The 125,275-nt window shown below is 39.6% G+C and overlaps 3 protein-coding genes across 6 annotated transcripts in view; all 3 read left to right on the top strand.

Annotated features, from left to right (window-relative positions):
• The first annotated feature begins 27,858 nt into the window (after positions 1–27,858).
• sh3bp2 (SH3 domain binding protein 2) lies at positions 27,859–49,452 on the top strand. Of its 3 annotated transcripts, none has more exons than XM_022744526.1 (13): positions 27,859–28,215; positions 40,467–40,606; positions 40,701–40,803; positions 42,126–42,243; positions 42,521–42,588; positions 43,615–43,700; positions 43,790–43,867; positions 44,691–45,366; positions 45,786–45,900; positions 46,670–46,725; positions 47,065–47,140; positions 47,428–47,487; positions 47,627–49,452. In XM_022744526.1, exons 1-13 carry the CDS (start codon positions 28,115–28,117, stop codon positions 47,753–47,755), a joined length of 1,806 nt encoding a protein of 601 aa, XP_022600247.1. In that variant the 5' UTR covers positions 27,859–28,114; the 3' UTR covers positions 47,756–49,452. The 3 variants fall into 3 exon arrangements, with proteins under 3 accessions (XP_022600247.1, XP_022600246.1, XP_022600248.1); XM_022744525.1 differs by having other exon boundaries at positions 45,783–45,900; XM_022744527.1 differs by having other exon boundaries at positions 28,100–28,180; positions 45,783–45,900.
• A 7,694-nt stretch (positions 49,453–57,146) lies between these two features.
• vldlr (very low density lipoprotein receptor) lies at positions 57,147–120,345 on the top strand. Of its 2 annotated transcripts, XM_022744485.1 has the most exons (20): positions 57,147–57,511; positions 70,006–70,125; positions 73,632–73,754; positions 85,649–85,771; positions 87,940–88,148; positions 91,203–91,365; positions 92,187–92,309; positions 93,191–93,313; positions 95,234–95,353; positions 97,506–97,631; positions 99,338–99,509; positions 100,326–100,550; positions 100,663–100,781; positions 102,167–102,306; positions 104,740–104,881; positions 105,807–105,956; positions 113,823–113,882; positions 118,314–118,391; positions 119,068–119,237; positions 120,000–120,345. In XM_022744485.1, the coding sequence occupies exons 1-20, from the start codon at positions 57,439–57,441 to the stop codon at positions 120,033–120,035; spliced, it is 2,595 nt and encodes an 864-aa protein (XP_022600206.1). In that variant the 5' UTR covers positions 57,147–57,438; the 3' UTR covers positions 120,036–120,345. The 2 variants fall into 2 exon arrangements, with proteins under 2 accessions (XP_022600206.1, XP_022600207.1); XM_022744486.1 differs by lacking the exon at positions 113,823–113,882 and having other exon boundaries at positions 120,000–120,344.
• Positions 120,346–123,531: 3,186 nt separating this feature from the next.
• kcnv2 (potassium voltage-gated channel modifier subfamily V member 2) overlaps positions 123,532–125,275 on the top strand; it is a 9,101-nt gene continuing 7,357 nt past the window's right edge. Inside the window, exons 1-2 of the mRNA XM_022744437.1 lie at positions 123,532–123,666; positions 124,201–124,353. Of these exons, the coding sequence (XP_022600158.1) occupies positions 123,532–123,666; positions 124,201–124,353 (288 nt within the window). The remainder of the gene's footprint in view (positions 123,667–124,200; positions 124,354–125,275) is intronic.

Here is a 125,275-nt window from a genome sequence, read left to right as displayed (position 1 = left end):
CACTCAGTGCATATCATCTACTATACATGCCATTACTAGGGCACACATGAAAAGTGATTGTGTAGAGGGGTTATTTTAGGACTTAATGTTATGTAATGACCACTGAATATGACATAAAAGAACAATCTACAATCATTGGATTCATTTTTACCTCCAACAAGGAGGCTATGTTTTCACTTGTGTCTGTTTATTTGACACCAGGATTACGCAAAAAGAACTGAACCGACTTATGCCAAACTTGCAGGAGAGACGGGTTATGGGCCAGGGAAGTACACATATAATTTTGTTGCAGTTAAAGGGGCAGGTCCAGGATTTTTTTTTAATCACTTTCCTTTATATCACGAGACATTTTTAACTATTTCTCAGGAAATACTCGTAATGTAAAAAAAATAGACGTGAGTTGGAATGTTTGGTCATGGCAGAGTTATGAACTCTACTGAGTGCCATTCTAGTTTAAAGTTTTGTTCAAGCTTATGAACAGTAAAGTAAGTGTTCTGGAGTAACTTCAGCCTTGACTGCACATATTTTGATTTTGTTTTGTGAGCTGAATAACAGTCTGCTGTGCTGTCTCTCCCACACTGGAAAGTCTTTGTTGTTCATTTTCAAAGTAACAGTTCATCTTGTGCATCATGTTTCTTTGAATCACTTGTGACGTCCATCAGATGATGGAAACGTTGCTGCCTGCACAACACAGGCTGGCAAACCTAGATAATTGTCTTTCCCGAGTGTCTCTCTTTGTACAACCCATTTAACAAAATTCAGATGGTTGGTATCGCCTGCAAATAGTGAAGAACAAGATAATAACATTTGATTAAAGGTTCCACATTTTACACTTTTGCAGTGTTTAATTTGAAGTGTTAATCCATAAGAAGATATATTTGCGGTTTTAAGAATCAAAAGCCATCTCAGTGTAGTTTTAAATCTCCTCTCTCAGGTTTCTCTCTGGAGCTCCGGTAACAACAGGTCGGTGAGTCCGTCGGCTGACTGTGGATCTGAGCGAGTGATCCGATAAAAATGTAGCAGATTTCAGATCAACACTGGAAGGTTGGAGGTGACTGCTTTGTTGTGACACACAACACAGGCTGTATTCAGGAGCCAATCAGCTCCTCCCAGCACGCATTCACACAATCACACATGCAACCTATCACAGAGCTTCACCTGCAGCCCTTTAAACACAGAGCCACCGCAGCAGGTGCACCGGCAAAAGGGAGAGAGAGAGAGAGATCCACAGTCACACAGAGAGGCAACTGTTAACCAAACGGTTTAACGACCTGAATGTAATCATATACGCAGTGATGCAGATGAAAATTAATGAAATAATGACTATAGACGTCCAATTCTTTAATTTGAGGGTGCACACATTGTAGAACTCTTTTCATACACAGTTCCTAATTTTAGGGCAACAGTGCACAGTGATCCTAACTATATAGACTAAGAGTTTTTAATGGGTACAGAAACAAAACAATTGAATATGTCCAATATGTTTAAATTTAACTCACATCACATCTAACAAATGAAACTTTATACTATGAAAACACTTGTGAACACGTGTGGATAATGTATAGTTTATGCATGGTTTTTGCACATTTCTATGCCAACATATACATGTACATAGGCATGGGCAAGTGTAAGTATATGTTTTTTTTGACATGGTCTTCCTGTACATGTATGAACATGTGATTACATGTTTACACACATGTGTTTCAGCTCTAATTTCAAACATGTTTGGAGGAAGTTCCTCTACATCTGAACTAACACTAATGTGGCTCTTTGAGGCTGCAGCCCTCATTGGACCAACCTACAGTGGCGTAATTACAGACTACCAAACAGAGGAGGCTGGCACTCCCAGTCGCCGAGCCCAACCAAGACGCCCTGTTTCTGAGGGTGGAAGTGACCTTACATGGACACTGCTCTGGACCTGTGGCCTGAAGCCCGCCTGTGCGGTTCACTGGAGCTGCCGACCTACAGTAACCTTAATCTGTGACTGTGCGAACACACAGGTATGGATTCTGCTTTGTACCTGTGCTATGTGAAGAACAGAGAAAGAATGTACAATGAGTAATGGAGGTGAAGACAGGGTGAGAGCAGAGCTGCCAACTACCCTGCCTCTGCAAAAAAAATCACTGTCAGTTGGAGAATAACATCAAAACATAATTTGCAAATCAGTCTATAAATGGTCAGTCATCAGTCCATCTGTCACTCCAACTTAATGGTCCCTATGGGATGAATCCTAATGACTTTAGTGATCCCATGATTTATCCACTTGTCAAACACTAAACTTCATACCAGGACAACATCAGGTGTTTCCTTGGAAGTCAGTTAGTTATCCTTTTTATGTTGCCTCTGCTTCTTGGACTTTGGATTCTTTTGTACCTTGCACTGGATTGGTTTACCTGTTTTGGGTTGCTTAGTTTTTTTCTTCAATTTTGATTCACAGCCTTACCATCCAGTAGGGTTTTTGTGTTTTAATTATTTTAATAAATATTATTTATTATTATTTGAACTATATACAACTATATATAAAGCATTGTCAGAGTTAGATAGCAAGTTAAAGTCTTAATGCCCCCGTCTCTTTTCTCAGCAAGCTGCTAATATGCAGACCACTTTTTGGCCAACGTGGTAATACCAGTGTGTGCTAGTGTTAGTGATAGTTTACCAGTGACATCTAATGAGTTTGACATTGTTCAACATTCTCATTGTTCCTTTTGTTATGCAACATACGTGGACATGCACAAAGAGAAAAAGCAGAAGACTGACTCCTTTTTCCTCCTTTTTCTTCTTGTTTATGACATCACATCAAGCCCGTGCACTGTGGTGCTCACTGGGTGATCCTTATCAACCAGTGAGCCTGTACTACCTCAGTTGCTATTAGCACCTCCATGGAATGGGTTCAAGAGTTGGGAATTTCATTTGGCCAGCAAGTTTAAGAGTCCCAAAAACTGGAGATGGTCCACATCAGGCTTTTAGACCTCTTGGTGGACAGTTTGTGTCATTCATGCTGTGCTGCAAAATGTGAGCATGTATCGTCTGCTTTGAGTGAAGATGGCAAAATGTACGACAAATTTCAGCAGGAAGATGTTCTTTTGCTTGCCTTAGAGACAGACAGCAGAGGAGCTGGCGATTCCCAAATGTTTCCCTGTATAGTTTCAAACCTGTTTACACCGAAGAATCACAAACGTGTAAAACGCTTCGTCTAACTCCAGTCGCTTCTCCACATGCCCATAAACCTCCTGCACATGCACATGCAGCCTTCTCTGAGTACTACAGAGCAGAGATTTGATATTGTCCTCTTAGTCTGAGAGGTGCATGATGTTGTCCAAAAGTATGAGTTACCACGAGCTATGTTCAGAAACAAGTAAAAGTTCCATTGCAGCAGTGGCGTTGTTGGTATTCTTCAGTGAATGTGTCTGGAGATCCATGGCATCAAGCTGAAGCCGATGTGGGATCTGGAAGCTGAAGACATGAAGACAATCGCCAAAGAATTTATGTAGCTTTTACAGGATGTTTTACCTTTACTTACCAAAAACTTTACTTACCTTTACTTACCAAAAAATTCATAGTAATGTTCATACTCATAGTAGTATTTTGCAATGTGACAGCTGCTGTACTCTTGCCAATTTCTCTCTGACACTGGTTTTGAAAGCCATTGCTCTGTTAATGAGAACATACATTATAAACTCCATAAGTTTTTGTGTATTAATATATTAACTAACTTCTAACTGGTTTAAACACTCAGTCCATCATACGACTTCCACAACCTCTTACCTGGCAGCAGGACAGTTAAACAAACTGGGCATGCGTGAACATTAACAAACCAAATACAAACAAAAGAGTCAACTGTTCCCTCCAATGCAGAACAGAGAGAACTGACAGTATGTGGACAGACAGAGGAGAGAAGGGAAAGGAGGGGAAAAGAGAAAGAAAGAATAAATGAAAGGTAGAAAAGAAAACATGGAGAGAAAGAACAGACAGTGGGCAATCTATTTTCACCATGTTTTCCATGTTTTGTCATGTTGCTGCACAGATGATGACATGTTTTCCATTAACTGGAATGAGCTCCATGTTTGATTTCCTCACCTTTGTTTATGTGAGTGGGCGACTGAGATGGTGTGTGTCGTCAGCGGAGGTTTGGGTCAGACTCGGGGGAAGAGTTTCCTCCCAAAAATACTCCACTAAATAAACATTTTCTTCAAGATGTCTCTTCATGTTTCACTTGTTATTTTTATAAAGTCACAGTTAATTAAATTATTGTGAATGTCATTATGTGAGTAAATGCACTAAAGTCTGCAGTTGAAATAAAAATTCCCAGGCAAGTCTATTTATACCCCTCAAGTCATTTTGTGGATGTGAAATGTGAATCTTTCCAGGCAGCAGAAGAAGAGAGAGGAGGGTACAGTAATAAGGGTGTGAACAGTTACAATAATATAATAATAAACGCAGCCATTAAATAAAATATATATTTTGTCCCATCTCTGTTGCTCATGAACACATGACAGCAGCAGTATATGGTCTATCTGTCCAACACTTAATGTTGCAGAGTCTGGGTAAACAAGTGTTAGGTGAAGAAAGTCAAAAATATGGAAAAATGATGACACACTCTTAGTTCCACCACAAAATTTTGACAACAGCTACGTCAGAACTTTCAGCATGAACTAATCATACAGGCAGGAAGCAGATTTTGTTTGCCTTCCAAACGGCAGCGATGTGCAAATCAGAAACATCCTGCAGGTGTTGGATCCAAAACAACCCAAAGGCAAAAAAAAAAAAAGGCAGAAAGATTCACACACTGTATCAAGAGCTTAGAGCAAACTCATTTTAACAGAGTAATGTTAGGTATTGTGTCCATTTAAAGTTCCTTTTCCACTGGTCAAAAAACCCGCCAAGACCCAACAACCTTGGACGTTTGTTGGCAATGAAAAATGGTACAATCAGTATTCACACCTTCACAACTGATGCCAGTTGCACTGAACATGGACTCATGAGAACCAGTGGTGAAGGACAACACGGTTTTCTTGTCCTTGAAGATTCCATGGCTATATCGCTTATCATGCGAATAGGCAAAGCCAAGAGTGAGTACCCAGTCAAACCAGCCCTTCAGGATTGCAGGAAGAGAGAACCAGTACATGGGGAACTGAAAGATGATTAGGTCTGCTTCAGTGACTTTACGTTGTTCTTCAGTGATGTCACCTTCAAATGACTCTGCAGTAGATGTGGGTATTTATCGGCTCTGACTCCGATCGGCAGTGGTGTAAACACAACACAGTGAACCCGCTTATTTTGCCCCCTTTTCCTGCTGTAATGTCTTTCAGAGCACAAACACTGCAGACAGACCGGTCACCTATCCAGCATGGTGCCGTTAAACCAGAAATACCACGGCCACACTGCGCTAGAGGAGGAAACAGTGCATCTCTGAAATAAGTTTTAAAAACTAAAAAAAAAAAAATTTCAGTTTTTACCAGTTTGCGCAGCGGTGAGCAGCTCACTCTGCCTCCAAATTTCAAGAAAGTCTAAAAATAAATCTGAATTTATATGCCTTTCTATCACCTACCGTATTGCAAATATGAGGAGTTGGTTCATTAAGGTAAACAACCGGTGTCATTTTCTAGTCTGCTGCCATTAAAGGAGCTATTTGTAAGTCTTGCTATAGCAACATGGCTAACGTTAGGATTAACAACTGTTTACTTACCAGTATAGAAGAAAGGTTGTTAGTTCAGCATCAAACGTCATCCCTTTACTTGCCAACAGCTATGGAAAGCAACACTTTAATTTAGCTTCTATTTCTATTACTTCTTTTCTTCTACTGAAGATAGCATGCTAACCAGCTAGCTCCAGCCCATTTGAACTGTCTCATCACTTTCCTGTCTGTAGTGTCCAGTTGTCCTGAAGACAAAGTGCTGCTCAGAGGGTTATTACAACTTCTTGTATTGAAATGTAAAGATGGCGGATGCTCTCTCCAGACTAGTAAGTAAACAGCTGTTAATGCTAACGTTTGCTATGTAGCAATAGCAAAACTTACAAATAGCTTCTTTAAACCATTGCAGAAAAAAAGGGCACAACAGGAAGATATAATTGAAGGAGCTCGAGTCAAACCTCAAATGATAAAAACTATGTAGAAAACATAATGGAAATATGGCAGGTTTGTTACATGTATGACAGTTAGCTTCAGCTTGGTACTTTAGCTAACAGTCAATTAGCTGGCCTCAAGTTAACATCTTCAATGATGTTAACAAATGACAGATGGGCTTATCCAATTATAGATGCATAATGATTGGATAATTGGATAATACGGTCAGAAAATGATGAATGATTAAACATGTGCCAAAACAAATAAACAAATACATAAATAAATAAATCAGCTAAAGAAAGATTCATGGAATTAATTGTTAATCAACATTTAATTAATTTGATCACTTGATTTATATTATTGATGTATTCAGTTATATTTGTTAGTGGTCTGATAACATTTTTCAGGGTTCCATATCTGATGTGTGGTGTTGCTGATGTGTCACATCCAGTGTATGTCCTCACAGGTGTCTCATAACATGCTGCTGCAATGTCGGAACAGTGTGTGTTCCAGTTACCGTAAGTGTCCTATATCTAATATTTACGTTTACACACTGATACACAGTGACACTGGTGTGTAAAATCCTAGTATGAACTTTCCTACTGAGGAACCAGATGATGCCTGCAGGAGTTGACACAAGAGTATCCAAAGAAAGAGAGAGGCAGCTAAATTCAAACACTCCTTAATGTCAGGTCTGTGAACAGCCAGAGGAGGGGTAAGGTGGATGGGTGGATGCCACGTACATCTGCCAGCTACAACTACTGTGTGTTTGTGTGGTATCCTGCCTTGAGGATTAAGATGAGACTTCATGTACGTTGAGGTGAAGTGTAATTAACATTGTTTTATTTTAGTGTTTCAGATCTGGTCTTAAACATTAAACTAACACATAAACTAAGCTGCAGATAAGAAACATTCAACAGTTATTAGTTATTATTTCTCTCTTTTTTATCACATTAATCTGTTAATTTATAATTATGACATTTATATTATTAACTGCTTTTTGCAGTGCAGAGTGAGAGCTCTTCAGGGATAATTCCTCCTTAATACTAGACACAGACTTATTCTTGGTTACACTGTAATGGTGTTTACAGAATAAAGTCAGCATGTAAAAGTTTTATTCGAGGAAACACTGTCTTTTCTTGGCGGATTTTATTGTTTTTTCCATTTTATTTGTTGCTATACTGGCTCAACAAAGCTACTATTTTAATCACTGATGGCTTTTTAGTTGGACTTTGTTCCATTTCCTGAAAAGTTTTAGCAAAGCTATAAAAATCTGGTTTCAAGGAGCTTGAGATGATGCAAGGAGAGAGAGAGAGAGAGAGAGAGAGAAATAGTGAGGGTGAAAAAAGGACAGAAGGAGATATGGGAGAGGAGAGGAGAGGAGAGAAGGATGTTCAAAATGTATTTTAGCTGCTGAGCAGCTACAGGATGTTTAGTCATTAAAAATCAACATGATCCACCTTAGGTTAGCGTGCTAGTGCCTTATAAGTACAACTTCTCAGGTGCTGTACCTAAGTGTACTTTTGAAGTACTTGTACTTTACTTGTCCAATCTTTATACTTCTACTCCACTACATTTCAGAGAGTATTTTTACAATGTTGCACTGCTACTTTTGTAAGTAACAAAACTAAATACTTCTTCCACCACAACTACTTAGAACTTAAGACATTTCTGACATCATATTTTGACTGTTCTTACTTTCTAAAAAAGCCTGATAACTGTAATGTTAACATTGACAGAGATCTGTATGAAGTTGTGGATATAGATTGTGCAGTGCATGTACTTAACCACTAGATGGTGCAGTTGTTTCCTTCTGGATTTGACTTTTCATTTGTTATTCACCTCTCTTAAATGGAAACCCTCATTGTTTTGGCTCTTCACTCTATTTGCCACCAGACGGCAGCATCCTCCTCTTCAGCCACCTCTCTCAGTCACCTGCTCAAACATCACATGGGCGGTTTAATAAATGATGTAGTCAGACTTGATTGATTCAAAAACATCATTGTTTCCAGCTAAAGACAATAACTTTGCCAACCTCTGTTTTATGTTTCCATTACAAACATGTTTCGCACTTAAGCGACAGACTTTCTTCACACTGTGAGATTCAACACATGTGGAGGGACTTTTTGACTTACTGGAATTTTTTTTTTCTTTAAGGTGAATTTTCCTCCGTCCATCTGATCTTCCTCTTTTCTCTGTTTGCTAGTGACCATCAGTGCTGCAGAGAGTAGCAGGGAAGCACCTTGAAGAAGAGCACTGAGCAAGAACATGGAAATGAAGGATTGAATCCCAATGACAGTCAGAGGAAATCTAATGTCCATGTACTGTAGCTTTCATTCAACAACTGAAACAATGAAACAAGACTTTTCCCCACATTTTTATTCTGTTAATCAATGGAAATAAGTCACTATGAAGAAGTTTTATTTATGCTCTGATGCTAAGAAAAGATTTTTGACCATGATGATTGATTAAAATGTTGTATATGAAGGTGAGAGCACACTTCATCTTACCTTCTAAACGTAAATCTGATAAAGTTTTGACATTAACGTCAGGTCAAACCATCCTTTTACAATTAGGGATGAGATGTCATTTCTCTAGGGCCTGTGGTGCTACATTTTATTTCAGCAATGCAAACAAGGCTTACAACATAATGTGCAAGTACAATATGTAGCATTAACGTCATAATTTAGAATTTGCTCTCATTGAAATGGGGCACCAGTCCTCTGGGAGGGCAACAATGAATTACTTCATTGATAAATTTATCAATTTCATATCGGAAGCCATGACTTTCAATGGATCTCCTCTCTCACGTCAAAAGAATACAACAGGACAACAACTGGGTGTAAATAAAGGAGTTTATTAACTAAACTACTATCTACAGAGTAAATGCAAGGTGTAATAATCATAAAGATGAAAATAATAATGAAATGAGCAGTGTGATGAGTTGGCAATGGTGGTAGAGGATATGTTATGGCTATACACTATGGCTATACAGCTAATGACACTACATCTACGAATTAGGTTTGATGATTAAATATTGCTATATTTCGACATCAACCCAGTCATGAGCAGAGTGTTAAGACCGGCCTACTGTGAGTTGCGCTGTAGCTGACGACCTTTGGCTGGAACCCAGGTGGTTGAGGTTGCCGTGGTATACCTGTAGGTGGATTCCCCTGGAGGCCATGTCCCGTTATCACGGTGACAGATTCTGCCAGTGTCTCAGCGGTTCAGCTCTGGTGGAGTTTGCCAGGAGACTTTCTGTCTCGGGCACTCTTGATTTCTGGTCGGCTTCTATGTAAGAAACAATCAAATATCAATAGACAGAGTCTTATTGTTACAAACTGGAGATTTTGCCTATGTTCTGTAGTTGCCTGGTGTCCAATTTATTGATCCTCTGGAGCTGACTCTTTGACCTTTGGTCTAGTTCTGTGTCTCTCTGACATGCTAAAAGCATGGTCTGTTTGTGAGAGAGGGGTCCTTTGTCTCTGTTTCCTATCAATTTGATAGTTGGATGGTGGGAAGAGTCACAAAGTGTCAATTGTGGGTCTGTAACTCTGCATGTCCTTAAAATGAACTTCTTTAACTGCTTGTGACTGATGCCAGGCCAGGCATGTACGCTACAAATACAATACAAAGACAACGCAACAACGCGACAACTGTGAAAACAAAGAGAAAAAAAAAGTACAAACCAGATACCATCTTGTGATAAGATCGTGATTCCCATCAACATGTTGAAGTTCAACTCATGAGTACTCAGTAGCCATTATTGCATTTTTACATGACTACTCAGTATTCATGGGTTGGACCACACCCATCACACCCATCCTCAAACTCAGCCTTTATTCTGATCTCAACTACACACCTGTTAAGTTTTGTGACTGTATCTTGCACGGTTGTGATGCTGTCCACAGCCACACTGTATACACACCTGCCAAAGCACTCAAAACCCCCTCTGTGGTGGGTCTCGCTACAGTAGGTGTCTCCAGGACCACAAGAAAGCAGCGAGAAGAGTCAAAGCAACCAAATAAATCCTGGACTCTACTGATGTACATTTGCCATTGAGGTGGAGTGTTTGTGGTAAAGTGGATGTCTGCATTTGAAGATCATGGACTCACGTTGAAGAGAGATGTATGATTTTACAGTCTACTATTTGTAGTTTTGAACTGAAGACATGATAGATATGTTTGTGAAGACCTGCAGACATCCATCCCGGCACATTAACAACTAATTAAAAAAAACAGTTTCAGCTGTGTCACAAAAAAGCAATTCTCTTATCAGATCTTTTTGTGAGGGGTTTGAGGGGCCAGCCAATACAATGTCAAATTAAAATGCAAATAATATCATTATCACTGTGAAAGAGAGCAGCCATCAGAGAAGCCAAGACAGCTGGATGCGGTTTATTAAGCAAAAATGTAGTAATGAGTGTCTTCAACAGAGTATATTTATACACTAAATGTTATTGCTGCCTGAACACTTTTTCCAGTCCTATAAGTGTGGCATCCACACATCCAACAGCAACGACATCTTACTAAGAAGGTCCCACATCTCACATGTTGTTAGATTTACATTTGGTGAGGCTGAGTGAAAGATGGTGGTTTAAGATAAATATTAAAAAGGCAACACCCCCCCGTCTTCTGCTTGCCTGTGCAAGACTAATGCAAACAGGGCCATAAAAAAATCTATCATGAAGTTCAACATAAACCTCTGTTATGTTGATAAAACTTTATTTTTCCTATGCAAGTCAGTTGTAAATGTGTAAAAAATGGAAATGATAGAAAATAGTCCCCCTATCAGAGCTTGTTTTCATTCCACAAACAAAGTGAATTCCCCTTTTATTCAGGGGTATGTGAGATGTCAGAGGCGGACATCTTTAACCCTCTGCATGAGTAGATGTAACTGAAAAAATCAGGGGAATCTGGATGAACTGTGGGTCTTTTCGGGTCATGTACAGTAAAAATGATCAAGACAAGGAAACCGAGAACAACTGGATGCATTGAGCAAGATACCGAGATATGGAAAAAAAAAAAAACAACTCTCAGAAAACTGAAAGTTACTGAAGCAGAGAGACAGAGAGAGAGCCGGAAGAAAAGAGCATCAGCCAAACAACAGAAAGGAAGAGATGAGTCAGAGACAGCGAGACAAGAGATTGAGTGAGAGTCGGCTCAGTTTGCTGGTGTGGTTCAACATGTTTCCTGTCAGTGATAATAATAGCGCTGCCTGTTCCTCTCTGTGAGAAGCGTGGGAGGAGGAGCTGAGATGTGACACGTGGGATGGCCACTTGTTACTGTCACTACAGGGGAAACAGCAACATCCCCTTTGACACACACATAAGCATACATACACACGTATAGACACACTGCTTTTCTGTTCGGACACACAAACAGACAATGTTCTATTTTTTTAGATTCAGGAGAAGTCAATTAAAGGACCAATATGTAATACTGTAATAATGTAATATAAAGTAAAATGGATATAAAATAGTTAACAGTCACATCAAGGCTGTAAATGGTCTTTATATAGAGGCCCCTCTTCGCTGTGAAGGTGGCCATGTTTAGACCGTGTGAAAATGTGGTTGCTGCAGAAGAAGAGCTTTGCATTCAATGGCTGAAGAGGCCATTGGTGGTTACATTTGTAACATGCTTGCATGTTTGCAGCTGGCTGCCAAGTCAAAAGTGGAAGATCATGGTCATACCACAAGATGCAAGAGTCACAAGGGAAACAATCCAACCTGCAAAGGGTGAAAGAAGAAGAAAAACAAGAGGAGAGTGAACACTGGTGAATGATTTTATGAATTCTTAGGCCACCAGATGTAATTACAGACAAAGTATTAAACAGCATCGTATCAGTTGTGGTAGAAGACGACTAAAGTCAAGGGTGAAATCACACTGGTTCAGTACATTTAGGCTGGGCGTGAAAGCTGCCAGTCCAGCTCTGATGTGGACCAAACACCTGGACTGAGACTACCGGTCTACCGGGTCTCACTGGGAGATACCCACTGAAGTTGTTTAGCACCAACTTCAGACAGCCAAACCAATCAGAGCTTTGTAGGTGGGAGTAAGAATGGAGACATCATTTTCCTGCATACTTCGCCAACTACCTGGTCACTCCCGTGACAAGTAGTTACGGACAAACAGCCACGAATATGGTGACACAGTACAAGTGGTTGAAAGTCGACTTAAATCAACTTATTACTGGGGCGACCTAATGGCCGAATGGTTAGGGCACACACCACATGGGCTTGAATGCCCTGAGTTTTGACTGGCCGGACCTTTTGCTGCATGTCATGTCATTCCCCTACTCTCTCCCTGCATTTCCTCTCTGTCTCTACTGTCTCTATCAAAGAAAGGCAGAAAATGGCCACAAAAAAACCAACGTATTACCTTAAATGTTGTGAAACACATTAATTAATGGGTGCAAGTAACCACTACTGCAAAATGACGTCAGCAGGACCAATATGTCTCTTGTTAGAGCAAAACAAAATAATCTGAAATTCAGAGTCACGATCAAACTTTAATGATAGATTTTAGAGAAAAACAAAGAGTGTGCAGAGCTGAATTCTATGCTGTTATTAGCTCAATATATGCTAACCTTTATTTATAACTACAGTATCAACTTATGACTTTGTTGAAATGACTCTACACGTCCCTCCAAAAAAACATCGCACAGATGGGCACATTGATAAGGACCTCAGTGGTCTGAGGGGACAGCAGTCATTCTTCAAACACAGGAAACTGTCATTTCTGTGGTTAGTTGGATGCTGTACATCTTGTGTCACTGGAAACACACATATATAAAAATATATATCAGAATGACTCCCCCCACCCACTTCAATGACATACGGACAACCAAGTCAGGACTAAATATACCTTCAGAATTTTAAAACCACATTCGATTTAATCACTTCCAGCCATGAAAGAAATGTTTTGAAACTGACTTAGGACTTTGACTGTGTCCCCAGGACTGAATTTCAGATCCAATCTTCTGTGGACTGAGTGCTTTGATACTTTCAAGACCTGCTTTATAATCAAAAAACATCTTTTATATAAGATGTACATTTATACAATAAGGGAGACCTTTAACTTAAAGTACAAAAAACTTGGATTTATTCACAGGTAGAGAAAGAAAGACAGTATGAACAGAATCATTCACGTGAGAGATTTTACCTCTGCTTAATAAACTGTAGGCACTTTTAATTATTTGCAGCATTTCTATTTGTGAAACCTGCAAACAAGAGGAATTGTAAAAGTTTGAAATCAAAGAAAATTCCATCTCAGCTGGGCAAATTATACAGAAAGGCTTTCATAGCATGACTGAAAGAGTTTCTGTTAAATGCTTTTCTAGTTAATTGTATCAAAGATGAATAAACAAATTTTGGTGTAAATGATATACATGTGTAGGAAGTCCCCAAGCATAAAAATGGCATCTGTAAAATGTCACTGTTCTCATGCTTTGCTTGACAATGAGAAACCGGAGCAGTTTCTATACTCATCTGTCTTCCTACCTACTGTACCTCCACACACTACCCACCTCTCCACATACCTACCACACGTTTGCACATACGCCTACACCTTTCTTCTATCCATCTCCCCAGCTCTCCTTTTTCAGAAGAAAACTGCAACATGCAAATCGCTCATTGTTTGGTAACTCCCACACAGAAATTAAAAAAAAAAAAAAATTTCAATCAAAAATGTATTTCCATATTGTTTATCAGAGCTTTGAAACCTTCATCACAGCAGCAGCGGTGCCCCCATAATTCCCCCAACAGGAGAGGAAGTGGTGCACACTGACCTTATTCTGATGGCAGTCGATCTGAACACTCATGGTGGGAAAGAAAACTGATGAGTTTCTAGATTTTGTGTAGAAGAATACCTACAGCTGCAGGAACTGAGATCACAGCTGAACTGCCTCATGCCAAATTTCCACGTCTTTGGACATTATACCATATGGACTCTTATAATAAACCATAAAACTCAATAAAGACTGTATGAGCATGTGCAGACTGTCAGCTGTTCATATTTGATCTGTTCAAATTCAGAATTCAGTGTTTAAATGCAGCAGGCGGTACCAGAGGGACACATTTTGACTTGTCATAGAAAGATGTCACAGCTGTCAGAGTTTGTCAGGGTAAGGCTGGACCCAAATGCAGCCAACACATGGGAGACGGTGCAGAAAGGTTTATTTTAACAAGAAGCTTTCACACAACACTGGTGAAGCACAGGGAAACACAGGGGAAAAACAGGTAAACACATGAACTCAAAACAGGAGACAGGAACAGGCAACATGAACAGACCGAGGACGAAGCAGACGTGAACAGACTGAGGACAACCACACATGAACAGCTCTGCGACCAACCAGACATGAACAGGCACGTGAACCGACGAGGACAAACCCAGAAATCAACAGAGAGACAAAAGACGAACCGACCCAGACAAAGGGGAGAACAAAGACTATATAGACAAGGGAGGCAAGGGTGATTGCACACAGGTGAAACACATTAGGGCGGGGCAGACAATCACCACACAGAAAGAGGACCAAGACAGGAAGCAAAAATACTGAGACACACAAGGAAACCAATTACAAAATAAAACAGGAAGTGAGAAAAGTCCAAACAAAGCTAACAAAAAGTGTTTGCCATAGCAAACCATGACAAAGGAAAAGCAGAGGTGTAGTGGGAGACCAGGGATTGTCTTTCATTTCTCCAATCAGGAACAAGTTATGAATCACTTGATTCACTCTATATATGCTCAATTTAGTCCTTCCATTTTTTTCCACATGCAAGATTCTTATCATTAATATGATTGAGAATAACTTACTTGGCTCACACACACACACACACACACACACACACACACACACACACACACTGAGACTAAACCACAGATATTATCTGGTTGTGTTACAGAGATAATAGCAGACACAACTAGTTTGTAAGATAGAGACAGAAATGTCAAAAAATGTTACGACCATATCCGCTCTCACTAACGTATGACATCAACAATGGCTCTGATGTATTCAAATCTCCCAGTAAGCCCTGACAGTGTCACAGTGAACCAGCAAAGAACAATACCAGGACCCTGAAACTGAAGCAGCTACATGGAATTCAGCCTTTGTTAATGGAGGAAATCAGTGAGTTATCATGAACAGATAACCATGACGCTGTGTGAGAAGTAACATGAGGAAGCACATCACATACGTGAATAAAGGTATAGGGACATTTGTGGTATTAAAATGCAACTGGCTGTAGTGATGTTACCACAACAACAAATGTTAGGTCACCTAGTCATTCAGCAGAGACACTGCAAATGACAGAACCACATTGATTCTATATAGGATTAGGCTATTTCCATTGCTTTCAAATGAATTCAAATGAATTACATGTTAGTTCTCACTCGTATGGATTTGTTTTTTGACATTTGACAGGACAACTTTTAGAAGTGGAACTGTCGCGTTTTGATAAATATCCCCACCTGTCGCCTGCAGGTATTATTTTGATAATGTTGTGCAGAAGTCACTTCTTTAGCCACAGGTAGCTGTGGCTTTTGCAGCCAGTTAGCAGTTAGCAGTCCACCAGCTGCACTTCAAATGAAGAGTTGACCACCACTGACTTAACTGATTCCAAGTCTGCATCTAGGGCTCAACAATGAAGCAATCGTGATTATTAGCACAAAAGATTTGCACGATAATGATAATAAACTGTTGAGTAATTTGCCATAAATGTATCTGTTCATTTGGATTAACTATCATCTGCACATTCACTCTATCAGGCTACAGCAATAGAGTTAGTTTAGTTCATTTACTAAATATCCGTCTAAAATTTAAAGGACTCATTTGATTCTGGTTGAAGCTGATTTAGATTTACTTAAAGTGATAGTTCAGGTTATTTGGGGTTGTGTGAGGTAGTTATCTATAGTGAGTGTATTACCTGCAATAGATTTGGACCAGCACGCTCCTAGTTTAGAGAAGAAGCCGGGAGTGTAAGATGTTGTCATGTATGTAAAAAGGTGTTGTAGCCACAGAAAAAACCTAATATCAGTTGAAGTGTACATTTTATTTTCCCTTTTCACCGTTTTATCTTGTCATCAAATGGCACTTTCCTCTAGAACTCGTATTACTACACACAGGCGAAATTACTCCGCAGATCAGTTGTTTGAGTCAGACAGAGCTAAGCATAGTTGTGCTTGTGTGTAGGAATACAGTAGTTCCAAAGGAGAGGGCTGTTTGACGGCAATATAAAGTTGTGAAAATGTTCAAAATGAAACACTGATTTTGGCTTTTTTTCTGTGTTTTTTTTTTTTTTTTAAGTGGCTAAAATAATTTTTTTCTGCTGACCCCATTCACAGCAGCACATCACTCAGCTTCTATGTCAGCTACACTGACTGTAGATCAGTACCTCAAACAACCCCACATCAAAGAACCTCAACTATCACTTTAAGTTATTTAACCTGATGTTAATTTGTTAACATAATATTATTTCTACTGAAAATTATGTCTCCTTCTTGGGTGCAGCTACATAATTAGTGTCAATAACAATAAAAAACAGTTGAAATGTAATTTTCACACTCACAGTAAACTGTGACCGCTCTACACTGTTGTTTCTAATACCCCCGGTGGCATTGTTAGCAGCTTCCCTATGAAGCACAAACTGTAAGCAAAAACAGGCACACCATGAAAAAAGTGACATTTCACAAAATTTGTAATGTCATTAGATTAACATCAGTAACTACATACTGAATTTTGCTACATTTGCATAACAGAAATAGGACTTTTGTATGGGGATATTAGCTTCAAAATGATTGAAAACCCAGCAAGAAATAGGTAAGGTTTGCATATTTGGAATTTCCCAGACTAAGGGTGAAAGCAGGCACAAGTCTGCATTCTTTCTTGCTTTCCCATCCATTACCACAGCAGCGAGAGCTTTGCTCCAAAGACGGGGAAACTACATAAAACTAAGGGTCTTGTGGGTTGCCACTTTAATTCCGAGGCAGTGAGGTTCATCCAGTCGAATACACAGGCAGATATTACTGTGCAGCTGAAGGAAATATAATGACTGGTTATAAATCCATGTTAACCCTGGTTGCTTCTGCTGTGTAGCCGGGATGCTATTTTTGAAATGGAGGAACTAAATCAGGTCTAAAACCGCAACATATTTCAGGGATCATCTGTACTGCTGAATCATCAGGATTCTCCCACAAAGAGAACCAAATAAAACCAAACGGGTGAACTGTCTCCATAAAATAGAGAGATTATGAATGAAATTTTGAGGTACACACTGCTCTTGATTTTGACATTTTTGTCCCCTTTTTGTTGCTCAAACATTTCTGGGACAGCTGTGGTTGCCATGCTGCATGGGCGTGTGTATGGTTTTCTCCCCAGAAGTCTCTGGTTTTCTGTTCAACAGCAGCTGCAGAGGGGGAGAAGTTTAGACACAGCAAGTACCTTGTCTGACCTGACTGTGTATCACCACATGATTGCACATCCAAGCAAAGGTATTTAAATCTCTCGCTTTAGTTTCATAGAAGCTAGGCAATCTAAATGTGTGTGAGGACCAAGTTTCAGTTTTTCACTTTGGGAGCGAGGACATTTTGGCCCGTCCTCACAACGTTGAAGGGCTGTTGTAGGGTTAAGGTTCACATTAGAATTAGATTAAGGTTATGGTTACAGTAAGGTTTGGGGTTTGGCATTTGGCTTTGATGGTTGGGGTTTAGGTTAAGTGTAGGCAGCAGAAATGAAGCCAAATGAAGTGAAGCCGGCACTGAAGCGCCAAAAACTGCACATCAGTGAGTCAATCCCTATAGACTCCCATGTTAAAATGTCCAACTTTACAGCAGAAATAAACATGTTTACAGTCTGGTACAAAAAACACAACAAGTTTCTATAGCTAATTTCCTCCTTCATGACAACGGTATGAGGGGTGCATTTTTATTATTATTATTATTATTTTATTATTATTAACTCTCCCATTTAAATTTTATTAAGACCTTAAATCTGCATAATTTAGGGCGTGGCTCTGAGTGACAGGTGGGTCAGCATATGTTTGACACAAACCCCCCACCCCCCAACCACCTCTTTGCACATTTTGGGATTAGCCGGGAGATAGGCGGAGTCAGCCACTGCCAAGATGACGACAGTGGTGCAGCCCACTCAAAACTGCTCTTCAGAAAACTATGAGTGACATCACAGAGGCTATGTCCATCTTTATATACAGTCTATGTGAAGGGGGGTTAATGGTTGCAACATGTCAATGAGTATCCTCACAAAGAAGTATGTGTGTGTGTTCAGAAAGTCAGGTTAAACATGGAATTAAGTCAATATTTAAAGGGTTTATTCTGCGTCTATGTTACACCAGCTTTACTTCAAGGGAGGATATATATTTGTTTAAATCTCGGCACAAAGACAGGGTGTGTTAAACACCCTGGTTTTAGAAGACGGATTGTTTATATTGTGGCAAAGAGTTCCAAGTTCTCCAAACCAGCACAAAGCCCAGACTACACAGACGCCGCAGGCAGATGAGCTGCGGTGGAGAGCATTCACAGTAGCCCCGCTATAGTTCCCCCGAGACACTGTGATTACTGCCTGTATGCTGACAAAGGAGAGCCACAGTAAATTTAGTCTTCCTTTCAAATGACTGAGGTTCAAAATGTAGAGTGACAAAAGTAATTATACCCTTTAGTGCTGCTGAAGGATGTGCAGTCTGCCTTTGACACAAACAGAGTGGTTGACAAGATATAAAGTGAAACAGGTGAGATGATTTTACACAGCTAAAAGTGGGACTGGTTAACAGCTCAGGTTTTGATTGTATTGATACAACACTAGATAGATATATCCTAAATAATCGGGCTGCATTGTGCTTTGAAGGCTAAAAGAGTTTTCATTTAGAGGAAGGGAAACGATTCCTACTCCACTGATCCACCGGTGGTCGTAGCATGCTACAATATGCTGCAGTGTGCTAGCAAAGACATGGAGGATGAAGATGGTAAGCGGGTTGTAAGCAATGCTAAATTTAAAATACTTAAGTGGTATTGCAAGTGTTTTGAGGAAGGAAACACATTCAACATGTAAAATATCAAGTATACACTCAATATGTTGTAAGTAATAATGAAAGTAAAAATAACTTTGGTCAAGATAACTCTAAATGGCACCTATAAAGTAAAAGTATAGGGTGCTATCATGAAACCAAAGAGTATAAAATATAAATTGATTCCTTTTCATTTCTGATTTTCTCAAAGAATTAATCAGGATTTACTGAGCAGATGTGCAGGTTAGTGTAGACAAAATACATAGTTCACGTTCATTCATGCTCTCCAGAGGATGAATCTTTCTTATTTCAATTGATCACCTCATGGCTTTTCCTGTTTCCTGCCACCTACAGGGCTAACAGTACATTTTCATCCCTGCCACTAATAAGGCTGTCTGACAAGCAACACATCTACAACAATATTCTCATCCTCTCCAACATCTTGCATAATTTCACATGCAATAAACACTACCTGTTGGGGTTTGGACTCTTATTTATCTATTCATTTATTTATTTATTTATTTACTTATTTTTTGCATCAATGCTTTTTCTACTCACTACACTCAAAGCTAGTTTGGTTTTTATAGCAGCAGGTTTACTAGTGTGTGGGCGTTTGTTTATGACATAATTGCTGACCAGGCATTAAGATCCATCTACACTGTAAAGGGGAAGTTATTCATGAAGTTTTGGCTGCAGTCATACAGCCTGTCAAACTCGATGCATGTATAATGCTGTCACACCTTTATTATTTCTGTTGCAGATACAAGGAACTCAAATTAGGTTTAATATAGCTCCATAAAAGAGTTAAACTGCTGAGGAGAGCTTTCATACTGGTAAGTGGAGCCGTGTTTCTTGTTTTTATGCTGGCTCACTGGTTTGTGTGTCTGCCTGTCTGTGAATGAGCACTGCAGCCAATTTCTCTTGTGGTTGAAGGGAGGGTGTCATGACACTTCATACAGTAGCTCTGAAACGCCACGCCAGGAAGTGAACAGGGCTGAGGCAGAACTCTGCAGGACTCAAACCCCTGATGACACAGACAGAGGAGTTACACAGCTGATGCAGCGATCCATGGGTAAGTTTCATTTAAATTTAACAACAGTTTGTTCAAGATGTGCACTTTATGGACCATTTGGCTTTTTAAAGAATATGTTAAAAGATGGCTGCTGGGTTTGTTTAACCAGAAAGACACAGTGGTGTGCACGGCAAGTGCAGCTCTCTACAGATATGCAAGTCATTCAGATGACTTTTTCTGGTTTGCAAGCTGTTGCAGTTCATACAGTGTGTTACTTTTTGTTGGATTTAAGTCAGTTTCAATCATATTCAAATCATAGCAGAATTTATCTCAAGTCTAGACTGTACTCTTTACAATATCATTTACAGAAACCTAACATTCCCCCATGAGCAAGCGCTTGGTGACAGTGGCAAGGGAAAACTCCCTTAACAAGAAGAAACCTCAGAGAGAGAAAAAGAAAGGGGGAAAGGGGGATACAGAGAGAGAGAGATGGGGATATATATATATATATATATAGAGAGAGAGAGAGAGAGATAGAGAGAGAGAGAGAAGGGAGGTGAGAAAGTGAAAGAGAGGAGGAGAAAAGAGAACATAGCACAATGCAAGTCCCACATAGAGATGGCCAATAATAATAATAATAATGCTAATGATAATAATATTAATATTTATAGCAGGGTGCTGAGCGGATCGTGGAGGCAGTAGGTGGTTTGGAGGCAGAATTACCTGCAGAAAGTGAAAGGAGGAGGGAGATGAGAAAGCAGAAAACTGCAGGAGAGAGAAGAAGCCAAGTTAGTAACATACATTAATGGGACATGAGTGTGTACAGATGGAGAGGGAGAGGAGGAGAGAGGAGCTTGGTGCATCATGGGAAGTCCCCACGTACAGCAGCATAACTAGGTTATGGTTTAAGGCAAAGCCTGAGCCAGCCTTATCAATACGCTTTATCAAAAAGGAAAGTTTTAAACCGACTCTTGCAGAGTCATGCAGAGGGTGTCTGCCTCCCGAGCCCCAACTGGTTCCACAGTAGAGGAGCCTGCAGCTGAAGGTTCTGCCTCCCACTCTACTTTTGGAGACTTTAGGAACCACAAGTGAGCCTGCATTCTGGGAACGCAGTGTTCTAGTGGGGTAATAGGGTATGACTATGACTTCTTTAAGATGTGATGGTGTCTGACCATTAAGGACTTTATAAATGAGGAGGAGGATTTTAAATTCTATTCTGGATTTTGCAGAGATACAGTGAAGAGAAGCTAATATGGGAGAAATATTATCTCTTTCCCTAGTTCCTGCCAGTACTTGTGCAGCAGCATTTTGAATCAGCTGGAGAGTCTTTAGACACTTGTTGCGGCAGCCTGATAATAAGGAACTGCAATAATCCAGCCTAGGAGTAACAAAAATTTATGGACTAGTTTTTCTTGAGACAATTTACACAATGTTGCATTGGTGAAAAAATGCAGTTCTTTTGTCTAGGTTGTTTTATGTTGGAGTTAAAGGACATATCTTGATCAAGGATGGGGCAGGAGCAATGCCATTTAACTATATCATTAGATAATGTGTCTCTGAGGCGTTTTGGGTCAAGTAACAACTTCAGTTTTTTCTGTTTCAAGTTTTATAGCGGAGAATTGCAGGTCATCCAGGTGTTGTCCTTAAGGCATGCTTTAAGTTTAGCTAACTGATTGATTTCATCTGGCTTCATTGATACATATAATTGGGTATTATCTACATAACAATGGAAGTTTATGGAGTTTTCCCAAAGGAAACATGTAGAAAGTGAATAAAATTGGTCCAAGCACAGAACCTTGTGGAACTTCAGCCACAGTCCAGCATTACACCCCTGATGTCTGTGAGTGAGTGACTTACTGAGTGAATGATAGAGTTGAGTGAGTAGTGAAGTTAACACCATTCGTCAGCAGAGTGTTGCAGAGAGCTGCTATGTGCAGGGGCACTTTAGTGGTTCACCTGGTAGATTATGCAACACATGGGTTTGGCCCTAACTGCAGCAGCCAAGGGTCTGAGTCCAACCGATGGGCCTTTGCTGCATGTCACCCCCCTTCCCTCTACCAGACTCTCCTGTCTATCTCTCACTGTCCAATAAAGAATAAAAAATAGCTTAAAGGCATGCAGGTTTTTATTGAGAAAAACATATGGGTTCACTTGATGTATATAGATGTGTTAAGTCATGTTAAACTATGCTGGTGGTTGCACTGCTGTGAGGTTATGGCAGCATGTGGTTCTGTTTTCCACTCTTTCATGGCATTTTTTATTAACTAGTTTGTGGTAAGATTGTTATAAACTTTGAACTGGTTTATTTGGAGCCATGTGAAATAGTTAGAGCACAGAGAGATGTGTTTTTGTGCAGATGAATCTCTTGTTGTCTCCGTTATAAATGGATGTCAAATGTTTGGGCCTTTTTTTTTTATGTGGATGTTAAGTGGATTTACACTCTGCTGGGGTAATATAAAGGAGCTAGTGAGTGTTCTTAATACAATTCAAAAGTTAATTCTCAACCTTTGGGAACAGTATGTTAACTAAAAGGTCCATCTTTTCCAGAGCTTTCAACGACATCTTATGGGCTTCATCCAGTGAATAGTGCTGACTCACTCACTCATAACATGGTGAGCAGCATTAGTATTTTAGCATCCTGTTTTCAACTTGCTGTAGCCCTCCTGTTGTTGTTAGGCTGATGGTTCTTGGACTGAAAAAAGTAAAGCTATAGCTTACATGTTTTATCCTGCATTGTGTATCATAGTGGAAGACAACCGTTGCTGCATATGTGACATATTATGAGGACTAGGGTGTCAGAATTTTTTCTTCCTTTTCAGACCCTAGTTATACAACTTCTAAGACATATCCTATGATGCAAGCCTCTTCCATGCACAACTGTAAACATGCTGAAGCAAAGAGAGGCAATGTATTATTTCATTTCAGTGAACCTGTGACCATTTAACAGGTTGAAAGATCTCAAACATCAAAGTCAGTACGTGAGCACTGTTACCTCCTTCTTGATTGCACTGTCAGGCAAGTCATGAAAAATGGTACTCTGTGATTGGCCACAGCCAGTCACAACAAGGATTTTTGACTCTGTGGCTGCCTAATCTGACTTAATGAACATCTCAAAAGAGAAAAAATATAGTCTCTGATCCTAACATGAGACCAGTAAGAAAAGAGAGGAGGGTGTAAAGAGAAGGCGGGAAATATAAATAAAGAGAACGATCAGGTCGGTCAGTGAGGCTCACTTTCTGTCACCTCCAGTTGTGTGCAGCCACTCTGAGGTTCAGTGTTGTCAGTGCAGATTTTGACAATCACTTTTTTTTTTTTTCATTTTTGTTGTAGAACAAATTTGAAATTACAAAAATCTCTCTTGTCAGGGTCACTAAATGGTTGTGAGCGGACCGTTGTGAGAGGGTTGAAATGTTCATTGAGCAGCGTTGGATGTCACTGAACTGTGTGTAACACCAGCAGCATGAGTGCTGCTGGTGTTACACACAGTGCTGCTTCCTTTTCTGTAAGACTGACTTCACTACCAGTTGTCACTGATTTCAGTTTGCAGTCACATTAAATAATAAATAATAGCAGTCACTGAATTAATTAGATACTAGTGAGTTGAACCTGCTTGGTTGGTTTCAAATGACTTTTTTGCTTTGACTCATTCTGGTTGTGTTGCTTGCTAACAAACAAAGGGCTGGTTTTAGACTGGACACAGTGTAACAGGAACCAGTGGGCCTCAGTAATATGAATATCATATGTCACACCACACACGTCACTGTATCTCTGATGTCTGTTACAGTACAGCTACATCCTTGCAGACCTCTGTAGTCGTCTCATATGTACAGTCCATAGTTTGAAGTGAACATAACGTATCTTTATCAGCTTGATCAGAGGCGATGTGGAGCTGACAGCCATTTGCTGTGGTTAACCAGCATGCTTGCCAGTCATTGCAGTAACACACACGTTAAGTTAAAACCTGAAGTCCTTGATACCCTGCAAAAATATTCTCTAAGTTTTTCCACTTGATGGCGCTGCAAAAACCTTATTCTAATATTTTACGCCTGTACTAAACAAGGATGTGTGGTAAGTTCATTGTCCACGTCATAAATTTCCACCCCAGATCTGACATACAGAGACGGTGTCTTTTAATCAATCAATTAACTTCTTGGAAAAAAGAACTGACTGCCTGATCGAGCCACTTCTGCTCTTAATGAACAGGGTGATCAAGACCGGATCCAACAAGTGCACTTTAGCATTCACTAGTTGAACTTCCTCTAGGTCAACCACGTAACACAAATACATCACAGCCGCTTTTGCAAACTCACATTTGGCCTGGTTGACTTTCAGCCATGTGAAATACAAACTCAAGATTATCTCTCCCAGGTGCTACTATAAATGACTGCATCGTGCAGATGCACAATGCAACCAAGCACAACCTGACCCATCAGCTGCAGCAATAGAGTATGATATGGATGGCAGGGATTCCCAGTAAGTTTGCCACTGTTTTAATCATGGCAGTGCTGATAATCAAGGTGTTAGTTTAAGTTAAACACGTGGTGAAGATTAACATCACTGAACCGCTGTGCATCCCCCCCACCCCCCCACCCCCAACTCTCCCCACACAAGGGCCGCTGGCAGACTGACTGGGCATCCATGCCATCCATATCATACTCTATTGCATGTTGAGGAATCTGAAGGAAAAGAAGGATAACATTGGACTGATCAGTTCATTCCTCTTTCTGTAACTAAAAGTCTCCAAACAATATCTGCATCTTATAGACGACTGTTTTACCATTAACACCCTCTTAGCAAACTTACGCCTCTAAAGATGAACATGACACACCTGACTAGATGTTTTTTTTCTACTTGGTGTCTCTATAAGATAGATCAGGTAAATTACTGAATCACACTGAAAAAAAAACTAGAATTTGGCCTTAAGAAAACCCTCTAAGACTATATTTACTACCTGTAACATGATGATCATATCACTTTTCCTCTTTGCTTCTCTGGCTGCATGAAGCCTGCCTACACCCATGGTAACATGTTGCTGAGAGCAGGCGACTGTATACTGTATCTGACGCAGTCTCTGTTTACCTTCAATTTTCAGTCTGATGGCGCCAATGAGCTGCAGCAGCAGGACAACCTGCTCTTTGGTTGGTTTCATATTCTAACTTTAGTGGTGGTGATTTTAACACTTCACTATTTAAGCATCTGCACACAGTGGTTAGAGGTTCTGCAACCAGAATTAGACTTGTGTTGCTGTGCTGGTCATTGTAAATTACAGCTGAGCTCACGCCACACAAAGCTGCTAAAAGCTGGGATGTGATAATGACTTAAAGAAAAAAGTTGCTGTTGGGAGATTTTCTAGCAAGTTTTTGTCTTCACACCAGCAGTCTGTTAAGGGCTGTGTGTGTATATGATATGTACATATTTACATACGTTGTATGCAGAACATATTGTTAGGAGGTGTACATGACACACTGAGGTGCACAGGGTGTATAACATGACAGTACACAGTATAGAGCGTGTGTAAGACGTGTACAGACTATAGGATGGGTATAAGATGTGCAGGGTTTATCAGGTTATACAGTAGGTGTATATAGATGTGAAGGACAAAATTTCTAGGCTTAATATGGTGCATATAACTTGTATATGGTGTGTAGATAGATAGACTTAGGTAAAAGTACAAGTACAGTAATCTCCACTGCAAGTGTAAAAGACGTGTCAGCAAAATGTTCTTACTGTAATAGTGCTCTGAAGATTTTATATGACATTGTTGTATCGCTACTAATGCATCAGTACATATGTAGAATTTTATTGTTATAGTGTCATGTGATTGTATGTAAAATCTTAATGTGAAAAGTAAAAAGTATAATACCTCCCTCTGAGATGCAGCTGAGTAGAAGTGTGAAGTATATAAATTGGAAAATACTCAAGTGAAATACCTCAAAATTGTACTTTAGTACGGTAATTGAGTAAATGTATTTACATTAATGTACATTACTCTTCCACACTGACAGTGAGGGAAAGAGAGTACTTTCTTACTGCAGCAAGTTACATAAATCAATGATGTTTACCGTTGTGTAACGTCTCCAATTTCAGCTGAAAAGAGTGAAGAGTGAAATATCATGTGATGCACAAGAATAACAGGCACCAATGTTTCCGCTGAAGTCTTCCTCAGTGTGCACGCTTAGTGACAGGCCTGAAGACACGGCAGAGTTCTTGATCTGCCATGGTAGGAAAAGCACAGGTTTTACTAATAACATTAACAATGCTTCAGTTACATTCAATTAACCCAGTAAATTGTGACAGTGTGGCTGTAGCCGCATTTCCATTGCAGTTTTGCACAAAACAGAAGCGATTTTTTATTTTTTAGAAAAGTCTACAGTACACAATGGAGCTCATGAACAAGTAAAGCTGAGTTTTCTCCTCTCAAGATATCATTCCAATTAAACATGGGGACAGATCTCCAGCATCTGCTAATTGTTGGGGCGCTTGCATCCACCACAGTAGACAGCTGCAGTATTTAACTGAAGGTGACGACGGCATCTGGTGCATGTAATGACAGAAAGGTTAAACCCCTTCAATCCGACAGCGGCCACGTTTCAGGGATTTTTGGGAGATAATACACTGCAGTGCTTTCGGATGTCATGTGACCACTCATGTCATGTTATGTGACTGAAATGCGGAAAGTGTTTCAATTTCACCATTGCGAAATACAGTTTTGTTGTATAAAGTTGAGTTTTTTTCAGAACTGATCTGAAGCTAGGGATTAAGCTTTATAGAAATCTGATCATACATCACTCAATTCAGTTTGGGATTACTGAGCTGTCTCACTGTTGAGACAGCTCAGTCACCTTATGATTTACATCCAATGTCAGCATTCAGTACCAATGCAAGAAGTAGTGTGTATGTATGTAGAGAGCTGCAAAGAAAGGGTGCGTGTGGTTCGAGGTGGTGAATGGACGCCTAGTGAATCTGATTTTCTTTCGGGAAATTGGTCTTCATATCCCGTCATTAGCCATAATGACAATCTTTCCCTAGCCTTAACCAAACTGCAGATGCCATGCACAGATGAGATATGAAAAGTAAAACATTGTTATTGAGCATAAAAAAAAAAAAAATCATCATAACTGGACCTAATCCAGGGTCTTGCAGAATCGTCCAAGTCCAATATCAGTTTCCTTTCATGTTGATTGAAGAGTACTTAAATTATCAACTGCCCCTTCCACTTCACAACTCTACAGGATGTAGCCCATTCAAGCTGTAATACAAGATGCGTTTTTGGACCACAAGATGGATTCAAGATATATAAGCAGTAGACAACAGGACAAAGGGAAGTTGTAGAGACAGCTGAGGTCACTGTCACCACAATTACACACTTCAGATTTGACAAACTTGAGAGTAAGATGAAAGGTCACCTGCATCCTCACACAGGAACAGTTAATGTTCAGGTTATATTTGTAGACACGTGTATACAATATACGTGTGTGTGTGTATGTGTGTGTGTTTGTGCACACTTGACCGCTGTATTGTTCCAGCCTTACGGGATGGAAAGTCCCCCAGCCTCTTTCTCAGGTCCCGTCTGTCCAAGTGTATGAGGCATGTATGTGTAACGGTGTGGGTTGCATCCGGTAGCCAATCACATACTAGCTCTGAGGAAGCAGGAAGGAACATGCCGCAGCTGGTCGACCAATGAGAAGCCAGGGCTAGAGGAGGAGGCCCTTTCAGGAAACGACTGGCGGAGTGTCAGGGGTGCAGACCACCACCAGACTTTCGACAATACTGATTTGACTGTTCTATCCGCTTCTTTAAATCATATTTCTATCCTCCACTAATCCCGCTTTCCATTTTTTCTTCCATCTTTTCGTTCTTCCATCTCTATTCTGATTCTGTTCTTCCAAATCTTACCACTCCTCCAGTCTCAAATCTGCGACTCAATTCACTCTACCCTCGGTCCGTCCGACCGTACATCCGTCCTGCGTTGCTCCACGCGGGTTAAAAGTATGCTGGTATATTGTGTCGTGCTGCTGCCGTCATGTCCATCGACATGTCCGCTCCATCCATGAGGAAGAAGTCGTTTGCTCGGAGTTCCAAGCCAAACGTAAGGATGTGTTTTCGGGAACAAAGGGATTTCATGTAAGTTAGAACTCAGTTCTCCTTCTGCTGAGCCTGGCATGCCTTTGTGTTGTTTACTTCACCTTTTGTCTTTATGTCCACTTTGTGTTAGTTAGTAAATGGATGTAGACAAGTTGCCTGGAGGTTTTACTTATCCGCCTTGGTTTGATGACCAGTTCTAAGATCTGTTCATGGGAGTAAAGGGATTTCTGATTTCTTTATGTGGTTTCAGATATCTGGCATTTAGTTGTTTTTCCTAAGTTGGGTATAAGGTGTCTTTTGCAAAACACCTCAGTAGGAGGTTTACATCATTGCTAATGTTTGATTTGGTAAAGTTTCTTCCCCATTACGAGTGACGCAATGAGGGATTTCACGATTTCACTTTATCTTTGCCTGTTGATTCTCACGTGAAAGCTGCAAAATCAAGTTATTTTTTAATCTTTTCATGTTACACTTTTATACACATTAGAACTGTTAACCAAAATTGTTCATTTGGTGGCACCTATTTGTATCTGTATCGTAGCACCTTCCAGTTTATTGTATTGAGATCCTGTTGGGCAGTCAGGACGTCAGAAACGTGTGCATTTTCTCACAACAAGTAGCAACTGCACAGTTTTGGCCAGGTGTGAAACTTTGCTCACAGTGTATATATGTGTTGTCCATTTCAAGTTGCCTGAAAGCGCAACACCTACACTGCAGGGGCAGCAACACATACTGTACATTCAACACCCACTCACACCTATGTGCAATCAAAAGGTGTGACATGTTCAAAAACTGTAAAGTCAAGTTTACCTTAAATTACCTTTCTCACAGAAAACTTGAACAGGAGAATGGAAAAACACTTTGGCGTTAGTGCCAAGTGTGCAGGATTAATAAAATACCACTGATACAGTCTCTACTGTAACAGAGCAAAGAGCAGAATGAAGCAGAGCAACACAAACACAAACAGGGGAAGGTTTGACAGCATTAAAGCTGAATTGGGCCTGATTATAGAGGCTGAACGTGCATTATTACGCACACACACATACACATAGAGTGAAATGTCCACTGTGACTCATAAATTATTATAACACAGTATTAGATAAAGAGAGGTGACAAACTAAAGGAAAAACCTGAAAAGTTAGTGGAGAAACAGGGTGGCAGTGCCCCCGTCCGTCGGGCACGAGGGGTCACTGAATGGTTTGCTCGGTGTGAAAAGGATGTGAATCGTATGCTGTGGCCTTCATAGTCACAAGATCTCAACCCAGTTGAGCGCCTATGGGAGATTTTGGACCGTGTTAGACAGCGCTCTCCACCACCATCATAACAAACACCGCATGAGGGAATATCTATTGGAAGAATGGTCTCCATCTCTCCTGTAGAGGTCAGAGACTTGGAGAATCAATGATAAGGAGTAATGAAACTGTTCTTGCAGCGTGTGGAGGCTCAACACCTGACTAAGACACTTCATGTTGGATTTTCCTTTAATTTGTCACCAGTCTGTAGTTAATGCTGATGCAACAATGTGTAAGTAGCATTTTACTGTTGTGGATAAATATGGTGATGCAAAAAGTACAACGATAACTCCTCCAACTTAAACCACCTTATACGCCCCATGGCCACACACCAGGCATACCAGATCTTTGTTGTCATGGTTACAACAAAACAAATTGAGGTTGTGTTGGAGGGTCATGGATGAAATAAACTATATATGAGCTCAGCTTCACACAGGAAACAAACAGCGGCCTCCTGTGTGGAAGTCCTGTGTTTTGTTGACCCATCCACCCACCCCGACCTCCTCCTCACCCAGAGTTTCCTCCCCAGCTCCGGTCATAATTATGACACCTGCTAGAAGTCGCCTCACAATAAAACATAAGTGTGGGTCGTAATAAGCTGCTAGTGGAGCACAGTTCTGGGGTAGAAGTATAAAAGCAGCATGATAAGGAGATACTTAAAGTACGAGTACCTCAGAGTTAATCTTAATTATAGCACTTGAGTAGATGTACTTGTTACTTTCCACAAGTGCAGCAGTGCAACTAAGAGAAAATATTGTATCTGCTGTAGAGGAAATAACAGTTTAGTTTATCTGAGAAACCATAGAAATGTTTTTTTAATTAGATCATGCATAGAGAACACTATGAGACCAAATCATGGTGTAATGTACAAATGGGACTTGTTTCGGTCCAGTTTTCATCTGTTTTTAGTTATTTTAGACTCGAGTCCAGACAAAGTCTGATGCAGGCGACAAAAACAAATAACATCTGTTTGTTGGGTTTCTCTCCTCAGAGACAAATTGATTTGATTTTCCAGTGGAGATAAGATAGTGCTCCTGTCATGTCAGCTGTCAGTTGTTGACTGATTGATTCCTCAGCAGGGTTAGTGTCCGATTCAGAGAAGAGAAAAGGCTACATTTACAGGAAATGTCTTAAAATTTTCAGCTCTGTGTGAAAGAGAGGGGGGAGGAGGGTGGGCATATAGCCAGAGCAAAATCTCAGCACTCTTCCTCTCACGCGCCCTCTCCCCCTCTCTCTCTCTCTCTCTCTCTCTCACTCTCTCTCTCTGCCTCCTTGTGTCTCTCTCTAACTCACTATCTCTGTATTTTTGTCATCTTTGTGTGTTTTACTTCCGAAAGGAAACACAGCTACAATAAGATTTCTAAGCTTTGAAATAAGTCACAGTTGTGTGTGTGTGTGTGTGTGTGTGTGTGTGTGTGTGTGTGTGTGTGTGTGTGTGTGTGTGTGTGCATTAGTCTGAGAGGAATCCTTCCTGTAACTGTTTTGGAAGTGTGACAGCGGTACAGTTCCTGTGGAGTGGCATTGCCATATTTGGACACAGGAAGTGATGATCACGCATAGAAGCCACAGGTAGAGAAAGAGGACATGGTTTTACTATTTTAGCTTTCTATGAGCCCACTGCTGCAGCTGTGTGTGTGTGTGTGTGTGTGGCCAACACACTTCTTTCTTTGTTAATGGTTCTTGTACCTTCATCAGGTGAAATTCATTCAGTCAAATAGCACCAGCACCATACTGTACATGTATATATGTCAATCAGAAAGATTACACCAGCAGCAAAGTATTTTTTTTACACTAAATCCAAATGTACGGCAATACAGTAAACAGGAGCAGGGAGAGTCTTTTTCTCTCATATACAGCACAATAAAGATTTAGTCGCCCTGTAAACAAATAAAAACCCAGGATCAAAATCTTTCATCAAATCATCACCTGTTTTTCTCTTGTTAAGAAGCCTAAAAAGCAAAATAATAATATTAATACCTTTTCTATCTTCAAGATACTTTACATGATAAGTTCAAAATTATCCTAGAAAAATAACAGAAGTACTAAAGGCCCAAGAGTGTGACGTTAAATCAACCATTCAAAGCAGCTCTGAAAGGTGAGTTTGGTGCAGTCACAGAGAGAGCTGCACAGGGAGGGGTGGGGACAAGGCCCTGTCAGCCCAGGTCCTGTGCAGGACGGTGAGGACAGGAGAGAGTGTCAGTGGAGGAGGTCAGAGAGGGTCTGTGAGTGTAGAGAGGGAGTTTGACCTGAATCCCGTGAGAGACAGAAAGCCAGTGAAGGTTCTCATGAGGAGTGATGTGTTCGCAGGAGTGAGTGAGCAGCCCAGCAACAGAATCCTGGATCTAGTTTATTAAGGGTTTTAATTAATGATGTACCATAAAGAATGTTTAACACTAGTCAAGTCTGGCAGAGATGGAAACATGGATCAGAAATAGAAAATTACATTGAAAGTGTTGAGTTTTGTCCTGGTGTCGCCTGGTGTACTAACGTCCCGTGCAAAATTTAAACACAGAATTTTTATACATTTTTACATCTGAATTTTGGATTTAAGGTCAATGAGCTTTTCAAACTGTACAGAAACATAGCATGTTTTCAAATGTCACAGAGAGAGCCAAGTAGGTTCACCACAGGAGAAGAATTCAAGGACATTATGTTGCTAAAAACGACACAAACCAGCTAAAGCAAGATAGGTTACTGACTGGCACAGATATACCAATGAGAACAGGTGTTAAAACAGGGAAAGTGTTTAAGACAAAATCATATTAAGAAAAAAGTTAAAGAGGGCTCAGCTACAATAACATCAACAGAAATATCAAACAGGCTAAGTAGTCATAGTAGTGCTGGGAGCTTTGTGTTGCTATGGTGCGTACGAAAAGTGACCTTTTCAATACCTACACTCTACACTCTTTCACAGCTTTGTTAATCATACACCCTGAGAAAAAAAAAAAAAGTGCAGTGATAATGTGAAGCTGAACCAGTGGATGAACCGCTGTGGTCGGTCTCAGGGTTGTGGGGGGGGGGGGGGGGCAGGAAACATCCCCGTAAGTAATGCAGCACTGAGTGACAGTATCTGTTTCCTGGGCAGGACGGACGATTCTCTGCATCTGCTGTAGATGGGACAGCGGTTTACCTCTAACCTTTGCATCTGTCGGGGGGGTTTTATGTATATGTGCAGGTATCGGGGAAGCAGCGGGGGGCCTGATGATCACATCTGAATGTAAAACACACAGTGTGTTCACGGCACAGCAAGCGGTTTGGTTAGCCGCACGAATATCTGCAGCAGACACCTGGCAGCTGTTGTGCTGTTCCATCACAGGTGATGCTCTGTCACATGTACATGTGTCAGTGTGAAAATCAGTTTGGTCCATTACAGAAAATCAGTTACGCTCAATAAGAAAACAGTACAAGTGTGAAATAACATATGACAGCAGGGATTTCCAGTGCTTTTTACTTTTCGAGAGCTTTCAGCCATATCACATCGTCTTCATCTGAGTTTGCTCTGTTGTCATGGAGATGGGTCTGTTGCTTGGTGATTCTGCTCATGGTTACATGGTGTTTCAGAAATAAAGCCCATGAACTCATGGTTTTTCTAAGGAGACTTAAGTCTTCTTTACAAACCACATGACGGATAGAATCACGTTACTGTCCACAATACTGCTTTCCTCATGACTTTTACAGTTACAGTCCCTCTCTGAGTTTCTAGAAAACATGTCTACATCACAGTCAACCACTACCATGCAGTCACAGCAATAAGCTTTATCAGAAGGACTTTTTATATACCACAGTTTTGCCCTTTCGGCTACAGGCTAAACTAATCCTCTGATTGGTGGAGCTTGTTTAGGAAAATCTGCAGACTCTGTTCAGGGCTCCCTCCACTACATGTTTTGTGTGTAAACTTTCAAAGTATTGCTACAATTGAACATCAGTCATAATCAATAGGATAAGGTACTGTTGTCTTGATGCCAGAATTTTTTTCTTTTTTTTTTTTTTTTAAAAAAGACGGAAATGTAACATTTGCACATGTCTAGTTTTTATGAGTGAACCTCAGTGGGATATCCAGTAGAGTCTGCACATTGACCTTCAGGCCTTCAGGAATGAACATTAATGCTGCATAACAATAAATAACAATATTTATATGTGACCTAAATGTCTTTCTAAAAACTATGAACAATTTTAACCTAAATATCTAAACATATCCTGCCTCACACACACACACACACACACACACACAAAATGAAATAATCAGTATGAGGAAGTACTGATTTTCAGCTTGAATATGAAGGTTTTCACATCCATATTTGTCAAACTGCATAACTTATTTTCAACCTCCCAGCAATGAGCATTGTGAGCAGCAGTGAGTGCTGTGTAGACTCTTTTTGCCCTGGGAGTTGCCTGTCAGGCTACATACAGGCTACCATAACCCTCTGATTGGAGGGAACTTGTGAAGACGGTCTGCAGAATCTTTTCTTTTCTTTTCCTGCTGCCTTTCCTTTATATTTGGCAAAGCAGGCTGAAGAGACACGGCCTCCCAAAACATGCAAGAACTGAAGATGACTGCAGTCCAGGCCTGGCAGAACAACGGCAGGGGAGACTCCTCATGTCTGTCGGTCACAGACTTCAGTCACTGACTGCAGTGGCTCCTACACCAATATTAAGTCTAATGACTTTATTTAAGCTTAAAGTTAATGTTAATATCCTCAGTTACAATCCGTCTGTGTATATCAAGGTTAACTCACTGAAATTAAGGCTGAAGGTCAGAACATAAACCTTAAAATGATTGCTGATTGAGACAAATATTAAAAAAAAAAGCCCTGATACTTACAGTGAGACTGCATTGCATTGTCTAGTATTCCCCTGCCACTCTCAGAAGGACACATAAAGAAAAATACCATCCACTGATGTCATTCATCGATCAGGGGTTTTCCATCTCACGGCTGCACCAGTTTCACTTTCAGTTTCTCTAAACCGACTCTGACTTTGGTCAGGCTGCTGTCGTCAGGCTGTTCTTGTAAGTCGAATACAGCCCACTCTCTTCTTAGACATAGCGAGGTTTACAGGCTGGTCACGTATAAGAGGTTGACACACTTTTCCTCAAAACAGACTCAGGTTGCGTCAAATCAGATACTTCTGTCAGTACACTACAGTTCACATGAAGTCCACTGTGTACTGTGTGGATTCAGACAGAGTAGTGTTGTCCCAAATCAAACACTGCACTCATGCACTCAAATAGAAAATGTGCGAGTATGGATCATTCTCCAAGTCTCAAAGTACAAATAGAGGCTGTCTTTATGCCCTCTGCAGGATCTTGCAGGCTCTAAGGCCTCTCAGAAACACTGTTGGAGATGGACACATTTTGTCAGCAACTGAGGCTGAGATTCTCTTTCCTCTTTGGTTCAGATGATCACAGCATTATGTAAAAAGCCCAGAAGAGTATGCTCTCATGTTTCCAGCCATCAGACACCATTGATGAGCCGTCATCTACTTTGAGGTTTACAGTAATGTGTGTAAATCCTCCTTTTACAATTTGGGAGCAGACAGTGAACATTTATGAACATGTGTTGTCTACTGCAGATTACAGCTTTGCAAGTTTTTCAGATCTTCTTTCATTTGGCCCGTAGCTGACGGCTCTGTGCGCATAAAGCTTATAGTTTTCCTTAAAATAGATTCAGCACCACTGCAAAGGCCTGAAAACACAGTTACAACCTCAAAAACGAGCAGCAGTTTAAATCACATTGTTTTATGATGTGTGTGTGTGTGTGTGTGTGTGTGTGTGTGTGTGTGTGTGTGTGTGTGTGTGTGTGTGTCCAGGGAGGAAACATGTTTGAATGAGTCTGGTATGTAAGCAGCTCCTGTGCTTCCCTTCCTGTCAAACAGCTGCTCTCTGATTAGCATCAGCAGAGTTCACGATGGAGAACTTGAAAACCAGTAACAGGGTGAGAGGGTTCAAAGCTGCAACACACTCCTGTTCTTTTTAGATAAACCTCAACAAGCCGCACTGTGTTTCATGGAATAACGCTGGAAGAGGACCTGCACAAAAGTTTAACGGGTACAGTTTTGATAAGTAACCTTGAAGTGAAGTTTTCAGCATATTAACAGTAATATCTTTGTGAGATTCACGCTGTAAGAGCCACGTTAGGAGAAATAAATGGGACCTCTCACCCTGCCGCTTCGTATGTTAGCAGCTGCATGTTACCATGAGAGGAAACCAATCTTCAATACCCAGAAATCCTGTAGCCCCGCTGAGAGAGATAGTTCGCATGTCAACATTTTCATTATCAGTGATCTGCCAGCAGAACAGTGTGAATCTACAGGACCTCACCCGTCCATTCTTCATGACATGGCTCTGATGTTATTTAAGTATTTATAATTATGTATATTTTTATGGGGGAAAATATATGTATTTTTGCAAATCATACCAGAAAATTTGAGTAACAAAACTCAAAACTGACAAAACACATTTATTCATATCAATCCACATGTTTTAGATATTACTTTAATTAATTAATATTACGTTATTCTTAAAAAACACTTTTCTTTTCAAACAGTGACCCTAAAAGGAACCACATTTAAAACTAACAGGACATGTAGTTTTTGTTGAAGCACTGAAAGTGTTCGTTTAAGAGGCAAAAGCAGTTGAAAGCAGTTGAAGTGCAGTCGCTGAGCGCATGAGGAATTCGAATTTCAAGTTTAAGTTTAAGGTGTCAGTTTGTGCGGAGTAAGAGAAGAAAGCAGTTGAAATGTCAGTGGAAGCACCAGAGATGGTTAAAGTGTATGCACTGTAAGTAGTTGAAGCGTCAGTTGGAAGGCAAGCCGACCCCCCTGCTTCCTCCTCCATCGACTCCTGCGAAAACTAAACTTTCAGGCCACTTCCTGTAGAGAACAAGAAAATGCTGAGTATACAGTCCCAACATCGTTTTGTTGTTTCAGTTTTGTCTGCCAGTTGTGTTTGTGTGTGTGTGTGTGTGTGTGTGTGTGTGTGTGTGTGTGTGTGTGTGTGTGTGTGTGTGTGTGTGTGCGTCTGTGTCTGATGTATAGCTAAACGAGGACTTCAGGAAATCCTCATGTGGATGATAAGCAGCTGGTGAACTTTGACCTCAGCCAGACTGGGATGAAGTTTAGTTAACTGCTGAACGGTCGCAGTTTATCTGTGTCGGCTGGTTATCGGTAAACATTACACTGGACAGTCAGAAAAACAAGTTCTGTAAGTCATCTAGCACACACACACACACACACACACACACACACACACACACACACACACACACACACACACACACACACAGCAGGGCACTCAGAGGTCTGAAACAAACAGCAGCTCCACCCTGGTGAGATATTGTGTCTCAGGAAGGCTTTTCCCTTCCATGTTTTATCAGCTCTCCATATCCCTCCCTCCCTCAGTCCAGACTCTGATGCCTCAAATGTTGTTTTTTTGGGGTTTTTTTTTCTTTTGCTTTTTTTTTTCATTCTTGAAGCCTGACTCAATGAGGCTCATTTTTCCAACAGGGTGTTAACATTTTAGCTGAAGTTGTTACTCTCTGGTTGAAAATCTTTAGAATGGTGACATGGTTTATCAACAATGTGACCCACAGCAAATTACAGAGATGACTACTGACTGGCTTTCCATGAAATTTCATAGATTTTCTAAGCCAAAGATTTTTTTACACAATTATTTTGGTGACTAATTTGTTCCATTATTGGACAAATTTCCTATGAACTTGTGACTATTTATAGTCTCAGGGGGGTTATTCCTTATGGTTTTGGTGAATGACTTGCTTTTGCTCAGATTTTTCTGAGCCCAGACCTTTGTACTTCCATTATTTGGCAGACTTGTGAGAGGCGGATTACAAGAAAACTGTTGAATGACGGCAGCAGAGATATGATGACAATGATGATTTTTGCTTCCTAGTATGGAACAAAATCAACACAGGCCTTGCTCAGCAGTTAGTCTTATATTAATTGGTGCGTTGCATTAAAAACTTTGACTCACTCACTGTACAAACTTTTTTTTGGTTTTGTTTTGTTTTTTTTTGTTTGGGGTTTGTTCTTTTTACAACTTTTCGGTCCACAGAACTTCAATAGGTAAACTTCACTTTAATTATGAATTGTAGTCTGGATCGAGCTCCAAGAACACTACAACCTACACTTCCCATAATGCAGCTTGAGCTCGTCTTTTCGTTAAAACCTCCCTGCAGAGTAATGTAAGTCTCCTGTCACTTATTTTTCCAGACCTGATAAAGCTCCTGTTTTCACAGGCTGGGTGGTGCAGCCTCAGTATTTGCTTCAAACAAAGAGCTGGTCAGATCTTATAACAGCATCTCAAAACCACTTTTCCAATGATGCATCTGACAATTTTTTTTTTGTAAAGTATCATTCAGAGCTTCTCTCTCAAGCTCTCACTTTTTCCACTCTTCCATCTCAGCATGAACGCCTTCGAGGAAATACTGTCTGAAAGTGTGGGTTGTTTTTTTGGAGTCAGCATGTTACACCTCTTTCTACTTTTCGCCCTAAAGACCCGGTTGATTGAAACATACCGAAGCCAATTGACTGTAACATGATAAATCAGTAGTGTGCCACTTAATGCCAGTAACTGCCGTTCAAAGGCATTCTTGACATGTGTATAACAGGTGTGGAAGAGGCAGTTTTGTTTAAGTGAGCAGGCACACAACTATTACTGCAGGTTTTATCTCAGTGGATTTCAGAAAGAGATCTTATACTGAATAGAGATCTTCATTTCTAGACATCACACACACACACACACTTGCCCACACTCCCTCTCTCTCTCTGCGGTCTGCAGATGCTCTTGATAAACTGGAAGTTACATATAAACAGGTTAGAGGATGAAGGACTTCACTTGGGATGTTTATTTTGACCACTGTCTCTAGAACCCCAGTAAAAAGGACAAGGACTTTATGTGTATGCGCTGAATGTATGTGTGTGTTCATGTAGAAATGTGTGTGTGCGTTCTCATTAATGCATTATCTCAGCTTGAGTGTGTGTATGTGCGAGAGAGAGCAAGCGAGATGGAAATCAACAAAGGCAGCCAGAGAGAGAGAGAGAGAGAGAGAGAGAGAGAGAGAGAGAGAGAGAAGGGGACGGAGAGGGGTATTGTGAGTCAGTCCAGTCGGTTGTGTTTCCAGTCTGGCTTCTCTGTGATGGACCTCCTGCCAACGTTAGCCTCCACAGTCAGCCTGCTGAGGGAGAGCGCTGCTGTTCAGAGCATCAGCAGGAGGCTCAAGAGGAGGTAGGCAACACCTGACTGAGCAGGTAACACCTGGCTGTCACACAGACGGTGTTACAGGGGAGTTTACTCCTCCACTTCTAAGATGATTGAAAGAATTCTTGATGATGATGATGATGATGTTGATGATGATGATGATGATGATGTACAATGGCAGGATTCCGATGCAGGTTATGTTTGGTGTTATGTTTGGGCTGTTGACAGACTCTGACAGTCAAAGGTTTCATCAAGTTGCAGTCACAGCTAAAGGAGCTATTTGTAAGTTTTGCTATTGCTACATAGCTAACATTAGCATTAACAGTTGTTTACCTAGCAGTCAGGAACGTTGCGAGTTCAGCATCAAACTTCGTTCCTTTACTCACCAACAGCTGTCTCCAGAGGTGGAAAGCGACGCCAATGTTAACTCATGTCTCTATCACGTCTTTTCTTCTACTCAAGTTAGCATGCTAACCAGCTAGCCCCAGCCTGTCACAGTACTTTCCGATAGCGACTCAGTGTAATCTCCAATCTGCCCTGAAGGCGTAGCGCCTCTTGTCTCGTAAACACAACAATAGCCAGAGGTCTTGTAAAGTGGCAATCACCACCACCACTCCAGAGACCACTTTCGGCGGCAGAGAAAATTTACAAATAGCCCCTTAACTTCCATGTGGGACAGCCCAACATGGCCCAGTGTACAAGAGGCTTTAAAGAGGCATTGCACGCTTACTCATACAGAAGTTCTTAATTAAAAATATGTCCTTTTCCTTAGCCCATAATACATGAAGAGCTTCTCATACTGCAGGGATTGCTAACTAGTAAGACTAGTTGACCGAGTTATACATTGATGGTGTTTGGATTCAGATGAAACAGCCTAATTAATCCAGTGAGGCCAGCAAATGTAGATTAGCCTAAGAAGATACAACGCAGATAAAGTCTGAATCACATTGTTGAGTATCTGCTCTTTGCTTCAGTGAGAATAGAATTCGCAGCTCATACAGTCTTTATTTTTCATGGTGATAGATGATCTCTACACTATTTGTTTCACTAGTCTGATGAAACATCCAATTCTGGCAACTACAGGCTACAGTAGGAGGCAGGGACAGAGTGTCTTTTTATAGTGAAGAGAGTGTCTTTGTGCTTTGGTTGAAAAAAATCGTCTTTCTTGTTATTTATATTTAATGGTTAACGCTGAACAAGCAACAAGGTGATTTTTACTGCTGACGTGAATCCAGGTGCAGATCATTTTTAAAAAAGCACTGTAAGATGGGTGTTTTTAAAAAGATTTTTACTACTTTCTCCTGAACTTGTGCAAATGTTTGAATGAAAAAGTATCCCCCAATTGTTGATCATTGTGTATGCTTTGATTTAGAGAGCTTGGCAGCCTTTATGGAGCTATCAGGATCTCTGGGTGCTTCCTTGCTCCCTGTGTGAGCGCTGGTGTAGCTTAAAAAGCCCTGAAAGCTTAGCTGGTTAGGAAGCAGGTTTGGTAACTGGGAGGTTGTGGCTTTAAATCCTTTCTGAATCCTTAAATATCACATCAGTCTTCTTCTCCTTTCAAAATACTATAAAATATCTGTCCACATGAGTCTGAACATGAACATTGGTTATTTGTTTCTGCTGGGATCCAAGCCCACATTCCCATGATCTTGCCCAACTCCTGTGATGAATCTTAACTGTCAGGTTATCTGTAACATGATGGCGCAATAATAACACCCTTTTCTCACTCTTATCTCCCCTCATCCTCCTCCTCCTCCTCCTCCTCCTCCTCTCCTCCACTGTAGAACCATGTCGTCTCCAGAGGTGTGCTGGCCAGTGCCGATGCGAGCCATCGGGGCTCAGAACCTCCTCACCATGCCGGGAGGAGTTTCCACCGCGGGATACCTCCACAAGAAGGGAGGCAGCCAGTTCAGCCTCATGAAATGTGAGTTACTAAAAAGATTCACGTGTGGGTGAACAGGATAAGAGGAAGGCTTGATGGATAGAAACATTTTTGTTATGTGTTACCTGTCTCGCAGGGCCACTGAGGTACATCATCATCCATAAGGGCTGTGTGTACTACTTTAAGAGCAGTACCTCTCCGGCACCACAGGGGGCGTTCTCTCTCAATGGCTACAACAGGTCAGTGGAAAGTCTTCACCTGCTGGGACTCCTCAGTCAGTGCTGATGTTTTTTAGCACGTTCTCCAGAGTCACAGTTTACTAACGACCTGAGCAGTTATTACCGAAAAACTGTGTGAGAATGTCCACTGTATACATATGTTAAAAAAATACATACTCTTCTTCGTATTTGTATTGTATTGACTTGACTCTGAACCTTGAGGGTGTGTTTGCTTTAAATGGACTGGATGGACTGCATATACAGTACATACTCACTTACAGAAGTGCACCGTCAAGAGAGGCAAAACAGGCAAATGCTTGGGGCCCCAAAATGGGAAAAATGGCCCCTGATGGCCCCTTACATTGGCACATTTTGGGAATGACAAATATAAACCCCCTTGAACATCCTGTAATGACACCGTGCAGTGCACTGCTGCTGCCATCAAACCCCCTCAAGTGGGGCCCTAATGATGTGTGGTGCAGCTAGTCTAACCATTGCCTGCATGTGAGGCATTCAGCGAACATCTGTAAATTGTAGCATAGATGGGTCGATGGGCTTCGATGGACTTGTTCCCCCAGTGTCTAGGATCGCCACTGTTTCCTTACTTTTATCCAGATATATGTTTTTCCTCTCATTCACTCACATACTCAACATCACAGGCAACCCCAAATTACACTTTGACATGTGGACAGCTGGAACTGGCGATTAGTGGATGATTACTCTACCTCCTGATCCAGCTCCTAATTTACATACCCAGCTCCAAATTGGTAGTTATTTCCTCACGCTGCCAAGACTGGAACACGATGAAGTAGTTCATTTCCAGAGTGATGTGTTTCCATCCAACATTTTATTTATTCAAGTCACAGCAGTTGCAGTAGCAGCTACTGGGAAGGGATGACCATGACAATAAGCTTTTCCCCCATTTGATTTTTTAAAGTTCTTTTACATTTAAATGAATGCGATTGGCTGTTACCAGGTTGTTGCTCCTGTGGATCAGAGGACATTTGCATAAAGTTGAACCTGTCTCAAAGTTCACCATGTCACACTGCTGGGTGGCTTTTGAGTCCTCAAGTAGTGGTGGGCAAAGCTAAAATGTTTTTCAAGGTTCAATTCACCATGAATGTTTGCAACCCCAGTGTTAAGTCCATATGTGTGAATGGGGCTTTAAAGAGAGACAAAAGCACCAGTTGATACCACAGATGTAACGATACCAATGACTGAAAAATGACATGACTCAAAACAAACAGCAAATACCTTCTTATTCCATTACAGGCAACACTCGATGTTTATGAGCGTAGTTTTCTTGCAGCATGACTCACTTTTACATTTCTCCGCTTCCACAGAGTGATGAGGGCAGCGGAGGAGACGACGTCTAGTAATGTTTTTCCTTTCAAGATCGTCCACTTCAGTAAGAAACACAGGACGTGGTTTTTCTCTGCAGCCAGTGAGGACGAGAGGAGGGTGAGAACAACCACACTGTTTTAATAACCAAAATACATTTTAATATTGGTGTCGAATATGTATGTTTTTAGAATGTGTTCATCTTATACAATGAATTTAAGTTTGTAATTGTAATTTTGAAACTGCGTTTGAAACCCAGTAGCCCAGCTGTTGTTTGGTTTGTACAACTGTCAGCGTATTGTTCCTAGGGTAAACAGCTGTTCACAGTAGGGAACAGAACACTTAAGTTTCACATGCACTCAGACACCTGCTGCATATTGTTTTTGCTGTCTTACAGAAATGGATGCGATACCTGCGGAGGGAAATAGACCACTATAACGACCGGAATGAGTCCCACATTCCCAGGTAACTTCACATCACAGATCACAACATAAACATAATAATCTCTACTGAATACAGAATATCTTTAATATATACACTGTAGTTGCATTAATATTATTTAAAAAAATAAAATAAAATTGCAAAACCCAAAGCACAATTTATCTGAAACAGTGCAATGGGAGAAGTCTATTTAAGTAAGTCCAGAAGCTCACGTCATTCTTTACTATTTCCCTTCTCACACTTCTGCTTTCTCACAGCCTGTACCAATGTGACCTTTAGTCATCTTTAATGTTAGAGTGTGAACCAATCAGTGTAGGTTACGACAGCCAGTGCAACTCCCAGCAGGCTAATGGAACCTAAAGTTTGAAGCTAATTCTGCAGGTTCATTTATAATTTATGTAGGTAATGAAAACGGCCTGTTGGTCTTGATTAGTGAGTTACTAGCCTGTAATTGTTTTTTTATTCAGACCACATTCTCTTATTGGGACTGGGGACACGAAAAGCTGATTTAATAGCTTTTCATTATGTGAGTGTCAGTGTTGGTTTCACAGGAAATTTGTACTCACTTTAATGAAAACAAAGTCTGGTTTCTTTCTCTAACTTTAGAGAAAATAATTGTATTTGAAGTAATTTGACAAAAATACAATTTGGTTGTACTAATATAAGATAAAACAGGGTATGATACCATGGTTTTTTCCATTTTGTAGTAGCCAAAATATTACAAATTCATGGCTGTGAGATTTCTATTGGCAGAAATAGTGTAATTGATTGAGTTAAACATGTCAACACTAAAGGGCATGTTAGCTTTTGGCTAATGCTAGCTGGGAAACAGGGACAGTAAATAAGTTAGGATATAAAAAATAGCTTAATAATTGTGAGAATAAAAATCAGTTCTTCTTTAAATGAATGTAAATGATGGCAGTATTCATAATATTGAAAGTTCAGCTAACCAGATAACTTAAAAACTAGCTTATATAGGCTAAAATTTAGAGCATGTTCTACATCTCTACATGTTGTTCATTCACAAAAACTTTTTCTTTGATGCCATAGTGACTCGGATTCAGATGCCGACAGTTTCTATGGCACAATTGAGAAGCCCATGGATATTAAACACACTGAAAGTAACGCAGAGGACGGTAAGGCCACCTTGATAAATGAGTATACCAAACACACATGATGTAGTTATGTGTTTTTAAACTGTTGTAACTCCTTCTTCTGTGTGTAGATTATGTTGAGGAGGATGATGATGACGATGAGGAAGACTATCTGAAGCCAGACAATGACTGTTCGCAGACGTCTACAGGTAACACCACCCACCACACCCTCCATTTTAGCTGACCTGTGTATATGGTCACATGCAGAGATCCAGACGCCAGAGTGTCATTGTCCCTGATTATTAATCATACAAGCTAGAAGTGCTGGGAAATGAAATACAGCTGAGGAGAAAGTGCTGAAGAGGGGGAAATGATGTAGCTGAAGGAAGCAGCAGATAATAGAGGATAAAGGGAAGTTCAAGGATAATTCTGGCAACTGGAAGTGCACACATAAAGACACTAGATTCTTCTGGATATCTTAATGGTTCTTTTTTGTTTTCTAATTTAAAAAGAAATAATCCTGTAATTTATTATGGTTTATCAAAGTATGTTTTTTCAAAAAAGGGTGAAAAAACGATATTAAAAAAATACCAAATTCTGAATAAGAATCAAATTTGCAACACAAAAATTGTTTTTTTTTTTGTAATTTAATTTAATTTAATTCAATTTAATTTAATTTAATTTTACTTTATTTTATTTTATTTTGAGTGACTCTGGCACATAAGCGATCCCCACCACCAGAGGGCCTTATTCACTGCGAAACTGTCGAAACTGTAGACATAAAATCCAAATGACAATCAGTTGAAACTGATCCCCTTTTAAACAGTTGGAAGATTTTTCAGTGAATATTGGAAAACAAATGTAAACCTTTTGGAGCCTTCTTTGTACTCATTTATATAGTTTATAGTAAAATCATTCATATGTAGTTATATTTGAGGGAAAGTGGTATGGAAACAAACATTAACAAAACACAACATAAACTTTACTTAAAACAAGACATCCGTCTGATTTCTCTTTGTCTTGCCTCTTCAGGACGACCCACAGGACCACCCCCCTCCTACCCTCCTCCCCCAGTGCCGGCAGCGTTCCAGCTCCGTCAAGACTCTAGTGCAGGTTTCCACAAAGGCCCGCCTCCTCCCATCCCATTGCAACTCAGAATCCCCACTTCCCCGCTCCCCAAAAAACCCCTGCCCTCTGCCCCCCCTCCCTCCATACTAAAGGACCCCAACAAAGGCCCACCTCCTCCTCTCCCCTTCGCTCCCCACCTGCAAAAGCCCTCGTATCCCGCCCCTCCACCTCCTCCGCCCAACGTAAAGAGAAATCCTCCAAACAGGACAGCATTCATTGGAGAGTCTGGGAACGACAAGAGAGACTGGAAGCCTCTGCTGGCCAGTTCAGTCCAATCCCCTGCCACTCTGCCCATCTGTGACCGATTAGAGATGGTCCTAAATGGTCCCGCCCACAGCTCACTTAATACTGGAGGGAGCCAGTCACTGGGCAACAACCACCACGGGATGGTGAGCAACCTCCGCAGCAAGCTGACTCTGCCGATTCCTCATTCTGCAAATGTTGGAGGGTCCACCATCCACCCTCCACTCTCTCCTCTACTCAAAACGGGACATAAGTCAGGAGTCCCCAAACCTCCACCGCCAACTGTCAAACCCCAGCTGCCTCCAATCAAGTCCAAGCAGCCAGGAACAAAACTTCAGTAAGCTGGACTCAAACACTCAAAAAAATCTACACAATTTACTTTTATAAACAATTCAACATTTAGGAAATCCTATTGTTTGTAGTGCAATACAGAGAGTGTTTAGTGTTTCTTAGCACAAAGACTGGAAGCAGGGGGAAACTGCTAGCATAGCTCCCTCAAAACTGAAAAAATATTCAACAACTTCACAGCTGCCTGATGTACAAGGTGTGTGTTATTTATTAAACAGCCTAGAAAAAAGAATAGAATAGAAAAGCAGTAAGAAAAAATCTCATTCAATACATACCACAGCATCAACACAACAAAAGTTAGAACTTTTGGAGTGAAATTCATTCCAAGAGGCAGAAACAATGTTGTCTGTAAAAAGTGTTGAATTGAGTGGTTGAAGCTGCCTCACTGAGACATTTTCCCACCAGAAGAACATCTCCAGAAGGCCAAAGCTTCCGCTCATTAGGAGACGAGACGCCCTCGGAGTTCAGGGGGAGACGAGACAAACGTGGCGGAGGAGACGATTCTGATGATGACTACGAGAATGTAAGAGAGACTGAAATGAAGATGCTTTAACACATGTCATAACACAGACCAGCTTTGCTGCTCAGTTAAAATCTACTTTCACCATACTCCAGTCTACTTTAACCACTGACACCTGAAACAAGTCACTCCTACATGCTTATATACATTGCATATCAGGCTTTATGAACCTCTTTTTAATTTTCCTCAATTGTAGAAATACAATCGGCATTTCATTTCAAAATAAGATGAAATAATACTGAAATATTTATATATTTAACAGAAAACCTTTCCTAAAACACATTGTTCAGAAGATGGAACTATTTTATTTATTCAGATTGTAAATCATGATGTTGGGGAAACAGTTTTAAAAGTTTTTAAAAAATGTTTTGGCTCAAATAAGAATCAATGAGATTTTATATTTGTGAAATCAGCAGGTGGTTGCTTGTTGCACTTTGTAAACCAGAGGAAAAACTAACAGACACTTCAGGGTTAGATTATACCTGTAACTTAAAAATGTGTGTTCATGTGTTCAGTGTTAGTTCAGCGTCACACTCACTGTGGGAACTTTGAGTTCCACACAATTCTTTGCTTTGAAACTGTAGTCACATGTTCATTAAAGCAGAACATTGATATTATTTTATATAGATTTATTTTATTTAGACGTTCTCATCTTTTTCTACAGCTATTAATCTTTTCTACACACTGACAAACTTCTCATGGAGATTTTTACTGTATAATTATCATTGAGCTGATATCAATGCTCCAATAAACATGTTGTTTCTGTCCTCAGGTGCAGCTGCCAGACTCGGTTTTCATCGACACGACTGAAACCAGCTTTGTAGAAAAGTATGACACATACACTTTCTGTTTGTTTCTGCCCTCTAGTGGCAAAAGACATAACAGCTTTCTCTTTGGGTTTCATGTCATGCAATTATTTTATTGACAGTGTCTCCCCTTGTTTATGAAGCAGTTTCTCTAATGTGTGTTTTACTAACACCTGCTTTGCATTTGTATTATGAGTTGTTCATATTTCCCGTGTTTGCAGCTGCAGTTCATTACAATTCAAACCGATAATGTATTCAAAGTAACTGTGAATGAAAATAAGTTGAAAGAAAAAGACAAGACTACATTTTATCAAATGCATTTGACACAATATTTAACCTGTGATGATGTTTGTACCTGCAGGTTATTCAGAGAGAGCCCCGTCCCCCCACAGGACGGACTGTACGGCATCAGAAACTCTGGAACCAAAACCTCCCAGGTAAAACATAAGAAGACATTCACTTAACTATGATGGAATAGTTTTGTGTGGAAAGACAAGATACAAGTTATGTCAATACTAACATGCTAGACAGTATCTCGTCTCACGTTTTAATCTGTGCTGTGTCAGAGCTGTGACTGCCTGCTCTTTATTTACGTTCACGTCAGGGTCTAAATAATGTTTATTTTCTGAAAACTGACCATTATTTTTCATACTGAAGTCATATTGCTGATATTTTGTTCTGATTTCTAATATCTAAGACAAACTAAATAACGTGTGTTATCCAGGTGCTTGTGGTGTGGGATGTCAGTATAGGCAAAGCCAGAAACTACAGACTGTTTGAAGAGGTGAGAAACTTGCTGATCTCCATCATATTTTGACTTTATACATAAAAAACATATAATTATCTACAGTATGCATAAAGATGAGGCATAATGACAGTGTGGCAGTAGTGAAGTCTCCTGTTCACTGTTGCTGTGTTTACAGGAGGCCTCGCTCTTTCTGGAAAATGACGTGACCTTCCCAACTCTGTCAGCTCTGATTGAACACTACCACAGCCATCCTCTTCCTCACCATGGCTCGCTCTGCCTGCAGAAGCCCTTCACAAACATCTAAGGCAACCGAGTAAACACAGTCAAAGAAATACAACTGAAACCAAAGAAGAAGAACAAGGAGACAGGGCGTCTTTGCAACTGAAATCCATCTTTGTCAACAGCACGTGGAGATAAACTCATACAGATGAAATAACTGTCACAGTATATTAAAACTGATCATACCTCTGACTATTCAGTGGATAAAACAACAGATCATTTTTTCACCTGTTGCTGCACCTGAATGCACCACAAAGCTTCATGTGAAACAGCAAGGACAGTAACTTTTCTAAAATTCTGACACCAGGTATTTTGTTTGCGTATGAAACATTATTTAACATACTTTAAGTAAAAATAGATTTATATGGATTTAATAGAATATGTGGTAATGGACCAAAAGATATTGATTAATCAGACATCTGCTCTGTTTTTGAAACATTCCTGCTGCTTTATACGAAGTGTGAAGAGTCAGTGGGAAGATGGTGATAGAATGATGAAGCACAATCCAAGAGCCAGTCAGATGGGTGTGATGTATTTTGTCCACAGAGGGGCGCTGTGACACAAAATACCACAGAGGATTCTGGGCACGATCAAGTGTTCACCTGTGATTCCCAAATCTTGCACTTGCAGGTCAAGTCCCTACTTGGAAGATGTGGAAGATTTAATCAGGATCAACCAAAGCATTCAGCCTACTGTACATAAAACACATATATAGCACACATATGCTATTATTTTGAATGGTTTATGTCTGATAGAGGATACTAATGTTCCTTTTTACAATGTCAGACATCCATTATTCTGCCATATTCTTAAAGATGAATATTCTTTTGACATTAAGTGATAACTCTCTGTGGAGCGTCGGTGCTTATTATTTGGGCATGAATTATTTTCAAGCTGAATCCAACATGTCTTAAAATCATCAGTCGTCAAACTAACAGGCTTTGCATCACTGCCAATAACTGGGCAAGGAAGTGCATCAAGTGAACTCCACGTCGACATTGGGACACACCTGTCTACCAACTGGTGGCACGTGACATCCGCTTAAATGTTGAAGACTGCAAGTGTGAGCCCTGGGACAGACCCGCGGTCTCTTATCTTCTCATCTTGGGCCCCAAGACGAATCAAATCTGCCCATTTTCAGGACCGAATGACACAGAGACTTCGTCGTCCCAAACGCAGATAGACGTTGTACCTCTGTTATCTGTGTAATTAACAGGCAGCATCTCATTGTTAATGTGCAAAATACACACACATCTTTCGTGTCCAGGTGCAGTGTCTAAAAAACTGTAACTGCGTGTAAGTTGAATCATTGTAGAATGCTTATTGAAAAATGTCCGTTTTATAGAAGCAGTACAACATTTTCCACTCACACTTCATCAGGTTATCGGGCTTTTTGATAACGTTGTACTTTTCCTACTGTAAAATAGAAATTTTAAAAGTATCATTCTGCAGTTTTTGCATGTCCTTGAAAAGGTGGAGAGCATCTACTTATAAACATGAAATAAAATCAGACCATTACTGGTGCATTGTGTTAGCAAAATGACTTATTCTTTGTTGACATTCTGCAAATGCAGTTTATACAGCACTGACTTTAATGCTGTAAATCTCTCTATATTTATATGTAAATGCTGTATGTACTGTAAAAAAAAAAAAATGTCTGTAAAAATGTAAATATATTGTTTTCTACTGAAATATATGTTGAGAATGTATAAAGGATTACTTAGAGCCTCTGCGTGTTTTGTCTTCTTTTTTAAATTTCCATGTCTGAACTTCCTGGTGTAAAAATAAGTCACAAGTTTCAGCAGCAAACAAACACAACAGCTGTAAGACTTGAATAAGACTACACTAGTAACCCAGATAGATATTATAGATAGATGATTTAGATTATTTTGATTAATGATCCCTCAGCAGGCAACTGGTTGACATGGGAGGGTGATCAGCTGATGCCATTCACCTTGGCTCTACAGACAAAAAGAGACTGAGAAGATCCCAGAGCCCAACGGGACAAGTTCATAAACAGATCAAAGCCCAAAGATATTCGCTTTACACATTTACCCTCCTCACATTTACAGTGGAACCAGAGAATCTTAGTTTAATATGTGATTTAAACAACTGACTGTTTGTCAAATAATAGGCAATTACTTTGGTGTCGATCAACTAATCAATCACTAGGCAAATTGTTTCAGCACTGAATTGATTTGTGATTCTGACTTTTATTTGCTGCCTCTGTCAAAGAACTCAAACCACTGAATGTTAGATGTGCACACTGCATCATTTCTAGTGAGGTTTTAATAGCTGCAAAACAGCATACCATAATGAATAGTATATAGTACTATTACAATTAATATGTACTGTAGTATGGAAATGGGACACAAACTAAAACAGCAGTGATATTAGAAACTCAAACTACACTGGCTACCCATGGCCATGGCGCAAATCTAATTCAAATCACTAATGCTGCCTTCAGAGTGACTTCTGGGTCTGCGCCATCTACTTGAACTCAGTCATTCAACCATATGCTCTTTCTCGGCCACTGCTTTCCTCCAGGGAATGTCGTCTAGTATTTCCATCCCTGCACGCAGCACGGTCTCAGTCCAGACTGTTCTCATCTGTGGTTCCTTAGTGGTGGAACAAGCTACAAAACTGCTATCAGAACATGAGTCTTCCAGAATCTCCTGAGGCCTCATCTCTTCAGAGAGCATCTCCTCCGCTAACACCTCTAACACTCGAACTAACGAGCTCTTACTATGCTTTTTCGCTGAACTTCTATACCTGATCTCCTTCACTTATTAAATAGATGTAGTACTTTCTTAGACCAAGGTCTCCGACTGCACTGAGGCTTTAGTGATGTCCTTCACTGTGTCATGTCATGTCGGATAAAAATGTTTGCCAAATGAATAAATGTAAATGTAGGTAGAGACAGACTGGCAGCAAACAAATCAGGCAACGTCTCATCCTTGAAGGATTTTTTCATCTTGTAGAGCCAAACATGATGTTAGAAAACACTGACAATAAAGCATAAATCTCATCTTTATACAGCTTCATGTAGTAGTCCAACTATGTTTGTCATCGTCCTCGGTTTATCTAGACATAATGGGTTCATTACTGCCCCCTGTGGCCAGACACCAGAAAGCAACCACTGTGACTGGTTGTCAAATCTCAGGGAGGAAGACAGCGCAGGATATGATCCAGACCGTGAGACAACTGATGAGGAACAAGCAAGTGATGGGGAGGAGGGTCCTGCTGAGCCTGTAACCTTCAGTCAAAGTATGGGACTTTGTCCTGGTCTTCATCCCCATCTGAGAGGAGAAGAATGTTATCAGGATGACCCCAGGGCCAACGAGATACACCATGTCCAAGACTGATCACATCAAATCCTGATTGAACTCTTCCTGACAGAGCCAATCAAAGCAATATCATAAATATGACAAACCTCGAGGGGACGCAGGTTCTCAAAGAGAAGACCAGACAGATATCCAAGCAAACCCATGTACACAGATCCAGAAATAAATCCACCACTTGTTTATGACACACAGAGCCTGATCAGGCGTTGTATTGTCACAGGTGATCCAACCTGACTTGGCTGTCATCAACACATGTTATTGGTGTATAATCCTTGAAAAGAATGACTGCACTTCTGGTGGTGGTGGGTTTTTTTTTTTTGACATCCTAGGTGTGTGAGTCTGCAGAGCTTTTATAGTGTGGATGGAGCTGAATCTAAGCTGGAATCTGAAAAAGACACTCACGAAGAAGCATTTCCTGGAGGAGCTGGGGAAAAGCCACGGTGATGCCTCTAATTGAAAGGCGCCTACATTTACCTCGAACACCAGCGTTTGGCGGATTGACAAGACACAAGTGCCTGGACTAAACTCACAGACCAAAGAGACAAAAGGAAGAGGTAAACACTCTTTGCTCCAAGAGATGTAAAAACATCCCAGATATTTGCACAGCACATGACCTTGATCTTATGACCTTACCCTGTAAAGTGCCTTGGGTCTTTCTGTGTGGAGTTTGCATGTTCTCCCTGTGCTTGCATGAGTTTCTTCTTGGTACTCGAGCTTCCTCCCACAATCCAAAGACATGCAGGTTTAGGTTAAATGGTGACTCTAAATTGTCCGTAGGAGTGAATGTGAGCGTGAAGTCTTGTTTGTCTTTATATATGAGCCTTGTGATAGACTGGCAACCTGACCAGGGCGTACCCCGCCTTCACCCAGTGTCAGCTGGGATTGGCTCCAAACCCCTCGTGACCCTAAAAGGATAAGTGGAATGGCTAATGAATGAATGATTGAATTTCATTTAATTTGGAATCAGATATCAAAAGTAGCATTCACAGTATCAGCAGATACAGAGTTGAGGTATTGGAACTGGCTGAGATAAAGTTGCTTCGCTACAGTGGGAGCAGAGAGAGGGGTCAGGAAACAGCAGCCAATAAACGCCGAGTGTTCCATCTGATTACTCAATGTCTTTAATTAGGCTGATGGTGATGTCACAAGGTTTAACTGCTCATTAGACTGATCAACACACAGTTTCGGTTCTTCAAAAGCTTTTCTCACAGTTCAAGGAAGATTTATACTTAAAGAAGTAGGAACGTCCTGGTGGAAATAATCCATCAAAAATAGATGCTGTGCGTTGTGTACTGTGGGTATGTGTAGAGGATGATATTTCCAGATGAGTGTGACCGGCTTTGAGTGTCTCTCTCTGTGGAGCTGAGCAGCGCTTCAGGTCCCGTGAGAGCACAGACAGGTCACAGCACATTTCCCAACCGATCACTGAACAGAGTAATAAAATCAAACTGTGATGTGCTTGTCCATGCTTTGTTTTCTTTCCCCTGACATTTAGATAGATGTCAGTTCTTTTGAGGTAAATGGGTAAAATCCTCAGTGTGGAAAATCAAACCATTCTCATCTTCCATCTGGTTTTAGTCAGCACGGGAGGAGGGTGCATTGAGGGAATGCAAGTTTGCAGTTGTTTTCTTTATTTTCTAAGTGAAATGTGTTGTCATTTCTACTGTATATTTCAGTGTTGTGTTTCTAACCATCGCAAGCAGGTTATAGCTCATTTTGGGCAAGATGAAGAAGTCTGGTGTGATATTAAATCACAGCAGAACCGCCTCCGCTATTTCTAAGGGCTAAGTTGAGAGAATTAAAATTCGAAAGAGAGTGGACTACCAGCTCTCCTTCACAGTCAGATAAAGAAGCCCCCCCCTCCCCCCTTTGGCTACTAGCATCTTCAGAAACCTGGCCCAGATTGCGGCATGATTACATATCTGCTTTCAGCCAGCGGTGAGTCCCCACAGCTCCGTGTTGGGACGAGGATAAAGCTGTTTGGTCTCAGGAAGTGTTGATATCTGTGGGCTGTGTGCAATCTTCTGCCTGATAAATGTCACTTCTCTGCTGAATTCTAACATACAGAGTCATATTTTCCCATGAGGAGAGGAAAATGAAAAAATAAAGCCCTACCGGGGTCTGTTTTTATACAGCATCTCTCGCTGTGCTACTTCATTTTTTACCCTTTTGTTCAAGATGAATCTCATTCGTTCAGTTGTTTTTCTGCTTCTATATAAGCAACTGTAAAGCTGCCGTTTCATTGCACTGCTGGATGTTTTTCTCTGCTGTCGTGCTGTGAGCCACTCTGCAGGGACAAGCTTTACAAAATCAAATGCGTTCAAGAAATTATGTGCAGATCCTTAAAACTTTGCAAATTGTTTCACTAGTCCTTTGCATGACACTACTGTGTTTCCAAAGACAGAATCATCTCGGTAGCTACACAACATAGTCATACTGTATAAGTAATAGCTTTTGTATTTTATTCCTGGGAATATCACTGCTGTAGTTCTTCTCTGTAGTTTCTGGAAATCTAACATGTCAAACTCTCTTACATGTAGCTTTTCTTCTGTTCCCAAATGACACTGACATTTACAGGTTACCATGCATGTCAGGGAAAGTGTCATAACTGGAGCCAGATGCTCCTGTAATTGTTCATCTTGGGTTTAGTGCAGGTTGACACTACGCAGCGACATCTATCTGCCATCTCTGATTAGTGATTTTTGACAGCAAGCATTAAGCTTCCCGTCAACACACACTGGTGAGTCACAGAGTGACAGTGGCGTTTAGCAGACAGGACACCTCCATCGTCCGTTTTTTGACCTAAAGTCACAGACCAAGCGCCCTTAAGCCACTCCATTGTTGATATTTGGTGTAAAAACCTAAATCTGTGTGTAACAGAGGTGTCCCTTCAAATCTTACTCATATGGGAGCTGGTGGGCTTGAAAGCTCGACTCTCAGCACCTGTGAACATTGCACTGTAAAACTCTGTAAGCAAGTTCATCTCGAAAGAAACTCCTCACTGCCATAAATATGTTTAACTGAACAAAACGTAATTAATTAATAAAGTGCTTACGAGGAGTTAAAATGTGAAACTCACTGAGAAAAAAAAAGTTCAGCATATTTCAATCAACAGCTGCTTAGTCACACTGTGACTGTGAGATTTGTTTTCCATCACCATTCTCTCAAGGGTTAGTTCTTCATTTGCAAAAGGCCTTATACAGACGAATAACGAATGAAAGGAAAAACCAACATGTAGTGTCTTAGGCAGGTGTTGTTCCACCACGTGGAGCTTCACTGCTCCTTCACTCCCTTCGCTCCCTCATGTGCTGTTTTAATGATGATGATGGTGGAGAGCGCCGTCTAACAGGTCGGTCCAGACTTTCCCATAGGTGCTCATTTGGGTTGAGATCTGCTGACTGCAAAGGCCACAGCATATGATAGACATTGTTTTCATACGCAGAGCTACCTGATCCTGTGCAGCCTGATATTATTCCTCCGTACCAAAGAGCTCCATTGTTTAACAAGTTGTTTACCATGAACATGCAGACTGCTGTTTATTTTTACACTCTTAAACATACACCATCCTGCTGCCATGAATACTCACTAAAGCGCCAAAAGTGGATTAACCAGCAGCTTGGTCCCAACTCGGTGCACACTTTTCCTCTTGTTTGAGTAACATTTGTGAAATAACTACGGTGGTACAGCCATTTAAAAAAAATACTGAGCTTTTCTCAAAATAAAACTATATATTTGTAAGCTGTTTTTTTTATTTTTTAAGATTCATGTCTTCAGTAGAAACCAGTGGGTTTGGGGCTGGATGTCGCCCACAAGGTAGAGAAGTCAGACAGTACTGAGAGATGGATATGAGTCTGACTCTTCCATCCATCATATCAGAGAGCCTGTAGAACACATGACCAAGACAACATCATTAAGGATATACCAAACTTGTATTAGTCCCGTTTAACTTTACCTTCAGTATCTGGGTGATGGGGAACTGGCATTACTGGTGAGTGGAGGACCGCTGCTGGTTGGTCTTATGGTCAATTTTAAAATTGTATAAAAAGAATAGAAATAGAGGAATCAGCCTAAAAGATATGGAAAAGAAACACCTGTTACTTTGTGATAGGAACAGGTTATTTCACTGTTAACCCGTTGATCATCACAGTCGAGAGTAAATGGTTGAATGAACTGACCAGAGTTGTAAAATCCTGTGTAGTGCTTTGGTGTCTGATGGGCCTTCAAACTCCTGGATCTGTTACTCAAACTGCACTGAATGGACAGGATTTCATTATCTCACGGTTACCATTAGCAACGTATCCAGACCAGCGGAGTGCTGTCTTTGTTCTGAACACTCAACTGATGATAAAAGATTAGTTAATTTCATTATACCCTGGTATAATGTTTTACTGTGTCGGACTGATCAACAACCGCATGGAAAACTGCAAATATATTCTGACCATTTTCTGCCATGGAAAAAGAAAACACTCTGTTTATCGTTCTTTCAAAGCTATGATTTTTTCCACCGATTATAGAGATGGTTGTAAAGTGAAATAAGAAGAGCTGATGGATTTAGTTTTTAGGTTTTTCGGAGTCATCTTTGCTATTGAGGATCCTGCTGGTGAGCCTGCAAATAATGATTTTCCACAGTTGTATTTCATAAGAGACTGGATTTCCAGCCTTTAAATCTCCAATCAGTATGTGTGTGTTAGTGTGTGACGGCAAGAAAGCGATACTGACAGTCAGAGAGAGACAAACAGACTTCCTCATACAGAATTGTACAGTGGTTTGTGTGTATGTTTTTTTCATGGCATGTAAAAATCTGGGACAGAATGGGCCTTGGGGTGTATCAGCAGCCATCAGCCATCACTGAAGATGAGGTTCAATCCTCTGATAAGAACTCTGGGAGCCTGTGAAACCTGGCAGCATGCAGCCCTCTGGAAAATCCAAAGGCCTGGTGATCAAAATGGGGAGAAATAGCATCAGACAGACAGAGCGAAGAAAATGTTGGAGTTGAGGTTGGCTCCAAGATTTGGTATTCACTCTTTGAAAAATGAGACATCTGCTCTTACAAAATGATCAGCAGTGAAACCAAAACTAAACATATGTTGCATCTGAAGTGAAGTGAAGGTACTTTAAGTCTTTAGTTGCCAAACACATTTAATTTTCTATTACAATGAATGATGAGCTTCAGGTAACTGTGGCTTTTCCTATTTAGATGCAATGCATAATAAATCTAAACATATTGTTGCTTAGGTAAAAACTGGTGTGCCGTTTGAAAACAATCAAGGCTGTGCTCATATGTCCTGTTTAACTTGCTGTCAGTCATACAGTCAGGCACTCCTTGGAAATGTATGGAAATTAAATGAGCCATTATCCTGTAATTACCACATGTGGCCACAGTGGCCGCCGATCAGCTCAAGTTAAATGTGGATAATTCAATTTAGAAATAAACTCAAGGCATTAAAGAACAGATGTGAAGAGATGCGATGATGATTGTAATAGAAAGCTTAGTCTATCAGCTGATGGAGTTTAATATTAGTACGGTATATTACAGATGTTTGGTTAAAGTTCACGGGGTTTTTTTATTGAGCAATGCCTGTTTGTGGTGAACACTGCAACTGATCTTGAGTAACTGATAAATTAACAGATCTATCCATCTATTTTATACCCAACAAAAAACACTTAATTTCAATCTGTTCCCTGCATAATCGATTTTTTTTTTATCGATCTATTGACTTATATTTAACCAGGATATATAGATAGAATTGCTTGACAATGTCATTAGTCATAATTATTGTAATGTCTTTGTAATTTTTCCTGTAAGTATGTTTAAATAAAATGGAATTTCTCTTTTTTTTTTCTTTTTTTTATTTCATGCGGATAGTGAAGGGTTAACAATATGCCAAAGACAGACTGAAGGAGGAAAAAAAATTCCCCTCAGCTGTGACGGGCTCTGTGTAAGTAGAACTGACAAACCGGTCACTGGAGCCGCTCGTTACCTTCAATTTTTAGGAAATGGATTTCAGCTCAAGAGGAGGGAACGGGAGCCCGGACGGCCCGCACGGCGCGTGGTTATAGAGCGAGATCAAAAGGCGCGTGGTCTGTGCGGCGGCCGCCTACGTTTTATTCTCACTGCTGCTCTCTGGACACAGTCCTCTGAAGCGCTGGCGTCGGCAGGAGCGGCCGTTCCCCGTCTTCTGTGACTGTTTGTCCGTGTGTGTGTGTGCGTGTGTGTATATGTATGTATGTATGTGTGGTTTGCGCGTGAACCGGCAGCATCAGAGACCAAGCAGGCCAGCGCGAGCCAGCAAGAAAGGCAGGCAGGGCAGAGAGAGGCAACCCGCGAGCGCTCAGCTAGCAACCGTACGTTACACTGCGAGAGATGGTCACGTCCACCCCTGGGATCCTTCTGCTGCCGATGCTAATATGTCTCCAGCACTGCATTAATGTCCACGGTAAGTCTGTAGTCCTCTCTCTCTCTCTCTCTCCCTCTCTCTCTCTGTGTTTGTTCGCTTATGTGCTTTTGAGTGTGTTGAGGATTTCGGCTGTGGGAAACGCGCACTGTGTATAGTGACGTTAGCTAACATTACCGAGCTGTACACCTGTCTTGGCTGCTCCTTGAAGGAGTGACCGTGCTTGGCTACACCTTGGGCTAGTCAACCTTGCGCTGCTTCCTCGCAAGGAAAACCGTGAAATAACGTCTTTTGCGGGGTTAGAATGGTTATTTTCTGCTTTTGTGTATGCTTTAAAATTATTCATAAGGAGTGTTTTTCTCTTTTACATTAAGCACTGCTTTAGCTTGGTGTTTTCGCTCAGTATTTGTGTTTCTGGAAATGAATTGAAGAGGGAAAAAATGGGAGGATGGAGAGGCCCGTTTGGTTTGTGTTGCTTTCTGTACAGCAAGTGCTTGTCGCCGCTCATTCGTGGCCAATTAGCCCTGCGGTCAATTAATTTCACCCTGAAAACGCGCAGCTCTTACGAATAAACCCCTGCTTCTTGAACTGTGTTGGCGTCTATGTGTGTCCTGATTTCCCATTCGCTTCCACTGTGGGATTCTCCTCTGCCATCACCACCCCCAGCGAGGTTGGTAATTTATTTATTTATTCCTGAAGTGGAAGCCGACAGAGAGATGGCAGGGAGAAAAAAGGATTACAGTGGATTGATATGGAGCGGTAAAATTGACAGCAGGGATAGTGAACAGCACCGCAGTCCCTTGAGGGTAGCAGCAGCTGAGGGCATGAAGGGAGAGGAGTGACCGCGGCCAATTACCAACCGCAGGTGATCCCAATGAAGGCCTAATTATGAGCAGAGTGGCCGAGGTTAAGTTACTATCACCAAATGCTGGTACTTTTCCAATTAACAATGTTACAAAACAGAGAAGGGTATAAACATGTCCTGCAATGATTAGTGTAAAAACTGATTAGTGCTAATTTGATAAGATTGATCTTACTAAATAAATACTAGATATAACTTCTCAAATGTGGTGATTTGGTGCTTTTCCGTTTATTTCACACTTCCCCCCCCCCCCCTCACTCTGGACTAAATGATTAATTGTAGTTGCAGGCCTATGGCATATCGTCCCATTGGAGAAACTTGAACTAGTAAATGTTTGGGACTTTGGCTGTGGACTAATTGTTTCAGCACTAATTCATATGTTTATAATTTTTAATACCACAGACTGCAAAATACAAAATTGTATTTACCTTATATTGCCAATCAGACAGCAGCCATTCATGTTGTCAACTCGACCTTATTCAGGACTGTCATATTTAGAACTAAGCAAAAAAGACATGGTTTGTATTGATTGTAAATTGAAAATGCCTTTCTTGGTAAGGTAGGTTAAATTGTCTTTTTACTTGACTAACATAGTTACTTATCTTTTTAGCAACCTGTATGGCAAGATGAGTTACAGTGCATTGAGTTTGTTATTTCTATAACTAATTTCATGAGCTGCTCAGTGACTGCAATGTCGGAGGTCTTGCAGGACCGTGATATGTAGTATGACAGTTTTGGGTCAGGACTAGCTTCTGACATTGTGGAGGTTTCTTTCTGGCCTCAGGTACATGAAATATGTACATAACTTTGGCATAATTTTAGTAATGCAGTTACTAATCATTTAAACAGTAGTTTGCAGGGAGGTTAAATTATAAAACAGCTCAGAGAGGCAGTGAGAGCTGGGCTTGGCTGGTTTTGTCTTGCACTGATTTCAGTCTCTTGAATTCCCACCTACCGTTGAAAATGGCCTTTGGGGGAAACGGTGAATCAAAACTAGTGCTTGAAATGTGCACACACACCCGATAGCATACACCCACTACTGCCACCACCTCGCTCTTATTCTCAGCTCCAAACCAAACCCAAACGCACATGTACACACACACAGATTGAGATTGTATGAGCCTATTTGAACAAGACGTCACGCAAATTAGATGGCAGCGAGAGCAACAGCATCAGCGCTAGCCTGATTAAAATGGATGTATTTTTCTTCCATGGTTACTGTGATACCATGCTAGACCCAGATCCTCGGCTATATGAGGAGGGGCTGCGTGGGGGTGCGCTTGGTTCTTGAAGTGGGCGGGGTGGTGGACAAGAGGAGGAGGAGGAGTACACTGCAACCATTTCTGTTACTGGGGAAAATTGCATTACCATGACCTCCAGTGTGACAGCATTTATATAACGCACAATGATCTACTATTTTGGGGGGAGACGGTTAATTTGTAGCTCCACGCCTGTTGGATCTATGGTTTTAAACCCACGGTTACTATGAGTAGGTTGAATGATTGCCATTTAAAATGTGTAATTTCAAACTCATGGCTCAGTTAAGAGCTGTATCAAGATAATTGGCTTTTTAAGTTAATATAGACTTTGATCAACACATGTACATGCATAAGAGGGGCTTAAATTCTACACAGCATACTAGGACCACTGTTGGGTGGAGCAGATCTTTAGATTCCTGGAATTTGATCAAAATATCTTAATATAAAATCCTAGTTTTATTTGATTATGTATTTTTGAGAAGTCATGAGGAACAGATATTTAAAATGTATTATTTTGAGAATTATTCTGTCTTTACAATAAAAATTAACTTACAAAACTGCACTAGTAGTAGTTATTCTCTCACAAAGGTAGAAATAGTGACATTTGTCTTAACCTTGTGAACCTAATGCAGACAAAGTGGTGAAAGCTTCCTCTGTGGCGGCAGTGAACACTGTGGAGAGTTTAGACTTTAAATGTCAGCTAAAAATTGAGTCTGACACTGCAGGGAAAAGGAGAATACTCCTGCACAGGTAATCCTAACCCTTTAGGTTGCTACAGAAGTCTGTTATTGTGCTGATTGGATCAAAGTGCAAGGTGTGCATTTTTCCAGACAGAAAGTCAATGGGTTTCTGTAGAGACACTGGAGTAGTAACCCAAGAGATTACACCCTTAAAGAAACAAAACACTGGAATATATCATTCCTTGCAACTTAGGTTCTTGGTTCCAGTGGTTTTGCATGTTGCAGCCCATTAACAACATCTCTGGTTAACCTTACACTACAGTAAACCACTTTGCAAACCATGCAGATTTCTAGATGTTTGTCCTACTGTTCTAGGCATCTGTTGGTTTCTGTTAAATTGAGAGGATTTCCTAGCTGGAATTTGCAGCCTAAGTGCCTAAGGAATTTTAAATCATGAAAATGAGAAATGAATAAACTGATTATCAAAATGTCTAGTGGAAAACAACTTTGGCACTGAATGAAATGTATAACAAACTGTAATGGACTGGTCAGATTTTTTTATTTACTTATTCTTTGATCAGAATCAAATCAAAATTTCAAACTTTTAATATTTTGTCGATTTCAGAGTATTTTTATTAAGGCAAAGTTTTAGAACAGCTGCTTGTTTTAACAGAGCTCTGCTTTTTTAGTTAAATTAAAAATGGTTTGTAAAACACATATCTTAAGTTATCAAAGCATATAGGTACCAAAGCAGTGTATTGTATCAAAACTGCCTCAGGCTCTCTCCCTCTCCCTCCCCCAGTTAAACGGACGTCAGCAGTGAGCAGTAGGTCAGGCTGATGTGATGAGTCAGGGCTTCTACTGTTGATGTGAACCGTTTTCCCTCATTCAGCTCATGATGATGACTGGTGTGAGCACTTCTGGCTTATTATTGAATGATCATGTTTTATGCAGGTTGTTGCATTACTGTGGAGGTAATATTTTTGGAATTAAACTTGCAAGGCATAGAAAATCTGATTCTCCACTGGATATAAGAGGTCACACGGGGCCACAATAGAAATTCAGCTTTGCTGGTTTGTTTTCAAGATGTTTGTTTTTTTTCTTTTTTTTTCTTTTTTGAATTTGGTGGGTTGACATGGGCAGCACAATACAGTAACCAAAGAAGACCCTCCTCCCATGGCACATGTAATGGATTACATCTTAGTCATACACATTCATAGTTGTACAGTCCAATCCAAAAGTATACCATAAATCCTACATTTAAGAAGCTTATAATGTTCTTTTTTTGTGGGGGATGTTAATTCATCTATGTCATTGTAGTTTCTGTTGAGATGGGGTTCCATTCTGCTCCCCTGTTAATGGCTGAACAGTAACATCCCCCTTATGTATGTAAATTAGATGGAAAAACATTAGCAATTCCTTTCAGTCATCACGAACCAGCTTTCTTACTGGCTGCCAAAAAGACTTTAAAGAAATATTTGTGTATGTGGGATTCTTCCCAGCTTTAATGTGACAAAGGCGCAATCGACCTCTATTCCAAATAGTGTTTTCATTATCTCTTTAGTGGTCTCCGTCCACTATGATGAAATTAAAGGACAAGACCACACTGCCTTCTCACCACAGCATGTTGTCCCTGAGAACCCTTTTGTATAAATTTCAATTTTGGAGTCATAAAACAGGGCATTGAATTGTTGGTGCTTGTGATTTTACTTCGTTCCAGAAAATCTTTTTTTTTTTTTTTTTTTCCTTTCTAAGAGTAAATGTCTCTTTTTTGTCACAAGTATTTCTTTGACTTTGGAAAGCACTAGCTTATTTTTTTCCCCCCCAAGGCCAGTGATATTAAGTCATTACTAACGGTAGAGCAAATGCATCAAATCGCATGGTCTGAGTCTGTTCTGTTAGTTCAAACGGTTTTTTTTGACACACATACCTGGAAAAATTTGAGTCATAACATTTCATTCACATTTTTTGTATGCATGTGTTTTTCTGTATCCATGTCTTTACCCTTTTTAGCCACTCTGTACAGTACTTAGAATTCCTATCTATGATATTGTACACTGCAAATTTTGTGCACATACACAGTCCAGCCATATACTAGGTTTATACATATTCTTGTTACATATAAAACACAATTTGGACCATACATGTTGTGCCATTTCTGTAAAGGTTGGGTGCAAAATTCAGTTGTTGTTGTTATTATTGTTATTAATATTTTGCTTAGTTTTTTTTTTTACATTTTCCTCTTTTTATTTGACAGTTGGCAGTGAACAGGCAGATGGTAAATGGGGGAGGGAGAGGGGGGCATGATAACAAGAGGGGGCTAATATAATAAAGGTCTCTTGCTGGCAATGAACTGTAGACATTGCAGTAATGTGGCATGTGCTGTAACCATTTGCCTACCAGGCTGCTCCTCTTGGTTCATTCCTTATGCAAGTTAAAAGTGATTGTATCATGTGATCGGGCTGTATGATGCTTTAAATAGATTCTCCACAGTAACTGTTACATTGTAATATAGCATGACTGTACGCGACTATGTACTTGTATAGCTGGAGTTACATTCAGGGCACTTCTTTCGCCTTGTTTCGTTACTAAGTAGAAGGCCTTTTTCATGCAGTAATTGTAGCTTATTTATTCAGTGTAATAGAGTGGCATTTACATTGGATATGGCTTTGTTAGATGAGTGTCACTGACCTTTTCTTCAGCTTTCTTGTCTTCACTCTCTACAACTGCTACTTGCATTAACACAGTAGTCCAAGCTGACTAGTTATGTGGTCCCATGTGGTACAATTTGCTGGTTTTCTGTTTTATACTGTTGTAAATTGAATGTTTTATTGTAGCCTAGTAGCCCTTGCATGTAGTTGCAGAGATGCATTACAGCTACGTCACAACCCATTAACACATAATTATGAATACAGCTTTAGTCTGTAAAATAAAAAAAATGAATGCTGTAATGATTAATAGATTCGTCAATTGACAAAATATTAATCGTCAACTATTTTGGTGATTAATCAATGAGTCATTTATCCAGCAAAAATTCCCCAAATTTTCTGTTTTTTGTCTTCTGTCATTGTAAATTGCTTTGAGTTTTAGACTGTATCAGAGAAGTCACAGATGTCATCTTGAGTTCTGAGAAATATTTTTTTTCATTGTTTTGTGATGTTTTATTAGCCTAATTACCATTTGATTAATCAAAAATCATCAGACCAATCACTAGTAATCATAGAAGGAAATGTCATTCATCTATTGGCAACTTGCTGTTTTTATCAACCTGATTTTACCAAAAACTAGATGTTTAAAAAAACAGTTGAACTTGTCATTACTCATTTTACATGTGCTTAAACCCCCTTGAGATTTCTCTATTGTTACTGTGTAAGTGATGGCAGAAAAAGTTTCATACAAACCACCTTGAAAATGTTCCTTTGCCCTTTTTTTGGTTTGTTCTTGGCTTAAATGTATCTTTTATGAATATGTAGCGTTGATTTCTGGAGACTTGCACAACCTTTGACACACAAGAACGCAGGATTCGTGGGGTAGCCATCATGCACAGACCAAGATAGAGTTAAGGCAGGTATATCTGAGATTTTAACAATCAGCCACATGTACTGCTTGATAAGCAGATTGAATGTTTATAAAAGACTCCAGATAAAGGTTGGCCACCCGCCCAGATGGTTGCCACAGCAGACACACCTGAAAGCAACAGCCAGACTTTGTCAGGATTGGACTGATAAGTTTATAATGTCTTTTTATAACTATGACCTGGCTAAAGCAAATGAACTGAATACCTTCTATAAACAGTTTGACAGCTGGCATTTCTCTGGTGAATGTGACTTTGTCCATGACAATATTGCTTTGGATGATGTCGATAGGATTGTGATAGTCTAGATCTGTCTTTAAGCAAATCAGTGTCAACAAGGACACAGGCCCAGGGAGTATATCTGCTTCTCTATTTAGAACGTGCAGAGGAATTGACACCGGCCTTGTGTCCCATATTTTAGAGGTCCTTAGATCCCACACTGTACCAGCACTGTGGAAAAGGGCCATCATCACACCTGTTGCTCAGAAACCACGTCCACAGGAGAATGTAATGTGCATGGAGAAGTTCATAGTGAGCCAGCAGGAAGTCGATGTAGGCCCTCAACTAGATCCTTATCAGTTTGCCTCCATGTGTTAGAGGCACTGATGACGCAATCAACAGCATGGTCCAACACATGACTAAACAGCTTGACGGTCCAAGGGCCTTTTTCTTAGAATGTTTGTAGATTCCAGTTCAGCTTTTGACACTTTGCAACCTCATATTCTCCTGAAGACACTGAAGATGAATCTCAGCTCATTTATTAACAAGGGATACCATTCATTTCTGACCCATTGCACCCAAGAGGACAGGGTGAACATGACTTTGTCCAACAGTCTTACCATCAGAGGGATGCATCAGCTCACTAGTCCTGTTCACCCTATACAACAATGAATGCACACCGCATGCAGCACTACCCACACACATGAATACATTTTCTGATGACATGACTATCCTGGGTCTCATCTCAGTCACAACCATATACAAATACAAGATCCAGAAATTTGTACAGTGGTGTGACAAGCACTTCCTTAATGTTAAGAAAATGGAGGAGATGGTATTTGACAGCAAATGTGATGGTGACCGCTCACCAGTGGTTATTCATAACTACATAGCCCAGGTTGATTCTTACCTGGGTGTACACATTGACAACAAACTGATGTTCCCAGGTAGACACTGCTCAAGGGTTCAACAGAGATTCTACTTTGTCTGCAGATTGAGTACTTTTGGTGTTAACCAGAAAGCTTTGTTTATCTTCTACCATGGCATAGTTCAGAGCATCATTCTCTATTGAACTGCTTTGGCATACTTGGTGGTGTACAGTTCAGTTCCCAAATTTCTTTTCTCACCCTTAGAACTATGAAAATCTGGCAGCATCCCACCTCGCAGGATATCTTCAATGAAATAATCACTAGACAGGCCTAGAAGATCATTTCAGTCCCTCCACCCAGTGTACCAGCTTCTCGCCTCAGACAGATGTTTTAATGTGCCTAAGTGCAGACTGAGCAGTTTTAAGAACTCCTCTGTCCCCATGTCCACCAAAGTGGTTTTCAAAGTGTGAGGCTCGCCTCCCTGGGGGGTTTCAAGAGAACTTCAGGGGAGGCAAAGCATGAGAAAAAATGAACTAGAGAAAATAACCATAAACATCTTGTTAGCTAAACTCAGCTATGTGTTGGTCGAAATGGATCGTTTTTTAAAAAATTTTTTTTAGTAACTACAGTTTGAGAATAAACGGTCTGGGGCGAGTAGAAAGCGGAGGTAGTACAGTGCAGCAAAGACGCAGGGCTCTGTCTTACACCTGGCGCAATCACAGCAAAATGCAATGCAAGTGTCTTTGCAAGTTTCAGACTGACTCAGTTGTCATTTTCCCATTCAGCACCCATGTTGTTTAGATTGCTAATACACTTGCGCTGTGGTCTGAAGTCAGTGGCGCAGTATTTTTCTGTTATTTTAAGGAGCATTGTCAAGAGAGTAATATGCGCTCACGTAGGCAGGGGCACAACACGTGCACACTCTGGTTGTTACGCACTTGCAGAGTGAGATGAGAATGAGTTTCATATGTTTGGATAAGTCAGGTGAACATCAGAAAAAACCCTTAGAAGGTTGGAGCTTCCTTAAGAGACGCAGGGGGCTCTGCAGAGAAGTGTTCTTCCAACTTACAATGTATGATCTGGAATTTTGTTCAAAAAGTGTGTTCAAATAATGTTTAAAAAATAAAGATGATGAAAACGTTGAGAAAAAGATGTTTTTAAAAAAATTTAGACATACAGTGGAGTGGGAGTTTGGGCGCACTTTCCCACACTTTGAAAACCCATGCTCTAATTGATAAAGTAGCCAAAGATTAATTTTATTCATTACTTATTTATCTCAGTTTCTCTTGTCCTTTTGTCAAAGTCTTACACAACAAGCTAGCTAAAACATTCATTGCTTATCTTAACCTCACACTGTACTTATGTATTCTGGATGAAGATTAATTAGGATACATTGTATGGAGGGAATGTGCATTGGTTTGTGATTGGTGGTTAGTTTAATGTTTTTTTTTTTTTTGTTGTTGTTTTTTTTTTTAAATAAAAAAAAAAAAAGATTATTTCGTCGGATTTATAGGATGAATTGTGGCACATAATTGAAATGTTGATTACTTGTGCAGATCATGGGGCTGGTTAGCTATTGTTTCTGGCACCGTGGCATTCAGTTTTTATTCTTCAAAATTACAAGATCTACCAACATACCAAATTTTTAAATTGGCCCATTGTGTCTCAAAAGTCTGTATCATCATAGAATCATAACAAGGTGCTGGAAAAGGCCCAACTTACATCAACAGTGGGATTCATGGATCAAAAGCTTGCAAAACTGTACTTCAATTAATGTCTTGTTTTTGGCAATGATTTTTAAACATCTCAGTTAATTCCCAAAGCTCCTCTGAGCTCAACCCACTGCATGCATGGCAGTGAGTCTCTTGAAGCACTTTATTTAATGAGTTTCTTTTTTGTTTTGATTAAAACACGAAGGAAGTTCGATGCCATTCCTTGACTCATTTGAGTGTTTCCTCTTTTTCCAGGAAATGTGTTGGTCATGGTCAGATGTTAAACCAGTTTACAAAACGTTGAATTATACTTTGAGAAACAGAAGAAGAAATAAGAATTTTCATACCTCCATGGACTCTATATTTAAACTAGTGTGACCTGATTTTTGATTTCCCTGGCAACCCTCTTTGCTCAGGTCTATGGTAATCGCTGACTCCTCTGTTTAATTTTTTTGTGGAAACAGTGCTCCCATATTATGATTATTTCCATTTGCAGTGGAGCCCAAAATAATGTTGCCCTTTTTGAGATATTTATTTTGCAAAGAAATGTTTTGTTTTTATATAGATTGGTTTCATGTGTAGAGATCATGCTGCATCAGGTAATGATGCATTTAGTTCACTTTGTCATTCATGAGACATGATGTTTCTAGTCGGTTCCAATTCCTATTGCCTTTCAGATTTATCACTGGACTGATGTATGAGCAACAAGTCATCTAAATGTTGAAATTTTGATTTGATAAGTGTTGAAAAGGTTGGGATATTCAATCAGTTGATCAATAGAAAATTGAAATCAAAGTTCCATCTTATTGAGGATTAGCTTTTTTTTCTCTTCACTCACATTGAAAACCAAGAAAAATCAAGCAGTTGGAAGATGGCACTTTGGGCTCTAGGATGTTATAGGCAAATGTCCTCATTTTATTTTCTGACATTTTATTCTGAGCACTCTTTTAACTAATATAAAAAATAATCGAAAGGAACAAACATAAAAACCCAATAATTCAAACTGCAGTGTGAATGCCCCAGTTTCCTTCCACAGTCCAACAAACAGGTTAGGTTGACTAGCTATTCTACATCACCTGTAGTAGTGACTGAGTGGTTGTCCGTTCATACACTTCTGGTCAAAAGTTTTAGAACAACAAAATTTTTCCATTTTTTTATTGGAATTTAAACAGCCATCATTAGCTGCAGCACTGTTGGCTATTGATGCAAACCAACAGTTGGCCTGACCTTACCGGTCAGAGGGTAACATGGTGAGCAGTATGAACTTTCCCTCTTAGAAAGGTTGTGCAGGGCTGTGGATGTACTTGAGCTGTGTTTTCAGTATCCCTCTCCCAATTTCAGTCTGTTGCACATCAGTGGTTATTTGTTGGATGGTTTAATGCGCAGTGCTCCACTTGTTCTGATTTAAAATGCAAGAAGGTAAGCTGTTATCCATTCTGCCTTGATTGTGGTGATTGGAATGGTAATGTGGATAAAAGGTCAGTGTTATCTTTTGTAACATGACTGTGGATTAAGTACAGCTGGTGTAGTCTTGGTTGAATGGAAGTCTGCAGGCTGTTGGCATGGTTAGCTGAGTATCACCACCTCCTGTGCTGTGAAGTTGTATCAGGCATAAAACGCTTTCAAGGACCTTTCCTGTGTGTCTGCATTCTTCACTTCTGTTCAGCATCTCTGTTGATTGTTTGTAGAGTCCCCATTTGGCAAACAGACCCAGTTTGAATCCAAAATGAAGGCATGATGAACAATATATAGAAAACTGGAATTCATGTTACCATTTACCTTTTGTGAATTACCCTTTTCTTTGATTATTCAGTCTATGAAATGTCAAAACTAATGATGAATCCCATCACAATTTCTCAGATTTAAAGGTGATGTCTTTAAAGCACCTTTGTTTATCAACACAAAACTAAGCAGTCGCTGGGAACCTGAATTATTGTGTAAATTGACTGCAAAATACAAAACATTTATTTATATACTGAATATCGGATATCATCCGGTCATGTTGTAGCTGTGGCCTGTTAGGAACCTCCAGCATATTAACATGTCTGTGGATTCGTTTTAAAATTTGAGTGCAATTTCATTCATGCAGGTCTGAAGTCATATGTTGCTGCCACAGTAGCAGAAGCTCCTCAGGTTCAGATCAAATCAGTGGGGGCGTTTCTCTCCTCAAGGAGCAGCTGACCCACTTAAAATAGTTTCCTTCATAATGGCATTCAGTGACTAAATGCAGTTTATAGAGGCTTTTTCCATCATGGAAAGAATACAATTTTACAAGAACCTGCAATCTGTTTAGCCTGAAACTGTTGTTTTGAATTGATGTTTCACATTTTGGCACACACCATAAGTTATGAAAAATAGTGACCTTTTTATGGAAAGTAGTTGACCTCTCAGTGGCTCAGCGATTCAGCTGGAACTGCAACCTTTACTGGGCTTCTATCATTTCTCTGTACTCCATTTACCCACCTGGACATGCAGTCCAGACTAAAGCGAGCATCAAGGTCAGACGGTGTTATTTTAAGACCTGGAGTCGTCACTACCTCTACTACAACTGCACACTGTCCTAGAAAGTAGTGCTTGATGCACAGAGTCTAGAAATCCAGTTTTTCTTTTGTTGAAGGGGAAATAAATCTTGGGACAGTTTTTTTTTTTTTTTTTTGTAGTTTCACTTCCTTCAGCAACAAATCCCATTGTCGTTTTATTTTTTTCACTGTAGTTTCACTTCCTTCAGCAACAAATCCCATTTTCATTGTCATTTTCTACATGTTTGCTGTAAGACAGTTGAGGAGTAAGGATTCAGCATTACATTGCAATTAGCAAGTCAATTGGATGGTGAATAAAACATCAGAAAATACTCAAAACTGCCCAATGCAAGTTCTCAGAGCCCAGTAGGCCATTTTCAAATGTCTTATTTTGTCCAAACAATAGTTCAGAACCTAAGGCTGTTTACTTCACTTGTTTTATAAATTAAAGCAGGAAATGTGAGTCCAGACATCAGCTGTGGGTGTCTGTGCAAACACGGTATCATTCGAGGAAGGTTTTTCTTTCCTGTTCATTATGTTCATAGAGCTGTATAGGAAATGTGAAATAAGTTGGTGGAGAGAGGAGAAGAAATTAAACTTTCTGCGGGAATCCAACATGTGGAGCTGGCGTGTCTCCACAGTGGCTCAGTGGTGGCTGCTCTCAGTGCCAACTAGCTCTGTTTAAAACAATTTGTTTTGAAATTACAGCTCTGAGGGGAACCCTGCTAGGACGAAACAAAAAAACAAATTGCATCGAAACAGTAAATGATGATTATGAAACGATATGGGACTATATTCACTTCAGTCTTCCTCATAGCACATCTGTCTTTCTTCCTCTGTAGGTACAAAGACAGAATGTGAGGCCAGCCAGTTTCAGTGTGGAAACGGTCGCTGCATCCCGTCCGTCTGGCAGTGTGACGGAGACGAGGACTGCACCGACGGCAGCGACGAGAACTCCTGTGGTGAGAAAATAAACACACACTGATGTCACACAGCACACACACACACTCTGAACACAAAGAGCTTGAATGTCAGGATTGAGTACTGTCTGTGTTGAGTAAAGCAACATAGTCAGTGAATAATTAGAGGTAGATGGTTTCCAAATGTAGCTTACAGTAACACAGTAATTACAGTCTGAACTTGAGACTGCATGTCTACTGTAAAACACTCAGGTCATCATCTTTCACGTTCACTGAAATGAGGAAATTTCTTTTTCCCTTACAAGATAGTCACAGATAAGTTTTGTTATATTTCTGTCACTCTATAGATAAAGGTAGTTATAATTGATCTTTTTCTTAATGTCAATGAGTCTCTTGAAAACATCAAAACAAGCACTAAATGGATCTCCCTAACAAGTATTATGAGTATCTAAAGCATGACATCTTATTCCTCTGGGCCATAGAGCTCCATTGACACATCACTGACCCACATTGTCATTAAAATGCCTTTTTCTCAATTGTTAACCTCCTAAAAGTCCTGACAGTCCGTGTTAGTTAGGATGATACTGTCTTTGCTCTTCTCTCTGTAAGTATCAGTTGCCATTTTCATTGCTCCTGTGCAGTATGTGGGCTGTAAATGTACTGTACTTGCACAGTTAATGTAGCCTTTGATGGAGAGTGGGCAGAGGGATGACAATCCATCTTGGTTACAATTAAGTTGTTCTTACTGTTTTAGTGCCAAAGTGAACAATATGTAAATAAAGTTGGAAAAACGGTCTGAGTTGTATCTTGAAAGGTCACACACAGGGTGCCAGATTATCTTTTTACAATGGTAGGACTGGTGCCAGTGGAGTTTTTCCCTCCAGTTACTGACTCTGGTACTAAATTTGGAATTTGCTGTTTGCCATTAAGCTCCCCATCCTTACCACCAGCTTGGCTAAAATTGATGCAAATATCTGTTAAGAATGGAAAAAGCTGCAGCAAAAAATTGTGATTCATCCGACTTGTATTTTAATTGATGTACTCACTCTCTTCTTTTCAAAAATGGACTGATTTAGTGTATAAACCACACACTATGGATGAACTCATACATCTGTGTGCTGTAGGCTTAACAATTATCATACTGTACAGTCATTATACAGACTAGCATATACAGTCAAACACAACATATTGTATGGTTTTCATTTGGTTTCTGTTTCCACAGACACACTACTTCCAATTCACTCACATAGATGTTACATGACAGATGTCACGTTAACTTGGCCCCACCATAAACCTTCCCAGTATCCTTTGGGACAGAATGACCTGGTGATGGGAAGATAGAAGTTACAGCAGAGGCGCGTGCGTGCGTGCGTGCGTGTGTGTGTGTGTGTGAGAGAAATTACACATCTTCTTTCTCCATTTTCTTTTGTCGCTCATCTATCTGGGTCATATGGTACTGGGAGGGAGAAAAGAACTGAGAGAGAAGGAAAGAGGGAAATGGAGAATAAGGTTGAGTGATTGGATATATAAATCGGGTATCAGTGATTGGTTGAGTCCATTGCAGGTTGGGTATTTTCTGATCGATTGGTGGTGAAAAGCAGTACATCATATTTGAGAATAAGACCTAAAACTCGATGTGCAGTTGTGAACCCTGATTGTTTAATAGCATCTGTTTGTTCATTTGTAAGGTGCACTAGAGGTAGCTCCTTCATTTGACACCGTCTGACTTTTTCAGCTGTCCAGCCTGTATTCACAGCTTATTGATTATCAAAGATCTCAAGGTAATTTATTTTGTTTAATTGAATAGTAGCCTACAGGCTATAATGTTTTAGTATTAGATTTTCACATTAAAGACCATGGATGATAGACGATGAGGTGAAGGCAGATTTATTCAGAATATACACGTCTAAGTGAATATATCGGTAATTGCATGTTGTTGGACTGATGGTGGCCGGTTGGAAAATTTTAACATATCGCCCAACCCCAGTAGAGGAAAAGAACAGAAGGCAATTATAAAATATAAATATAATGTTTCAAGTCCACTGAAATGGTTGAATATAATGGTTGAATCACTCAGAGCAAGAGTGGTAAATAGAGAGTGGCCTTTGAGTCTCTGTTTTTTAGCACATTTTTAGCACCAACAAAAATGTGGTGTGACGTGATAAGGATGAGAATCCAAAATTAATTTATAAAAAGGAAGGTTACGGACTTAATGCTGTCGTGCCTTAAACTGGAGTTCCTTGTTTCTGGTCAGAGGGACTGAGGACAGGCCTCAAGGGTACACTCAAATCCTGAGTGGACATGGAGGTAGAGGGCTGTAATTGTGTTATAGATTGTTTTGAAATCTGTTAAAAATCTTGAAACACTCTAGCTTCTATTTTCTTGACAACACATCAGGACTACTTTCTCAAGTTTGAATTAAACTGTTGCTTCATCCCTCCATGTCTTGTTCTCTTGATTTGAACAAGACCAACAAACCTTTGTAGCATTTACAAAGTATTAATAGTAATAATTCCAAAATTATAACTTACATAATTAATGGTATCTTAATAAGCTGTAGGAGGTGAAAGGTTTAGTTGGAGTTGGATCATTTACTTTGCAGCTTTACACTGGCACAGGCATACAACGGTGTATTCATAAATCTTTGATTATTACTGCTTTAATCTCAGAGAATTTCAAAAAATGTTTTCTTGGAATGTTACCCACCTTCCCCGGCTCTATTTTTATATATATATATATTTTTTTTTTTTTTTACCTCCAGTGGCTGTAATATGCCATTGTACAGGCACGATAACTCTGCTAACTCTACTAAGCTGTAGTTAATTTATGCTAATTCTGTGAATTGCCCATTGAACCTGTGGCTGTGCCTCGGGAGGTAGGCCACTAATTGGAAGGTTGGTGGGTTGATTCCTGGCTCCTCCAGTCTGCATGTTGAAGTGTCCTTGGGCAAGACACCAAACCCCAAAGAAAAAGCACAGTATGGTTAGAAAGAGCTCTTTATGAATGTGTATGTGAATGGGTGAACGTTGCTTGTAGTGTAAAGTGCTTTAACTGTTCGATGCGACTAGAAGAGCTCTATATATGTACAGTCCATTAGCATTTTCCTTTATGTTCAAGAATGGTTTTTCCCTTCTTCACTTGTGATTTCACTTCATCCTGAAATGAAATCACAGAAATGTGAAGAAATGTTTTTGTTCTTGCCATCTTCCCCCTTTGATGAAAAATAAATGCAGCAGACAAATCTCCAGAGGATAATTTTAAAAGCAATTTCAATGCAAATGTTGAGTTTGTGCTTTTCTTAATCAGGAGGCAAGAAATTGTAAACTCATAACCATTCTATCTGTGAAAGAAAGAATCTTGGGTTGGGTGTACTGCGATTCATATTCATTAGGTGTCTGAACATGGCTTTGGTCTTTCTCTTCTTCCCCTCCTATTATTCATGCATTTTTCTTTAATGTGAGATGTTTCATTAAAGAACATGGAGCCTGTGTGTGTGTCTCTCTCTCCTCTCCTCTATAATAAATCATCTCTTTTCTCTCCCACTCCAGTTAAAAAGACTTGTGCAGAGGTGGACTTTGTGTGTCAGAACGGCCAGTGTGTCCCGAAGAGGTGGCACTGTGATGGGGAGCCGGACTGTGAGGACGGGTCAGACGAGAGCTTAGAAATCTGCCGTGAGTAGATAGGTTTCCTCTCTGACGAACTTCACACTGACACCAAGTCAGATTTTGTTCCAGGAATGTGTTGATGGAAGTAATGTTAATTTTGTCCACTCTGTATTTATTTATTTTTGTCAATTTAGTCATAGTCTTGGTTCTGTGTCCAATATCCTTGATAGTTTTTATATTATAATTGTATATTATATTATTATTTATATTTAGTCAACTGCAAAACTGGACAATTTAGTCTTATTTTAGCCAAAGAAAACCACAACCATTTTAGTTTAGTTTTAATCAATGAAAACATTTTGTCTTCTTTAAGCATCAGATTACAATGAATATTTTTTTTTCATTTTAGTCAGTTATTTTGCATAGGATTTTAGCTTTTGATTATCTGATGAAAAACACAGGTTTAATGAGTAACTACTGCTAAGTTACTCAGTCCTCACTGTACTCTTTGCTGTGCTTATTGTGAGCTGCTGGCTGGTACAGTCCTAATGTGGTGCGCAACACAGGAAGCAATCATCAATGCATTGGGAAAAAATCTAAGAAATCTAGAGACTAGGAACTTGCCAGTCAGCTTTCAAAGGAGAACCTTTTGTAAAGCATGAAACTATCAAAGTATTATTATAGCCTTAATTTCCTTAAGAGATTATTTCCAACTATTTAAGTTTTGAGCGCCAGTGTTTCCCGTACTTTGATTTATTTCTGGCAGTCCACCACAATATCAACATTGATAGCCATAGAGTGATTTTCAAATTTATTTGTTTTTTTACCGTTTCAAATGAGTAAAATCTTATTTCATTGTAGAGGTGTGTGCAGCATATTGATTCACTCAGTGGAGTGACCTGTGGCCTTTGAAAAAACTTTTAGCGTCCATGTCTTTCTCTTTACTGGCCCTGTTTGCGTGCCCCTCATTCAGGTTGTGCAAGAGACTGTGCTGTGTGCGTGTTCTTAAAGGTTGAGGCTGGCATCATTATATATTTTTATTGTTAATAATTTTACAAGAAAAGACCAAAGCCGGTGATGTTAGTCCATGTCAATATTTTCTGACTAATTACCCTGTTACCCTGTGTGTGCCATGCATCCCCCTCACTTTTTAAGACTCAGCAAAATCCTAAAACAACTGGGCACTATAGTTTTTAAGAAACTTTATGCAAACAAAGTAAATGTCCATTTGATGTGGACTATTTTTAGTGGCAGATTAATAGACATTTTGTGGTCTAGTGAGTCTTGACGGTAGCAAGGAAATGTATGTGGGATTATGTGGTTTCAGTGTCTGTTGTCCTGGTAATGAAGGAACATGTCATCCAGTGCTCCAGTGTGGCTCATTGACATGTCTTTAATAGATTAACAATGGACCTCTGAGACACACACACACACACACACACACACATATATATATATATATATCTTATCTTTATATTTTTAAGCCATTAAAAGTGGTTCAAGTAATTACCTCTAAAAATCAATATTGTGTGGGAATGTGTTTAAAGGCTTTATAATACACTTTTGTAGATGTGATACACAGTTAGCAGTCAGGTGACTGAGCCCCAGAACTTCAGTCTTTTTAGTGTCTGGTTAATACATTGCATGCTGCATGATTGATTATTATTCCTGCTGTATGTGCCACCTGAGAGAACACTGCCATACACAGCCCTGCTACTCACTCTGTTATTCATAAATTACTTTGAACAAATAGGTTAATTCATAGGTTTGCAGAGCAACAAAGCACATAAATGCAGATTAACAACAAGGCAGAACATAATGAACATTAACGTATGAAACCAGGGCTTGTACATGTGTCCCCCAGGAGGTCAGACAGTGTGAGCAGCCTTTATTACGACTCTAACTGCTGTGAAGTGTACAGGTTCAGGCTAAAGCAATAAACAGCAAGTACAAACTGACCTAAAAACAGTTTATCCAACCTATTTAGGCTCACATCGTTGTGTCACTGATATGTAGTGAATATAATGGTGAGTAAAATGTAGGCTAATTGTTCTGAGTGTGTACTGGTTTTGTATTGGTGACTGCTGCTGTGGGACGATGACAGACACAAGGAGCCTTTATACAGAAGTCATCCCACTTTTACTAATAGTGGGCAGCATATTAATACATCCTATCAGGTTTCTATTGTTTGTCCAGGATAAACCGGAGAGGCTGGAGGTGAACAATCTTTGGTTCAGTGTTAGCAATAAATGACTATTTATGATTAGACAATTCATGTTTTTCAGACTTTATTAAGAGCATTACACAGTAATCACAGAAAAAAAGCTAGTAAGCTGTACCTTCTGATATAGGTGTATTCTGTTAAACTACAAATCAGTAATGCTACAAAATAATTCACCATATAATGAAAAGGTATGAAAGGTGCCTTTCTGCATAATTACATTTACCTTTTAAGTATATTTTGCAGTAAAGTTTTGATCACAGGACTTTAACTTGTACTGCAGCAGTTTTGTAACATTTAACATTTTAAGACACATGGTTAATTACTCTAAGTCTGCTTAACAAACAGCTTTGCAGTTTTACAAATGTCATTTTGAACTATCAGAGTGCGTTGTAGAGACTGTGCTGTTTTTAACAGTATCTCAAACTGCTGCACAAATTCATTGAGGCACTTAGAAGCAGGGAGGGGGGCTCCCCTGTGAGTGGCCCTGTCAAATAAATAAGTTGTTTAAGTGGAACTAAAGAGAGCTGCTGAGCTTTAAATGGTATAACTGTGATGTGAGGTCTCACTGAGGTGCTTGTTGGAATCAAAGAGATTAAGGATGATAGAAAGTGTTTATACTGAAGTCGCTTTTTAATGAGAATCTCATCTGCGCTGCCTTCACTGTGCCGGCGTAAAGACAAATGGACTTTGGCGTCTCCTCAGCTACAGAGATAAACATCAGAGGAAAGACGAAGACGCTTCATCAAACACTTGTTGGTTTGATGTTTGCTGTGCTTCCTGAAATCATCCTGAAAGTCAATAAAGTCAATGATGAACCTCAGGTCTATTCCCAGCATCAAGACAGCAAGGTACCATGAAGTGCAGAAACAGGCTTGCTGGAGGGTTGACGAGACATTTAGCACCTCTTTTTTTTTTTTTTTTTTTTTTTTTTTTTTTTTTCCATGTCTTAGCAGTGAACAAACTCTCAGCAGCTGTTTATCAAATCCGATTTTAGTCATAAAGTACTTTTTTCCTTTGGTACTTAAGCTTTACTGTGAGTCTTTGCAACAAGATAGAAATCTTTATCACCTGGATGAGCTCACAGCAATTTGAAATGAAACCATAGCAACATACTATAATGTCTTCTATTTAAATCATCTTATTTACAGTGACACAAGTAACAGTTTAAATGACTTAAAAAGATAAAAGCTGCAAGGTGAAAGAAGATTGGTCAATTAAAACAAGTATATACAAGTACAACTAATTAGAGATACAGGATACATATACGAAAGGAAAATTTGTTAAAAGGGGTACAAACAGAAGACATATGTTTTGTAATCATGAATTTAAATTGACCAAGGGTTATGAAAGAATACATTTTTAGGATGCTTTGGAAGGCATTTCAGGCAAATTGTCCAAGCTCAGTACAGACTTGAGGGATTTGCAGTAAAGGCCACTCATTACACTGAGTTTGATATGGCCCAGAGCACCAGTCTATTACAGAGCTGATATAAGATGGCAGCTTCCCATTAAGATCCTTGTAGATAAATGAATACATGTTATCATGTCTTTCAGACAGAGAACACCACCTAACTTTTTCATACAGGATGCAATGATGAGGTCTATAAACAGCACCAGTAATAAACCCAAGGGGCAGTGTGATAAGAAGCATCCAAGGGTTTAAGAGTGGAGACAGAGACATGCCTATAAATTATATCACTGTAATCCTTCACAGAGAGAAATACGACTTTAACAATCCTTTTCCTCCAAAGCAAAGAAAAGTAATTTCTTGACAAGATTGTCTTCAGGATATTTAAATGTGAATTTGTCATCTATCCAAATACTAAGGTATTTATATTCTGTAACTCTTTCAATACTGAATCCTTGTCCTGTAGAGACATGAAAGATTTTGCTACCATAATCTCTAGCTCTAGAGAATAACATAACTTGGTTTCATGTGCATTCACTACACTTGTATTGGATGGAGACCGTGAAAGGAATGTTGCAGGCTTTCCACGGATACATTGCATTCAATGTGATATTTCAGTTTTTCATTTTAATTTATAAAGTTTAAAATTCTTTTCACTTGGTCATTATGTGATATTGAATATAGATTGATGTGGGTGAAAATGTCTTTTTTTTATTTTTTATTTTAGTATAAGGCTGCAACATTACAAAAAGTGAAGGGGTCTGCATATTTTCAGTGCACTGTAGCTGAACAGAGTCGACATACAATATTGTATCATCTGCGCATGGCAGTGGAACTGTTATTGATATAAATTGTAAAAAGAACTGGAACTAGAACTGAACCTTGTGGAGCATGCTTATTTATTGATATAAACTCTGAGCGAATAGTTCCCAAGTTCACGGTCTGCTGCTGATCAGACTAAAAATCTAAAACTAAAATCAACATTACCTCAAATATGTAGATGCAAAGAATGATGAACTGCGTGATATGCCTTGGAGAGGACCGCAAAGATGGCAGCACAATGTCTTTTTCTCATCTAAGGCATTGGCAATGTCATTCGCAACTAAAGAGATGGCTGGAACATAGGCCTGAACCCAAATTGACGTCAGCTCAGAACAGAGTTTGTGGTGATAAATTCCTTGAGTTGATTATTTAAAGTTACTCTAGAGTTGTAGCTAAATAGAACAATATGAATATTGTTTCTATAGTTATTTGGATTACTCCCTTTTGCAAGGGAACAACGTAAGCGGTTTTCCAAGCTCTGGGAGTAAAACCAGTAGAAATAGAAAGGTTAAAAATGCAAGTTATTTGCTCAGCAGTTATAGAGCAGAAAGATGTTGTTTGTTGACAAGAATAAGGGTGATAGTTCAGGATTAAACTCTGGGCTCGATCTATTTTTCACTCTGATCCTTTTAAGAGGTGCATGGTCATTCATGAGAGAAAGGAATGATTTTGTAAAAACAAATCTAAAGCTTATTCAACATCAAGAATTCTGGATGTAAGATGAATGTCACTGTTGGAGGTAAATAATTCCTTACAATTTGTGATGAAGGTCTTCAGCTGCGTGTTCCACAATAGGACAATGATCACTAAGTTGAAAACATCACTTGCAATGATTTTGTCACGCCTGCTATAAAAATTTGTCAATTAGAGAAGATCTTCAAAGGTTCTTTAGATTAGGCCTGGTGGACTCATTGATCAGTTGAGATAAATCAAGGCTAGAGGAAGCCTCCTTTTAAATAATCAGAAGCATTAGTCAATTAATCAGTGTTAAATAACCAGAAGCATTAGTCGACCAATCAATGTTAAAATCTGCCAAGACTATCATTTCCCAGTTAGTATACCTAGAGAGTGACTCTGCCAAATATTAGTAGACCTAGTTTCAGCTGAAGGAGGTTTATAAATCCCAGTGAATACAATGGAATTATTAGACCCACAATTTGGGCACTTAAACAGCATGTAGAATATAAACAGAAAAAAACCTATTTGACATAAATGGCCACCCCACCGCTCTCTCAATTCTGTTTCAAATTCAATTTCTGAAAAGATTATGATCATTTAAGGCTGCCTCAGAATCACCAATCTGATCTGAGAAGGAGTAGAATTACAGCGAAGAGCAACAGGAAAGGAGCTCAGAGAGGCAGCAGGGGTGTAAGGAAGGTGGGAGGTGAGGCAAACTGTTTGCAAATGGGGCACTGGAGAAGACATAGGTGTGACCATTCAGGGAGAGAGAGGACTCGCTGAAAACCTGTTCCTTCTGCCACTGGTCACAACGGGAATGGAATTTGTAACTTAACTGAGTATAGACAATATCTATAGAAAATTATTAATATCCTTAAAGACATTATAAAGGTTGATTATACTGTACAATATAAAAAGTGAAAATTGCTCTTAAGGTACACACAAAGAAAGTTCAAGACTTTTCGTAATCCTGAACAATATTTTGTACATAAGCTCATGACAACAAACTCCTCTAAACACTGACAAAGGATAAGTAGAGGGTCTGGCTCTGAGTAAATCAATGAAGCATTACACAATACTACAAAATATATCTATTTAACTATGTTATTCTGGGTCTTCATTTAAACCCTTTGGAATATGGTTTATCCTTTTTATTTATTGCCACTCGTGACAGTTTTTGACTTGACAACTGAACCCACTTTGTAAATAGAAGTACTAAATGATATATCCTACTAGAGATAACTTTTTCTTTCTGGAAAATATTGGTGAAGAATATTTACTAATATGAAGGTCTTGGGATTTTGGGAAGGTTCAGTAAGAACTTTGTTTTGTGAAATCTAACATGACTTTCCAGAAAGAAGAGGATAGGATGAAAAAGAATATGAACAAATACAGAAATATTACAACAAACTCTTGAGCCAGACACTGAATGTGAAGTAGAGCCTTGGAGTTATCCTTACTTCATCTCAGTGTTTGTGAAGTGATATTTGCCAGGGCAGCACAGGTGTGCGTAACGGGGTTAGACTCCAGCTCTGCGTTTTCACAGTGCAGTCCTCTTTGGTTTTTGCTGCAGTGTGTCAACACAGCAGGTTGAAACCTGAAAACAATACAAAAATAAATTCTTTACCTCTGGCAGAAAAGAAAACAACACTACATCTTAGAGTCGGGGCAAATCCCTGCTGCACTCTTGGATGGGGATCTGTGCTGCTCTCTGCCAAAATGAGAGCGATGCTGTTTGGGGAGTTGATGAAACACCAGAGTTATTCAAAGCTGTTAGCTGTGTGGTGTTGCCAAGGCTCTACTGTGTTTTTGCAGTGTAAGAAAGACAAAAGAAAGTGGGTAAGGTGCAAAAAAATCTGCTGCCGGATGAGCCTAAACAGTGGGATATTAAAGTAGCATTAGTAGTGAATTACTATTCTGTAACTGTAGTTTCCACTCCAGATGATGAATGGAGCTTTAGTTCAACTTGAACCTTGTGGAAGAATTTCTTCGTATGATCCACAATATGTCACACAGGACTCCCCTGATCCAAGGGGGCAAGGATAGCAACGGTTGGGCGCATGTTATTATGGATCAGGTCTTTATTTTGTTAAACTGTGACTCTGAATATATCTCTACTAATATTACACCACATAATATGGCCTCACAAATTGGATGAATGCAAAATGGAACTTTTTCCAGTATTACTGAGATCATGGTTTAGAGAAGAAGATTTAGTTGATTCACTACAGTCCTTAGTAGGACTGAGTTAGAATTTGGCATAAACACAGATTTATGTCTGTTTTTTTTCTTTATAACAGCTTTTGCCAAGAAATATGTCCAGGAGATCCTGCAGGACATGTTGCACATTGAAAAAAATGTCTTCCAAATGCTGTCAAAATAAAGGTTATTGACCTTGAAGACTTTGTTTTTAAACAAAAATGTAGTCCAGTTTTAATAGACAGCTAGATGTTTTCACCTGCAAACTGCCAAAACCACAGCTGTGCTCTTATCAGCTGCTTCCAAACTAAAGTCATTTTCGCTTTATTTCACTGCCATCAAATTATTTCATTTTGTTCAATCTAGTATAAAACTGCTGTGTACATCTGATTCCAAGAAATTATGGATTGATGACAGGATGGTTTATGGCTGGTTAGGATTTAATTAGTTCTTAGGAGTTTTACACCCAGACTGTGGAGGACGGACAAAAGTGATTCTTTCCCAAAACCTTCATCTGACCCTTCATCTCATCAACCCAAACGTCTGCACTTTCAGTAATTTTGCTATGGAGCACAAAAAGACAGGAGCCAGTAGATTTGTCTATATTTCAACATGGTGACACTGGAAAGCTGCACATCATCCATTTTACACAAACACCATAATAATTTTGATTCTAATGATGGAATAGATTTTTGGTTATAGCTTAAACTGCTAGCATTAACTGATTACAGCCATTATGTAAGAGTTGAACATCTCTGACTAACCACCCCCAGTGGTACAGTAGTATTAAAGAAGACAACATTTGGCTTTTTAGTTAATTATGGCCTCAGCTGAGAAAATGGTAAACTTTTTTCTTAGTTTACCATTTTTACTTTTTACATGTATGTCTTGTTAATGTTATCCTTGGTTTTAATCCACATTTGTCAAATTCTACATGAGTGAAGTTGCCTGCTGAGAACTTGAAGGACTGAAAGTCCTGCTGTGCCATTCGATCTTTCCCTCTTTAGAATTTCCAACTTTGCCACTCCGGGCAGTTCTAATGCAGATTAAATGGTCCAACCTGTGTATATGTTTCCACTTGCACTTGGAAAAGTGTGTCGGGCAACTGAAGGTCTTTAAGGATTCCAGTTTTGTGTGTGTGTGTGTGTGTGTGTGTGTGTGTGTGTGTGTGTGTGTGTGTGTGTGTTTAAGAGGGTGTGTTAAGTTCCAGTCATAGCTGTAGTGGTGTACGTGCAGGTCAAGCCAGCTGCTAAAGCTGTTATATCACTGTACTGTTTGACCAGCTGTTACACATGACTTGGCAGAGTGGAATGGAATCTAAAGTGTGTGTGTGCGTGTGCGCGCACACTTCTGACTGTTTGTGTGTGAAGGAGCTGTGCTGCGGTTGTGTTTACGTCAGTTTTCTTGCGTCAGAGTGTTGGATTAAGGAAGTGAGCTTCAGTTTCTGATCATAGACATTCATGAAAACACCACCAGGATGTCTGAGCCCTCTATTCATACTCAAGTTAGGACCTGGGTTTTAGCTGACCATCTGTGTTGTGTTTACATAGGCTCACTCTGTTGTTGGGAGAACATCTTTGTCTTCACTGTAACTTTAAAGGGATTTGGTAGCTAAATCCAGTCTGACATATTGGGTCTTAATTTAGACCTAATTTGATGATTTTGTTGTAAAGTTAGTTAGAAGGAGCATCCTTATCAATTTCTGTGCCATCTTTGATTGTTGAACAAACAGGAGCCTTCAGCCCTGTGAGCACAATTTGGGTCAACATTGAATAAATTTGGCGTAGTGCCACTCGGCGAAGCACATATGTTACATACTTAAGTTGAGGGCAGTTGCAACACACCCCAAACACAATAATGGAAGTGTGCACACAAGCTTTTTTTCTATAATAATGTAAATACAGCCTTCGTCACTGCTGTTTGCTCCCACATTACATTTGTTTGGACTTTATGGCCACTCACTGTCAATCAGTGGAATAAACTAGTTATTGAACCTCAATACGTTGAATACCAACTGATTTGTGTTTTGTAATGAGTGCTGAAAAGCGACGTGTTGAAACTTAACATACATTTTTTTGACAGATTCTTTAGCTGTTTTACTTATTCTTTAATCTGTTCCATTTCAGTAAAGTTTTCTAACTTCAGACCATATTTTATATGAGCAATATCATTTAACACTGATGGATTGGGCAGTTTTTGGGCAATGCATAATTTGTTAAAAGAATTGTTAATTGACAATATTTTATTGATAGCAGTGCCATTATCGATTTTGCTTATCAGCCCGATTCTTTGATTCCCTTGATGATTTCTGATCAAATTTCTGTGTGGAAAATGCAGCAGCCTGCCTGTCCTTTTTTTTTTTTTTAAATGGTAAAAAGCCAAAACTTTATCAATACACCTGTTCAACCTGCATAAATGTGAACTTGCTGCCCACTCACTGCTCTGTCTGCGCCCAAGGACTCTACGCTGGTGAGATCTTTTCGTCTAGTGAGAGGAGTGGAAGGAGGGGGAGAGTCAACTGGCTGAATGCCTGCTGCCAACTAGCAATCGAAGGCTTAAATACAACACAAAACCACTTTCATAAAATCACTGTCACCAAGTAAACTACTGATAAAATATCGATAAAGCCCTTCAAAGAATTGATACAGTATCACGTCATGAAATATCGCAATATTTTAGTGTATCGATATTTTCTTACACCCCTAGTTCTCAACTGGAACCAGTTCTCAATTCCCATCCCCACTCAAACTAGGACATTAAAGAATTTTTTTGTATTGTTACAGAATCTGTTATTGTATTGGCATCAAGCCAGACGGGTGTACGGAGAAAAGATCATTACAAGATCAATAAAGTTAGAGACAGGATAAGTCTTATACACAGACCAGATTTTGTCATACTTTTAAGTATGAGTTATAGTGAGTGTAGTGCTGCTGTTGAAAATTAATTCAGAATCACAGTAGAATATTGTCACCTGACTTATCAACAGGAGTACATCCACGTAGCCAATAATTCATGGGTCTATAGGAGCCACTTCTGAATTCACCTTCAACTACTGCTCCACTGAGCAGCTCTTATCACAGTACAGTCTGGTTTTATGTTCCTCTGCTTGTTATCTTCCTCTGCAGTGGAAGAACACGGGGCAAACCAGGTCTTGAAGCTTTCATTTTATGGAAACTACTATTGGGTGAATATGTATGCTGAGTTATAAAGTGGTTCCTAATGATGCAAGAAGAATGTGAGTCACATGTTATGCACCTGGAGTTTAACCCTAAGGTGACTAATATTTATGAACTGTTGGTATGCTCCTTATTTGGACAGAATATCAGATATTTACCCTTTTATTTTTATTTATTTATTTTTTAATTGGCACATTTATATAATAATAATAATTATGATACTAAAACTAATCTTTTTACAATAATAAATGTTAATAAAATCAAACTCACAACATGAACAAGAAATGTGTCTAAACTTATCTACTAATCTTTTAATGTAAATCACTAGATTTGCATTAAAATGGAGGGGGGGGGATATTTACACTGTAAACATAAAGGAAACAGCAACAGTGTTGTATAAATACAATTTTCCAGAGCTCAGCTGTTGATGTCCCAGCAAACTGGATTATGTAACCGATTAGAGTTTTCTGGTTGTCAGGATATTGAGTTAACAGAAGTGAGGACTTAATGTTCACGATCATACCTCAGTGAAACCTCTTTCTTGAGACAGGTATCTTCCAGCTCAGCATTAGTGTTACTCTGCCACAAGCTCTTCGCCATTTCCAGCGCTGAAACAGTCGGTTATCCCGTGTCCTTGTTCTGTCCTCTTGTTATTTTCGGCTCTGCTGTCATGGGGTAAAGGCACTCAAAAGGCAACAAGTAGAGCCACTGCAGCTGTGGGATGACACCATAAATCATTACACTGGTTCATGTTGGTTCAGTTTTTTCTTTTTTTAGACTTCCGCATAAGCATCACACATCAACCCACATTAGTAAGGTATGTTTCTCCAGCACATGTAGTTGACATTTACAGGCTTGTATCTGATATTAGTCAATAGAAATTAGAAAAAGAAAACCCACAGCTTCACTTTGGCATTAAATCAGAAGTGGTAATAAAAGTTTGATTGTAGCCCTGAAGTCCCAAACATGCAGATGAACTTCCCTTTCAAAATAAAATCAAACACCTTTAAACTAAACAGTGATATAGCAAAGTGATGTGGATGTTGCAGTAAGGGTTGTAAGATGTACTGTGATTGATTCAAACATTTTTTTACTGTGAATATCAAGTATGGTGTAGTGTGAGAACTGAGAATTAACAACCACATGTTGGAGGAAAGAAAAGGAACAACCAGCCCCCAAAATATTATGAAATTGGTGGCTTTTTTTTTTTTTTGGGTCAAGTTTATGGAACTTCATGTCCACTCCATTTTGCTTCTCTAATATGTTATTAAATATGAAAATGAATTCTGTCTTCTTTCTGCCCAAATCACATAGTACAAAGCTGCTCAAATTGATTTGTGTTAATGTTTAATCTAAGAACAAACAAAAATACAGTAAAACCAACATTGTGAGATAGAACAATAATTTAATCAACACAATACTGATGGTGTGTTTTGTGTTTGTGTCCATGCAGACATGAGGACGTGTCGTGTGAACGAGTTTAGCTGCGGAGCAGGATCCACTCAGTGTATCCCCATCTTCTGGAAATGTGATGGAGAGAAGGACTGTGACAATGGAGAGGACGAGGTCAACTGTGGTAGGTGGACATACACACACCTACTGTACATGGGAGAGATATGTGTCGACATTTGTGCCTCAGCATTTACAGTGACAATTTTAACTCTTCAAGGTAAAATTTTGGGCTCATAGAAGGGTCAAAAAGATTTTGAGCTTGTAAAGTGATGTTCATAAATAATTAAGTTTGTAGAAATAAACCTTTGTAAACCTGTTTAATAAATCTAGATGAGAAATTCAAATTTGTGTATGTGTAGAAAAGATTAATATTTGTAAGCACAAATGCTGTCAAATGACTGACAACAAAGTAAATGTAGTATCCACGTCAATAGTAAGGGATGTGTCACTCGTAGTTTATATCCATCTAACGTTGATATGATTAAAGTAAACAAGGTTGCTATCAAGAACAACCAGTGGAGTTTGTCTGGCTCTCATTATTTGCATCCTGCTGTGGCTTTTCACTTGTTCACATCATGTTATGCGTTTTACCAGTGATTAGTGAGCACTTAAAGACACTTGGTGACCGCCGATGTGATGATGAGATACTTTCTGACCTTGAGTTGACAGGGGTTGCCTGAAAGCATGTCGTGCCTATTAGCATTTTTGTTCATTGGATACTGGCAGCTACAAAAAATCTGTTGTGGGCACCTTTATTGGAAATTTGCAGGCTAGCATCTTAATTTGACTGTAGAAATAGAATTGTTGCAATGACCCAACTTACCTGTAGGCTAGCACCAGATTCACTGAATGAATATCAGATTATATCATTCTGGACTCACACTGCTGCCTCCTTTCAACAGCAGCTGTGCTGTAATGTCTCTCTGCCAGATTCCTATTGTGCAAGGACAGACAATTATTTGCACAAACACACAGGACTGCTGTGGCTTTTAAAGATGCACTTTTACTTTTTTTTTTTTGTTTCTTCCAGAAGTGCTGTCCTTATTCAAGCACTGACACATTCATAGATATATGTATCAATTACTACTAAACTTCCAGCTGTTTATCCTACACACTGCACAACATAAACACATGAACTGTCTTTTCTGTAGAGCATGAAGCTCTGCCTGGACAAACTAAGATAATTGCATCTGACAGAAAACCGTGGAGCAGCCTGTATCATGCTGGTAAATTTTAATGAGGGAAATTTTAACACACACGAACACACTCCATTTTTAACCATAATAAATCAGGTAATAATTGGCATGATTACTGATTAGCATTGAATTTCCAGAGTTAACATCGATCGGTGGTGACGTTTATTCACTTACAACAATCACTTAACTATCAATGAATATGTCAGTTGTTTGATGTAAAACATGCCAATGTTGAGTGAGTATTATGAGCTGCATCAGCTCTGTAGATTGTATCTGTGCATCACTATATAGATTTTAAGCAGCACTGCAGCAGCAGAGCACTGTCCCCTCTGGCTAAAGATGCTAATCAGTGACAGCAGCTGCTGAGGGGGAGGAGGAAACATTTGTTAATTGTTTTCTTGTTTGTTCACATAAAATCTGTGCCCCTTCTGTCCTTGAACTGTGTACCAGGATGTTTAACTGCAGTGTAGTGTGATGCATGTTTTCAGGCTGTGACCTAAACACCCCACACAGCTCTTGGTGTGAGCTGCCACAGGCCCATGTAAAACAAAATCTTACAATCTGTCACTTTCCATCGTATACTGTCTGATCCTTCAGTCATGTACATATCCCACTCCCTCCTCCCAACACTCATGTTGTGTCTTATCAAGTAAAGCAGGGGAGTCCAAACAAGTTACAATCATGGTCTCAATAAATCTAGTATCATAATTACTTGTATAGTGTAACAGGTAATGTTCACGCTGTAAAAAGTATGTGGACTAATGGCCATTGATCTGCTGCTGTAACAGTCTCCATTCTTCTGTCCCCTGATCTTTGCAAAAGCTTCATGGACAAATTGGCCATTATTATACTTGGCCGTTGGTTTACGGTGGGACTGTGTATGTGTTGTATTCAAGGATACAAACGGACATCTGAGAAGTCAGATGAGCAGTGGGAAATGAAAGTCTGTTGTAAATGTCTCAGGTGACCTGTTTCCCATTTGGAGAGTAACTAACTCTTTAAATTAGATGTGAGAAAACAGTTGATTTTGCAGATTTTGTGACCTTTTGCTTGATGTAATTAAATGCTTTTCTTTTCATCCACTAACTGCCTCCAGGTAACATTACCTGTGCTCCAAATGAGTTCACGTGCGCCAGCGGCCGCTGCATCTCGCGGAACTTTGTGTGTAACAGCGAGGATGACTGTGGTGACGGCTCGGATGAGGTTGAGTGCGCTCCATCCTCCTGCGGCCCCAGTGAATTCCAGTGTGGGAACTCATCGTGCATCCCTGCCAGCTGGGTGTGTGACGACGACGTTGACTGCCAGGTGAAAAACAAATGCCATGAAATGACACATACACACACACTCTGACAGTCCTGCAGATTACAAGTTGTAGTTAAACGGTTAAAAGGGAGACTACATTATTGTAGCATCAGACAACAGTGACAGAACCAGGAATTTGTCAAGTCATTTTTAGTTGACCTCGATCTGGTCCTTATGAATCGCAGCCATTTCCTCTTATTTCAGTCATGCAGTGATTAATGGCAGCAGTAGTATGAGAAGCCTGACTGGATGGCTTACAATAATTCCTAATTAAACTAGAGTGAAATGGCAAGAAGATCTGGGAGTGGAAGTCACTGACGAGCAGGGGGAAGGGGCACTTCTACAGTATACTATATATTAGACATGAATTGCACCTCTTCAAATTAAAACCTCCCATGATATCCTCAGTAAACTGGCCCATGATTGACAACATCCTCATTAGCTTACATTTTGAAATTGCCTCAACATAGGGGATGAAAGATTATATAGAAGTAATTACCAGTCGGCTAAAATGCAAATTCAATAAAACAACTCAAGTAAAATCAGGATGAGCTTCTAGGGTTGTACACCCCTTGACGGCAAAGCCTCCGTCTCCTCCTCTAGTTTTATGAACGGACTCTGCCTGAGGATACACCTTTTTTTATAGAAAGTTTTGCAAAATTTTCAAAGTTGTGATCGTGGCTAAGGAAGAACAAATATGATGCATTGCTAAAAGGTTTGCTCTAAATATTCTCACTTTGCAGTTTGACTCTTATCTCTGGTGACCTCTGTTTTACCACAAAAACTATGTTCAGTGTGGTGCATCATTCAGACTTTTTCATGTGCGTATGTATGTGTGCGTGTGAGAGACAGCCACTTGTCCTGGCTGCTGTTCTCCACTTTCCACTACTTTCTGTGAAATATAAAACCTTCCTTCTGAGTAGAAGAGTTATTTTCAGTAGTTTACAATAAACATGTTGTGAGAGTTGAAGCCAAATTACCATCTGCTCCCTCCTGACCTCAACATCTTTACTTTCCACTACAGTGGTTCAGCATCCACCTGTTAATTTCTGGTTGTCTCTTTCTTGTAATGAGTCCTAGTTATTCAATATTTTAAATCTAGTTACAAAAAAAATAACAAAGGAAAGCAATGTGCAGAAAGACTGAGCTTATAAATTACTTCAGTTTAATACAGGACTTGTCAAAGATAAATGTTATGACATAAAATTATAAAACTGATCACAAAGTACGTTATACATGCAGCATACACAAACACACTCTCCCTCGCTTTAGTAGATCTGGCCTCAATATAATGAACTGCCTGAGTAATATCGCTGGACACACACACACACACACACACACACACACACACACACACACACACACACACACACACACACACACACACACACACACACACACACACACAGAGACACTCTTAACACATTTTCACACATGGCAGAACAAGTTTCACTGAGTCGGCGTTTTCCTGCATACCTGTTAATTGGCAGTGCGGTTATCACTGTGATGGCCCAGCAGGAAAATGAAACACTGATGCAAACGCTCACATCCACAAGTATTTAAAATGCTGTCTCCAATGAGAAGGTCATTGTTATTCCCTCCCTTGCTCTCACACCCAGCCAGTCCTGCGTCATTGTTAAACAGTAATGGAACTGCAGACACACACACAACACTTTCACACAGTCCATTAATCTGCTCCCGCATGAGCCAGTGACTCTCTGAGATGATGAAAGTGTGAGAAACTCTTCCCACTGCTCCTCTTGATCCCTTTCTCTCTGCGTGCCCAGTTTTAATTTTAAATAAAGTGGTAATCATCTGTGAGATCTGAGCGCTAAATGCTCTCTGCTCTGTCATCTGCTCCCTGCACAGCCCCCTGATCACCTGTCAAATGGTGTGGACTGGCTATGATGTGTCTTTGTTTGGATTCTCTGTTAATGACATCTTCTGTTTTCTTCAGTGGCTGATGTCAGTCCAAATCCTTGAAAACTCTTGAAATGGCAGATATTGTATCATGAAGTCCTAGAATAGTTGATATTTGTCTATATGGGTTTTATGACTCTCTCTAAACACAGAAAGCCGTCCCCTCAGGAAACGTTATAGTGTAGCAAATCTATTTCCTGGTCAACTTGTTGGCTGCATGATCTGCTGTATGATCTTGCATGCATGCTGGTTTCTTAGCTTGCATGTATTCTAGAGAATTGGTATAAATTGAAGGAGGTGGTCTGTGTCTGCAAATTTCCTGTCTGCTAAAGTAAATGATTCACTGCAGCTGTATGATCTTGTAAATACTCGAGTTGTGGCTTGTTGCTCTACAGCAGCTACTCAGTTTAGCACAACAGCTACAGGGGTCTCCAAGGAACTACTTTCTGTCTTTAAGTGGTTGAATGTAAAGCTGGTCTGAGTCAGTTTCCCAAATGTCTACATTATTATAAAAATGAAGAAAACTGCCAGGTTGAAAAAAATCCATTAAACCATAGTTGATAGTTGTTTTGCTTTCTTGCTGAAGTCACATGAGCAAATTGATACCACTCATGCCTATACAATAAATTTAAAGCTACAGCCATCAGCCTGTTATATCATCATATCATATGTCATCAGCCTGTGCATTAACATTTATAGATTTGTTTTCAAAAATGAAAATACAAGCGTTTACATACATGCACACACTTGCACTTTGTAAAAGTGTGTGCACATATGAGATAATCCCAGATCCAAACATCTCACCTTCTCTGAATTTGAAGGCTCATTTTCCAAACTAACTAGTCTTAAAAAGTTTTAAGGTAACTGTGAGCTCCCTGCCGGGAAACGGCTACAAGAGAGGAAGTGTTGATGACGGTGAGTGAACAGCAAATGGAACCGCTTTCACAAACTGAAAGTTTGCCAAAACCCCGTGGAGCATTTACATGTTCATATTCTCTCATGACATTTACAGATACATTACAGATAATATCAGTTTCCCCATCAAAAGTAATTTGTGAGCAGTAACTCTTTTTAGGAGACGCTTGATCGAATCCTTTCTCTTTAAAACATCTCTGGTCCTCCCTCTCTCTCCTGCAGGACCAGTCAGATGAGTCTCCGTCTCGTTGCGGCCGTCACCCGACGCCGCCGGCCAAATGTTCGTCCAGTGAGATGCAGTGCCGTTCAGGAGAGTGTATTCACAAGAAGTGGAGGTGTGATGGAGACCCCGACTGCAAGGATGGCAGCGATGAAGCCAACTGTCGTATGTACAGCACAACTGACCAATCACACATTAAACATGTAGCATTTTAATAATCACATTCATTTTAGTTACAGCAGCGGACAGATGGATGTTTTCAGCTGAAACATGTAAATACACGGCTATTGTCCTCAATAAGACATCACAATAAAGATCAGTTGATGATGATCAGTCAGATGATTTAAGCAGCATCATTAAACTGATGCTCGATGCATCAAGGAGAAGAGTGATGAGCGGTATAGTTGACACGTAAACCAGTAATGACATATGTAGACCCAGAATCCTTCTTAACTTGCATTGTAGAGCCACATTACCTCTGTCCCATTAAGAGACCATGAGACACAGAGACACTGGCTGTTTGTTATGGCTGTCTACTTTATCACTACCTTCACAGCTCTCCTAGAAACAGACCGTGAACTATTGTTTAATAGTAAATGACATGTGAATGACCTGAGTACAGACATTCCTTGAATCAAAGAATATCGACTAACTGAAAGAGAATAGATGTAAATAGGGAAAGTCCCCTCACATCTGTTCAGTTATTTCTAAATTAATCTAGTGATAAGGATACAGTCATTAGTCTCGTCACAAATTATAAGAACCAAAGCTGATGACTTTATTTTGTTTTATCAGAACCACAGTGCAAAACAGACAGAAAAGCATCAAGTCCTCACATCTTAGACGTTTGGAAGATTGATTGATTATTAAAAATTGCTGTTTGTTTGATTCTGGTGATCAGCTAATTGATAAATTGTTTCAGCAGAACTTTGTAACTGTGTAACACTGTGTGTGTGTCTGTGTGTGCACGTATGCATCCTTGGCAGCTGTACGTACCTGTGGACCAGATCAGTTCAAATGTGATGATGGAAACTGCATCCTGGGCAGCAGACAATGTAACGGTGTCAGAGACTGCACCGACGGATCAGATGAAGTCAACTGCAAAAACAGTATGTGCTTTGTGTGTGTGTACAGCTTTACAGATTGCTTTTGTTAATTATCCTGAGGCCATTGTTGGGTGGCAAGGCTTTATTTTTTAATTATATTTTAATTTTTGTTTTTGACATTTGACCTCAGGCTTCCTGTGTGTGTGTTGTCAGTGTAGATGCTGTGGACATATAAATGGTCTTTGCATATTTTCTAGATGTATTTTTTACCAAAAAAATACAAATTATAATCCACTTCAGGTTGTGCATTCACAAAGCAATGCAGGGTGTTGTGATTGATTTTTATTTTTGTGCTCATCCAAGATATAAATGTACCGAAAAAAAACTGCTGGTTATTTTGTTTCCTTACTTTGTTTTTGCACCAGTAGAACAAAAACATGGCTTTGGAGATTTTAAAGATTGATGAGTTTGTGGCAGATTCTCACTCAGACATAAGAAAGAAATTTTCCTTTTTTTAGTTTTTAACACAAACTGAAGGATTAGACTGAGCAGAGCTTTTTTTACGTTTCTATGATTATAGCAGCTTGTTTTCTCACACACAAGCCTTTAGATAGTCTACAGTCTCACTTGCTGAAGTCCGTATGGAGTTTAAAGGTTGTGAAGCTTTAATGAATCTATCAAGTAATAGTTTGGCATTGCTCAAAATGTGGTTGTTTGCTTTCTTAGCAAGAGTGAGAAGAAAAGATCGATACCACTCAATTGTGTTAAATAAGAGGATAGATCCAGGAGGAAATTAGCTTAGCGTAAAGACTGGAAACTGCTAGCCTGGCTCTGTACAAGTCAGAACAAAGAAGTTACTGTAGGGAGGTATTACAGGTAAATAATAAAGTGTGTGTAAGCAGTAATGGCTCTTCACAAGTAAAATTCTATGCATCTCTCCACAGTGACTCAGTGTCACGGGCCAGAGAAATTCAAGTGTCGCAGCGGTGAGTGTATCGAGATGAGCAAAGTGTGCAACAAGGCCCGAGACTGTCCCGACTGGAGTGATGAGCCCATCAAGGAATGCAGTGAGTAATAAAAAAATAAAAAAAATTTCTTCATGCTTATCTAAAGTAATTTGTCCATTTTTACTTATTTTGAAGACTGTAAGATAGAGCAGATCTCCCCCAAATCTGAACTTGGCAAAGTTTCAGCTTTTTCTGTCAGTCTTATTGATGTTATATAATGTCAAGTTTGTGTGGAGGAAAATTAACTCATATTTGAACTGTCCAAAGTTTTCACCAACATCATCACTGAGCTGTAGCCTGCTGATCACAGCAGCAGGCACAGCTCAAGTGCAGAGTAATGTTAACTCTAAACCAAAGATTGTCCTCAAAGGGAAGACACCTCACTTGGCGATTTTCTGAGCACAATGGCATATTTGTATTGATTATAATGTAACCCCCCATTTTCCTGTTGTATGTACTTGAACTATTTCTTTGGCAAATGTGGGAAAGTTGAAGAGATTCCGAGTGGTGTGCTTACGCAGGAAAGATGTAGACGACACGTCGGATACTTAAGATATTCACATCTGAGTGGAAGAACACATGAGGATTAATCAGCATGTTTGATTTTTGTGTATTTATGATATTTGCGTTAGAATCAGTGTTAATATGAGTTATCTTGTAGTATGACCTGGGAATAACCCACAGTATGTGTCTACTGTAATCACTAAATGTCACTTGTTATAAAGTCTTGTAGCGATTCCCCAGCTGGCAGCCCTAAATGTCGGTGACATGAAACTGTTTGAGCTAGAAATATTTAAACTGCTTCCACATTTCTGATTCCATATAAAGCAGATGCTTTACACCAAAGCAAAAAAAAAAAAGAAGAAATAAGCTCCAACACTTAGATTTCTCTAAACAGGTCACGGTTCAGGAGACAATCTCCAATGTGTTGCTCTGAGGGCAGAAAGGTGCCAGAGACAAACAGGGTCAAACTACATGCAATTTCTCTCTCTTTTGCACATTTATGCTGATAATATGTGGATTTTTACATGAATCCCAGCTCATGCAGCTTTAATGTGTCCTGCAGTTCAGTTCTAAATAATTCTCTTTCATGGATCAAAGGACTTGGCCAGAAGTGATGATGCTTTCCACAATCAGAATACGAAACATCCAAGTCCAAACTGGTCTACAGTTCAATCAGAGAAAAAGATTGACATATCTTGACGTATCATGTGAATAATCAATTTAATGGCTGAAAGAACTCCAAAAATCTGAGCGTTATTCTTTTTATTTTCAAGTGTAATGTTGTGCAGTTGGCGCTCTGCCTGCTTTGTTGAATGAAGAGAAGGAGACATTTTCTGTTATCAAAGAACATAGGGAGTAGGGTACTGCACTGTGAAGCTGTGTATCTTTTGTATATTATCCAATAAAAACAACAAACCAACTGCCAGGGTGTCAAAAGGAAAAGGTCTGTTCTTGTTCTTTCTTCATTAGAGGAGATGGAGTCAAATTCTAAACTTTCTGTCTTGTATTGTGGAGCTTGCTGTCCAAGTGCAACTTTGAACAGACAGCTTTTTTTATGTACACTCTTTCTACCTCTCACCTGTCTTCGAGGTTCATGTAATGACTGAAAGAATGAGACGTCTTGTTCAAACGGACTAATTAGTTTCCTTTCAGAGGGTGTCTTGGCAACAGGGTAAAGAGCCAAGACATCTGGAGTAAGCTAGACCTTTTAAGCAAAATAAAGTAAACTATGCTCCGTACACTGCTGTGGGGAAACTCAATCAAGATAACCCGGTTACACCCATCCTGGTTACCAGTGATGTATTAACTACACTGAATAAGAATAATATTGTCACAATTATGTCACATAATCTCTGCTGTGTGTCAAAAATGTACCTTTTTCAGTAGTAGAAGATTCATACTGGACCTACTGTATCAGCATCAGTTTATATCCAGGTTGATCTGTGTTTGATCTTTCTTTTCTTTCATGTGCTGCAGATCTAAACGAGTGTCTCCTGAATAACGGAGGCTGCTCTCACATCTGCAAGGACATGGTAATTGGCTTTGAGTGTGACTGCACACCTGGACTGCAGCTCATTGACCACAAGACCTGTGGAGGTAAGTGGCCTTTACAGAAGAGCCATTTTGGATCGCTACAGGCGGCTGTAAATGTAAAATTAGATTTTGTGAAAACACACATCATTTTACTAGTTAGCATTGTTTACCAGCAGTTGTATTAAGGCTTTTGTGTCTGTAGATGAATTGTGTCTGATAAATTGCCTCAAGTGCTGCATCGATTTTTGAGGTTGCATGTTTTACAGAGGTGCAATGCTAAATAGGTGGATCGCTCTTTTAATTATACATACACGAAAGTCAGAATTTACCTCATACTTCAAGAATGGATGAAGCCATTTTTCATTTTCACGACATTCACAAACATTAAAATTTTGGACCTTATGTGAAATTGAGCCCCTGAACCCAACAGGGATAAATTAATTTTGGAGAAAAAAAATAACCAGAGGATAGCAGTCACAGCCCCCAGCACAGCCCACCTAGACCTGCCGTCCAACCTTGTGGATTTGGTTTCTCCAAGTGTTTGCCTGAAATCTGCTATATATTTATTAAATCTCTATTGAGGACTCTTATTCGTGACTAGACTGGATTCACTAACTCACATGCCAATTATCAAACTGTAGGAAACATCTCAAAGAAACAACATAAAGTAATTGGCATAGACACAGTTGAATTGAAGTAACTGGACATCAGCACTGTAATTATTCAGTCAATTACCAGAGTCATAATGATTTCCTGTGCATGTAAGCAAACAGGAAAGCATGACTAGTATAAGGACATATTTCCAACAAGCTGCTGATTTTATAATAACAATGAGAAAATGATCTTAAGGCTAAAGGCCCAAAGTCTGTATGTGTCCTCTGAGTTCCTAGTAACTGAGATCCAACCAGAGACCCAATAACATTCAGTCTAATCAGATCAGGTCCTGTCCTGTTTCCAGGTGTGTCAATATGTTCATTACCCAAATGATCCAAGTGATTGGACAGGTCTGATCAGTAGCTACAGAAAGAGCTTGTTTGTTCAACCAGATTTTTTACTTTCATGTACCAGCACTGTGAATATTAATGGTTGTATTCAAAAAAAGACGTGACTAATTATAAGTATTGTTTGTGTCCTATTAGCTTCAGCACATTTTTTGTCTGTACTTGTAACTTAGATGAAGATCAGATCACATTTTATCACCAATTAATGCAGAACACCATTTAATTCCAAGGGTTCTCATACTTTGCCACTGTATATAGATCTGCTTTATAATCAAGAGACATGGAAGTCTCACTTCCTACAATATGGGAGCTTTAAACCTCAATCTTGAAAAGTAGATCTGTGAAAATGGTCAGCTTCAGACTTCACAGCTCTCAAAATGAATCCAAAATCAGGTTATTTACTTGCATGGTTTGAAAATAAAACATTGACTTATTTGCTCTTTTACATTCAACTTAATAAGTATGTATGGATTTTTGTTCAACACTCTGAGGGAAGATGCTTCACTACATTTGTCTTTCTAAGAAATCACTAATCCAACAGGCTGGGTCAGACATCAGTAGGCTGGTTGTGTGAGTTATAGCTGGTACATATGCTTATTGAGCACTTCTGGCCTCTGAAGGGTTTAGTGTGTAATGTGATCGGCTGTGTTGTAATCTTTTTTTCTTTTTTTTTCTAAAAGCTGAAATTCTCTGTTATGTTCAGGAGGCACTGAGCCGACAGTTTTGTTATGGAGCCAATCTTGGCCTCAAACGCTGCTTTGGATATTGGAAAATGTGTATAATCCCATCTAGAATGAACCCCACTGGTCGCACAGTGGTGCTTAATCTACTCCCGGATGTAAAATCACAGCTAAACTCCATGAAAACATCAGAATATTTACTTTTAATTCTGATGAGAACATTCTGGCAAAACATCAACAGCAATTAAAGCTAGGTTGAATTTTCATTTTGTGCCCCCTTAAGCTCACATCAGTTGAGTAAGAATCATAGGATTGTTTCAGAAAAGTAATTGTTTTCAAAAACACAAAGTATAGTATATTTTTTTTGTGCAGACAGGTTTTCAACCTTTTGTTGCAGCAGAGCCGAGTACAAACATCTGATTACCCAGATTGAAGCATTCAGTCGAGCTGATTAATTAAACATGTCAGATACCAGCTGTTTTCCTCTGCCCCACCCCCTCCTCCTTCTCTTCATCTCCCTCTCTCTGTATGCAGACATCAATGAGTGCCTGAATCCCGGCATCTGCAGTCAGATCTGCATCAACCTGAAGGGAGGATACAAGTGTGAATGCCACAACGGCTACCAGATGGATCCAACCACTGGAGTCTGCAAGGCTGTTGGTGAGTCAACAGCTGGGAACACAGTACAATATCATCACCCCTCAACCTTAAAGATGCACTGTGGTGAACTAGTACTGTTATTTTCTTTCTTTTTGTCTCAGGCTTTTTCACTTGGTCTCTTCTCAAGAAAACTCAAAATACAGTAGAATCATACTGTGCAAACACGCACTGTATTTTTAAGATTTCCTTAATCATTCAGGAGCACTGCAGCGAGCTTCACTTCAACCAAACCACTGTCCGGGCTTGACTTGACTCTAAAGTCTAATAGTTTTTTTAGAGAGGTGTTGATTTAGGTGTGTGGTCATTTTGGAGGCTGTAGTTTGTGGTGCTTTTCAACTGTATTGAGTCATACTGATTTCAAATATTTTGTCCCCATTTACCAATGATGGTAGACCAAATGTAAACTAGTTTCCAACAAAACTGAACATTGTGACTTTCATAAATTTATTGCAATGCTGTTGTATTAGACTGCAGTTTTAGATTGGTGAAGTGACTGAACCAGTAATTGAGAGTATAATGCAGTTCTTCCATTCATCAACAAATCCTGGAAAATGACAAAATCAAAATTTCTCCTCTTTCCTTAAATGTGTGCTGAATCTTGATTTTTGATTTTTTTTTTTTAAAAGAACATTTATGAGCCACTTTTCCTGGGCTACCCCCTGGATTTCATTTTTCATATAGACTGTCCTAATCGTTACTTTTTAAATAACACCACAAAAAGAAATGTGTTTTCCAGGCTGTTGAAAATGTTCAAAAGTATTTCTGTAAGAGAGGGGTCCTGCAGAGACAAAATTATGTTCAGCATTTCATTTTCATTTAATAAGAATTTGTTATGGAGAAAAATGTCAATAAATAGACCTTCTTCAAAACATAGCAGAAAAAATACACATGTAACTGATGACATGAAAAAGATCTGTATTACATTTAAATAAGCTAAATAACAGAGCCATTGTCAATTAAATTTGTTGAGTTCAGTTGAGGACCTCTGTTGCATCTCTCCTCCTCATTTCCTATAATCTCTCTACCTCCACTACCACTATCTAATTAATAAGGATAATAAATGCCTTTTTTGACAATCCATCTGACAGGATGAGAGCTACTGGCCTCATACACACTGAAGTTTTTGAATTACAATTGTAAATCTGAACAAAAACACTCCACCTCCTCTTTCAGTGACAGCAGCTGGAAAAATAAGAGGCAAATACTAAAATAATCTCAAGATCTAGAAATAGACCTTCTTCAAGAATTTGCCACTAAAAGATAACTCTCTCAAATATGATCAAAAAGGCTCAGGAGTTGTTGCTCAGCTGGAGATGCAGATATCTGTCTCTAGACTGGTGATCATGTGCTATTGTCCCTGCAATGAAAAGACTTTTTGTTGCTCGTTGACAAAGACCATCACTGTATCGTTAAGCATGTTCTTTTTTCCAAATAAATTAGCAACAGATCTTATAAACCCTTCTTTAAATTATAATTCCTCTTCTGTCATACCATAACCATATCGATTCTGGGTGAATAATAGAAAAGAGGCCACACACTTTTAACAGCATGTTTTAAACATTTAATAAGGCCAGATCAATCAGAGATTGCAGTGTCCAGCATCAGTAAGTGGCACAGAGAAACCTGAGCCACATTTTAAAGAGATGAGCTGTCAGATCAACGTTCAGCTTCTGCTCCTCATTTAACAAAGAGTTTCGTGTCTTCAGGTAAAGAGCCCTGCCTGATCTTTACTAACCGCCGTGACATCCGTCGTCTGGGTCTGGAGAGGAAGGAGTACACTCAGATTGTGGAGCAGCAGAGGAACACGGTGGCTCTGGATGCAGACTTTGACCAGCAGATGATCTTCTGGGCTGACCTGGGCCAGAAGGCCATATATAGGTATTTTACACCCAACACACAGAAGCATGCAAAGGAACACAGCAGAACAGTTCAGGACTGGAAAATTTGACAGTTCAATACGATTCCATAGTTACATTCAGGTTTGCTCAAGACTTTGCACAAGACTTTTTTTTTTAGCATCACTAGTGCTGTGTCTCTATCCATAACATCATTCCTCATTTAATTTTTCACTTCACGGGTCAGTCTTAGCTGTCCTTCAAAATTAATGCTAACATAACATGATAACGCTTATACCATGTTCATGATATAAAAAGGCCATTGCAGCGATGGAAAAATTTCCTTCATGTGATGACCTAAAATACTGTGTATTAACAATAGAGCACTATATCCATTAAATTTAGAATTAGTTACAATAAATTTACAATGGATTTGGCTGATGTGAGGCATCCTTATTTTCCTGAAATTATCAGAGACGTCCATGTTGTTAAACGCCAAGTTGGATGTTTCAGACCTTTGGACTATTTTGAGACAAGATCTGTTGTTAAGACTTTGCCCCACATAGTTCTGTGGAAACTAAAACAGGAAGAATTAATGGAACTAATGTGGTCATGTGATAATTAAATTGATGGATATTTTACTTGTGGCACTCTTTGGAGACTATTTGAATCTAGAATATTAGGAGCGGCCCTACATCCAATTTCTTGTGTGGCCAAGGTCTCCAAGTTTTTTCTAGAAAACACCTATTTTATGAATTATTGGCAATGGAGATATTGAAATTTTGAAGTTTAGATTAATATGTTTGACAGTTCAATTTGCATTTAAGTGGCATTGTCTCTGTTCTTTACGTCCTCACAGCACCGTGCTGGACAAACGAGGGGACGTTGGCACCCACAACAAAGTGATAGACAACGTCCAGACTCCAGTGGGAATCGCCGTGGACTGGATTTATAAGAACATGTACTGGTCTGATCTCAGCACCAAAACCATTTCTGTAGCCAACTTCAACGGAACCAAACAGAAGGTCCTGTTCAGCAGAGGCCTTAAAGAACCGGCGTCCATCGCTGTGGATCCATTGTCTGGGTGCGTGGAAAGCTTGGGTTTTGATGATGTCAGATGAAAGCCTTGTATCGCCTATTGACAATGCAATATTTACAAATGTGTGTGTATATACATGTGTGCGTTGGTCCTGTAGGTTTCTGTACTGGTCTGACTGGGGGGAACCTGCCAAGATTGAGAAATCTGGTATGAATGGAGTGGACAGACAGGTTCTGGTGGCAACAGACATTCAGTGGCCTAATGGAATCACTCTCGGTAGGAACATGAACACACACACACACACACACACACACAAGAGCCTATGAGTCATCATTGTCCATGACGTTGCTGCACATTTTCTCCACTGCCGATCCTTCCCTGGTGGAGTTGTATTTTGCTTCCTTTAACTAACATGTTTCAGCACGTAGAAGACTGTAACTGACACTTTTAGTTGCAGAAAAATTGTTTTAGCAGTGAAAGAAGTAAAATTGTTTCTCTGTTCACTGCTTCTTTTTCAAATGCCACTTGATCCAATTGCAGTGCTTACAATTCTACCTGCACTTCCAATCCTTTCAGCATTTCTCCTTAATCTCACAGTTCAACTCCTTCCAATATATACATTTTATCTGCTACTTACATGTTTGTTCAGTTCTTGAATTTCAACTGTCACTTCAGCTTTTTTTCACTGCTTCACCCTCAACTGACACTTCAAATCCTTCATCCAATTTGACTTCACTTCAACTCCTTTTAGTTCTTAAATTTCATCTGCTGTCCAACTTCTATTCAGTGTTTCTGTTTTCAACTGGCACCTCAACTTGTTTTAGTGCTTAAACTTCATTTATTAATGCTGTTCAAATCCTGTACATTTCTTCAGCTCCAGAGATCCACACTTTTAAGAGATTTAAACAGTTTCATGATTTTAATACATTTTTTAAGTGGAAGTGAGCACACAAAATTTTCCTCAAAAAGTGGAGCTAGTTTTTATTTAGGTGGCATTTTTATCTGCCCATTTCATAAGCTCCATTTGGTAATGAAGCACATACACAAGGCTTCAAATGAAAATGTGAACCAAGTTGAAAAGACTGAAAAATGCAGCTTAAGAACTTAATCATTGTTCACTGTGAGGATCAATAAAGCCCCAAAAAATCTATTCTTGTGTTAAGGAGTAGTGAAGTTTAGTGGATAAAAAAAAATCTGACACCTGACCACATCATATAATCAAATCTTCTTTGTTCAGCCCATTCTCTTCCTGCACTTGAATCCCTTACACTGTAGAAAACCATTGATTTGTCCTTGTTAATGAAATGTTGTATTGATTTTATTTTTTCTCTCTTCTTCTCTCCTCTTATCTCTGTCCTCCATGCCTCATCTGTCTTCTGTACTTTTCTTCTTCATCCTTTCACCCTCCTATTCTCTCCCTGGTCTCATTTCCCCTGTCCAATACACTTTTATTGGTGGTTCATCTGGTTCATCTTCATCGTTGTATCACTCCTTTCTTTCTTACCTTTTGTGATTATTCTTTACCTCCTGGATTTTTTTCCTGCCCTATTTTCTTTCCATTAATATTTCTTCCTCTGTTATTTCTTCCATCATCCTTTCATTTCTCTCCTCTTCTCACCCTCTCCTCTTCTGTTTCTTCATACACTTCATCTTCCTCCCAGATCTGATCAAAGGCAGGTTGTACTGGGTCGACTCTAAGCTCCACATGCTCTGTAGTGTCGACCTGAACGGAGACAACAGGAAGAAAGTACTGCAGTCCTCCGACTACCTGGCTCATCCCTTCGCTCTCACTGTTTTTGAGGTACTGCAGCTCTTATGTTTTCATACTGTTTAATATGCACTGAAAATAAAGGTCATACACACGCTATGATGGTTGAGCTGATTATAGCTCCTGGTCATCTTGACTGGTTTCAGTTGGTTCTGAAAATCAGGAGATAAACTCATAGTGTGCTGTTTAGTCTTTTTTGTCTAATTGTTTGTCTGCTGGTCCAGTCGCTGCCCATCATTCTTATTGGGATTATTAGGGGTCCAAGCAGCGAATGCTTGTGCAGCAAAAACTACTGGAGAAAAACTGAAAATTTCACCATCCTATCGCAGTTCAGTGTTTTTCTAATGCTTCTTTGACTCTTCTGCAGAGATTGTCACATAAATTGGCAAGACAAACTTTCCTTATGATTGTTTGTGTTGGTTAAGTAACCCACAACAATTTGAGTTTGTGCCTAGCGACGTCACTCTAATCAGTTGGAGTCAAAGTCTATATGTTGTTCAGTGTGAAGTCCTCTGTAATACATGTGCACCTTTCTGACTGTCAATTCCAAAAGAAAATATGTATGTTGGTGGAAATGTGTTTAGTACATTTCAATAATATTGTCACTCTATTTTAGGGTGACACATAACATGGGGCAACCCTTCTTAGTTAAATTTTCTGGTTTTGAAATAAGAGAAATTAATTTAAGAATGTAACAAACTTCAGTGAAGAAATGTTGCACTAAAGCCCAAACTTACTTTGCATCATGTCATCAGTAAAACATTCGGAATCGCCTGTTTAGCTAAAATCTGCACCGTTTTAATGAGGGGATTAAGAAAGCAGGTACACTTGCTGGATCACATATTGTATATGAAAACTATAGTGTGTGCACACAGTGCTAATATTAAGTACTAACAATGATATCTGCTGTTTAAAACCTGCACTCTTCATATGTCAAGCTGTCTGGTTGAATCACAGAACCATGAACATGTGGCTCTCTTGCTGTCTCCCTCACCTACACCCACTCACACAACTGCTACCTCACTTTCACATTCTCTCACATTTATTCACATGCAGGCAATGTGAGATGATCTCTGCTAAACAGTGTACTGTAATACTCCAGTGTATGGAAAGCTTTTTCTGTCTGTTCTCACCGCTTGCAGTCTAGTAGCTACTGAAGGGGGAAAATCCTCTGTGCAAGGAGTTCAGTTTTTTTGGGGGATGAACGTGTGAAGACGGGGGTTAGCCTGACAACACGAGCAGTGAAAGATATTGAAGCTTACAGACTAAGTTAGAGCATCACCTAAATCAATACAAAATCAAAGAGGAGTGAGTTTCATTTGACAGGTGGTCTCTGCAGAATGCAGTGCAGGAACACAGATGGTCTTAGCACACAGATGGCTGCATTTGTGATGTAGAAGCTATAGATGAGAACTGATAATATATTATTGCTACCAATGCCATTATTGATTTTATTCTTTATTGATTCCCTTAATGATTCCTGAGCAACTAATGGCACTAATGTTGTTATAACGTAGGATATTTAGCATTGGTTATGGGCGTGATGCTCGGTTGGGAAGCAGCAGTGGCAATCATTCCAAACAAATGGTAATCCTGGAATTTATGCCCTTGTTGCGTAGAAGGATGTTGCAGAATATTGCTGGTGTTTCCACCTTTTCTTGAAATCACCATTTTACAGACGTTACAACTAACACTGTCGTCATCCTTCATTAAATCAAGCCACACATTTCTCTCTCCTTGCCATGACTCCTTGTTGTTGCAAGTTTCCAGCAGCGTAGATATGTGTTTGATGTCACTGTTTTGCAATGTGCAACTGTCAGGAAAACATGCCGCCATCAATAAAAGGACAATGTGGAACCAGTTCTTGATACCTATCCCTCCATGCCCTGTTTTGTACAGTACTTGTACAGCTACAATTTCCTTACAGGCATTTGAAAAAACCATCTGAAGACCTGAGTTAAAGGGTTAGACGTATTGTTTGTAGAAATCACTTTCTTTAATTCAGATAAGAGAAGAAACTTAGAGAATAGGTTGTTGCTGTTGTGTTCATTGCATGAAGATAAAAATTGATTTTCAAGTTGTGCAGGATAAATTACATTATATCAATATTGACACCATGGTGAAGGTGTCAATTAAAACTTTGTCAGGTTGCTTCAATCTGCTGCAAGTAACCATGACAACAGTACTCATGATTTATGGTTATAAATTCCGATAGCTCAATCAAAGATGCTCATTTATAGCCAAACAAAGATTAACAGTTTTCTGTTGTTTGCCAAGTGGCCTTTGATAAAGTGTGATAATGCACTCTCATATATCCTAATCTAGAAAACAATGGGCTGATCATGGCAGCAGTTTGTGCTGTTTCCTGTTTTCTTATATTGAGTCAGGCTCAGCATTATATCTATTGAAGCTTTCATCTATTACAGTAATAGAGACATGAGCTGTATTTTTGCATCTTCTCTCCAGGATCGAGTGTTTTGGACAGACGGCGAAAATGAAGCTATTTACGGTGCAAACAAGTTCACAGGCTCTGACGTGGTGACGCTGGCCAGCAACCTGAACGACCCCCAGGACATCATAGTCTATCATGAGCTGATCCAGTTATCTGGTAAGAACCTGATGGGAGGGGGTGGGAGGAGGAGAAATGAACACAAAGAGGTGGAACGGAGAGACATTAAGGATCTCTGAGCTGGAAAATCTTCTTATTCATCAGAGTCCTGCAGGCTCGGTGACATCACAGCAACCTCAGGGCTGATGTTGGACTTTTTTCTTACAGTAGCTGCTGCTGTGAGTTAATGAAGGTTAATGAAGAAGTTAATCAGAAATTACTGTAATTACACACGATTCAGGTACAGGGTGTTGTAATGCTAATTATCCCTGTAGCTGTAATCATGCTACCATAATTGATGCAGGTCTACCAGCTTCTGACATAATTTACTAGAGATTAATGGAGGGAAGGAGCCACTAAGATGTAGCAACATACCAGCTTTGTGCTTCTTGACAAAATATCTCAACTCAGAGTCTGCTCACTAGGTTGTTCAGGAAGCTTTTAATCATGTACATCAAACACATGTACAGTTCCTTAACAACTGAAAAAACTCCATCTGTTGATTAAAAACCATGTGATTCGATCGAAAGCTTCTTGAACAAGATGGTAAGTGGGCCTTGAGTTGTAGTCTAGATCAGATCACAAGTCCTGCAACTCTTTCAGACTGCGCAGATCAGATTATAGACTTAATATATTCTTACAAATATTAAAATAGAATATTTTTGAATACTTTTTGTTAACAAACACACACAGATTCTATACATGGCAAATGGAAGAGGGTGTTGAGGCTTCATGCTTATGTCAGTGTTTTCCTGCACTGACTTATGATCTTCTGTGAAGCACCAGCAACAATTTCACATTATGATTCATAAGGATTCATTTTTGTGTTAAAAGGAAATACTTAATACTTACTTACTTAATGTAGCTTCAATGTGCAGATTTTCTATATGTCTGGCAAACTAATGAGAGCTGTTGACTCTGACAGGAACTAACTGGTGCACAGAAAAAGGTGAAAATGGAGGCTGTAGCTACATGTGTCTGCCTGCACCGCAAATCAACAAACACTCCCCCAAATACACGTGTGTGTGTCCGGAGGGGCAGGAGCTGGCTGCTGACGGCTTACGCTGCAGACCTGGTGAGTCACAACACTACGCTGCAGTCGATTCATTTTTTGGCATTTCATTCGTTCATGTTTCCTATACAGGTATAATCTGTAAAATTAAATAATTTCTTCACTCACTCATTTTGACATGTTTCTGTAATCAAAACAAATACTATGACTGCAGTAGCACTCACAAATTTATCTGCAGTTTGCTTGCAACAGTCATTTGTGTGATCTGCGTACAAGCATGGCTTGCATATTGTTTTTGAGAAACAGACCACAGGGCTTGTGAAGATGTCATTCAGTCTGCTTTAATAATTTTAAATCCGGCATGGACACTGTAGAGCTGCATAATGAATCAATTTAAAATCGAAATATTGATTCAGACTCGTCCACAATCTCATGATGATTCTGCTCCAGAGAGATCTGTTGCAATAGACCAAGTCTAAATTTTTAACGAGTTGCATCACCAAACACACACTGTGGGGCAGAACGTAAAACAAATATGTTGTGAGAGATGTCACATGATAAGAAAAGATTTACGAGTACAGGAACCAAATTATACAGAATCAAGGAAACCCTGTCACTGGTAGTGAGGAAGGAAAATACATTTATCAATTTCTAGATCTGTCAACAATTGATTAGATGAAATATTTTTAATTGCTTTCCTGAAGAATTGCAGTCTCACTTCTGAGTAAGATGATTACAGGTGTCATTTAATCCAGAATTGTGCAGGACCAGGAAAGTGAGTCAAGAAAGTTGTTGAAAAACAGCTTTGGTAATTGCTTAACTTTGTTAAGAAAAAAAAAAATTTCCCCAAAACATTTTAAAATGCAGGTTTAAAAAAAAAAAAGAAAAAAAAAAGTTGTTGCTCTTGATATACAACTCCATGTTCATTTGTGGAGTTTATAGAAGCAAAACTGGAATATTTCAAAAAAAAGGAAGAATGTTTTAAATAGAAACTGAAGGAACTAAGAGCTAAATATAACCAGTAATCCATCTGACTGATTTGCCACTGTCTTAAGGTCTCCTGTGGGTTGCATCATGGGAAAATACTTTTAATTTTGTGGTTGGGAGAGTATAAATCACATTGTGGTGGTTAAGACAGCAAACATGGTAAACACTACAGTTACTATGCACACAAATGCATGTTTAAAGGTGAACCTGTGCATTCCTCTCTGCTTCATCTTCCCTTTACTGTGCTGCTTGTCTCAAATGTGGCTCTTCTTAAAGAATTGATTAGAAAGAAAAGGCTAAAGGAGGCTAGGCCTTCACAGGGGAACCCCCAAAACACAGAATCAGTTGTAAGAAACAGAATGAATTCTGTCTAATTCTCTGCATTAAACTGGCTTTTTTTTTTTTTTTTTTTTAAATAGGAGTTTTGTCACTCCCTCCTTTTTTCCTCTCCTTCTCAGCCACTCTAGCATGTTTCCTTGATGTGTGTGTTCCCTCTGTGAGTCTTGTCTTCTAACTGTATCCACGCCAGCCACAAACCCAGCTGTCTGTTTGTGTTAGTAGTCTGACAGCTGAACAGTGGCTGAGTCAGTTGGTGTTGTGATCCAGTTTTCAGCGACTCTTTGGCAAGTCTCAACACCGTCCTCCTTCACATCTCAGCTGCAGCTCTGTCTCCTCCTCCTGTGTTTGAAAGTGTCTTTGTTGTCTCGTCCTGACAGCTGAATTCCCGAGGTTGATTCCTCTTCCATTCGTTCTTGTCTTCTCGTTTGAGGCCTGGTCTGAGCTGTGTTGAGTTCTCTGGACTTGTTGAGTGTGATATGATTGTGTTAGGGCAATGACAGCGGAATTTATGAGGCACCAATATGTGACTGTTGAACATATCATTCTAAAACCATGGGTATTAATCTGCAGCTGTAACAGCCTCCATTCATCTGGGAAGGCTTTTCACAAGGTTTTTGAAACCTGGCAGCAGGGATTAGCTCCCTGTGGCTGGCCTGACTCGGTCGGCATTCCAGTTCATCCCAGAGGTGTTGGATGGGGTTGAGGTCAGGGCTCTGAAGGTCAGTCAGGTTCTTTCACACCAAACTGTTGAGACCACATCTTTATGGAACAAGCTTTGAAAAGTGGCGCTGTCATGTTGAAATTGGAAGGGTCGTTCACAAACTGTTGACAAAGTTAGATGTATGTATGTAATGTATGTACGTAGTAGCATTAATATTTCCCTTTCCCTTGGGCCCAGACCAAAAACCATAAAAACCAGCCCCAGAACATAAATAGGAAATGGATCGTGTTTATATAGTGCTTCTCTCGTAACAACCTCTCAATGTGCTTTACATATAAAGGTCACATTCACCCATTGACTTGTAAGGGATGTCATGATACCAGAAATTTGATAGTTGTATCAATACCAATAAAATTCCACCTTTCTCGTTGCTAAGTTTGATACCACAGTAAAAAACAGAAAACAGTCTGATGCCCATACAGTATGCTAACGTACTTCCATATAGTCAGTGTGCAAGCAGTAGGTTAAATTGACTAACAAGGTGGTATGAAAATGTTACTCAGTTATAGTTTGACAGACTGAACAGTGATGGTGGCAGCCTGCTAATGTTGTGAGCACCCAGCTCACTTTGTGAGGTGTTGCTATGTTAGCCTAAACAAGTTAACATTAGCCTTTGTAAATAATGCATGTGGATCGTTGCTACATCAGATGTCAGCTGACACAGTGGACAAACATTTCAAATAACATTTCAGGACATGAACATTTTGATGACTTGTTAATATAAAGTGAAAACAACTGAGATTAACTCACCCTGAATTCTGCGTACAGATCCAGATGATCCTGTATTTGAGCTGTTTAGATAAGTTTGAGGTGTTTCCTCCTCTCATTTGAAATGCTCTATGCGCATGCAGGCATTTGGTCAAATACAAAATATCTCCATACACCAGTCTTTTTTTTGGTTTTTGTGTCTTGCAAGTCGCGGTGCACCTGTTTCTCACCCGTATTTGTCGCTGCCATTAGTAGCTGGTACCAAAGAATGAATTTGAGCATTCAAGGCAAAAGTAACAAAGTACTGGTTTGAACATATTACTTCCAGAGTTGGACATGAGATTTACTGTGACAGTATGAATGCTTTCAGAAATGAAAATCAAACTGCAGTCCTGCTCTCCATAACTTTTTCTTTGTTGTGAAAAGGTCGCTGGGGACCGCTGTCTTCTCTCTCTGATCTGCTCTTCTGCAGTTGTTTTGTCTCAAGCCGTCCAGCACCTTTCTGCGCTCCCACAGATTAGCCTTTTCATACTGAAGCAGTGTCAGATAGGAACCTGACAGCTGAATCCAGTGCACATACTTTCCTAATTGTGCTCAAACTGTAGAGCGAGACACTGGTGTACACAAAGCACTGGAACATCTCCCTGACAACTGTCAGCTCCTGAATGAAAGTCTGCCTAGTTAAACTCTGAGGTTTTCTTTAGGACTTGTCGTCTTTTCTCTCCTCTATTTCCAAGTGAGAGCTGAGTCTGTTTCCAACATTTCTTGACAATTTTTCTTTCCTCTTTTTTCATCTTTTATCTGCAGTTTTACTCCATTTATATTTACTTCATATTTGTCTGTTTCATGTTGTATATCTGGGACATTGGTTGAATCTTTGGATCTCTCTTCAGTAAATTAACCCTGACCGGTCTCATGCAGGGCAGCATGTATTTACTCAAATGAAGGATTTATTTTTCTCACACCCATATGTCTTCATGTTTTCTAAATTTATATTTGTGGATCCTACCATTTTGGGTTGTTGTAAGGGCACTGCTGTGCTTTTCTTTGCTTTTGCCCTCAAAATTTAGTGCTACTGTTTTTCAAAAGATAATCCAATTATTTTCCTGGTTTTTACCCTAAATCTTTAATCTTTTCTACCAGACAAAAATGCTGTAAATGTAAAACATGTTGTAAGTTGCAGTAGCCAAAGTTTTTAGTCATGCTAGTGGCATGACTCTGTGTATGATAATGTCAGCCAGTCATTCACTCAGTCAGTCCATGTGTAGTTTAAAATGAAATGTCTCAGTAGCTGTTGGCTGGATTGCCATTAAATTTAGATCAGACATTCATGTAACCTTCGGGATTATTTTTAATCACTTTAGTGATGCTCTTATTTTACCTGTCCAGTACTTTACTTTGACTGATTACTTGCAAAACTGATGTCCAATAGCGTCATGTGTACTTTAACTGCCAATTAGCATTTATTAGCATGCTATCATACACTACCCTAAGAAAGTAAATGCAGTAAGTGTTATACGTGCTTAGCATCAGCATGTAAATATTGTCATTGTGAGCATGTTTGCATGCTAATGTTAGCATTTAGCTCACAGAACATCTGCACTGGAGCACAACTTCAGACTTTTATCATATTTTATTATAAATTTTGGGCTGCAAAGGCTTTACAGCAGCGTTACGTTTAACACACTCTTAGTTGGAGTGTGATATAGGAGCGACATGAACACTGGCACGGCTTTACGGAAGAAATGGGTCATGTAACACAACATCAAATTATATTGATATAAATAGTATTGTCTCATTCTATATCTTATTTCAAAATGTACCAAAAAAGTTTATATACAGCCAAGGGTGAAGTGTCAGTATGCTTGGAACAGACTAGTTTATATGACATGTCGTCCAACCAAATCTGAAGGCAAAAGTGTTTATAGCTGTTTTAATTGGCCACACACAAAGGTGGGGTGTAAAGGCTGCTGTCATAGAAAAAACAGTGCACACCATTAGACAGTCTTTCCACAGACATTCAGTGTTGCTTTTTGTGGTACCCACAAAAAGTCACTGGTGTAATTGTGGGAAAACTGAAAGAAGAGAGATGCTCAAACCCTGCTTTGTTTCTCCTGTGTTCATCTGCATAACTGGCCAGTCGCACTTTGATATTGGAAAGGTGAGGGAGAAGGCTGACACCTTTTAGACTGTACCTGTGTTGATTTCACCACAAGGAGAAGATGTATATGAATTGTCATACAAAAGGACAGATGACAGATGAGCTCTGTGTCTGTCTGCCAGCTCTGCAGCAGGTTTTACAGCCTGCTTGCTCCACAGAAATGTAATGGTCTTCATATAATGAACGTCCGTGCAGCCTGACTCACCTCCTCGGGGGCTGTTTGGGAATCTGGAGCTGCCTCCAGGCTCTTTACAGCCGCTGTGATGACTGAATGTAGCACCCAGACTTCCAAGATGTTTTTTATGCAGCTTGAGTGCTCGGTGTCATGCATGGTGTTTTTCTTAGCATGTTAATCAATGCAAACTTAATTTTACCCAAACGCATGAGGCGTGTGTGTGTGTGTGTGTGTGTGTGTGTACATGTGAGTTTGGGAGAGTGCGAGTTTTCTTGCATGCTCACGTTGTCTTGTGAGTGTCTTTATGTGCATGTCTGTTTCTATAACTGTGTTTACACGCCTGTCTGTGTTTCTGGTACTATTTAACAGTGAGAATAGTGTGGGAGGGGTTAAAGAGGGATGCCTGTCGCTCGCTGAATGCTCCTCCACCTTCCTCCTAGTTGGGCTGCAGCCAAAGGCCTTGTTGCTCTTTACTACACCTCCAGCTAACATATTTATCCCATTTTACAGCCGTTGCAGCTGGACTGAACAGAAACTGTAGAGCATTGTGTGGTTGCAGCTTTGACCGGCTCTAATCTTGTTAGTGAGAGAAGTAATAAGCAATGCTCCTCACTTCAGGGCTGAACCTGAAACTACCACAGAGGGATTCATATAACAGTCTTAAGAGGCGACTGGGGAGTGTTTTCCTTCAGACTGAACAATCTCAGGCTGAAATAGAGGAGGTTTCAGGGATTTTCTGACACTGTTGGGACTCTACTTAGTTCCACAGATTGTTTCCTAAGATATCAATCGTCATCATCCGTCTATAAAAGTCACTTTTAGATTAAGTGGCTTTGCAATTAGGCTTTGTCAATATTTTATTCATGCTGAATTAAATATGCTAATAAAGCCCAAATCCTTCCCAATTCCTTACTCTATGTATTTAGATTTACCTTTCAGCAGCTTTTAAAGTTACCCTGTGATGTAAATAGCTCTGCTAACATGTAGTGTTTCACACCAAAAAGCACTTTCCACTCGAAGGCATGTCAAAAGTCCTGTCATCCTTGTGCCTGCATCTTGCTGCCTCCCTCATCTTTCTCACAGAATTGTGTGCCTTTCTTTGTGTGTCTTTGTAGACTCAATGTGATAAATTGCACAAATTCTCATAACAGCACTCACTTTGATAGTCTCTCCTCAAAGGCATTCATGGTGTTGCATTGTGTTATATACACAAAAATTGACAGAAGTAGGTCATCTGAAGAATGAAAATAGAACTTCAGAGAAGTAGGGTTGGGTATCGTTTCAATTTCTGCTTATCAAATCCGGCTCTTATCAAATCTTAGTTCTGATTCCAATACTTTTTTGTAAAGTAAAAAGATCAAATATTTCAATAAAAACATTAGTATAATCATGGTTTACTGTAGACTATAATGTTAGTTATTCTATCAGCTGTTTCTGATGTGATATGACACAGGAAAACATCAAATAAAGCTAAAATCCATGGATATTGCTTTGAATGACCCATTATCAATGATGCATTTTGCACAACTAATGGAGGAGAATCAGCTGTAACAAAAAAACTCCTTCCACAAATCTTGTCACCTCTCAGTGACATCCTTTCATTTTCTCGTTGCTCATCTTCCCCATGCGCGACAAAAGTGAAAGGAGTTTCTGTAATAGAGGAGGGTCTCTGGGGATGAACTGGAGGTGGAGGGGTACTCTCTGAACTCTTATCTAAGAAAATGTACATTAGAATAATTTGTAGACATCATTTATATACCTTTTTATATTAAAATGTCAGCCGTGTGTTTATACCTCTGAGTGAGACACTGCTACTGTTAATGTTAGCTGTATCTATTGTGCCTGGGAGACGGCGTACAGCCTGTGCTCCCACTAGGGAGCTGAGTAAAGTCTTGTTAACTGCTTCAAGTCATGTCACTTGAGTCTGTGATTGAAAAGTTTGGGGGGAAAAAAAGCCTGAGTGTGTGGAATTAGAAAGAAGTAAGTTTTTCAGACCTCTGTAGACTGCTGCTCATCTCTGTTTGAGGCTAGGGGCTACTTTGGCTGCTACAAGCATAACACACCCCAATTTCCATCCTAACTATCGGTGGCTGAGATGCATTGTGGGTAATGCAATGTTAAATCAGAGGAGTACTCTTTTAGTGTTTGCCATTTTTGTGTGTAATCATTTTCTGTTGATTAATGAGTTAATCAGTTGTTTCGGCACTAGTATAGTTTGCAGTAAGCAACGGCTTTGGAAACTGCTTTAGTCTGTGCTTTATGTTGTTTTGTTTGGCAGTAAGCATGATGTGCATTCATTTCCAACTCCTACACAGCAGACCTAACGGCCCTGTGAATATACAGTAAACACAACAACACTGCTGTGTGTGCTAATCAAGGCTGCATTGATCTGCCTGTAAGGATTTTACTGTTGCTGTTGTCCATCCTGATTGTAGACGCTGAGTACGACATGCTGATCAATACAGTTTACTGTGCATTGTAGCTTTAAACCTGGAAATTGCTTGTGAATGTTGTCGCCTCACTTTACCACTGTTTGTGTGCATCTCGCTTGTATGTCTATTGTATCATATGTTGTCTTCACTTATAGATGTAAGGCTGCTGCTGTACATTGTAGATGGTGCCATGATTGTTTGTCTTGTCTCTTAGCTTGGTGATGGCTTAGCTTTACTCGCTGAAGAAAAGTGGATCCTGCTTTCATCTGTCGAGCGTATATTAGTTCAGTCTCCTGAGATCTGGTCTATTTTCAAACATCGCCTATTTACATGTGAGCAGTTTAAAAATAAATGAAATAAATAGCTTGTGCTGTCAAAGCATGACTCTTGGCTCTCTCTGTGACAGACCCTTCTACCAAAGGTCCCTCAAAGGATGATGGGAACGTTCTAATACAGCCACCCCCAGGTAAAACCATCAGTCGCCGCCTGTTCTGCTGCTTGTCTCTGGGATGGTGACTTGCATGTTGGGCTTTGTTCAAAAATCAAAAAACAAAGAATGTTCTCCTCCCTTGCATTTTAATTGTTAAACATCTGTTTTCGAAGTGTTTTTGGCTACAGACACAGTTGCAGTTTGTATTGACTTTCTTTCCTTGTACACTTGAATCTGCTTTTTTTTTTTTCTTAATCTGCTGCCAACATGAAATGGTTAACTCAGTTGTTTTGCACAGTGCTGTGTGGATTTTAGATTAAATGCCTGTCTTGTCTAGCTGTATCTGTAATGAGGGCTTCTGGGTGCGCTTTGGTGTTTGTTGTTGGGTTATGACACACATTCAGATGTGTTTCAGGCCGTGGTGCTTTTCAGATAACTGATTTAAGGCAGTGTATACTTAATTTGTGCCACATGGTCTTGAGGTATTGAAGGGGTAATTCCCAGCGGTCCTTTGTTCTGTCCAGTTTTACTTTGCTGTTATTTAGGACAAATTTCTACCAGTTGGATTTGAGCTATAACAAAATATTTCAGTTGTTGATTTTCAAATATCTGACTAATGTACCTGTGAAGTTAGGTTGCTGTTTTATGAACTCTTTCAATCCACTTGATGTAGTTTGCTTGAAAAATTGCACCTGTACCTCTCAGACATATACACCTACTCTTGTTTTCTGTACATCCATGATGACAGTGCAAACAAGAACTGTCAGTAGCCTCGTGACTCTTCGTGGTGCCGATTCACCAAAATGAAAAGTAACTTTAGGCTAAATAGAAACTGGGATTAAGATGCAGCCCTCACCATTTTCTCAACATGTCAGAAACCACTCCCTCATTCCCTTATTCACAGCGAGTGAGTAGTAAACAGCAATTGCATCATCGTTGACAAGTTTATTATATCTATAAAACACTTTGTGGATTGTTGGCAGAAAGTATACTTTGTTCCACTGTGGGGAAATGCTAAATTTCACTCCCGGAATTCAGACATTTAAATAAAATGGCGTTGGGAAAATGTACAGTGCAATGTGACACAAATAGCGAGTGATTTCAGACGCTGCCACCGACTCCATGCCAACATTTTACTTTCTGATTGCGTTACTGAAAAATTATGGCAACTGTAATGCCAAAATCCAGAACATGTTTATCAACCAAACTGACATAAGAAACGCAACACAAATTGATCTGACTAAATGCAAACAGCCTTAATGTCCCAACACTGCAATTCTTTCCCTGAACACTGACACACTCCTTACAAGCTGAAGAGCAGAACCTGAAAATAAATTTATGTAAAAAAAAAAAAATTTAAATAGCATAACTATCTCTGACATGTAGTGGCTATATTAGATGCATGTAATTAAAAAGTGGGTCAGAGGGATAGATTTTATTGAGTTTTTTTTTTTTGTTTCTCACCTTTTCTTGCCTTTTCTGTTTCTCATTGAATTTTCTGTCTTAAAGTTTGATTTTGCTCCTGCTCAATATTTGGTTTAGTTTGAGGATAAAGTATATATGTGCTTTGTGTCTGTCATAGCTCAGGTTTCTGACTTGACTTCAGCTGGATATGGATTTGGCCGCGTTAAACCCTGTAAACATTTCAGAATTACAAGGTATAACATGTAATTGGTAAACTTGAGCTTTAATAACTTTATCCTAATCCTCTTAATCCTGAAAAAAGCTCTTGGGGGAATGAGTGAAGATGAAATTTGCTGATGAGTTCCTGTTCGTTTCCAGTTACAGAACTCATGACTTTTATTCAGTTAGTTGAACCCCTTGATTTTGTGTTCAAACCATAATGTTGTTAAAAGCTGCACATATGATGCTGTAGGGTTCTCTGGATGCATCTGTGCTGGATTTTGTTCAATTTACATGTTCTGCTACTGTGCTAGTGTTGAAGTAGCTTCCCAGGAAAGAGCACCTGGACAGTAAACCACAGTTCAACATTAAACTCTGCACAGGCAGATGTTTGCCTGCATGCACAGCTCAGGAGCAGCACCTAGTGGCACAAACTGGGAAGTGACCCAAAAGAACTAAACCACCAAAACCATTCATAATCTGCAAGTTCCACTTATGGTTATAGATATTAAATTGTGACTGCTGTGTTGTAGGAAACAGAGTTGAAAAGAAGCTAGCATCAGTCTTACGGACTCATTCTTTTGTATCTGTTTCTAATTCTGTGATCTCAGCTTTCTGGAGAGCACAAACCCCCCTACCCTGGGGGTCAAAAAGGTTTGGCTGACAGGGTTGGTTGGTTTTCTTTTTGATTAATGTGTCCGTTTTCTTCTCCTTGTATGAAAACTCTAAATGAAAAATCTCCACAGTATAATATGAAAAGGTATCAATATGTGAAAACTTGAAGGATGAAAGTCCGGAGAAACTCTTACTCTGTGCTATTTTTTCTTATTGTCAGCAAATCGGATGAAACGACTGATGCTGAGAATGAGAATCGTCTGTGTAGCCTGATAGTTTTGGAGCACTTTTGCACAAAGGGATAAGATCTATAAAAAACACATCAATGAGCCACAGTGTTGCACTGAGTGACCTTCATACCATGAACACAAAAACACTGTAGTTTATCACACACTTTTTAGAATCTTCAAGCTCATAGTTTTGGTTTTGCGGAACATTTACTGTATGATTCGGTCTCAGTGCCTTCACCAGCCTTGTTTCCAGCAGCAGGCAGCAGTTTTCAGTAAACCCACTGTATCCTACCAAACACCAGCAGACAAAATGAAGCTAAAGGCTGAAAAAAATGGAACATCTAGAAGAAACAGATTTTTGTAGAGATGGTGGGGACCAAATCAGAGGCAAAAGGCGAGTCATCACTGGAGTTAGATTCATTAGGCAGACAGAAACAAACTCCAAGAGGATGATGAAGTTCCTCTGTATCTGCTGGATGTGTAAATGGGCAACAGTTTGCTAACATCTCTGTCATAACAACTTTATCTAAAGGTGATGCCATTTCAATGTTGTGCTTTGAGCTAAATGTTAATGTTAGCACACGCACAGTGATCATTCAATAAGCCAATGTTTAGTGGGTTAGCATTCTAACATTTAGCCCTAAAAACAAAGTGCACATGGGGCTGATGGGAATGTCATTTGTTATGCCGATATTTAGCCATAAACCAAAGCACTAGACAAATTAAACTTTTGACCTAATGATGACGCTACAGTGATTACCTTCATCCCGAGAACGACCAGACTGTGTGCAACAAATGTCATGGCAAGGGCTAATTATAGTTGAGATATTTCCGCCTGGACCACCATGGGGGACAGACCAACAGAACAACATCACTGTGCCTTTTAACAGGTTTTAGTATTCATAGTTGACATTGTTGGAGCTGGTGAGCCACTGTGTCCCATTCAGTTTGTGGCTGAGAGCAGTTGAGGAGGCGTGTCGATGACATCACCGAGCCATTTGGCTGCAGACTGACTGGCAGGGAGAACAGGAGTTTAACTAAACCCTGTTTGTGGTTTCTTTGTCCTGAAGTCTCCGTCACTGCTTTCAGCCGAACTGTTTGCCAGTCATGTCACTCACTCGCTGCTGACACTAAAACACTACAGCTTTCTCCCTGAACACTCTAAGTCTGGATAATGTTGATCTTGGAAACAAAATAAAACTCTTCTTTAAAAACAGCAACTAAGTTTTAACTTTTAAACTTTTACCTTTTTAGAAGGTTTAGAGCCAAATTCGCACTTTGACTAAATATTTGCAGGCTGATAATTGTGCACTTTTGCATCCTCATTGCTGGTGTTTTTTTCTCTATTTGAGTGATCATTTTCATAGCAAAATATGTTTGCTAGTTTTTTGGGGTTTTTTGAATTTATCCAGTGCAAATAGCACCAGAGACATTGTTAAGGCTACATATTTTTAAAGTCATTACAGCAGATTTTGCCAATATTTTTCTTTTTCTTAAACATAAATATGTCTGTCCTCTTTAAGTGTCGAGTGTGGTTCTTTTCACTGCTGGGAAACCGTTAACACAAAAGCATTTCAAAAGTGTCAAGTCATTTTCCATGTGTTGACAATGTCAAGCACAAGTTGAGAAGCAGGGCGTGCCGGCATCTGTCTCCCATTGTGCCCACATGCAGTGTGATCATCTGAGTTGTTTTCACCATATCAGTTCACATAGAAATTTTCTTAGAGGAGATTAACCTCTGTTAAGTTTTTTTCCACAAAGAGGACGTTTAAACATCAGCTAGACTTGCTCTTCTGATCATGCTGCTCAGTCCAGTAAAAGGCCTGAATCAACAGAACTCATTTCCGACTAAACTCCTTTTATTTTTTTAGCCTGTTAAAATATGTTTTCTCTCAAACTGAACAAGGAGATGACTTAGAAATGCCATCAGTTCATTGTTGTTGGTCACAGTCATTGTTTGGTTAAAACTGTTGATTTAATTATTTTGTTTGTTTTCCAGAAGCCAACGTGAGCACATCGATCCAGGTGAACTCCACAGCCAGAGGGTCTGCTGCTGCCTGGGCCATACTTCCTGTCTGTGAGTAGAAGTCACACAGACACTTGCACTCAGACACATTAGACGCCTGACGGATGAAAAGGTCATGACTGTACATTAAATTATTTCTGTCTAGAACATGCTAATCATTAATTTGTGCACTCAGTAAACTTTTATGTTGACTAGTAATTTGTAGGTTTAATTGACAATTAGCCCCAGTTCTATGTTGTGAGGAAAAGTTTGATGTCTTAGCAGTAGTAGTAAAGTAGAAGTAAAATCACAAGATGACACAGGTGAACATTTGTATTCAGCAGCAGATGATGAAACCTTGTGTTTGGCTGGTTGAGAGACTATCCCCGACTCTCGAAGATCAAACTGTGTAGGTCCACAGTGAGTGTTTTGAGGATTTTGTAAATGGAAACGGGTGAGAATTCATTCAGGTAATTTGATGGAATGAATCAAGGAACCCTGGGGCAAGATTACGTAACTTAAGGGTCGAAATTGTTATTTGAGAGAACAAAATTAAAAGTTAAAATTTACAAATGACCTGACCTGACGTTTGAGGTGATGATGAAATGACCAATTGTTTATATATCAAAGATTTCCTGCAGATATTTACAGGTTTATTTAAAGAAATACATTTCCACATGTGGAAACCTTTAACCCCAATACTGAAAGTCATCTGACTGTATTTGTGTCCATTTGTCCCTCTGCTCAGTGCTGCTGGCGATGGCGGCGGCGGGCGGCTACCTGATGTGGAGAAACTGGCAACTGAAGAACCAGAAGAGCATGAACTTTGACAACCCTGTCTACCTGAAGACCACAGAAGAAGACCTCAACATCGACATCACCCGGCATAGCGCCAACGTGGGACACACCTACCCTGCGGTGAGTAAACAACAGTACAGCAACAGAGCAAGGGGCATCATGGGTAAGAGAAGGTCAAGAAACAACCTCACAATCTGGATGTACTGATCCCAAAATGCATGTTCATCTCTTAATCAATTAATGATCTTTTTTCAGTTTATGTGAACTGGAACATACAAAATGCTGCACACAGCAGTGTTAGAGCACTGACACCATGTGGCTCTATTATTATCCAGGTAACAACACAGAATAATCTGGTGGGAAGAGTTTGAGCAGCCGTGCAGCTCAAACAATTTCACCCTGATGCAGAGGATGCAGACTGCACGTTAATGACCTCTACTCTCACCCAGACCTTGTGTCCTGCAGTAATCCGTAGTGCATTGTTGGCCGTCCAGAGAGCACAGATTAAACAGATTAACCTAAACCGTTCAGAGCCACAAGATGGACAAACCTCTGCTGTCACCCTCACAGCTGCAGCAGATGTCTCTCTGTACGTTCAGATGGGGAGAAGCCAAAAGGGTTGAAGTAGTTGCAGTACAATATCTCCCTGAAATAATACATTATTTTTTATATTTGTTTGTATGAATTAAAAAACAAGATGCAGCATGTTTTTTTTTTAGAGGTGTTTACACTTCACGGACAGAGCCAGGCTAGCCGTTTCCCCCTGTTTTCAGTCTTAATGCTAAGCTAGGCTAACCATGTCTCAACAGAAGAAATAATGAAATGAAACATTTAATGAAGCCACTTCTACCTCTCTCCTCCCCTCCCTCTCTCTGTCTCCAGATTTCGATAGTGAGCACAGATGATGATTTGTCCTGATCGTCTTGGGGTTTTTTGTGGGTTTTTTTACGGCAACCCGTAGTGTTGCATGGCGCCTCCTCGTTCCCATGCCGACGGTTGTCTGTAGCAGCAGCAGCAGCCCTTACAGTTACGACCACATGCCTTCTGAAGTGCATTATGTCATTATCTGTGGTGAGGATGACCAGAGGAAATGTTACTTATGTGAATACTACAATGAATTATGTGTCATAACTGTTTTCACTCAGTGCGTCCAAAGTGTTAAGGATTTTCTTTCTTTTCTTTTTTTTTTTTTTTTTTTTTTTTTTTTTTTTTTTTTTTGTTTTTTTTTTTGTTTTGGTCTTTATTTTTCGGCCTCAAACTTCCTGTCTATTTTGCCCTGCCCTCTTTAAGGAGTCAGACGCCATCTTGTCACAATAAATGAGAGAAATGCTGTGAATTTTCACTATTCGATTGCCTCTTCCAGGAATTTCTGTTTTCAGACGGAGCTGGAAAACTGACAAGAGAATTCAGTATTTCTCTCAAACAGATCAACTCTGCTGGACAGGAAACTAGATCTGAGCTCTCAGTATCCGACAAGATGCGTGTTTAAAGATGGCGGGAGACTCCAGGGTCAAGAGTCATTTAGGAATGAGGCATTCCAGGGAAAAATTTGGCCCAAACTTTATTTCTTGATCCAACAGGTTCAGATGTGTGAATATTTATATGCGATCACGATTTGGGCAGTAATATCTAAAACTATAGGTTTTCCTTTGTCAATTTTTATGTGATAATTATGTTTCCTTTCCTACTGTACCTCCGGGAGCTCATTCTTACAAGTCGTTTTCTCAGTGATTATTATTATTGTTGTTATTATTATCATTATTATTATTATTATTGTAGAAGCTGTGTAAGGATCACCATGGTTACAGCATTTGTAAACACTGTACATATTTACCCATCATCCCTCAGAGACATGACCGTCAATCAGGACTCTCTTCAATGCACTTTGATCAAATGTTCCTTGTGTAAATAAGATTGTATACATTTGACTTGAAATCAATTTTTTGCTATGGTTGGGCATCATACCAGGGTTAGAGATGTATTTAACAAGAAAGAAAAAGCTGAAAAAATATGAAAAAAAACACAACTGAATTTGGTAAAACTATTTTGTATGTTTGTGTGCTGTTGCTGTGAACTTTTTCTAGCCTTGTACAGTGAAGGGGAACACTATTAAAACTTAACAGCTCTGTATCTGTGAAGAAACTGATTTGCAAATCACTTCAGAATTAAAACCTAATCCACAACGTTGTTCAAAAAACGGCGTCTGGTCTTTTCTATCGTGTGTGTATGTGTAGATACACTATATGGGCCAAAGTATGTGGACACCCCTACCTACATAACCTTTATTTTTTATCTTTTTTTTCTTTTTTTTTGGTCCTGGGCTGACTTCAACCTCATCCAACAACTTTTGGGGGAACTGAAAAGTAGACTCTAATCCCACTTTGTCAACATCAGTGTTGAACACATTAATGGCCAAGACTGCCAAGGAAGAGGCAACTGTTAGACGAGGAATTCGAACCTTAAACAAGATGCACCCCGTTCTCAAGTATCTGTTCAAGATGCAGATAGAGGCGGAAAACGAACACAAAAGCTGCTGTGAGAAATTGAACTAATGCAGCTAAAACCTCTCCTCTCTATGCAATCATCTTTAATCTCTGTGAAACATCACTGCTTCTGTCTTGTCTCAGCCGGATCATGGCAGCTGAGGGGAACAACAGGAGGCGGTGCTTTCGTGAAGTAGAGGAAATGGGTCAAGACAGTGGGAGAGCCACAAGTCGTTTTATTTGGAATGAGTCCAGGTCCATCAGATCATTGGTCCTTGCTGTAGCTAAATGGGGATAATCTCCAACTATCTGACTGCTTGAGTTGTAAATTGGACAAAATACGTCAAACACACTTGGATTAAGGCAGAGATGTTAGATGTGAAGGTCTAAGATACATTTCAGAGTGGAAAAATACCTCATGGGTTATACATTGAAAAAAAGAGGGAAAAACAAAATTTTGACGACAAATAAAATTCAACCAAATTACACAAACCCAAGAAACCCAACTCTCCCTCTTCCCAAACCCTGACACCGTCTATGCAAAATGCATATTACACAAGATGCTTCTGGCTTTTTAGTGTTGTTCTGCATATACAATATAACAGATAATCAATTTTAGGATTAGTTCATGAGTTTTATATCAGTGAACCAATTTGATCTTTGGATATTTAACTAATTTTTTTATATTTATAAAGTTTCAAACTTGTGGACTCAACAACAATGCTTTTACGTCACCAACCATAACTAACTTCACCTGAAGATCCACCAAATGTTTTAATTTAGTGAAAATTAAAATACCTCCAAGCTGGAATTGATGGCTGTGGGAATACATACTTCTCCTAGGTCAGAACTGAAATATCGTGACAAAGATTGGATAGATTGCCAGGATCTTGTTTGCTTGCTTATGCTTTACTGATCATAAAATCTTTACTTTTGTTACCTGTCAACATATAGATATAGGAACAGCAGTAAGAGTCTACAGCCATGCTAGCAGCTCTGTGAGGCTGTATTTATTTTACAGCTGTTTGAGCTAAATGCTAATGTCAGCATGCTAACATGCTTATATTTAGTAGGTATCATGTTTGCCATGTTCATCATCTTGGTGTGCTAACGCTTCATAATTAGAAAATAAAGCAGTGGCTAATGGAAACGCCTTTAGTTTTGCAGGTAAGAAGTATCTTACAGAGTGAAATTTTGACCTGATGATGCAGTTCATCCTCAGGGAAACATGAATACACCAAATCCATCCAACAGTTGAAATATTTCACTTAAAAGCACAAATGTCAACTTCTGGTGTTAAATGAAATATCAGGAGATCCCCAAAGTTTTAAGGGTGCTGTGTCTGGGAACCATGAATGTCTGAACAAAATATTGCTCCAAACCAAATTGTAGATGAGTTTTCACAGAATATCGCAATTTTAGCATTAGCATTTAACTCAAAGTACTGCTGTGCCAGAAAAGTCAACCAACATTAGAAATGAATTTCTATCATGATATTAACTACAAACCCTAGTTTACCAGTTGTAACACGTTGAAGTCGGTGTGAGGAGAGGGAGAGAGATCCAGAGATAGATGGAAGAGGATAATAGTACTTAAAACTTTAAGCACCCAGATCATCTCAGTCAGCTGCATTAGACGATCAGAGTCACTTCCTACCGCATTCCTCTGTGTGTACATTTGTGTGTGTGTGTGTTATCGTTTCTCTCATAGCTGTGTTTGTGTCAGCTGTATGTTTACATGACTTCTCTCTGAATATTCATCATCCTCAAATCCATGTTTATTCATTTGTATGGTTTTCTTGTTTGTGTGATCAAGGTTTTGTGCAGACGTGCAAGATGCCAGCTGTGTATGATGTTGGAGTTGCCAGGATGTCTTTCCATGCAGGTTAATTAATATTTAGATTTCAAACACATACACATTCAGCAGTGATCATGTTGACACATCTGAGAGCCCGTAGCAGGAGTTTGTTCCACAGCTACAAGCCCGGCAGCCAGACTCAAGCCGTCAAAGAACCGTTCGACCATCTGGACTTCACCTACACCTTTAAGCCATGGAACTCCATGCAGGTCAGACACTTTATTCCTGTTTTTTTTTCATTTGTTAAATTTGCTCAGTTCTTCATGACAAACGGTCCAAAAACTAAAGGAGAAAAATTCTCAGCAAATTCTCACATTTGAGAAACTGGAATCAGACAATGTTTGGTGTTTTTTGCCTAAGTTATCAAAATTGTTGGTGATAGATTTTCTGTCAGTTGTGTAGTCTTGGTGGTCAGATGTTAACAGAAATCAGTCTGGATCAATTCCAGTTGTACATTTGCTGGATTTAGAGTCTTAAATTAGATACTGAAATAAAAAAGCTATTTTTGCAACAACTTTGGTTATATATGCATCTGCAATATGGTCTTTGAATACCTTTAGGTATTTCTGTCACTTTTATTCTTTAATTATTATATTTCTTATATTTTTCCATTTTCACAATTTTAATTATTTTCTGTTTTATTCCGCTTATTTTTAATCACTTTGTTACTGTCTCATTCATGTTGTAGAAAAACCTTAAAATGTTTAATTCATCAACATAAAGTTTTGGTTTTGTTTGTGAAGGATCTGGGCAGAGACATCTATGATCTTTATGCTGAGTATGAGGATGAGGAGGAGGAGGAGGAGGAGGAGGAGGCTCGTTTCTCAGCATCTCCCTCCCGCCTGTTGATCTCTCCAACCAAACACTTCATTCTCAACATCAATGTTGGAGGAACGGTAACTTACTCTATTGAAATTCTACCTCAAATACACTGCTTCAGTAGGTTGGTAGGTTGACAAATCTTTTTGTTACGAGACATGAAGGACCTCATTGAACTAGATCATAACTCATATTTAGCAGACTGCAGATTCTCCACCAGGAGGAGCTGTTCAGTCATTGTCAGATCAGTTCTTCGCCTGCAAACTGGCACCACCTGCTGCGGTGGTTCTACAGGAAGTCCAACAATGACCGTTATATTAATAGATGATATGATTATATTCTCTAGTGTTAAATAGTTAATGACAGACATCTGAACGGAGACAGCTGTAATCTGCAAAGGTCAATTCTCAAATGTGTGGCTTTCTATTACAACTGCTTTCTCAAAATGGTTCAAATTATATCACTACTATTTTATTTTTTATTTTTTANTGACAGCGGTGGGGAACCCCACCCCCCACCCCACCCCACCCCAAACAGATAATAAGATGATTAATTAACTATTTATTACTTATTAAAGATTTCCAACTTTTCTCAGTTTAAAGGGGCTATTTTGCTAATGCTACGTAGCATTACCAATGGCCAGTGTTAGCATTAACACCNGAGGAGGAGGAGGAGGAGGAGGAGGAGGCTCGTTTCTCAGCATCTCCCTCCCGCCTGTTGATCTCTCCAACCAAACACTTCATTCTCAACATCAATGTTGGAGGAACGGTAACTTACTCTATTGAAATTCTACCTCAAATACACTGCTTCAGTAGGTTGGTAGGTTGACAAATCTTTTTGTTACGAGACATGAAGGACCTCATTGAACTAGATCATAACTCATATTTAGCAGACTGCAGATTCTCCACCAGGAGGAGCTGTTCAGTCATTGTCAGATCAGTTCTTCGCCTGCAAACTGGCACCACCTGCTGCGGTGGTTCTACAGGAAGTCCAACAATG

This window comes from Seriola dumerili, unplaced genomic scaffold (assembly GCF_002260705.1).
Source record: "Seriola dumerili isolate Sdu_G_001 unplaced genomic scaffold, Sdu_1.0 BDQW01000081.1, whole genome shotgun sequence".
NCBI classification, from domain to species: domain Eukaryota; kingdom Metazoa; phylum Chordata; class Actinopteri; order Carangiformes; family Carangidae; genus Seriola; species Seriola dumerili.
This window is presented reverse-complemented; position numbering and strand designations above follow the sequence as displayed.

What these genes read in the sequence shown, in the direction of transcription:
- vldlr (XM_022744485.1), top strand. Translation starts at nt 57,439, where the DNA reads ATGGTCACGTCCACCCCTGGGATCCTTCTGCTGCCGATGCTAATATGT. An exon ending in GCCTAATGGAATCACTCTCG is followed by an intron (nt 100,782 to 102,166) that starts GTAGGAACATGA and finishes TCTTCCTCCCAG; the next exon opens with ATCTGATCAAAGGCAGGTTG. An exon ending in CTGGGCCATACTTCCTGTCT is followed by an intron (nt 118,392 to 119,067) that starts GTGAGTAGAAGT and finishes CCCTCTGCTCAG; the next exon opens with TGCTGCTGGCGATGGCGGCG.
- sh3bp2 (XM_022744525.1), top strand. Translation starts at nt 28,115, where the DNA reads ATGTCCATCGACATGTCCGCTCCATCCATGAGGAAGAAGTCGTTTGCT. An exon ending in CGGGAACAAAGGGATTTCAT is followed by an intron (nt 28,216 to 40,466) that starts GTAAGTTAGAAC and finishes CCTCCACTGTAG; the next exon opens with AACCATGTCGTCTCCAGAGG. An exon ending in CTGTTCGCAGACGTCTACAG is followed by an intron (nt 43,868 to 44,690) that starts GTAACACCACCC and finishes TTGCCTCTTCAG; the next exon opens with GACGACCCACAGGACCACCC.